General features: G+C 42.2%; 5 protein-coding genes and 1 long non-coding RNA gene across 11 annotated transcripts in view; 4 read left to right on the top strand and 2 right to left on the bottom strand.

The window, feature by feature from the left end:
• Nucleotides 1-34,237: 34,237 nt before the first annotated feature.
• Nucleotides 34,238-44,164, top strand: SGO1 (shugoshin 1). Of its 3 annotated transcripts, none has more exons than XM_079947303.1 (9): nucleotides 34,238-34,373; nucleotides 36,758-36,906; nucleotides 36,986-37,182; nucleotides 37,946-38,050; nucleotides 38,315-38,382; nucleotides 39,581-39,744; nucleotides 40,833-41,681; nucleotides 43,390-43,570; nucleotides 43,789-44,164. In XM_079947303.1, exons 2-9 carry the CDS (start codon nucleotides 36,765-36,767, stop codon nucleotides 43,928-43,930), a joined length of 1,848 nt encoding a protein of 615 aa, XP_079803429.1. In that variant the 5' UTR covers nucleotides 34,238-34,373; nucleotides 36,758-36,764; the 3' UTR covers nucleotides 43,931-44,164. The 3 variants fall into 3 exon arrangements, with proteins under 3 accessions (XP_079803429.1, XP_079803427.1, XP_079803428.1); XM_079947301.1 differs by having other exon boundaries at nucleotides 34,239-34,373; nucleotides 43,387-43,570; XM_079947302.1 differs by lacking the exon at nucleotides 34,238-34,373 and adding an exon at nucleotides 34,376-34,408 and having other exon boundaries at nucleotides 43,387-43,570.
• Nucleotides 44,165-44,859: 695 nt separating this feature from the next.
• On the bottom strand, nucleotides 44,860-88,092 carry KAT2B (lysine acetyltransferase 2B). Of its 3 annotated transcripts, none has more exons than XM_079947222.1 (18): nucleotides 87,706-88,092; nucleotides 76,137-76,263; nucleotides 71,859-72,004; nucleotides 70,385-70,474; nucleotides 68,966-69,147; nucleotides 67,156-67,347; nucleotides 62,468-62,574; nucleotides 62,053-62,178; nucleotides 59,099-59,235; nucleotides 57,915-58,126; nucleotides 56,417-56,543; nucleotides 54,319-54,429; nucleotides 52,433-52,576; nucleotides 50,688-50,802; nucleotides 49,071-49,107; nucleotides 48,808-48,871; nucleotides 48,637-48,721; nucleotides 44,860-47,094 (listed from the first exon to the last, which is right to left on the bottom strand). In XM_079947222.1, the coding sequence occupies exons 1-18, from the start codon at nucleotides 88,075-88,077 to the stop codon at nucleotides 46,901-46,903; spliced, it is 2,568 nt and encodes an 855-aa protein (XP_079803348.1). In that variant the 5' UTR covers nucleotides 88,078-88,092; the 3' UTR covers nucleotides 44,860-46,900. The 3 variants fall into 3 exon arrangements, with proteins under 3 accessions (XP_079803348.1, XP_079803349.1, XP_079803350.1); XM_079947223.1 differs by having other exon boundaries at nucleotides 57,915-58,123; XM_079947224.1 differs by having other exon boundaries at nucleotides 46,901-47,094; nucleotides 48,808-48,866.
• Nucleotides 88,093-92,136: 4,044 nt separating this feature from the next.
• Nucleotides 92,137-108,403, top strand: PP2D1 (protein phosphatase 2C like domain containing 1). Its single transcript, XM_079947192.1, has 4 exons — nucleotides 92,137-92,665; nucleotides 95,313-95,363; nucleotides 99,245-101,124; nucleotides 107,244-108,403. The coding sequence occupies exons 3-4, from the start codon at nucleotides 99,246-99,248 to the stop codon at nucleotides 108,278-108,280; spliced, it is 2,916 nt and encodes a 971-aa protein (XP_079803318.1). The 5' UTR covers nucleotides 92,137-92,665; nucleotides 95,313-95,363; nucleotide 99,245; the 3' UTR covers nucleotides 108,281-108,403.
• A 12-nt stretch (nucleotides 108,404-108,415) lies between these two features.
• RAB5A (RAB5A, member RAS oncogene family) lies at nucleotides 108,416-126,768 on the bottom strand. 2 transcript variants are annotated; one of them, XM_079947450.1, is made up of 6 exons: nucleotides 126,512-126,768; nucleotides 116,881-117,131; nucleotides 114,621-114,772; nucleotides 113,891-114,013; nucleotides 111,790-111,883; nucleotides 108,416-109,875 (listed from the first exon to the last, which is right to left on the bottom strand). In XM_079947450.1, exons 2-6 carry the CDS (start codon nucleotides 117,041-117,043, stop codon nucleotides 109,760-109,762), a joined length of 648 nt encoding a protein of 215 aa, XP_079803576.1. In that variant the 5' UTR covers nucleotides 117,044-117,131; nucleotides 126,512-126,768; the 3' UTR covers nucleotides 108,416-109,759. The 2 variants fall into 2 exon arrangements, with proteins under 2 accessions (XP_079803576.1, XP_079803577.1); XM_079947451.1 differs by lacking the exon at nucleotides 126,512-126,768 and adding an exon at nucleotides 125,872-125,893.
• LOC307199582 lies at nucleotides 126,028-129,472 on the top strand. Its single transcript, XR_013832081.1, has 3 exons — nucleotides 126,028-126,393; nucleotides 127,986-128,063; nucleotides 128,202-129,472. It is a non-coding gene; the product is annotated as an uncharacterized lncRNA (long non-coding RNA).
• An 8,640-nt stretch (nucleotides 129,473-138,112) lies between these two features.
• Nucleotides 138,113-144,179, top strand: part of EFHB (EF-hand domain family member B) — a 15,819-nt gene continuing 9,752 nt past the window's right edge. The window contains exons 1-5 of the mRNA XM_079947312.1: nucleotides 138,113-138,272; nucleotides 139,308-139,364; nucleotides 140,952-141,095; nucleotides 142,376-142,556; nucleotides 143,529-143,639. Coding sequence (XP_079803438.1) covers nucleotides 138,189-138,272; nucleotides 139,308-139,364; nucleotides 140,952-141,095; nucleotides 142,376-142,556; nucleotides 143,529-143,639 — 577 coding nt within the window. The 5' untranslated portion in view covers nucleotides 138,113-138,188. The remainder of the gene's footprint in view (nucleotides 138,273-139,307; nucleotides 139,365-140,951; nucleotides 141,096-142,375; nucleotides 142,557-143,528; nucleotides 143,640-144,179) is intronic.

The following is a 144,179-nucleotide window of genomic DNA, read 5'->3' as shown; positions in this document are numbered from 1 at the left end:
GATGCATTTCCGCTTCAATACCAGGCAAACTTTTATCAGACAATCCATTTAAATCTATTTTCCATGCAGCAGAGCTGAATGTGGCACATCTCTCCTTATATTCATCCTTGCTTGGGACCACTGGCACTGATCAAACGTCTGAAATATATGTAAGGTTTTTATTTGTTCCACCACTTCATGACTGCTCCATTTCAGTGCTTTATCTGTTGTCCCTTGTCCTAGATGCAACCACTTTGTCTTTTTGGCATTTACTGATACCACGGCGAAATTAAAGGCAGGGTGTAAGAAATCAATTCATTACTAAGCCAGGGAGCATCTCAGGGGGGAAAGAAAGAATTTACTTCCCTAGTTCCCGTCCCCACTGCCACTGCAGCCATGCTCTTAACAGTGTGTGTAGACTTAAAAGTACAGAAACAGCAATCAGACCTCTTTGAGAAATCTTTAAGTTTTAAAGTAGAAGATGCACCTCAAGAAATTCAGCTTGAGCTGATAGCAGTGGCATAGCGTGGGTTGTCAGCACCCGGGGCAAGGCAAGTAATTTGCGCCCCCTAACCCGTGAATTTGCGCCCCCTAACCCGTGGATTTGCGCCCCCTAACCCTACTCTTAACCCTAACCCCCAGATGTTGCGCCCGGTGCGGCCGGCCCCCCCTGAACCCCCCACGCTACGCCACTGGCTGATAGAACTACAAGGAAACAATGAGCAGGCAGGGGTGGAGAGCAGGAAACACAAGTTACACTCACACAATATGATGCCACTTTAAACAGTCATGGCTTTCCCCCAAAGAATTCTGGGGTTTGTAGTTTTTTCAGGGCACTGAGAGTCATTAGAAGGCCTCTGTTCACCTCACAGAGCTACAGCTCTAAGAGTGGTTTTAACAATCAGATCCTCTTCTATAGCAACTCTGGGAACTGTAGTTCTGTGAAGTGTACTAAGGACTTCGTCACAACTTTCAGCACCCTTAACAAACTATATGGCTCCCAGAATTCTTTGGGGGAAACCATGACTGTTGAATATGATCACATGGCACTTTAAATGTTTAAACATGAAAAATGTGGCCACAATAATATGGTTACAAACTGCCTCCAATCTCCACAGCAGCGCGAGATTACGGGGAGTTCCAAGCATTTCCCCAGGGCCTGTCTTTCCTTTTGGGGGGAAAGGAGCCACAAGAGATTGGTATCTTTGTGAAATATGGTTTATTTATGCAAACATACAACCTGAGCCTACGATGGAGGAGTGCACAGCATGCATACTCCAAGAGGCTCTGACTTCTCGCAGCAACACCATTGCTCTCTGACTCTCTCTCTCTCTCTCTCTCCAGCCTGCTGCTTCCTAACTCTGTGTCAGGCTCCAGGGAATTGGCTTCCTCCCCCGTGGCAGCAGATAAGCAGAACAAAGGGAAAGGAGTCTTATTACCAGTTAGAAACTTTAATAATCACAGCAGGAAAACAAAGAAGAGAAGAAACTAAAAATGTTAAAATTTTAAGTTTCTTCTCCTGTTGGATTCACAAAATGTTTAGGGGTATGTGTACCCCTGCGTACCCCCCGGAAAAAAGTACTGGCTAGATGATGATAGATAGATGATAGATGATAGATAGATAGATAGATAGATAGATAGATAGATAGATAGATAGATATAAAGGTAAAGGGACCCCTGACCATCAGGTCCAGTCGTGACCGACTCTGTGGTTGTGGTGCTCATCTCTCTTTATTGGCCGAGGGAGCCGGTGTACAGCTTCCGGGTCATGTGGCCAGCATGACTAAGCCGCTTCTGGCGAACCAGAGCAGCACACAGAAACGCTGTTTACCTTCCCACCGGGGTGGTACCTATTTATCTACTTGCACTGGTGTGCTTTCGAACTGCTAGGTTGGCAGGAGCAGGGACTGAGCAACGGGAGCTCACCCCTTCACGGGGATTCGAACCACTGACCTTCTGATCGGCAAGTCCTAGGCTCTGCGGTTTAACCCACAGTGCCACCCGCGTATAGATAGATAAGATAGATAGATGATAGATAGATGGTTTGCAGCATTCATCCACCCAGTTATCGTAGAACTACCCCTGGCTGAATGTTTGAACTCAGTAATGTCCCAGATCAATGACAGATCTGCCACATTCCAATCTCTAAGTGGTACAGCATTTGCTTTGCATGTAGAAAGAGCCTGGGTTCAATCTCCAGCATCACTAGGTAGGACAGAAAAAGAAAGCCCAAAGTGTTGCTGCCAGTCAGCTAGATGTGTGGATGATCTGGCTAATAATAATAATAATAATAATAATAATAATAATAATAAATTTATTATTTATATCTCGCCCATTTGGCTGGGTTTCCCCAGCCACTCTGGGTGGCTTTCAACAGAATATTAAAATACAATAGTCTATTAAACATTAAAAGCTTCCCCAAACAGGGCTGCCTTCAGATGTCTTCTAAAAGTCTGGTAGTTGTTTTTCTCTTTGACATCTAGTGGGAGGGTGTTCCATAGGGCAGGTGCCACTACCGAGAAGGCCCTCTGCCTGGTTCCCTGTAACTTGGCTTCTTGCAGTGAGGGAACCGCCAGAAGGCCCTTGCCACTGGACCTCAGTGTCCGGGCAGAACAATCGTGGTGGAGACGCTCCTTCAGGTATTGCTATAAGGCAGTTTCCTCTATTGCTTTGGGTGGATGCTACAGCCCTGTGGATGCTAATCACCTTTCATGAGATAATTGCACATGCAGCAAAGAAGAGCTTGCCATGAATCAAAACTACTTAATATAGTGGACACAATCATCCTCATGCCTGTTCGCCTCTGGGATTATAGAATGGCATTGACTGTGACATTATTATTTCCGGCTTCAAATATCCAAGTCATAGACTAGTGACAAATATCGTCATGAATTTCTTTTCCTATTTCACTCTAATAACTCAGAAGGAACGGACTGTGCCTCAGGCAAAATGGGGTGGGCAGGAAAGTAAATAGATGGCACACGCACACACACCCCTACACAAACACACAAAAGCACACTTCCCGGAAATCACTCCGTTTTAGGTAAGTATCCATAATTCCGTCATATCTTTTGGAATGGGAGAGCGCCAGCTCCTCGGTCTCGCTCTGTTTTCTTTTGTGCTATTCCGGCTGTCATTATTTCCACTGCGCCTTTTCATTCTCCTTCCCCTGCTAGCAGAAGCAAGGTTTTAAAAGCAAATATGGCATCGTGTGCTCCAGTACTTTGCCAACGCCGGCTGAGCCAGCAAGTGTAACAACCTAAATAAAATATGTAAGGCGAGCGTTCGGGTCACGCAACTGAAAATCTGCAATCAATCTTCCCAGAGTTGGAATGTGTCATTCATATACTGCTTTATATCCTGATGGCTGCAGCCATCATGTTACAGCTAGGATTACATTTAGGAAATAATAAAAAAGGGAGAAATATGTATGATATTTTCATACTTCTTGTCAGCAATGTATAAATCCTGTATGAACAGCAGGCTAGGATCTACAAATCCTGACCTGCAGAAAGGCTTATAAAGTGGGATATTATTGGAGTAGGAAAAGAAGCTATTTTCATCTTTACTAGCAGTGCCCAGGAACAAATAAATCTTCTACTACAGGGGAAGGAATCCTTTTTTTTTATTTTACTGTTGTTATGATGAATAATCTGCACCATAATGTCCATAGTACCTTTCCTTACACCACAGCTCAAAAACACATACCCACCAACCTTCCTCCGATGACAATTGGGGTGTCGTCTTCCATAATAATAATGATAATAATTTTATTATTTATATCCCGCTCATCTGACCGGGTTGCCCCAGCCACTCTGGGCAGCTTCCAACATATATAAAAAGCTTAATGAAGCATTAAACATTTTAAAACTTCCCTGTACAGGGCTGCCTTCAGATGTCTCCTAAAGGTTGTATAGTTACTTTTCTCCTTGGCTTGGGGACCACATAACACCATATCCTCTGGTGAAAATAAGGACATCCTACCATACCCTCCAACATAGCTCCCAATGGAAATAGGGACGTCCTAAGGAAAAGCGGGACATTCTGGGATCAAACCAAGATGACTACTGTACATCCAAGACTGTCCCTGGAAAATAAGGAAACTTGGAGGGTCTGTAATGGTCTATGAGGTCACAGAAGACCTGGCTTCAGACTGTATTCAACCAATAAAAGTAAGGCGAAAGCAATGGTGCCTTGTCCCCAAGGTATTGGTAGTTAATAGGAAACAGGGCAAGGAGAGGAGACTGGACTGCATCCATTTTGAATTGATCTATAAACATTTATAACTTCTTTCATACATAGGTATTTTAATGCTGTATTGGACTTGAATTGTAGTCCAAGGTCATCTTGAAGGCCAAAGGTCCCCCATCTATGACTAAACATGACAACATTATTCAGAAGAGGTTATGACCCAACATCTGGGGACAGGTAGAAGGGCACCACACTCAGCATCTTCAGTTGAGCATCACAGGGACAGGTGTAGGAAAGAGAGAGAGATGCTTGTGGTGAATAACTCAGACAAGCCATGGACCACAAATATTTTACAATCTGGGCTGGAAAAAGGTGCCCAACAGCAAGGTGGACAGCTATATATGTACATATGTATATAAATGTATATGATCATTGGAGTTCAGTTGTTCCAGACCTTGCCACAGCAATTCTTTGGGATCACAGAACACAACTTCAGACTTACACTCAATGTTATAGTAAATACAGTGGTACCTCAGTTTTTGAATGTCTCAGAAGTTGAACGTTTCAGCTTTCAATTGGCGAAAACCCAGAAGTAACTGCTTCGGTTTTCAAACGTTTTCCGGAAGCCGAACATGCCATGTGGCTTCCGTATTGAGTTTTCCGGACATAAATGCTTCCGGCAATGCATGGTTCGGTTTTGGAATATTTCGGAAGTCGAACGGTCTTCCGGAACAGATTACGTTCAAAAACCAAGGTACCACTGTACTGCTAATGCTTCTTAAAGCAAGAACTTTGAAACCATTATACTAATGACTGCACTAAGACTTGCTTTAGAAACAAGAAAGTGTGTGCATTAATTACATGTTCATTATAGGCTCAGGAAATGCCAAACTAAACAAAATGTTCCACACTTCACCAGTGTTCACATACTCTGTAATTAGTAGCTGTGTGGACAAACCATAAGATTCGGTTTGGACCCAGATTCAGTGCTTTGCAAAACAACCCAATTTGGCTCGAACCAATCTGACGGCAACCTAATTAAAACCTGGGGTCTGAACCCATTTTATTCCCCCCCACTTCTATTTACATTGTTAGGGACACCCCTAAATACACACTCATTTCAGCTTATAGACCTTTATAACAAAATCCTGGTTGGTGGTGAATATATTTAATCCCACTTGTTTTATGGGATCAAAAAACCCTGAGCAAATTACCAGCTCCTATGTAATCTATGATAAAATTCTCGCTAACTAACTACTGAGAAAGAAATCTTTCCTGGTCACCTTGAGAAAAATCCTGTATGTTGTCCTTAAACTGCAGCTTCTGTATGTAACTGAATTTCAACAGAAAATGTTACATTCCATCAAGTATTTTGTTTGACATTTTATATCACTCACGTCTGTCGCCCAAGTTGCCTAATATGAATTGACGTGAGTGGCAGGAGGCCAAAGTCACTTGTCACACTTGTGATGTGCTAGCAGGAAGATCTGTCTAACAACTGGAGTTCTCTTAAATAGAGGTTAAAGCAATGGTGCCTTTATGGAAAGTTTATGGGGATGTCTCTTATATCCCTAAAAATCAGGCATTGTGCCTGTATCAAGCTTTTGCAGAGTATAAATAATAAACTTCTGAGGAGACTACTGACAGCTAAATTGAAATAATGCTTCTCCACACAACATTCCATCACTGTAATTATCTACACACAACAATCTTATTAATATTGATTCCTCACATGACACTCTCTCTGTATTCTACAGCAAGTATACTCCCTGATATGCCCAAATCTTCTGCAACCCTAAGGTTAAGGAAAATATTTCTCTTTTATTGCATCTCTGTTTATATGTACAGTCGTGCTGAAAAAGGCTTCTGTCAATACATTTTGTGCATCAATACATCTGCTATAGCTGCTAAAATTCAGGTATTGAATTCTCATATACATGTATATGAAACTTGCACACACAGATGTTCCAGTGCAAACCAAAATGACTCCCGCATCTGGGTTGCCTCATTGCATCATAGCCATTCATTGAGTACAGTGCATTCCTCAATCCAGGAGCAGACAACATAAGGCCAAACCATTCTAGTTTGGAAGTCTACTCTCTGCCAGAAGACAGCAAGAACATGTTTCTGGCACCAAGGAATCCTGTTGCATCTTCTGGGCCAGCAAATCACAGCGGGACATTGCCTTGCTGCAGAGCCACCGAGTTGCGCCCAACATTGAAGGTGTGTGTGTCACGTGTGTATGGTATCACAAGTGTGATGTGCACACGTGACGTCACATGCATCGCAAGGTCACGTGACTGCCGCAGATCTCCCAAATGTCTGTGAGGCGTCTCCCAACACTGCGCAGTCCAGGTCGACCTCCTGCCAGGCTGTGCCAGGATGTGCCAGGCTGCATGGCATCTCACAAGGACTGCAGACAAAGGTGGGAGGGAAGGGGCAGGCGGGTGAGGAAGGGCTCAACAACCTCCACCCCCTCAATATTGAGGAGTGGACTCAGCCACATCCCAACAGACATGGGGAGGTGGGCTGAAAACACCTCAGCCCTATAGAGTTGGCGCCTATGCTTTGCTCTCTATGATTTGTTCTCTGGCTTCCTTCCTCTTTATTCTCCCAAGAGAAAGTGCAGCTATCATAATACTGCTGTGTTTCCGCAGTTGGGTGGCCTAGAAGCAATCTCTACTTGCCATAGGTGACTCCTCAGTTTACAAGGATTTGATAGGGTGAGGCAGCCACCACAGGCAATTGATCTGTGCTGTCATAGAAGAGCAGCAAACTATTAGTTATTTGATTTATTATTTGTTGAACGGTTACTGCAGGTTACAGGTGAATGGTTGAATGGTTACAGGTAGTCGTGGGGTATTCTGTACTAGGTGCCAAAATAACTTGAGTGACCTTGATTACTGTGCACCTTGGTTTGGGGACAGGACGGGTAGACATTTGATTCTCCCACCCCACCCCCATCGTTCAGCCCAGACACTGAGGTCCAGCTCTGAGGGCCTTCTGGCGGTTCCCTCCCTGTAAGAAGCGAGGTTACAGGGAACCAGGCAGAGGGCCTTCTCGGTGGTGGCACCCACCCTGTGGAACACCCTCCCCTCAGATGCCAAGGAAATAAACAACTATCTGACTTTAAGAAGACATCTGAAGGCAGCCCTGTTTAGGGAAGTTTTTAATGTTTGATGTTTTGTTGTTTTATTATTATTAATAATAATATTCTGTTGGGAGCCGCCCAGAGTAGCTGGGATAACCCACTCAGATGGGTGGGGTATAAATAATATGTTGTTGTTGTCAACCTCAGGCAGTGCTGAATTAAACCATGTGGAGGCTCCTAGGCAGTCAAAATCTCTGGGTTGCCCTCACAAATTATCTCCTAAAACTAAGAAAACTTGATTGTACTTTTTTTTCTAGATCAAATCAATATTATTTCAATCCGTTGTCACGGAGCCCTTGAAAAGCATGGGTCCCATAGGTCGGTGGCTACTCTGCTAATTTGGTAATCAAGCACTGACCTCAAGTAACAAAACCCCTGGTTCTGCAAAGATGTGCACAATTCATTTCAACAGAACATACTTCTACATAATTTGCTTAGAGAATCACAGTGCTGTTTTTGTTTTGCAAGAAACCCACATGGAATAGAAAGCAAGAATAGATTGTGGTTAATTACTACAGCATGTGATTTGTTCAGTGAGATTTGGCCATCAGCAGTAATATCTTATGCATGATCTGAGCAAACCAAGATTACCTTCCAAATACCCAATCAACCTTCAGATTTATTTTTTTAAAGAAATAAAAAGTATTTTATTTAAAAAATCCAGGCATTACCTCACTTCTCTCTCAGAAGCCTCATTGACTTCCAAAAGAGCTGGCAAAAGCAGAACACCCTGAAGATAAGGCTGCCTAACTTTATTTTAGATTACAGATTTAGGAAAGCTTTGAATTTCCTACGAAGACAGTTCTATAATGGAATAGGAATAATCTAATAACGACGCTGTCAGCAATGCAAAATCCTGTGACATTCCTTGATAGTTCTGCGCCACGGACATGCACGCGATAAAAGAGGCAGGCGGAATAGCACACAGAAATTGAACATAAGGCTGTTTTACCTCCGGCTGAAATTCTATCCGTGTTAAAACTGAAGCACAATTATTAGGCTGCAGTGGATTTAGTTCCATCGAGCTCCTAGTAAACCGGCCTCCACATTACGACGGTTCTAATGAGAGCTAGCGTTCAGCAGCCCCCTTCGTCCCAATAAAAGAAAGAAAGACAATATTAAAAACAACAACTGTGGGGAATGACCATTAACGAGTTTATCACACACAGCCCATGACTGTAAAATCTACCATGGCCGGATCCAAAATAAAACAGAACCTGTGCTTTTCATTTCTGTCTTGATTATTTCATATACAGTGGTACCTTGGGTTACATACACTTCAGGTTACAGACTCCACTAACCCAGAAATAGTACCTCGGGTTAAGAACTTTGCTTCAGGATGAGAACAGAAATCGTGCTCCGGTGGCAGCGGGAGGCCCCATTAACTAAAGTGGTACCTCAGGTTAAGAAGAGTTTCAGGTTAAGAACAGACCTCCAGAACGAATTAAGTTCTTAACCCGAGGTACCACTGTACATGATTTGTTTCTGATTTCCAAAGTATGAGAAATCACTGTGGAGAAGCAACTACTTTTGATAGTCCGATTGCATCGCAAGACAAGTATGCAGCATGTAAGCATACTCACATGTCTTGGATATCTGAACTAGATCCAATTTCTTTCTGCTAATCTATTAATAGTGAGGCTCCCCAATTCATTTCATCACACAATACTGTAGCTCTTTTGTGTTTCGTTGTGGCAGTTGTTTTCTGAGGCCACAATTCACCAGGCAATTTCCCTTTGCTGCCTCCATTCATTTAACAGAGACTAGAATAGTTGTACAGTTTAGTGGATTGCACTCTAACTCTGTTGGGACATTCTTTAAATTTATCTGCTAATAGTCTGCTTAATTTTATTTTTGTATCCCATGGTCCTTGATAACAGCAAACTAATTCCAGTAGCCCTCTTTAATGAAAATGTGCTGATGGAACTCATATTTCACTTCATTGACCATAATGAGCTATTTCATCAAACTGTCCATATGACACCATTAGAGGGAAAATGATAAATTTACTAATTTATTCACTTGAAATTCAGCTCAGAATTAGAAAAGGGAAAAACCAAAGAGCTCTATAGAGAGGGACGTTTACACTTCAACCAAGTGATATGTCAGGGTCACCATGAAACAAAAGCACTACACTTTTGCTACACTTAATGGAGTGTAAACATTAAGTATGTGTTGATTAATTATTTGCATTGTAACAGCTCAGCAGAACAAATATATGCTTCATAAGTACAGGTTTCCTCTTGTACATATCTTAACGGATTAGGCGCTCATAACCGGCTGAATTACGATCATTCTTAATCTTTGTTCTATTAATCCATCCTTTGCTTGGCTCACTGATTTGAATAAAAGATGGTAGTGGTTGTCATTTAACTCTGCCTTACAAATCATATTTTACTGTGCAGCTGACAGCAAATTAAATCCTTCTTAATATTTGTTTTAGTCCAAGATAGATGGGCTGTTCTGTGCCCCAACCATAGGAACGAACTCCTAGGGGCCAAGGTCCCTTCAGCCCCCACAATAAAATATTTGAGGGGGGCACCCCCCAAAAGTTAATAGACATTGCATGCTCTTGTGATCAGTTATGCAGGACAGGGCTTACCTGGGGGCCCACAATATTTTATTCAAGTTGGCACCCCTGGCCCCAACATCACAAAACCCTTCAATGATTTAGAATATGGCATCAGACCATATCACCAGATGGCAAAGAAAATGAGATTGTGGTACCAGACACTGAATTGGAGTCAGACTTAGTCATGTTCAGAACAGACTCGCTGAATTCAATGAGATCAGCCAATATGTGTCCCATTGATTTCAATGGGTGTTCTCCCCACTTCATCCTCCCCTAGGTTCCCAGCTATTGGCTCACACTTGATAACTGTCTTGCCTCTATCCTGACAGCGACTTTGTTTGGTCTTTATATATATATATATATAAAGATATATTATATGCATGGCCACCAGTATAAGGTGTGATGATGACTCAGGTAAGTTTGTGCCCTGCATGAAGAAATATCATTTTTACCCCTGACCTGCATGTACACCTCATCAATTTTGCTCAAGCTCCAGGTTCCTGTCTATCCGAAAATCTTACCTTTGGTTGCTTCTGTCTTGAAGCACACCAGGAGATTCTTTATAAATAGCTTCCTAATAGATGATACATCGTATCCCCTTTCCTTTTTTAAAAATGCATTAACATTCAGATGCAACACATTGAATTCAGTGGGACTTGCTTCTTAGTTTACATATACAGGATTGCACTGTTGGATTATTTTGATCAAGGCTAGAAGGTCCACCCCTTCTTTCTTATCATTCGTTCAAGTCCAAATACAGTACCTCGGAAGTCAAACGGAATCCGTTCGGGAAGTCCGTTCGCCTTCTCAAAACATTTGGGAACCAAGGCACGGCTTCTGATTGGCTGCAGGAAGCTCCTGCAGCCAATCAGAAGCCACATAAGCCATGTCAGATATTCGGGTTCCAAAGATCGTTCGCAAACCAAAACACTGAGTTGCTGCACTCGGGAGCCAAAATGTTCAACTCGGAAGGCGTCTGGGATGCAAGGTACGACTGTATATAAAAATGTGAAACAATCTCCTTTGCCTAACTGGGAGTCTGGTTCACACTTCAGTTCCTTTCCTGGATAGTAAAAGGAGAGGAAAAATGAAGACAGATTTGTGTGTTTGCTTCAGTAAGTACCTCACATAATCATCTACATGCAGCCGCATCAATAATTGCTATGCTGAATGTGTATGTGTGTGTGTTTGCAGTTTCTCTCACTCAGGCTGGTAGGAGAAATCTGATTAGGCTTCTCAAACCCACTGTGAAGTTTTAACCTTATTCCCACATTGCCTTTCAGTTCAGCAGCTATTCCTTCACATTTCCTCTGTAGACCAGTCAAGAATGCCTGCCGGTTCATCGGTGCTCTTATCTACAAAAGCTGTCTCTCGCAGCAGCTTGATCCAGAACAGCCAGCTTCTATCAAAGAGGAAACTACTGAAGAAGAAGTTAGGCAAAGAAGCAGCTGCTCATTTTGCCCCCAGAACTGCTTCTATACAAACCCCCCCCCCCATACTCTACATGTAAAGATCCCAAGCTTTCAACTGCAAGCAGCATAGCATAGCAGCTAAGACCAATGGAACACAATGCTCATTTTGCACATGTAAGGAAGCAGACTAAAACACAGAGGCTCCTATACTGGAACTTGCTGCCCATTGACATTAGGTAGGTGGCTTCCCCTGTATCTGGAAACCAAGCCTTATGAAGAATGGTTGAGGGAATTGGGTATGTTTAGCCTAGAAAAGAGGAGACTGGAAGGAGGTATGATAGCCATCTTCAAATATCTTAACCGCTGTCACATGGAAGATGGAGCAAGCTTCTTTTCTCCTGCTCTGGAGGGTAGGACTCGAACCAATGGCTTCAAGTTACAAGGAAGGAGATTCCGACTAAACATCAGGAAGAACTTCCTGACAGTAAGAGCTTTTTGGCCGTGGGGCAGTCTCCCTCAGGAGGTGGTGGACTCTCCTTCCCTGGAAGTTTTTAAGCAGAGGTTGGTTGGCCATCTGCCATGGATGCTTTAGCTGAGATTCCTGCCTTGCAGGGGGTTGGGCTAGATGACCCTTAGGTCCCTTCCAACTCTATGATTCTATGGTTATTTTTGTCACATGCTAAAAAAATTCATTTAGGCAAGTCTACCAAAACATGTAAAGTTGATGTGTATTTTAAAAGGTAAAGGTAAAGGTAAAGGTACCCCTGCCCGTACGGGCCAGTCTTGACAGACTCTGGGGTTGTGCGCCCATCTCACTTAAGAGGCCAGGGGCCAGCGCTGTCCGGAGACACTTCCGGGTCACGTGGCCAGCGTGACATCGCTGCTCTGGCGAGCCAGAGCCGCACACGGAAACGCCGTTTACCTTCCCGCTGGTAAGCGGTCCCTATTTATCTACTTGCACCCGGAGGTGCTTTCGAACTGCTAGGTTGGCAGGCGCTGAGACCGAGCAGCGGGAGCGCACCCCGCCGCAGGGATTCGAACCGCCGACCTTTCGATCGGCAAGTCCTAGGCGCTGAGGCTTTAACCCACAGCGCCACCTGCCTCCCCTGATGTGTATTTTAACCTGCAATTAATCTGCACACTTTCAAAACTGTCGGTTTTAGCTGTCTTGTTCTTTTTCATAAACTTGTCTGAACCCTGATTTTTATTGACAAGTTCAATATGTGTTGTGTATTCTCTGCCAGCTGCTGAGAGGTTTATTTAGAGTAAAGTGGTATATAGGTTTTGTTAAACAAATAAAACAAACCCCAGTCCAATACTTGCTCCTACTGCTGGTGTTGCTGCAATTGGGAGTGGGGACACACACACGCAAATACAATTTGAAATAGGAATAAGAATAAGTGAATCTGACAATTTCAGTTTCTCCCAGTCTCATTTTTTTCCATCATAGATTCAGTTCCCCATGTTTCCACATCATGTTTTTTTAAAAAATTAAAATTAAAACATAATGAAAACTTCACCAGCATTTTAGCGTGAATTTCTCAGAGTTAGGGACTCCCCCTGCATGTGAAGACAGGCTCCAGCAGATTAAGTGGGCAAGACCAATAATGGGTCCAACCAGTGCTTTTTTTTTTTCTTAAAAAAATGTTTAGGAGTACAGTGGTACTTCAGGTTAAGTGAAGTGAAGGCACAAGACAGGTGTTGATCATCATGTGAGCTGCGCACAGGTGGGCTGAAGCAAGCTGCTGACCAGTCCTGTGGAGCCTCCTTTTATTGAGACAAATATGCAAGCCAGGCAAATACATTTTGGGATGTGACCTTTACACATCTTCCGTCCCGAGATCGTGGGGTGGTACAAAGTTATTTTGGCACCTGTTCCACAGCGCCATTTCCCCCTTGCACAGTGTATGACGAAGGAGACAACAGGTCTCAGGGACAAAGGTTACAGACAGGACACCGCAGACTGCTGAGACCGCAAAAGGTTAGACAGAGGGTACGATGTTCCAAACAGCAGTGGCTTGTCTGGGGGGGGGGGTTGTGCCCTGTACCCCAGGGTCACGCGTGCAGGCAGATTGTGGCTGCCTGCTTGTGGGGAGTGTGCTCCCTCCGGACCTCACTGCCCACTCCGCGATATCCCTACAGTTAAGTACTTAATTCGTTTCGGAGGTCTGTACTTAACCTGAAACTGTTCTTAACCTGAAGCACCACTTTAGCTAATGGGGACTCCTGCTGCTGCTGCTGTGCCGCCGCTGCACAATTTCTGTTCTCATCCTGAAGCAAAGTTCTTAACCTGAGGTAATATTTCTGGGTTAGCAGAGTCTGTAACCTGAAGCGTATGTAACCTGAAACGTATGTAACCCGAGGTACCACTGTACTCTTATTCCGTCTGAGACTCAGGAAATGACAGGAAATGAGGCTGCCATAGGGATAGCAATGGAACCGATGATTCACCATGCTAGAGAAGAAACTAAAAAAAATTAGTTTCTTCTCCCATTAGATTCACAAAATGTTTAGGGGTATGTGTACCCCTGCGTCGTCGGCGTTGTCCCCCCAGAAAAAAGCACTGGGTCCAACAGACAAGACAGAGGTTTCTACACTTGCTATAGAGGCAAGTGTGGGGCAGATAGGACTTATCAGCCTGAGAAGGTAGCCCATCTAGAAGGAAAACTTTGATCCTAAACTTCTGCTGCCTTGCTGGGTATCTTTGGGAGAAGGCAACGCTCAGGAGGTGGAGCCCCTGAAATGGTTGGATGGCGCCTTGTACACCTCCTTCCGGCAACTCCTGCAGCCCAGCTGGTGCCAAATGTATTGCTCTGCTTTTGTTTGAACCACATAAGGGAGGCCGAGAGATGGTGTCGTCTGGGCAGCTCAGGACCCTCATACACATTCCCCAGGCCTGCCCCCAGGACAGTATTTGGGGCTTACACCCAGGTGTGTACAGTGGTACCTTGGTTGTTGAACCTAAGCTGTTCCGGGAGTCCACTCAACTCCCGGAATTGTTCAAAAACCAAGGCGTGGCTTCCGATTGGCTGCAGGAGCTTCCTGCACTCAAGCGGAAGCCGCGTGGGACGTTTGGCTTCTGAAAAACGTTCACAAACCGGAACACTCACTTCCGGGTTTGTGGCGTTCGGGAGCCAAAACATCCGAGTACCAAGGCGTTCGACAACCAAGGTACGACTGTATAGGATTTCAGCCCGAATATCTTTAACTTTGGTATGAATCATTTTATTCACATGTCTAGCAACTGTCAACATGTGAATAAACAGATAACTGCAAAGACACATTACAGCCCTGTGCAGTCCCCCCCACCAAGTAGCCTTGGGCTGTAAAAGAATAATAATCATAACGTTCTGAAACAAAATAATAATTTCCATCAGTGGATCTGCAGTGAATTTATTAGATGGAAACATGACTAACATTTTATAAATAGAGATGCATTACATTATACCCACAAAACATTAGAAGGGCATTTTGACATTTTAACTTGAAAAAGCTATTAATTACAATGCTTTGTTTTTGTTTTTTAGAACAAACAACAACAACAACTTGCAATTTGGGGTGCCAGGGGAAAAAAATACTTACATAGTTTCCATAGTCATAACACCACAAACGTGGTTTATAATCATAATGGAGAATACAGAAATACAATGGAATAAATTTAGAGGGATATGAGCAGGAAAAAGATTTGGTGCTCATCAATAAATCATTCAGACTCCACTCCTATAAATCAACTCTACTTTAGAATTACCCGGTTTCAGACGTAGTAAAATATTATTTCCACCAAACAAACTTTTAACAGCTATGAGATGTCATATAATGTTGCTTCCTGGCCGTAGTTTCTTCAAAGCAATTAACTACCGTATATGTACCTAGGTATTTGCATATTTTTAAAAAGTCTACACATGCTCACAATGTTGTGAGGCAGGCTTTTGGGGGTCCTACAGCTGTTGGGGGGCTGACAAATGTCGTTCCAGTCTTCAGGGAGGGAAGTGTTTGTGTGTATGAGGTGGACGGTTGGAGAAGAAGATCCAGGAAATGTCAAAACAATCCATCTGAGTTCAATACCAGGGAAGATACGAGAATAGATTATAACACAGCCACTTTGTAAGCATATTGATAACTATACAGTGATTAGTAGAAGCCAGAGCATGGATAAAACTAACCTTTCTTTCTTTCTTTCTTGGTTACTAGTTCATGGATTGCAGGAATGCCCTGGGTGCAAATTACCTCGATTTCAGCAAACTATTTCACATTTATTTTTGGTTAACTGGTTGAATTCAGGTTAGGTGATAATATTAGCAAAGAGGGGAAACTCTAAGCAAACTAGGTAGGAAACTGTCAGTAGAAGGAAAGTGGAAACAGTAGTTCTGTATTTAAAACTTCCTGATGCAGGACCTAAGAAGCTGGAAATGTGTTGGACAATCTAACAGCTGTCTAACAACCAGTGCATTTAATGCTACGTTGCAGCTCTTTTGGGGAACTGGATCTTGTATAAAGTTAAGACAAACAAGATGATCCATTCATTGACATTAGCAAAGGGTTAGCTAAACAGCTGAAAGTATCAAAGGAACACTCAGATGACGATGACTAATGAATAAAAATAATATTGCAAACTAGTACTGGTTTATTCAACATGTAAGGAGCAGAGAACATAAATCGAATTCTCCACAGACATCTCTGGAGGGACCTTTTTGGTTAAACAAGAAAAAAAGGTGATGATTATTGACCCTTTGGGAACATGGGTTTGCTGAACATTTGTGATAGTAGAGATCTGAGTTGCCTTACTCACCTGGGTCCCCCCTCCCTTCTATGCTTATATCTTGTTTTCTATGGAGCTGTGGTATGGCTTGTGCTATCTATTTTTCATTCAGTAAATTTATTATTATTTTTTAAAAGAAACCTAAGCAAATGATTATATTGGTTGGACAATCATTTTCAAAAATGCTTGAGCTCTGTAATATGTTCACCAGATTGTGGAAGACATCGGCAAGTTACCAACAGCAGCAAGTTACCAACTTTATAGTCCTTGTCTAATTCCAGAGGCGTTAAATGCCATTGCATTGACATTTCCAAACAGTTCTCTTTCAACAATGAGCTCACAGTAAGTTGACTTCCAGGTCCAAAAAGAAATGACTTCTAGAAGCATTTCCCTTTGTAAATTCTTGGAACCAAAAATTGTTTTAAAGTGAGCAATGACGCAAATCACTAAAAATCAGCAATTCAATCCAGCACTCATTTTGACTACAGTGGTACCTCGGAAGTCGAACGGAATCTGTTCCAGAAGTCCGTTCAACTTCCAAAACATTCAGAAACCAAGGCACGGCTTCTGATTGGCTGCAGGAAGCTCCTACAGCCAATCGGAAGCCGCAGAAGCCACGTTGGACGTCCAGGTTCCACAGAACGTTTGCAAACCAGAACACTCACTTCTGGGTTTGCGGCTTTCGGGAGCCAAAACGTCCGACTCACAAGGTGTTTGGGATCCAAGGTATGACTGTATTTGTTATGTTACTCATGTATTTTATAATGAGAATTTGATAAGGTATTTTGCTATTCCCTAAACATCCCTGCATTTTTTTAAAAAAAATTCCATCAAGCTGAAGGGTTTGTTAAATCAGACTTGGGAACCTGAAGTTCTCAAGCGTACAAAAATGGGGTAGGATGCACATGGATTTTCCTGGCTGCTCTTCCCATTGCATCTCCCTGAAAATCACTCCTGCAGCATCTGATGTAGTCTAAAGACCTATAATCAGAAGGCAAGCTCAACAAAGCAGCCTGCCTGCCTGCCCATGGAAGCTTCTTAACTTTACACGTAGGGCTCTTTGTATAGAGTTCTTTGCTCTAGTTAGGCATTATCTTTCCTCCTCTAAATTTGTCATGTCAGCTCGAATTATACTATCAGTATAATGGAAATGAAGCAAGTTATTATGCATATACTTTGTTTTGCATAAGGAATTTTTACTTTTGCGAGGAACAAAGCAACAAGAAGAGAATGACAAGAAAAAGAGCAGGGGAAAATGAGAGTCAAATGGGCAATGTGACAGATTGTGAGGCAGGGAACATTAATGGTAGAAGGGAGGGAGAGAGGGAGATGCTCAGACTACTAATATATCACCTACTTTATGCTATTTTGAAACAGAATAAAGCTTTAGTCACTTTTCAAGTTCAGTTCTACAGCCATGAGGTCTAGGAACTTGAAAGTTCTTGGAGGGTTTTTAATGAAAACTTTGGAGATATTACAAAGCCCTGAACAAGTTAGATCCAGGGTGTGTTAGGGACCACCTGAACCTTTACATCACAAGCTTGATCAATGAAATAATCAGCAGGAGCATCATTGGTCATCTCCCTGAGTTGGTAAGGCTCATCTGACAGTGACATGAAACCTTTAGTGTCATTGGTCCAGTGCTCTCCCAACAGAGATTCAGTGGGAACCTTCAGCTTTAACCTTTAAATATTCGCTGCAAATTTTTCTGTGCTGCCAAGCAATTAAGAAAATACCATGATTGGTGGTGTCTAGGGCTGGGTGATATATTGATATACCGGCCAAAATCAGTTTGAAGTCCATATCACGATATTGGTTTCGCCATTTCTGACCTGGTGAAATACTGCAAATCATGATGTGTGTTAAGGATGGGCAATATATTGTATAAAACTGGTTTGAAGTCCATATTGTGATATCGGTTTCATAACTTTTGACCTGGCAATATATTGTGAATCATGATTTGGTGTATGTATGTGCTATGCAAAAATCACAATGCCTCTACATAGCTCCATCCTTATTTCAGACATCAGTACATCACAATCTTTAGCTGGTGATATATCACAATGTTGAAAACCGGATATCACTCAGCCCTTCTGTTTGCCTCTACATAGTTCCATCCTTATTTCAGGCATCGTGATATATTGCTATATCATGATGTTTAGCTGGGGATATATCACAATGTTGAAAACCAGTTATCGCCCAGCCCTAGTGGTCTCTGATTTCAAAATTTTATGTTGTCTTTATGCTATATATGTATGCATATTGCAAATTACTCTGTCATTTTTATGAACGGTGGTATATAATTTTTTTTATCTTCGGTAGAGGATTGTACACTTGAAGGATGTCTGAGAGCATCGATTTAGTCCTGCGCCATTGTCATGTAGAGCCACATGGCTGAATTCTGTTGAAAAAAGCATGCCTTCTTAAGTTTCACTTGCCTTGTTCAAATGTAATATACCTGCCATTTTCAGTTTGCTAGAATTGTGGTGAGTTTAGTGGCGTTGCCTTACTGAACACATTTTCACCTCGGCTTCTTCAGCTTCTGAGAAGACAGCTGAATAACCAACTAAATAACAACGGTATAAATCTTCTTCTTAGGGTACATTTTTTTCTGTTAGCGTTGGGCCTTCCCTTGCAATTACAGTTCATCATGCATAAAAAGTACTTGACAGTCTATTAATTTTCAACTAGAATCCTCTATTACTGTTCATTTGAGTATGCCGTTCAAGCTGCATTAGAATCCAAACACTACTGGCCATCATCATGAGAGAGAAATTCTTATTCCATTCAACCTGTTCCATTTTAGCGACAGAGAACTTTCTTTGGAAAATGCTGTTGGGCTGAACATTTCTGCTTTTGCCCGAGGCCTATGCTCAGTAACCATAAAGCCATGAATAAAAGTCACTTCTGTAAGCTTGTAAACCGAAAACCATGCATTCATTATGTTCCAAGTGGCTTTCTTATACACACAATTCCCTCCTGCTAAATGGCCAGTTGTTTGAAAGAGAGATACTTTCAATTAAGGTTGGTCAGCCATTATCATTAGTAGTAGTACTAGTAGTAGTAGTAGTAGTAGTACCGACACAATTATATACCACTTAATACCAAGATGAGCTTCTAAGCGGTTTACAAAGTATAACCACCAACTGCACAATATTAAAATGGAAGCATTCATAATTAAACTACACAGCCAAACATTAAAATATGTACATCAAGAATTTAAAATTCAATAAAGCAAGCCTTTGTGTCAGGGACTGTGCTAAGGAAGTCTGCACTGAGGAGAATGGTGGGAGCCCCCCTCCCCCTCCCCCTGCTCCTGATCAGGATCCTGAATCTTCCCAGGAGCAGGAGAACAGTGTAGATTTGGAACAGTGGTCTGCAGAAGGACATAGTTCAGAAGACAGAAGCTGGGAAATACTGGATGGGGAACAGCTAGGAGGAGAAGAACTGGGAGAGAGATAGTTAACAGATTCACTGTTTGGAAAACATTCATCCGCTCAGCCCAAGGTCAAAAAGAACTGATAAGGTGGCAGCACAGACAGCACAATGGTTACGAGCTCAGGGTACAAGATGTGGTGGTGACGGGGTGACTAGGGAGGAAGTGGGTGGAACCCTTAATTGGGAGCATTAAAGGTAAAGGTAAAGGTACCCCTGCCCATACGGGCCAGTCTTGCCAGACTCTAGGGTTGTGCGCTCATCTCACTCTATGGCTTGACAACCATATGTCAGGAGTGCTCTGATGGTGTTTCCTGCTTGGCAGGGGGTTGGACTCGATGGCCCTTGTGGTCTCTTCCAACTCTATGATTCTATGATTCTATGATTCTATAGGCCGGGAGCCAGCGCTGTCCGCAGACACTTCCGGGTCACGTGGCCAGCGTGAAGAAGCTGCATCTGGCGAGCCAGCGCAGCACACGGAACGCCGTTTACCTTCCCGCTGGTAAGCGGTCCCTATTTATCTACTTGCCCCCGGGGGTGCTTTCGAACTGCTAGGTTGGCAGGCGCTGGGACCGAACGACGGGAGCGCACCCCGCCGCAGGGATTCAAACCACCGACCATGTGATCGGCAAGTCCTAGGCGCTGAGGTTTAACCCACAGCGCCACCCGCGTCCCTAATTGGGAGCATTAGTTGGTAGTAACTAAGGACATTTAGCTAGCATTAATGGCATGTTAGATGCTAAGCATGGAGACCCTCCGTGTTTGGGAGCACCAGAGAATTCAAAAACACGCTTTCTGTTTGTCCTTCTACCTCCACCTGCATGCATCTGCTTGCCCTAACTTAATATGTCCCTTTAGGTCTTGTCCCTGTTAAGATTACGGTCAACCACTACCAGTACGTCGAGTTACAAGGAAGAAGATTCCAACTAAATATCAGGGGAAACTTTCTGATGGTAAGAGCTGTTCAACAGTGGAACGGACTCCCTCAAGAATGACCGCTCCCCACTTAAAACGGGGGGCGCCCTTTGCGGGGACGCGTGCAGCCCTGGATCTGGAGTGGCCCCATCAGCATAGGCTTTGCCTTCCCTCAGGTGGGATACCTGGAGGTCCCCGCCTACCCCAGTGAGTTGTCCAATCCCACCTGGGGGAAGCGTTGCCAGGGAAACCAGGCCAGGTAGGGGGAGGGATTACCTGCCCACACAATAGAGGGTGGGTGGTGGTCTCTCCTTCCTTGGAGGTTTTTAAGCAGAGGTTGGATGGTCATCTGTCATGAATGCTTTAGCTAAGATTTCTGCATTGCAGGGAGTTGGACTAGATGACCCTTGGGGTACTTTCCAACTCTACAGTTCTGTGATTCTGTGAACTAGCTCTTCAGCTGTAGAATATTTCATATCTATCATGGCTGGGTCCAAGAGCCAGGACCATGCAGAGATATAGCAACAGTTCATTCCACTGAGAAGTCACGTTTCACCATCTTTTGCTCACTGAAAGCTGAGACCTGTGGCTATAGGGCAGTGTACAATTTTTTAACAAAAAATCTATTTGAGTCTGGTTAGGAATAGGGGAGACAGCATCAGACCCCATCCGAAAATGAAAGTTGCAGTCTTAATTGCCTATCAGGCTGAGCTAACTGACCTCGACTGGAACAATTTCAAACCGCTTGGATTAAAGCATTAGACGCGAAGCTCATTCACCGACTGATGGTACAATTCTAGTGCAGGCTTTGATTCTGAGGTCTCCAAGCAAGTCAAGTATGGGTTGTTAGGACTGACCTCTTGCATTATCTGCCCTATTTTCAATATCTTTGCAAGCAAAGGATTGTTGCAAAATCAAAGCCTTAACGTATTCCTCGGTGTGTTGGCAGTCAATAATGTTCTCATTAAGACTAACTAATGTTCTTACGGTTGCTTGAAACACTTTATTGGCCTTTGGAGCTAGCTTACAGATTTGCAGGAGTAAATTAATTGTAGCAGTGTTTGAGTTGAAAGTACTCTCATCTACTCATGACCTCCTGAGACTTGATGGTCAATGCCTCTAAATCTAATCTGGAAAGCAACGATATGAAAGCTAATGATCTTGGCAGTTAAATCTCCATCTTCAGGCTTTTATAGATAAGCAGTTATTTGACTGGTAGAATCTCAAGAACTATTAACTACAGGGTAATTGTTAAAAAGTGCTATAGGAGAAAAGGACATCCATTGCTGCCATGTCTGCTGCTCTCGTTTTCATTTCACATTTTCTTTGTTCATCACAGATACGTACTTTCATCTTTACCATCCTTTGTCTGATGCAGTTAAAGCTCCATCCATGTAACAACTTCCAAGTACTTTTGTAATAGGTCAATACCGTGATTGGACTTAAGTCTGCGTGCAACGTGGATAATTCTGCAAATGATCACCGTCACTTTTCCCTTGCAGAAAACACCTGTTGCCATACCGGTCAAAAAGCACAGGATCCTCATAGCCACATTAGGTCTGTATGCCTATTTGCTAAGGAAGAAGCGATTTTGCACCTCTGCCATTCCTATTCAAATGTATTAGCTAGAGTTTGTGTACAGCAACCCTGCAAAGTGGTTGCACTTTTCAGATGACAATCACACATACATAGAACATGCATGGAAAGAGGCAGGATTATGGGGGCAAGCCCCATGACTTAGGCTTTGTACACATTACCAGCACAGTGATCCAGTTGCAGCAACAGGGAACTACTCTCCCTCCACCAGTTTATGTACCTTCCCCTGACAGGCTGTGCGCATGCAGCTGGAAGCTGAGCCTGCATGAAAACTTCCTCTGCTCATCCCTTTTCAGTTCGCTCCTGGTTCTGGGAGGCAGTGTTGCAGGAGAGGGTGGGGAAGCACCTGGCCCTTCACTTGCCTAACCTGCCTCTTCCTCCTCTTCTTCCAACACATCCTGTGCTCCACCCTCCAGCTCTGAAGCTTTCCCCTGCCTCCTGGGTGGTGCTGTGGTCTAAACCACTGAGCCTCTTGGGCTTGCTGATTAGAAGGTAGGTGGATTGAAACCCCGTGATGGGCTGAGCTCCCGTTGCTCTGTCCCAGCTCCTGCCAACCTAGCAGTTCAAAAGCACGCCAGTGCAAGTAGATAAATAGGTACTGCTGTGGCGGGAAGGTAAGCGGCATTTCCATGCGCTCTGGCACTCATCACAGTGTTCTGTTGTGCCAGAAGCGGTTTAGTCATGCTGGCCACATGACCCGGAGAGCTGTCTGTGGACAAACGCTGGCTCCCTCGCCCTGAAAGCAAGACGAACGACGCAACTCCATAGTTGCCTTTGACTGGACTTAACCGTCCAGGGGTCCTTTACCTTTTACAGATCCCCACAAACCAATGCCCCCCTCTCCCAAGTCAGACTCCAGCCCAGCTTCCCCTGGTGCACACCCATCAGCATTCTGCCAGCCCCCGACACTTCCCATAAGCAGCTGCTTGGCCATTGGGACAACAAAATGCTGTGCTAGATGGATCACTGGCCTGATCCAGCAAGCTCGTCTTATGTTCTTGAGGAATTCTGGCAGTGTATGCATGACCACAGTTGAAAGTGCACAAGAAATTTTTCATTACGTGATTTTACTTTTTGCTGGCATTGCTTCTGTCTTCCTGGTTATGTGCTAAAACACAGATTTGGTCTGTATTTTTTTTTTTTTAAGGAACTGATAAATTTGTGAAACCATAAGCATGCTTAGTTCAGTTAAGATGCCCAAATCTGCACTTACACCGCCCCACCCTTCCGAACAAAATTTTCAGAAGTCATCCACTAGCTTCTGTTTGACGGCCAAATCTGAACATATGTACCCAAATTCATGCTTCTTCTTTCCATCTAATTACAAACCCAACTGGTGAGCGCTGACAGGTTTGTAGCCAGAACAGAACCCCTCAAAGAGATCTCAGCATCAAGGGAGCCCTGAGGAAAAAACAGAGGAGGACTGAATATGCTCAGTGGTCATAAAATGTTGATAGTATGTTGGAAGAAAAAACAGAAAATGGGAAACATATATGGCCGACTGGCACAAAGAGCAGCACTTCATACGGCAGCATTTTGTTGCAGTCACGCATAATCATTATTACGCAAAGCTCACATGCTCCTATCAAAAACTGCAAGATACCTAAAGTGTTAATTTTTGATGATACACTTTTTAAAAACAGTACAAACCTATGTATGTTTACTCAAAAGTAAGATCAAGTGTGTTCAAAGTATATATAGGATTGCAGCCTGAAACTCTTCCAAATAGGTTTGTTTTTTATTAATTAGTGCGTGCATGGATGTTGTCTTGTGAACCACTCGGGTGCCAAATTTAATTGAGCTACATCTGGAGCTGACCGAATATACATAGGCTAGGGATTTTCTGACTGATTAACTGTCTCTGCCTTTTAACCTGGACAAAGAGGCAACCACAAACAGATGACATCTGTATATGAGAAAAACTTGTGGAGGGCAGCAGAAAAGGGAAGAGGAAGAGCAAAAACTCGATGTCTGGTGCTCAGACATCAATTAAAATGTCACATAAAATAAGGACCTGCAAATACTCCTCTTCGAGTACTATTATCAAACCTAAGTGCTGTTGTTGTTGTTGCTTTTAAAAAAAGATTCAATTTGTGCCAAATAAAAGAGATAGAACAAACACGTATTAATATTCCAGTAGCCGTGCAACATTTCGCTGTAGAAGTAGAATAAATGAAACCCAATTTTAAAGCCTTCCAGCCGACAAGAATCAAATCTTACTGTCACCCAGGTGGTCAGAACTGTTCAGCTGGCACAAAGCAGGGAGGGAAAAGATATAGCAAAAATGCTAAAACAAAATCTAAAGAATATGAATGGCAAAAACATGCAAAAGAACCGTAGGAGCTGAGTTGGTGTATTTTAAATGTGAAAAACTAGATTGTGGGTGGTCCTGTTAGCAAAAGGGCTTCCACCTTCACAATGGGACTACCTCTGTTTCTCCTCACATGTCCCGTCCCCCCGATCTGTTTTTGAGGTTGCTTGCCCCAAATCTCCCAAGCAGATTTTTTTTGGGGGGGGGGGCGGGCACAGGAGAAGTCTTGTTGTGCAGGTGAAAGTTTGTGGGCTGTGATGGATACAACCAGAGCTTTTTTTTCTTTTCCAGCTGAAACTCACCGGACCCCCATTCCAGCACCTTTCAGGTGGGGGCCATTGCCACTGTAAGAGAACAAGGGAACAAGTTCACAGTGACTTCCAGCACACCTCTTTTTCTAGAAAAATAACACTGGATACAACCCTTAGTTTTTGTACAGAAATGTTATCACTTGAAGAGTTTAAAATTGAGAAATAAAAAGGAAAAACAAGGATTTAAAGGGGTCTTCACCCTGCCATAACATCCGAACCACTCCATATCATGTCCAGATGGTCCTCCCCATTAAGCCCTATATGCTGATGCCTGCTCTGAAACAACCTTATTAATTAAGTTCCCCTCGTATGGTAGATCTGGTTCCTAATGAAAGAAAAGCTGCAAAAAAAAAAAAAGTTTTTTATTTACACCCTTGCTTTCTTCCGTGGTTTCTCAAGTGTACGCCATCCAGACCCAGACCTGCTGAGCTGCTGTATCCTACACCTTCAGACCACGGACCTCAAAATTGGGTGTTAGGTAGGGTAATTGTTATTGCTTAAGATAATTATGCTTGGCATTAGGGTTACGCAGGTGTCATAGAGTGGCTAAGGGCATGTATAGATGATGAGCAGCAATCTCAGATCCCTGCTGCAAACTACATGAGACTATAGCAAAGCAGGTGATAATGTGCCAGATAGGAGGTCGAGGCAAAAAGAGCTCACCATCCATCATACTGACACAGAAGCACTCTCTGTAGCCTTCCTACCAGTGGACTGAAGAAGGAGTTCTGCCTAGCCAGTGGTGGGAAGTGAAGAAAGGCAATTAGAAATGCTTTATTTTTTTATACATTTTTATTGGTTTTTTTTTTAATATTTCAGTTCCAACAGTCATACAACATATCTTCTCATCTTATACAATATTTTAGACTTCCGTCAACACCTCTGATGGTTTTTCATTCTTTATCACTTATTCTGCATTTCTTAATTTTTATATTGTATTTAATTATCCTTAACTAATAACTCTTTTCATAGTCTTTCTTGTAATATTTCGAATGCTCCACCTCACAAAACCTCTTGCAGTCCTACTAGCGTAATCTGTTCATCACAATTGCTTTTCAAATAGTTCGTATATTTACTCCAGTCATCTAAAAATCTCTGATCCTGCAGGTTTCAAATCCTTCCTATTAGTTTATCTAATTCTGCATAGTCCATCAACTGCATCCTCCATTCTCCTTTCGTCGGTAATTCTTCTTGCTTCCATTTTTGTGCCAATAATATTCTTGCTGCTGTCATTGCATACAAAAACAACTTACAGTCCTGTCTGTTAATATCATCTCCTACAATGCCAAGTAAGAATGCTCTGGTTTCTTAGTAAATGTATATTTCAACATCTTTTTATCTCATTATATATCAGGCGATTAGAAATGCTTTAAACTCCCATTTTTCTAAAACATCTATTTAAATTCTCCTTTCTAAGTATTTTTTTTTTGGTACATTATTTATTTTATTTATACACAGCTTTTCCATGAAAATATCCTCAAAATGACTTAAGGCACACTGCAAATGCATAAAAACAAAATGCGCACAACTCCAAATGCAACACACAAACCCCAGCAGCTCATGGATGCGATCAGAGTGTGATCGCAGTATTGGCCACTAGAAGAGTGCACCTTGCCTCTCAGGAAGAACATCACGCGGCAAGGGAAAGAACAGCCTAGCACTCCTGCCATCGGTTTACTTCTGAACAGTGCCTTTGAGATCTTCTATGAAAGTCTTTAGAACAAGTCTGTCGGTTTTGCCATTGATCTCTTAAGCGGTCTGCTGTGAAAATACACTCAGTTTGGAAAACAATCTAGCTCCACCAAGTGACCCTTTTTGTAACTGCTGTTCTGAAACGGAGATCAAACTAATGTAAATTTTGACATTTTAAAACCTGTCAAACAAAACATTATCTCCCTCATAGAACTTATCAAGAAAAGGACCTGACTTCATGCGGAAGAAGTTCATCTTCCTTAATTTATTGTAAAACACACACACACACACACGCCTCCTCAGATGATCATGGAGCAAGGTAATAAAATAAGACAAAATATAGTCAAACAAACACAATAAACATAGCAGAGAAAACATTGCACCATTCCGTTCTATGTTTGTATTTTATAATGCAAACCACAGCTTATGTGGAAAACCTTCAGAGGTGCAAGTGACATTGCTAAGAAAACGAAGTGCAAACCGATTACACTTAGAAATGAATATAAAAGAATTGCCAGAGCTTTATAAGACTTGCAGCACAATCCTATGCATGTTCACTCAGAAGTAAATGTAACGGAATTCTATGGGCTTATTCCCAAATACATGTGCATAGTCCTACGTAAAGTTGGCCCAGTGAAGATAGTAGAACTAACTCCAGAGTAAACATTAATTGAGATGTGCTGTAAGGGAATACAAAAAAAAACTGAGAAAGAAAATACAGAGGGGGGAATCTGCCCGTGTTCAGCTTTTCTGTCACTCAAAAATCTTGTCATAAGGGAACTTGGCATCAATCAGAGTCCAGTTATTGCTTTTAATATCTCTTTGCCAGCTTCCAACCTTCCTAGCACTTATAACTACACACATTTTTTTTCTTCAAACATTCTAAAAAATGAAGAGAAATACAGGCAGCAGGGTTCACTTAAAAAAACATTTACAGTAAGTCATGATGGTATTGAATTTTAAGCCTCTTACCTCCTTATGAAGGACTGTTCTCAGTACTATGTCAACACAAATACTAATTTTAATTTCAGCTGAGGTGAGTTGGTAGCTAAGGTAGAAAAATCAGAAATAACCTGCCCCGTAAAGTATACAGCACATGACTATCCTATATAAATACTATGCAAGTATTCTTTTAAGTACATCGTGTAAAGCACAAGGTCTGAGGCAGCCTTTTTAAAATGTTTTAAAGAGGTTCCCTCTTATACATTCTACCTTCACAGATGCAGGATCATAGGAAGGGACCCACAGTGGTGGGAATGTAGAGAAATGAAAAAAAAATTGGGAAATGATATACAATGAACTGGAAAAAAATGTTTAAAACGACATTTGTAGAAAACAACAACCCAGAAGCATTTCTGTTAGGGATTCTAGGACAAGACCTGCCAAGAAAAATAAAGAACTTATTTATGTATGCTACAACAGCGGCAAGAGTCTTGATAGCACAAGGATGGAAGAATGAGGAAATCCCAATGAAAGAACAGTGGCAAGAAAAATTGATGATTTATGCAGAACTGGCTAAATTGACATACAAACTGTGGGACAAGGACAACTGTGACTTTAAGGAAGAATGGGAGCTTTTTACAAATTATCTAAAAGGACAACAAAATGAACTGGATTCCTTGGCAGGGTTTGAATAAACATACACAAATTTATTGGTTGATAACATGATAGATAACCTAAGGATATGTATAATTTTATAACATGCAGAGAATAATATGTGCTGAGAAATCAGAGAGGGGAGCTGAGGGAAGTCTCTGTGGGGAGGAGGGAGGGTTAGAAGGGGGGTGGGGAAAAGGGGGGAATAATAATGAATATGATATGTTTTGACGGTTTGTATGTTGAAGTTGTTAATAATTTTTTATTTTATTTTTTAAAGGAAGGGACCCACACGCAGGGCTTTTTTCCCCAGGTGGGCGCCTCTCAGGTGGGCGCCATTGCCATTCTTAAGAGAACAAGGGAGAAGTTTGTGGTGAGCCCTGGCACCTCTTTTTCTAGAAAAATAGCACTGCCCACAGGTTATCATCCAAGACTCCCTCCCCTCATCCTATAACAATATGAAGATGCTTTGGGGTACAGATTTCAGATGAGGCACCATTTTCCTGCCTCCAGTCTTCATCTTGGCGTATCATGAAAAGGGGTAACTAATAAGACAGCAGGAGGGACCATTTTGAATTTTTGGGTTCTGATTCAAAGACCAGTACTGTGCCCTTTTTTTCTATCAGAGGGGGGAATAGGGGTGACCGCTCCGGAACCTGAACTTTGGCAGCCCTACACCTGGTGCCCACAGCTGGCAACCGTGCTGCCTGGCCCCTGCTGCCCACACAGCAGGGCTCAGTGGAGGAGCAACTGCATGACACACAGGAGGTTTTGGGTTCAATCCTGAGCATCTGCTGTTTGAAATGCTGGACCAGCATGGCCGATACAGAGCTAGCTGGACCAATGGTCCTGCTCAGTATAAGGCAACTTCCTACGACCCCCTTCCAAGGCAGAGGCGGAGGGCTTCAAGGTCATTGCCCCTGCTAAAACAACAGCAAAAGAAGAGGCAACAACAACAGAAAGCCATGGCTGGGGGGGCTCAGAGGAAAGGGCCATTGCCACAATTATGTAGAGAAGGGTCGAGAGCCAGGTGGATGTGATTTAACCCAGGCCCTGCACCTTGCCTAGGGATAGCCCTGCTTTCAGTTTTTAATTTTGTAATTGCCCTTTCTTTCACCTTGCTGTTCATCTTGCAATGGCTGTAGTTCCTGGTGTAACTATGCCACTCCATGTAACACAAATTTGCAGTACAATCAGGTTGTGCATCGGCGGGGACGTGGCTGGCGCACATCCCGGGGGCATGGTGCTAGGCATGGTGGGGGGGTGCGCGGCATGTGTCCTGGGGGCGGCCGCGATGGTACCCCTCCCCCCTGATGGTGCTGGGGGCAGTGTGTTCCCCCGCCCCCCTTTCCTCCGCCAGTGTATCTGCCCCACCTGCAATAAAACATGTCTCTCTTACCCGTCTCCGCAGCCACAGCAGGTGCTGTAACTCTCCAACCATTTGACTTTCCCCCCTGATGGCTCACTCTTCCATTGTCTCCCAAGACAGACGGAAGCCAGCATCTTTGGGCAGGAAGATAAGACAGAGACCTCCAGGCACATCACATTGGTCTACTGAGCTGGATTAGTCAGGCTTCAAAGTTTTCCTTTTGCCCCTTTCCCCCCCCCCCCACACACACAAAACCTCATACCTTCCAGCTACAATTTTTATCTTGTGAAACCCAAGTTATTAAAAAAGTACTTGAGCCGAACGCCTGCAGAGAATGGCAAAGCGACTGTCTCTTGCCAATTCTGGTCTGACTTCGTACCATGCTTACTGAGAGCAAACTTTTCAAAAGCAGTCGGCTGTGACCCAGACATTTTGATGCTAACTGCAGCAATGGAACTTCAGCATGGCTGTTACCCTTTCTGTCTCAACCAAGGCTGCGGATTTGAATAGACCAGACTTTCCTTCATTCATTGCCTTTGTCGGCAGCTTATTGTGTGCTGGTGCTTTTTTCCTTTTCATCTCTCAGCCTCAAAGATTGATGCTTTTGTCCTTGAGCTGATCATTTTTTATATAAACTTCAACCATGGGTTTTTGGGCAAAAAGACAGTAGGCAGCAATTTCAGTATATGCTGCTCTTTAGGCTCAGGGTGGCACAGAACAGTTTAAGAATAATTGCTTTCATTGTATTATTACATTTCATAATTCCCAATGCACTTCTTCACTGCTTTACCATAGTTATTGTGTTCACATGTGCACTAAGGAAAAACATCACTATTATTATTATTTTTTATGCTGAGGGGAATCAAAGGTGGAGAAATTCTGACAAAGACCAAGACCCATGCCTTCAGTCCATGAAAGAGATGGACTTCGAACCAGACTGCTACTTCAAAGTCCATGCCTCTATTCAGTGCACTAACGTAAGGGCTACTTAAAATTCATATTGACATTCACTCAGTATTTATTTCAGGCCATGCCTATCCTATTGGCATTCTCAGGAACACATAAAACTATTTCCAGATGTCCTTGGGTAGGGTTTCTTTCCCAAACATTTCTTACTGAGACACAATTATTTCTGAATTAAAAGTGTACACTTAAACATGCTTGCTCCTTAAGTTTCTAAAATAATGAGCATGCATTCCTCATAAAGTTGTGGAAAACCTGATATCGCGCCCTCTCCTTTCAGAGAAGGAACTATGCTTCTGGAGCAGTTTTAATGCTTCATATTTAAATTCTCATACTTTCAGAATGAATCTTAACTCTCAGAACCTGTGCATTAAACATTAAGTGCAGGATAAATCTTCTCTGCCTCCCTAATAATTTATCATTTGCGCATCCTTGCATTTGCAGAATGGGGAACAGAGGTATTATGGTAGGAAATTCAGAGCTGACATGATAAAACAATACCAGTATTTCATATTCAAGGATGGTGCTCAGCATTAGTCATAGAATCTTAAGAGTTGGAAGGAACCCAAGGGTCATCTAGTCCAACCCCCTGCAATTGCAATAGTCATATATACACTCAGTGAAATCAATGGACTTAAAGCTTCGTTTCGATATGAAAATATGTATTGCATATGTATTTCAATTTCCCCTAAAATTAGCATTTCTTATCTTCTTCTTTTTTTAAGAAAAGGTAGAACAGCCCATGTCTTCAAAGTTACTGGGAATTTGACATCTCATCCAGAACAGTCTGCTGACTTACCATAGCCAAAAAAAAGCTATTGGAAGCTTGGGAGTTATACCAAGGCCTCTCCCAGCTATGCCCGCTCTCCTCCATGCCTTTGCCATGTTACAGCTTTGCTTGCCACAAAAGTGGAAAACAGTGATTTGCCGCAGCAATTGCAGTAAACTTTGTTACCTCATATTACTGGAACAACAGTATTTTATGCTCCTTTGGTATGCATTTGCTTGTCTAAAGGCTCCTGGAACTGGGCTGCTTGGAAACTGTGTGATGTTACTTTGGTACACCTTCCTGGAACACGTTTTTTCATCTCTTCTAATCCCTTAAAGGTAAAGGAACCCCTGACCATTAGGTCCAGTCGCAGACGACTCTGGGGTTGCGGTGCTCATCTCGCTTTATTGGCCGCCAGCGTACAGCTTCCGAGTCATGTGGCCAGCATGACTAAGCCGCTTCTGGCGAACCAGAGCAGCGCACAGAAATGCTGTTTACCTTCCCGCCAGAGCGGTACCTATTTATCTACTTGCACTTTGACGTGCTTTCGAACTGCTAGGTTGGCAGGAGCAGGGACCGAGCAATGGGAGCTCACCCCATTGCGGGGATTCAAACTGCCGACCTTCTGATCAGCAAGTCCTAGGCTCTGTGGTTTAACCCACAGCACCACCCGCGTCCCATACTTTAAAGGAATTTGTCGTTCATGTGACAGTTTAGCTTCTGTCTGCAAACCTTTTGCTGCTGCATAATGGAGTTGTTCTGAAGTCTTGTTGTTTGACAGATGCATGGCTGTAAACCTTACCTTTTTTTGCAGGAAATTCCCTTATTCCAGCGCTGTTTCCCGCTGCTTCCCGCTGCTATCCCGGATTGTTAAATATCCCATAGATTGTCCCTGGGACAGGTGAGGCTGCTGATCCCTTATTTTCAAATCTGAAAGTTGACAGCTATGGACAGATGAGAGTTAAAATGAAATTTAAGAAATATATTCAGAGGTGCTATGCTATTAGCAAAACTGAAGTGAAATGTACAAATTTCACTGATTTCCAGTGCAATCCTACACATCTACGAAAGTCCCACTGAGCTCCATAGGGCTCATTCTCAGGTAAGTGTGTATGGGACTGCAGTCATAAAGACCCACTTACTCCTTAGTTTCACAATATCTGAACTATGAACTAACGTTTTTGTTATTTTAATTGCACCAAGGGATAAATAAAATCTTTACATCTTATTTTCCACATTTTTATTGGGTTTGTTTTTTTAATTGTACAGTGGTACCTTAGGTTACAGACTCTGCTAACCCAGAAATAGTACCTCAGGTTAAGAACTTTGCTTCAGGATAAGAACAGTAATTGCACAGCGGTGGCGTGGCAGGCCCCATTAGCTAAAGTGATATTTCAGATTAAGAACAGTTTCAGGTTAAGAACGGACCTCCAGAACGAATTAAGTTCTCAACCCTAGGTACCACTGTATTGTTGTAGATAAGACAACAAAGTGGACCAAGTGGTATTTAGCTGCTCAACCCCACTCCCTTGTCCCAAAGAAGATCAGCAGGAGCTGTTGCCTGGCATGTTCTGCTAAAAGGTAAAGGGACCCCTGACCATTAGGTCCAGTCGTGACCGACTCTGGGGTTGCAGCACTCATCTTGCTTTATTGGCCGAGGGAGCCGGCGTACAGCTTCCGGGTCATGTGGCCAGCATGACTAAGCCGCTTTTAGCGAACCAGAGCAGTGCACGGAAACGCCGTTTACCTTCCCGCTGGAGCGGTTCCTATTTATCTACTTGCACTTTTGACGTGCTTTCGAACTGCTAGGTTGGCAGGAGCAGGGACCGAGCAACGGAAGCTCACCCCGTTGTGGGGATTCAAACCTGCACCACCCACGTCCCTCTGGCATGTTCTACTAGTGAGAGCAAATTTACCTCCAGTATAAGTTGAGTAACCTCCAGTTGCTCAGTCTCACGCCCTTGCGTCGGAGGACATCAGTGGGAACCACTGCTTGCCAACTGTCACTTCTAGGCTGTCGCTATTTTCGGGGGAAGGAATTCCATCACATTCCAACAAACTTAGGCTGTGCAAATTAGGGTTGAGCAACTAACTCACTTCCCCAAAAGATCAGATTTTTTGCAGCAAAGAGGAAGCAGTTGCATTGGAAAGTGTGGGCCAACACTTGCTTTGATGCAATGTTATCTGTCCTCATCCTGCAAACAAATCAGAACGAATGCTTATTAAGCAGCCAATGTTGTCTAATCAAAACAGGATAAATACTCAATAAACAGGCCTTCTGGAAGCACCCAAAATCAAACCTTCAACTAGTTAGCAGTAGTACTGTACTGTACTGTAATTCCTTAAGTACAATTAGAGTTGGACAAGGACCAGGATCTCACATGCACACAAGGTGAGAAAACTATATACAGTATTACCCTTGCACCAGTTTTCATATGTTGCAATAGCCTCGACCTCTTGCTAAATAACAGGAAAAAGAAGAATGAAATAAGTTTTATCTCACACGTAGAATAGCGACCAGCAGCCTCAGAAAGGCAACATTTTGTTGTTGTTGTTGTTTAGTCGTTTAGTCGTGTCCGACTCTTCGTGACCCCATGGACCAGAGAACGCCAGGCCCTCCTGTCTTCCACTGCCTCCCGCAGTGGAAGGCAACATACATTTTTTAAAAATCTGACTCGAAAATACTTCGAGCTAGTTCTGGAGTTTGCTTTTATCTGTTGAAATCTTTAAAAGCAAATGTTATAAATGAGAGGGAGAGAATCTTGTTAAAGAATATTTTTAAAAAACACCTCCTGAAAAATATATACATATATTTAAATATAAATTACATATAAATTATATTTCCCAGGGCAGAGCTGGGGTCCTTTTCTAATTTGCACTCAATCACTCATTCTAGACCCAGCAACACAAGACTTTCGCAGAAGCAGAAAAATAGCTCGCAACTGCAGTCCGCAACCTTCACCAGCCTACGCGTTTCTACTGGCGCAGCCGCGCGTCAATCAGAGCGCCGTGCCCGCCCCACTTTGCGGCGTTGAGGACGGAGCGAAGGATGAAAACAAGGCTAGAGCTCCACCCACAGGTCCGTAGAAAGAAGGCGGAAACAAAAGAGGGGGAGGAGGAAATGCGCGATGACGAAACGACGACGCCGCTCAGCTGGGAGCAAGCCGGCCAATCGGGAAGCGCCGCGGAGAATTTTGAACGAAGTCGTCGCCTGAAAGACACAGACACAGACACACAAAAAAAACCACCACTACCAACGGCTTTTTGGGTCGTCGCGCGCGCACTCGGTCGCGCAGTTGAAGGCAGTTGAGGGAAAAAGAACGAGGGACGAGCGCGCGCCCCTCAGACGCAGGTTCGGCGGTACTTCTCTGTCCGTAATGGCGGCGGGTGGGTGCGAGGGAGCCCGGCTGAAGGGTTCCGTTTGCGGGAAGAGAGCGATAAAGGATGGAAGCAGGGGGGAAATGGAGGCTCCCGCCATATAGCTTACAAAGCGGAGGCCGAAACCGGAGAGGCCGCTTCTGCCGAGGGCGGCTGGCCTCTCGGGTTCTGACTAAAGGGGTCGGATCCGCGCTTATTTGAAAGGAGCGGCCGCTTAAAAGTGGCCCGAGTTGGGTGCGACCCAGACGGCCCAGCACTCGTCAGATAGGAAAATTGTGAAGTCGGAAGGGACCCTGAGGATCATCTAGTCCAACCCGCCCCCTGCAACGCAGGAATAGGAAGCAGGACCGTTACGTGCCAGGCCTAATAATAATAATAATAATAATAATAATAATAATAGTACTGTAGTAATAAAATATTAGTTATATGTCACCAATCTAGCTGGGTTTCCCCTGCCACTCGGGAGAACATTACATGTAAAGGAACCCTTGACTATTAGGTCCAGTCGTGACCGACTCGGGTTGCGGCGCTCATCTTGCTTTATTGGCCGAGGGAGCCGGCGTACAGCTTCCAGGTCATGTGGCCAGCATGACTAAGCTGCTTCTGGCGAACCAGAGCAGCACAAGGAAACGCCGTTTATCATCCTGCCGGAGCGGTACCTATTTATCTACTTGCACTTTGACGTGCTTTCAAACTCCTAGGTTGGCAGGAGCAGGGACCGAGCAACGGGAGCTCACCCCGTCGCGGGGATTCGAACCGCTGACCTTCTGATCGGCAAGTCCTAGGCTCTGTGGTTTAACCCACAGCGCCACCCACGTCCCTCTGAGGAACATTAAAAAGTGATAAAACATAAAGCATTAAAAACTTCTCTAAACAGGGTTGTCTGCAGATGTCTTCTAAAAGTCAGATAGTTGTTTATTTCCTTGACATCTGATGGGAGGGCGAGAGCAACTACTGAGAAGGCCCTCTGCCTGTTTCCCTGTAACCTCACTTTTCGCAGTGACGGAACCGCCAGAAGGCCCTCAGTGCTGGACCTCAGTGTCCGGGCTGAATGATGGGGGTGGGGATGCTCCTTCAGGTATACTGGACCGAGGCTGTTTAGGGTTTTAAAGATCAGCACCAACACTTTGAATTGTGCTCTGAAACGTACTGGGAGCCAATGTAGGTCTTTCAGGACTGGTGTTATGTGGTCTCAGCGGTCACTCCCAGTCACCAGTCTAGCTGCCGCATTCTGGATTAGTTGTAGTTTCCGCGTCACCTTCAAAGGTAGCCCCACATAGAGCGCATTGCAGTAGTTCAAGCGGGAGATAACCAGAGCATGCACCACTCTGGCGAGTCAGTCTGCAGGCAGATAGGGTCTCAGCCTGTGTACCAAATGGAGTTGGTAGACAGCTGCCCTGGACACAAAATTGACCTGCGCCTCCGTGGACAGCTGTGAGTCCAAAACGACTCCCAGGCTGCGGCCCAGGGCGTCCCCCACACAAAGGTTCCAGGTTCAATCCATGGAATTGGATTTGATATGTGGGGGTGGTTTTTTTGGAGGAAGGGTATCGGAAGACAGAAGTTTGGAAAGAGTCTGCAGTGAATATAGACTGCAGAAGCTCAATTCAGGGATGGACGATAATAATAATAATAATATAACAATAATTTATTATTTATACTTCACCCATGTGGCTGGGTTTCCCCAGCCACTCTGGGAGGCTCCCAACAGAATATTAAAAACAATAAAACATCAAACATAAAAACTTCCCTAAACAGGGCTGCCTACAGATGTCTTCTAAAAGTCAGATAGTTGTTTAGTTTAATAATAACAAGAGCAGCAATTGTGCTCTGTAAGTTTTTCTTTATACACCGCTTGTTTGTAAAAGCAAAAACAAGTGGTTAGGGTCTGATATCTCTTTTTCTTTGCTTTTTTTTTTAAAGCAGTGTCTATATATGGGAACACTGTTGCCCTACAGTATACTGAAGGGAACGAGGGTGGGGGGTGGTTAATAAAAAATCTTATTAAGAAATATATTTTAAAATGGGTATTATTCCTAGGTGTTTTTGACCTTCTTTGACAAGCTGTAGTTCACAGTCTTTAAGACTACTGGTTCAAATTAAATAAGTATATTCTTTCAAATTTATGATTTAAAATAATAGGTTTGCTCCAGTAAATCTGTATGTACTGTTGAAGAATAGGCCAAACATTACCTTTTCAGTACCATTTTATGATAATAACAGATAGCTGATAGATTTTTTGGGGTGGGGGTTGTTAATATAAGATGAGACAAAGAGTTCATTTTTCTATATTGGTAAGAAAGCCTTTTAAATAAATATTTGTTAAACTGTAATCAGTTGTTTTTGTATTTTTTTAAGGTGTAAAATGACTAGAGAAAGGTGCTTGAAAAAGTCATTTAAGGACAGCCTGGAAGATATAAAAGAACGAATGAAAGAAAGGCGAAATAAAAAATGGGCACAGTTGGGCAAAACCAAACAAGTCTTATCTGTCAACAGTAAAATTGCAAGTAAGTATTTTTTAATACTGTATTTTATTCAAATTTTCCCAGAAATAGAAATTTTAGGAATTATTTCCATTTTTTCCAGACAACTCATCTACACTGATGAAAAGCTTTCAAACAAACAATCGAGCATTAGCTCTGGCTTTGGAAGAGGAGAAGAGCAAAATGAGGGAAGCACAAGATACAATCCTGTATTTAAAGAGAGAATATCAGAGTCTGAAATTTCAGGTGTTTGCCTTGCATAGAAAGCTGGCATTACAACAAGGAAAAGAGCATTCTGAGGTATTTTATCTTAATACATGCTGTACATATATAATGTCCAATTAAAATACAGGCAGCAATTGTTTTAGGAGCATACAGTTGACATATGATTGCCGATGCATGAGTCCTTTTGGACCCAAAAGAGAGTGGGACTGGGTGCGCTTATATGTGCTCCACCAACGCATGCGGGGCCCAGGAACAGAACATTTATTTATCACATCAGACCAGAACCAGAAGGAGTTTTGAAATAATTTGCAAGAAGAATAAAACACAATCTGTAAATAAATCCCTTAAAACGTTACAAATAATACTAAAAGTGTTTATCCAAAGAATTACCTTAAAACACAAAATATCCACTTCAGCTAAAAACACAAATGACTACAAAAAGAAAACACATAAATCCAGATCATTAGTTCCAATGCCAAGGAAAAGAAAAGGTATTTATTTTTCTGTTGCCAAAAAGATGACAAATGTTAATGGCAGACAAGCTTGGAGGCGTAGAGCTTTTCATAATTGGGGACTATCACAGAAAAGGCTTGTTCTCTTGTTGTCATCCTGCTGACATACCTTGCGTGGGGCACACAGATGAGGACCTCAAATGTCTTATTTCATGGTTTGGGTTGGTTCATATGGGGAAGGGTGGTCCTTGAGAATGTACCTGTGGTAGCAGATAACTTGTATAATAAACAAGAAATAGAAACCACTATTTCCTGTTCATTTTATTTCCAAACAAGCTCACTGTTGTATTGTAACTACAACAGTTAACTCTTTTTGTTTCTGTTAGACTAGATTAATGGCTCTGAAGGAGATTATTTCTAAAGTTGTTCAAGACCTACTCAATGCAACAAGTCTTCTTGGTTCAGCAAAAGATCAATATAACACAGCTCTTGTAAGTCTTTTTCCCATCCTTGTATTTGTATGTTACTTTCTGACTTTAGACTGTTATCAGTTCTGCACCCATTAAGATAATTGCTTAAATATTTTGCTGTTACTGTCCAATGGTAACACTAATCTTTTCTGTTACTGTCCAATAGTCTGCCTCATAAGCTGTAGTTGGGAGCCACATTTTCAGACATCTCATTTTTATTATGTGCTTCATGTATGGTCCATTACAGCATAATGGTTTTCGGCATAATATCTTGAATTTTTACAGAACCAGACTCTCAGTGCCTCCAGTGCTGAAGAGTGTGATTCTAGCAATGTAAGAAGCCAAGATTCCTTGTAAGTATACTTAATATATTTCATTTTTTCTGCCTGTTTTTTCCCTTCAAAACAAAATCAAGAAACTTGCATCAATAAAATATATTTTAGATTGTGTTTTATACACGCAGGTGCACACATACACACACTATGATAATTGAAAATGGTTTCTGTTAATTTATCACTTCCCCCTCGCCCCCCCCCCAAAATGTTGCTGTGGAATAGAAAAAATGGTTTTCTCGTGTTGACTGGCGGTTCTTGAATTTCAAGAGCTCTTCTCTAAAAAGCCTATATATTTGATTATGAAAACTGTTCCATGAATATATGTACTAAAGATTATAGTCCATGTTATTAAAGCATTGAGTCAAAAGTATGTGATGAGGACAATCCAAAAGTGGAAAATGCAGGGTGTGAGAGAAGAGCTTAGATGCCTTTTGTCTCTCAATTATGAAATAAAATGATTAGAATTGAGAAAATTGCCAAATGACCAGTTAACAATGCCAAGCTCAAAAATGTTTGCATAGATCTGAAATTATGATTCAGCATATTCTGCAACCATATTTTCTCCATAAGTACCAGTAATCATCAGGGTTGGCCTGTGGGCTGGAGTTTGACTGAGTGTGGGCCAATGAGTCAGGACCAAAGAGCAATCTGGCAAACCAGGAAGCAAAACCCAAGAGGCAAGATCAAAGAGCAGGACCAGAAACACAAGGCTCACTTAACGAAGCACCACTGAGACAGGAAGCCCTCATACATCCCTTCCTGTCTAGGAGAAAGCAATGGTTAGCCTGCATGAGTGAAGTGAAATCTTGTTCCATATTTCCCCAGAGAGGGTGGAGTTATGAAGATCACAACAGGAGGCATATTTTAGCAGTTTCTGACAGTGTTATTTCTTTAGAACAACTGTACTTTACCACCAAGCACAGCACTTTTGAACAGGAATGTTTCTTAGAAAGCGTGTTTTAATGCAGTTTTTAATCAAAACATTTTCCCCTGTCCAAAGCCAATTTGAAGTTGAGAAAACTAACTGCCAAGTAGCTTTGTATTTCATTCTCAAGCGCATATTCCTGGAATATACCTTTGTTTACAAGAGTGAAGGTTCTCATTCAGTTTTAATTTAGGAAACCCTTAATTTTTCTTGCAGGGTGTGTACCAAAACTGCTGTATGAGAATCTGCTCTTAAAATAATTCATTGAATTTCACCTCCCCCCCCCCTTAGGGCACATCTAAGGCATATCCTTTCTGTAGATGCAAGCAAGCAAGATAAAACATCTGGAACAGAATTAAAAGATAATACAGATACAAATTATTCAGATGTTGCAGCTGATTCTCAGCGAGATGTTATGACTGAAGATGTTTTTTCAACATCAAAGAAGGATACAGGTAGGTAATCCCGCATTTAAGATTCTAAACATGGGTCAGAGGCTTTACTATTAAAGAGCATTGGCTGGGTTCTAAAGAACCGCTGCTAATTCTGCATACCTTATATTCTGTTTCTTAAATCACGTGCTTCTTTGAAGCTGAGTGGATTTTAAAAGCAGATTACAGTATTACTTGAAGGTTTGCTTATTGCAGTGGGAGCGAGGAGTATACCTTTCCTGTCTTAGGAGCATCTAAAGTAGCTGTTTGGATTCTGGTCACAGGTAGCAGCATAACATCAAAGAAGTTTCATAATCTTGTGCAAAGCTATTTCCTTGCTATGTGCCATAACCACTTTTTATGAAAGGTGTCCCTCTGCTGACAGAAGGCTCTTAATTTAGCAAAGCCTCCTGTCAGTGGAACAGGGATTGAGGCAATCTTTAGTGAGGCAGCCCCTCAGCCCAAGCTCTGAAGAGTCCCCCTGCCTCCAGAGCAGGTAGCAGTGGAATTGGGGATGCTGGGGAAGATTCATTTACAATTGCCTTAATCTCTGTTCTGCTGACAGAAGGCTCTATTGGATCAAAGATTTGACGGAGGGATATCAACTGGTTTGCAACCATAATACATTTTTAATTAAACATTTTAAGTCAAATTTGCTGCCTTTAATACTCAGGCATGAGATAGTGGGACATAAATGTACATATAGATTTGGCATAATCATTTGGCATAATCAACCAATCCTCACAGGACTCAGTTCTGCAGTTCTCTTTCCCACTCTGCACAGCTTTGGCAAAGTACTTGTACTGAGGTGAAAATGACCTGATACAATTACCTTTGCTTGTGGAAACAGAGCAGGTTCACAGATTTCTGTTGTAATTCTCTATGCACAGGCATTATTGGTAAACGATGTCTACTTCTGCTGTATCAGTATTATAATTAATAATATGATTTTATTATTATAACTGTTCAATCTGATGGACCAATCTGCCAAACCTTACTAACCATATTTAGCATCTAATTTTTTTCTGTGCTATTCTAGTAACTACGTAAAGCTTTAATGTATGTATTTTTAAGCTTCCCTGCAGAATTGACACATTATTTTAAATTACCAGGTTGGCAAAGTAGTTCCCACTGTCATATGGAGTATGAGAACAGAAATGAAGAGAAGATGCAATTTGAAAGTAGCTTACTAAAAAATGTATCTATCCGTCGTCACTACTCCAGGATCAAAACTCAGTATCCATTTGATGTATCTGATGGTAGCAGTCCAGAAGTACTTGAGCAGATAACAGAATGTTGCCAACAAGATGAACCTGGCCCTGAGTCAGGCTTGGTGAAAAATAATGAACAATATGAAGAAACTTCCGTTTCTCAAGAGAAACATAAGATAAACACAGACAAAACTTTGGAACAGCCTAATATGTTACCTGAATCAAATACCCCAACAGCAGCCCCTAAACAAACTGATTTTAAAATTGTTGGAGGTTCTCAAACACACAAAGAGAGAGACCAGAAAAGAAAATTGGAAACAAAAACTAGATCCAGGACAAGGTCCAGAAAAGAGAGAAGCCATAATAGGAAGTGCTGTTCCAAAGAAAAAACAGATAGATCAACTGGTTCCAATGATGCTTATGATTTTGTTTTTGAGGAGTGTGTCCATATCACACCTTTCCGACAAAACAAAGTTGAAGAAAATAACATCCAAGAAAAAAATAATGGAGAAGAAACAGAAACTTCTTGTAACGAATCATTTGCTTCAGAAGAGGACTCTGATGATAGTCAGTATGTGCCTTGCATGAAAAAATCCAGGAAAAGCTTAGAATGCACAACTGATGGCAGCCCAAGACACACAAGGCAACAATCAAAGAACGCTGTGAATGAACAGCATGGCAGTAGTCCTGAGGGGGAAAACAGGAATACTAAAAAATCTGATAATTCTGCAGATAAGGAAAATGTTGAAAGTAAGTTATAATTTTGTTTTGAAAAAATCTGTATATGAATAAGCATAGAGATACCGACAGCTAACTCTGAAAAGTTTGGAAATCTAAATTTGATCAAACACAATAGGATTTCTCTTTCTTTGGCTGCAAAAAGGATAAATCTAATTTGCTCAAGTGGAATTCCTTTGCAGAAATGGAATGCCACAACCGGATATTTCCTGTAGTTTTTTCTCCACTTTAGAATTGCCAGGAAGAGGGCTAACTAGACCAGCGGTTTTCAACCTTCTTGAGTCCACAGCTCCCTTCACCAACCACATTCTTTCTGTGGCTCCGCTGTGGAAGCCACTTACACTGGGATTGTTACAGGATGCACATAAGTGGGCATTTTCTCATTCTGCCCCCAGCCCTGTTTGGCACAATTTTTGGTGCGCATGTAAGTGGGAGCGCATGTGCCGACTGGAACCCAAGCAATGCCACTGCTTTGCAGGGCTGAGCTGACGTACCCCACCTGGCAACCCGTGTCTGCCTTCCCTGAAATTAGCATGCACATAATGGGGGGTGGGACAGAGAGGGCAATACCAGATTAAGATCAGAAGCAGAAATATCTTGTCATCATGGGGAAGGAAACCAAGAAACACAGCACAGGACACACATTCAGACATGCTCCTTTCGTGCAACATTCTCCCTGTCCCCATAAAGCTGGGTGACGGTTAAGGGGGGGAGTTGCCTGGGGGGGGGGGGAGAGAGGTAGAGAAGAAGAGAGGGGAGGGATGTTGGAGGTAGAAGGAGTGAGAAACAAAAGACACTCCTCATTTTTAGGGTTATTTTTAAATCCTCATAGAACACACATCCAGGCACACACATCATCAAGCTACTTTGCTATTTTCTTGCATTTCTCATGCCCTCTGCGTAAAACTATGGAACTGTTAGTTACTGAAGCTGGGGAGGATTTTTGTTGGGGGAGATTCTAAGAAGATAAGCAGTCATGCAAAAGTGTCTTCACTTTATTTGCCACTTTTATTTCAGGAAGATAATGAGCTGCAAGTTAAATCTCGGCCGGCTCCCCTAAACATTCCCCAGAAAGAAAGACATAATGCAGGAAGATACAGGCTGCAAGTTAATGAAAGAATGGCCCCCAGGGCTCCCCTAAATGTTCCTCAAGTCCATGATTTCATAGCACACTGGTGGAAAACCAATGAACTGGACACAAACATGCTCATGTTCTTACATTTTGTCTCCCAGTGAAGAGCACTCACCCTCTGGAGTTTCCCAGAGGGAGAAAGAATAGCCATATTCCTTTTCCTGATTGATTTGCACATCATAAGCTATGAAAAAATGACTAAAAGAAAACACATAAATTGCACACATTTTAGTCTTATAACCTGTAAAAGGTGGGAAAGCAGCATGTGGGCCAGATCCTCAATTCCCCCACCTCCCACAGGCAAACTTTGGAAGTTCAAAGGATTTCCTGGTAACCACCAATCCCCCTTTGAACTCCCATTTGCAGGCATGGTTTGAAATCAATTGTTGTTTTCCAACAAGAGCCAAGTCTGGTTTTATCATGAATATTGGTTGTTGTCATCTTAAAAATCGAATAAACTTAACATTCTGCAGAATTCATATACAGAGCTTTACCAATATTAAGGTGTCGTTTGGAGCCACTGGAAGAGAGTTTGTTTAAAGCTTATTCATTGCTGACGTTACCATTTAAACATTTTTCTCCCAGCAGATAAACCATCTAGGGCTCTTGAAAAATGTCATCCCTGTTTCAGTGATATTACCAATTTCGAATCAACTTCTATCCAAACTAGAGTTTCTCACCCACCGATGAGTACTGGAATAAAAGGTACTCCTCGAAAGAAACGTAGATGTACTGATCGCGTGAGCTATAAGGAACCAAGTCTCAGCAGGTCAGTATATTTGTTTCTAAATGGATATGCACCAGTTTCTTTCAAAAATTTATTGTATAATTTAGTTTTTAGAAATTTGTTGTATTAGTTTAGAATTAAATTTTGAATATAAAATCCAACCTTGCTTATGAATCTGACTTGCTTATGAATTTAGTTATGAGGCAAAGTAAGAATTACATGAATGCTTTCAAAACTAATGTACTATTTTGCTTTGATAGGAAGCTCAGAAGAGGAGACCCTTTTACAGATAACATCTTTCTGGATTCTCCAATTTTTAAGCAGAAAAAGAGCCGCATGTGTAATTCTCTTAAAAAGAAATCACTGCCCAGATCTAATGAGGTATTTGAATGCGTTGGTTGATTTTAATAACATTTTTAGGGAACAAACCCTTTAACTTGACAATTTAAGTAGTTGTATTGATATAAAGGTAAAGTGTATTTGCTGGAATATCATTACTGGAAAATCTTAACTATGTTTGTACATAAAACAGCTTTTAGATTTTAACACACCCTGGCCCAACACAACGCATATACAGTTGAAATTTATGTAATATATGAACTACTAGATTTTATATTAAAACTTGTAAACATCAAATTTGTTGATGTATTTAGTGTTTTTTCTAGTTTCTTGTTACACAGGAAATGGGAATTTATTTTTGCTTGAAATGTAGATTAATGTAATTCTACTTTTATAGCAAATCTTCAGATTACAGATTTAACTGTTGAAAGTCTTTGTAGAGTTTTCTAAATGATCATATTGAAATAAAATGTGTCAATGTTTTTGAAAAAGATAGCTATTTTAGTTTGCTATCTCAGTAGTGCTATTGTTCCAGCATCCATTCCGTTGTGTTTGTTCCGATGTTTCACTTTAACTGCATAAGGATAGTAGCACAGCTATCTTAAAAAGATTCCAAGGTGCATTCTTACGCAGTTACTTGGAAGTAAACCCTACTGAACACAATGATTCTGAGTAAACATGAATAAGCTTACCCTCTGGCTGTCCTCAATCTACGAGTAGGTTCCAAGGGGTGAATTGGAATGCTCAATTTATAAGCCAACTTTTTTTGTGAAATTCATGTGTGTCTACACACATGAAGTACTGAACTTGTAATGAAGATAGTTTCTTTTGGTAATAGTTGCACTCTTTTCAATTCAGATCTATTCTTGGGGGTGGGGGGGGACCCTCAATGGGTCCACAGGAAAACAGATTAACTACATGGAATAGCATAGTGTTTGGTTCTTACCATCTGAAAGTGATGGCACAATTGTCAGAAAGTCTATTCACACAAGTTAAATATTTCAGGGGTTTTTTATATGCAAAGTACGAAATAGCACACAAGATTAATTTTATACATATAATTTAAAACCATTTTATACCAGAACAATAAATAATTTTACAAATGTAGAATTTCACTTAAAGCATTTTTAAAACACATCGTACTATATAGCTTTATTGCACAATATCTATGAAAATAATCTTTAAATTAGAAACCAAATGTTCTCAATATAGAAGAGACTCTAATTTCAAGACAATAAGAATCTTTGAAAATAACACTTTCACAGGATATCAAGCTTAAGAGGTGATTTTGTTGGCCCAGTTTACAAAATAATTGAAAATTACTACTTAAATACTCTAACACACAGCTGCATCATTGTACCTTAAATACAAAGCCAAATAAATTGATTTTTATATAAAGCACTAAGGCATTTATATGTTACCATTTTGACTTAATTTTGTACCATTACCTAGCAAGGGTAATCTAATCTTAGAATAAACACTACCATAGCCATTTTGAAAATAAATTTCTCTTGTAATTCTGTTTGGCAATTTTTTTACATCAGTTTTGCTAGTGAAATATTTCAGCGCATATAAAAACAATGAAACTAGTTCTTGAATGCCTTTGTATAAATTAGGAGAAAGAAATAAAATGAATACATTTACTTTCTTGGGTGTTGCAGAATTGCTGCCTGCTCACATTCAAACAACTGAATGGCAAGTAAATATTTCCTTCCCTCACCTACATGAATGAAGGTGTAACGCCAATATTTAATGTAACAAGTAGGTAAAATACAGAAGTAATGAACAATAATGTTCTAGTAGTACTTCGGTTGAAAATCAGTTTAATGTAACCAAAATAATCCCTATAAAAACTGGGAGAGGTGGATGTGCTCAAAACTACTTTTATGGGGAAGTTCATGAAACCTTTTGACAGTATCAACAGTACTGATCTAGAAAGTGTTGAACACAAGAATTAAATAATTTGTGGTAGCAGCTAGAGAGCAGGCATTCCCATTGGGTAAGGATAGTAAAGGAATATCATATGGGCTAGTCAAATGCACATGTAAATCTGCATGTGCTTTGGTTTCATATGTATGTCAGTCACATCTGGTCAGTGGCGGAGCTTCATGCTCTGGCACCGGGGGGCGGGGGCAGGGTGTGCTGTGGGCAGGGCGCAGGCGGTGGGAGGAAGCCACGATGGCACCCCACTGGGATTGCACCGCCGGGGGCAGTGCGCTTCCTCCGCCAGTGCATCTGGTGACTGGTGACATCTAGTGTTAGCCTATGTGTGTGAAAATCAAGACTATCTCTTTTCACCCAAGTACTGCAGGACCAAGTGTGACTTTAAGGGAAGAATGGCTTTTCAGGGATAAAGGTATGTAAAAACTTATGCAGACAAAGCATTTGCTGGATTAGGGCATAAAGGTAGAAATGGTTATCGTTTATCTGAATTAAGCTTTTGCTGGCACTACAAAAGTTTTAAAAAGTGGTTTGTGACTACCACAGCTTTTTTTGGAAATGTGACCTAACACAGTCAAAGTCAGATTATGCTACATATTTAGATTTTCTTTGCAAACTCTAATATTAAAGAATCAAATTCACAGAGGAAGTTTGAACCTACTGGGTTTTTTGTATCTTAGAGGATTTCTCTTTCTTTCATAGCACCTTCTTAGTTGAGTGTTTCATTAAAATATATATAAAACTCATTTCTCCCTTCATTAGCATCTTTTGTAAAAAATAAAAAGCTATTTTACAATTTGATACTGCATTACATTAAGCTTAAACATTCACTGCTTGGAAAAATTTCCCTTTTCAAATCCCCAAACAGTTTGTGCAATACTTCTAATAAAAATGTATTATTGAATACACTGCAAAAGGGCATGCAAGTGTACATTTAAAAACTTTAATAAAATAAACTCTTCTATATTACATGTTTTAAAAGTGCTAGTAAATAAAATGTTTTTTTAAAACACAAATTTCAATTCTATTCAAAGATCAACTGCATATTCTGCTCTTAAATTAGGCATCTTGATTGCATGAGAGAAGGACTGATTACTTGTCAATCAACCCAGCTTCTTTAATTTTTGTGTAGAAGAATTTCTCCAATATATTGGCACACTTGTAGTATTCACTTTCAGGAGGGTTGTACTCTCTGCAGTTGGTAAAGACTCGCTGCAGATCTGCCATGAATAACTTCTTAGACACGTAGTACCTGTTCTTCAGTCGCTCACTCATCGTTTTCAGATCTGTATAAAAACAGAAAAATCAAGTCTTGTTCCTACAATATTTGTATATCCGAGGCTTGATTTTTTTTACTATTGTCATCCTCCCCACCCTCTGCTTCTTTAGTGAAAAGGTCCTGTTTCAAAAGTGCCCTTACAGACCTTTTAATTTCTATTTTAAAATGTACATGCTGAAAATAGCTGGTGGTGAGAGCTCTTTCCCCCATTTTTATTTTATTTAAACCTTGGCCGATGGTGATAACCAGACTACAGTTGGAATCATTCCAGCAAATATGAATTATGGGAACTGTGTTCCCCACACAGTGGCCAGAGTTGTGATATGACTGCCGCTAGGGGCTACAGTTTGAAAAGTATATTTAAAAAAACCACCATCATGGTAAGTGTCCCTCACCAGCCAGACCCGTGGCTCCCATCCCCTGAAATTAAATCATTTGGGTTGATGAAAATCTCAGTAGTGAAAACTTGTAATTATTTGGAGGGTAGGGCAAAGGAGTTACTGTAAGCTATACATAAAACTGTGATGGCCTGGGAATCTGATTCAGATGCTGAACCGGAGGAATCCCAGCCTGCACAGGAGTCCCCGCCTCCAGGGCCGGCTGAGCCAGGGCAGGGCCTTGAACCTGAATGGCCCTCACCTGTGCCGGATCCTCAGGAGCAGACACCAGACGAATCCACTCTGGCTCCGGGGGTGATTGAGGACCCATTGCCTGCAGGTGCTCCTCTCCCAGCCCGGTCAGGGGAAGGTGAGGCTGCCTCTGGGTCCAGTAACCTTCCAGGCTCTCCTGAGCCGCAGAGGCTCAGGGCAGAGAGGCGGAGGGAACTAAGTTCTATCAGGAGGAGTGCTCGCCTCCAGGCAAGGAGTGGCGAGTCACCTGTGGGCCGGGACTGCCCTAGGCCCCAGAGGAAATAAAGGCCAGTCAGCCCAGTCCCAGGTTGCGGGAGCAACATCGCTGGAAACCTGTTCCTGCCAGCACCCTTACCCGCTCTTCTGGAGTTCCTGACCACGCCCGGCTCCTTGCCTTGGACCCCGCTTCGCCCTTGACAGACAGCCTCCAGACCCTCGACCCAGGACCGGACTCAGACCACACCGCACGGTAAGCCCCCGGGACCAGCACAAAAACACTTTTCTACTATCCAAAGTTCTGTTACTACACGGAATTTCCACTTACACAGAAGGACTAGGGTAGTCTTTATCTTAAGGGAAAGGTTTGATTCCTGGTATCTCCAGGTAGGGGTGGGAATATCCCTCTCTAAAATCCTGGAGAGCCATTGCCAGTCAGTTAAGATAATAACTAGAGGTACAAATGTCCTGACTCAATATATGGCAGCTTCCTTTTCCTGTTTCCTTTTGTACTATAAATGCAAGAACTGCTGCACTGTTGCAGTGCACTGCAGGAAACTACAGGCGTTTGTGCAAGATTTCATGGAGCAGTATAAATAAGTTTTCCCCCTCTTTTACTCTTGGTTTCTGGGAGCAAAGCCTATATACTCAATTTGCTTCTGGTTCATTGGATGCTCTACTTTTTAAAAAGTTGATGGCCTTACCCATAGGGAACCTTATAACTTCATAATAACCAGGAGCTTCTGTTCTCTTCACTGGTTCCATGAATGGCCAAGCGCTTTGATGGCTCTGGTAGAGGGGAGAAAATACACTCATGAAACAACGCACCATAGCGGAAAAAGGTTTCAAAATATTTAAAGAAAATGAATGCTCACCTTGACCTGCTGTAGAATGTTTTTTAGTGTGCTGTAAAGCTGATCTGGATCTTTGGGTTCTTTACTTAAAAAAAAAGAAAAGTAGACAAGATTAAAATGTATGATTTGTTCAGTTTCATAATGCTCTTTAATTAATAAAAAGCAATCACCCACAAATTAAAAATGTATGTTAGTTACTTAGCAATTGTGCAGCACGTATCAATGCTTCAGAGGTACAGTACAGGTAAACTCTAAAAGGCTTTATTGTTGAAAACAACGCTTACCCTTTTTCTTTACTGCTTGGTTTCCAGCCAGTATCTCCTATATAGCAAACAAAAGTGAAGCGTTTAAGAATAAATTACATTAGATTACAAAGTAACTGAGTTGGTGTGGACCTATCATAGAATTATATTGCATCCTTACTGAAATACCAATCAAAAGTAACAGCTATAGTAATTCCAAGTCCACCTAGTTTGCTTTAGTCAACACTCCCAACATTCAATTATATGTTCAAGTATGTCTCAGTAGGATAAACCACAAAATCCTGTGGACCGCCCTGAGATCTTTTGATGAAGAGCAGTATACAAATCTGATGAGGAAATAATTTTTTAAAAAATTTACTAATTGATCCATTCATCCAATAATCTAATCCTAATAATCTAATCCTACATGTCCAATGCTGCCCCCTCCCCAGGCTATGTGGCAAACCGCTTTTGAAACTGAGAGGACTTTCAAACACAGTTTGGAGTATGGCATGGGGTTCTGCTATTCAAAGTTGGAGAGAATAACAACTGCAATTCTATTCAGTTATTTAGGAGTATGTCCCATTGCACTAATTTATTCAGATGCAAATCCCAAAGGACAGCATCCATTGCTGCTTTTCTGCAAGCTGTAGCCCTTGTCTATTTAGAGGCCTTTCGTTAATTCTTCCCAACCTCCTGGAAAAGGTTGGGGGGGGCATATGGGGACTGCAGCGTAGAGGAAGGGGCAGGAGCTGCTTGCTCTGTTGCAGAAGCAGGCTTCTTGTGTAACTGGATGCTTGCTAACAATCCCATGTGAATTTTCTTTACAGAATTGAGCCGCGCTCTGTGGGAACTACTTCTGAGTAGGTTTAGGACTGCATTGAAAATTGTGTAGAGGCAATGATCCTGACCCCTGTGCGTGTCGGTGGAACACACATAAGCCTACCCCCTTTTCTGGCCACTTCTGCGTTGCAAGAATGTGCAGTTGTGCATATACTGGACAAGCGTAAAAAGTCATTGCCTGTACTAGATAAAGGTAAAGGTACCCCTGCCCGTACGGGCCAGTCTTGACAGACTCTGGGGTTGTGCGCCCATCTCACTTAAGAGGCCAGGGGCCAGCGCTGTCCGGAGACACTTCCGGGTCACGTGGCCAGCGTGACGAAGCTGCTCTGGCCAGAGCCAGAGCCGCACACGGAAACACCGTTTACCTTCCCGCTGGTAAGCGGTCCCTATTTATCTACTTGCACCCGGAGGTGCTTTCGAACTGCTAGGTTGGCAGGCGCTGGGACCGAGCAGCGGGAGCGCACCCCGCCGCAGGGATTCGAACCGCCAACCTTTCGATCGGCAAGCCCTAGGCGCTGAGGCTTTAACCCACAGTGCCACCTGTACTAGATAGCAGAACACAAAAAATCTAATGGAGTAAGCACTGGCTGTACAGTACAGCATAAAAGCCTGTGGCTACAAAAATAAACCAACGTGTGCATAAAACACCACAGAGCCTCAGATTCAAATATAATCAACTACTTTTAATGCATTATTTCAAAAGTGGTATAGAATTGTTATGAATAACTAGAAGCAAGTCACTTCAGCAAAAGAAATTCTCAAGTTTAAACTGAAAAAGAATGAACCCAATGATAACTGATGTATGATGGTACATACTAATTCCGGGAATGCTTTCTATGGGAATCTGCCGTACACCATCTTTGAAACAAGAAAGGCCGGGATAAACTTTCCGAATCTGAGCTTGCTTCCTTTCGATCAACTTTTTAATAATCTGCAACGAAAGTAACACGGAAATTATACTTTTGGGGTGAAGGAAGTAGGTGCTGCACCAACAGGCATAGATGAGTAAAGGGGCATTAGAGGTGCTTACGATTTCTATGGATCTAGGTGGCCTTCTCACACATTAGGAGCAGGCTTGAGTCACATCACTGTCTGCAGTGTGATGCTTATCCATGCTCTACTGAAAGCATGGCTGCTGCACAAAACCAGTCGCCTCCAGCTAAAGATGAACCACAACTAGGGACTTCACTTAGGTGTGTTTATACATCTCAACTTTCTTCCATCAAGGGTGGCAAGCATGTGGTTCCCAGGTAGTCTCCCCATCACTCTGACCATGCTACAGGACAATGGCATTAGAGGACTTTTGTACACCAAATTAAAAACAGGTTACACTGTCGGATTAAAAATTAAGAATGTTCCGCTTTTCATTTTAAAAGCTGCTCTTTTATTGCTGCGAGGCAGCCTTTGGTGGTAGGGCTACCTGGTCCATGGAACAACTATGCTAGGCGTGGTTAACCTCTGCCCCTGACCCAAAGACCCCTGAGAATTTGGTGGCTGCAGGGGCACACAAAAAACCCCTTCACCCTCCCTCACCAACAGCACGGGGGCTCTGTCGTTGAAAGATGGAGCACTTGGCATAGGCTTCTGTTGCTGGGATGGGTGGAGAGTAATGTGGGGAATACATGGAAAGTTGTCCTGAGCTTGCCAATTGGGGGTCATGGGTTCAAATCCCACTCCTGCCATTGTTTGTGTATATGTGCTAAAGTAGAGTGGACGTTTTTTCATCACACAAACTTTTTTGGCCGCTGCTATGTGGCTCTCACGAGAGGTCCCCAGAAGGCAACGCTGTCCTCTGGTTGAAAAAAGGTTAGCCACTCCTGTTCTACATTATATGCTGTGAACAGGCAGGGTAATCCTATGCATGCTTACTCAGAAGGAAATCCCACTGTGCTCAACCGAGCTTACTCCCAGGAAAGTGTGCATAGGATTGCAGCCTTAAATAGAAAACTATTTATAAACGGGGGGCGGGGGGGCGGTTGGTGTCAAAAATTCTAGTAAAACCTTTTTATTTGTCCAGGCTTTTTGAATTACTGTTATTTTTTTTACCTGGCTAAATTATTTTATTCTTCTCAAATTTCATCAGTCTCATTCTGAGAGCACTGCAGGGGCTGAGAGCACTGGGGCCAATTCAGGGTGGAATATAATTCAACAAATAAATAAATGTTGCTGTATTTTTGTATAGTTGAGCTGTGTTTTAATGTTGTATAGCAGATGAAAAAAATCTCTTTTGAACGAAGGTGCAATTTATATATTCTTCTGATAAAGTAAGGCTGGTTTGTAACACAACGAGAAGAAAAGCCACATTTGTGTACCAAACTGCCAAATTAACACTTCACTACTTTCCATTTCTAACAAATATCGTTCCATACATCAATATTTTTTGCCTGTAAGAAAAGGAAAGGAATGCTTTCCCATTTCCAAAGCTATTCAGAACAAGCCCCTCTGTCAAAGTTGTGCAATAAACCTTATCTCTAAGAAATACTTGCGGGGCAGGTACTAGTAATTTGTGTTTTAAAAAATAATAAAAGAAAATAAACATTTGGTTTCCTTTTTATTTTTACCTCTTTCTGCTTCTTAATGATGACTGAGAATTCAGTGTAAGGGATTCTTGGGTTTAGTTCACATCCCATTAAAGTTGCTCCTTCATAATCCTTGATATAGCCAACGTATTTTGCTTTTGGTACTTTTATTTCTTTTGAAAACCCCTAAGGGAAAGAAGAGTCATTGTCAATGCACTTTGTTCACCTGCTTTCCAGCAGCCTTCTAGGACCACTGTGAGGTTCATCCATCGTCGTCCCCACCCCCGTGGAAGCACAGAGTGACCTTTTGCCTCGTGGGCTTTCAAACCACAACTCTGCAGCCCAGATGAATACACAGTTCACCAACTTACACACTACTGAAATACACATATGCCTGCAGTCACACTATATACCACAGGGCCCCTTTTAGATTTTTGTTCACTATTTACGTCTGATTTCCAAAGTCGCCCTGCGAGCTACATAGGGCCTCAGGAAGACCTCAAAAAGGAAACAATGAAAGAAACCCAAATTGCATACAGATATTCCAAAAACCTGTGCAATAAAATTAAAGGGGAAAGATCCCTGGTGGAACTTCAATAGATGTGGATATGGTGCCTACGACTGACAGCAGTTCTACAAGGAAGGAGAGGTGAGTTAAGTTGAGTGCCCAAAGGCAGAGACAAAAATCCCGCACTGGTTCAGCTGCCCTCTCTCCTCCTTGATCTTTTGAAATGGAATGCATTAACTGCTACTCTCGTGCATATTCTTGAAATATGCTTTGAAGAATTAGAGTATATATCCAGTCCCTGTTTGGAGGAAGGAGAGCGGTCACTCAACACATTTTTTTTCAATGTAATAGCAGAGCACGATTTCAACAGGGAAGTTTGGCATTAGGTCATCATTCTATTGCATAAGAGCAAGCATGATACCCATTTAAAAATGTAAATGCCCCGCAAATTGTGGATGGGATGGGGTGTTGCTTGTTAACAACTTTGGCCTAAAGCTGTAACCCTATACATTAATTATCTGAGATTGAATTCAGTGGAATATACTTCTAGGGAGATATACTGTACACAGGATTGTGCAATAAATTAAAAGTGTGGGAAATTCATTCAAAATACAGAATGCTCCGTTAATAATGTTCTCTGCCATTCCTTGGAAAACCTACTTATTAACAATATTTCTAATCAGACCTAACAAAAATGTTTGCAGGACACTTTACAAAATATTAGGAACATGAATAAAATAATTCTGTGGAACAGGAAAAAATGCAAAATGTGAAACTATGTGAAAGCACCAGTACAATCTCCAGTTAATTCTGGAGCTAATTCCTGTTAATTCTGCAGTTAATAGCTGGTGGGACACAAATTTCTTCCTCCCAGTTGTCTTTTGAGAAGCAGGTGAAAACATACAGATCTTTGAGTGAAGTGTATCCCATAATTCTGGGGCCACCACAAAAAAACAAACCAAGAAACTGGCAGATTACAACCTTACCTCCTTAGAGAATGAAAACCAATTTATGGCTCTGGCTATAGGAGGAGAACTTAAAAGCCACTTCACCTGCATAATAGTGGCTTCTTTAGGATGATTTCCCACCACCACCCAGTGATGTCTAGTACTGGTTACTAAGTGACTGTTCCCTACCAGCCCCCGATACACTGTTGGGTGTATGGGACTGGTGCTAAAACTTTATCCAATGCAGAAGAGTCACATGATAGCTGCACTAGACAATAAAGCTCATCAATGACTTTAGGAAGCAGGCAAAGCATGGGTTTACATGCACCGCTCTTCAGATTCAAGGAATAACACCGTTTTCCGCTCAGACATTTGGTCACCGTCCACCTGAAAGACTTCTCCATCTTTGCAAACCGTTCTTAAAATTTCAGTCCCTCGCACAAGATTAAAAGCACTGTCTCAGGGCTACTCACTTGCTTCTTGAAGTAGCCAATTGCATATTCATCTGCGTATGTGAGGAAGTTGAGAATATTGTGCTTAATGTGGTACTCCTTCAGGTGATTCATTAGGTGAGTTCCATATCCCTGCACAGAAATTAGGAGGACAATTTATTTTCTGCGAAATGCAACAAGCCAAAAACCTTGAAGCTCATATCTAAGAATCTGAGGACAAAATAACTTTAATCAAAGAAACCTATTGGGACAGCAGGAATGCTGTGTGGGTGCCAAATAACATGCTTCTGACTTCCAGGGTGAAGGGCTGCTGATTTTCCCTTTTCAACTTCACATGCACACTGAATTTTGCTTCAGAGCCCAGCCTCTCGAGAAGCTTTAGGGTAGAAGCTCTCAGGCCCTGCAACGGGAAGGGAAGTTTAAATGTTCTGCTGTGTGTGCCAAGTCTGCACAAAGGCCTTTGGGCCCCAGACTGAATATTTAGACCTGGAATCAACTACCCTCTTCTGCTGGCAGAAGCCAGTGGAAGGACTCCCGCTAGTTCAAAAGGGCTTTCCCTGCTCTCAGAACTGACGGAAGGATCTCTTCAGCACTACACTGAAATCCACCCTAAAAGTTTTTCCTGGGTATTCAAAGTGCATCACATATATTATTTCAGTAATCATTTCAAAAGAAGCTATCCCCATATTTCTGGTGGAGACTGAGACTGACAGAATAGCGATTTCATGGCTAAAGTCGAGACTTCAACCAGGGATTTTCCAGTTTTGCGGTCTATTACTATCATGAAGTCTCTCTCTGCTATGAATACACTTTTCTGCAAAATATGTCCTACTTAAAGGGTTTTTTTATTTTGGGTATGTATCAGCTAAAATGAACAACAACATTCTAATGGTGCGTATTATTTTCCTGCCTAATGCTCCCACCCGCCACGTAAGTAATCTGCAGTGACTGAGGAGGAAACAGAATAATTTCTGTGGGTTAAGAAAGGGTTAACTGGGTTGGGTAATGATCACGGGCTATGACGAAGGCAGGAGAGCAGAATCGTGGAACGATGTATTTAACCAGTGACTGACATAGAAACTTAACTTACCGTATTTTTTGCTCTATAAGACTCACTTTTTCCCTCCTAAAAAGTAAGGGGAAATGTGTGTGCGTCTTATGGAGCGACTGCAGGCTGCGCAGCTATCCCAGAAGCCAGAACAGCAAGAGGGATTGCTGCTTTCGCTGCGCAGCGATCCCTCTTGCTGTTCTGGTGTCTGAGATTCAGTATATTTTTTTTCTTGTTTTCCTACTCCAAAAACTAGATGTGTCTTGTGATCTGATGCATCTTATAGAGCGAAAAATACGGTGCTTACTTACCACCACCCATGTACATTAGTTGTGGCGAGCTCCACATGTTGCTGAAGTAAAATTCCCATCATCCCTGGCCATTGGCCATGCTTGCTGGGGATGATGGAAGCTGAAGTCCAGCAACATCTGGAGGGCCAAAGGTTCCCCACATCTGGTGGGTAAGGACAAAGAACAGATGTCGGCGGTTCCTGCCCTAAAAGGCTCACAATCTAAGATATATGCAAGCAAGCATCAGAGGAAGGTGGGGAACAAAGGCGAGGGCAGAATAATATGCGACTAGTTCAGTTACACTGATATTGACTTCGTTACATGACTGAAAGGCATTCCAGAAAAGGTGAATTCTGAGTTCCTCCTATGTGGTTCATTTCATGTGATAAGAGGCACAGCTGAATGCCTCTTAGAGATGCATGGATTCATGGTTCTGGCTCTCTGCTGATAGCCAGATTACACTTAGGAGAATAGCGTAACGGCTGAGACAAAAACGCAACACATTTTCTTCTTTTTACAAGCTGAATTTCTGGGTGTTTTTTAATTTGGCCACCTTTCTACAGCTGGCATTTATTTCTGCATCCAGGCACTTTTTAGCATGAGCCTGCTGTGGGAGCGCCCTCGCCGCATATGGGGCAGATGTGCAGTTGTTTCTGTTGGCTCAAAGTCAGGGGAAAGGCTGTGTGCTAATCAAATGGGATGTGCCCCTACACAATGCAATTATGCCTGCATATTGTACAGTGAATTTTGTGCCTTTCCCTGCCACTGACTTTGTCCTTACCTTGACTTGTTCGTTAGATGTCACAGCGCAGAAAACTATTTCTGTAAATCCTTGAGACGGGAACATTCGGAAGCAGATGCCGCCAATCACACGGCCATCTTTGATCAATGCAAGGGTCTTGTGTTTCCTGGAGTTATATACATTTTATGTCAGGCTTGTTTCACAGCCAGTGATGTATAAGCATTAGCATATCTCACATCCACAGCTAGAGCAGCAATAAATAATAAAAGCATTTGATGCAAAGACCTGACGCCAACTTCATGCTCTGCACAGTCAGTAAATACAAGATCTTAGCAATATATTAAAGAGAAACAAAGCTGCTGATTCACTTTATTTAAAAAGTAAAGATGCCCAGGAAATTGGGCCATTTCTTAAACTGAAGTGGTTATTACCGCGTTTTCCAACCCCTTTCTAAACGAATATCTGAACGCCCTATCATACAGATCGGTATATGTGTTCTACATTATACTGAATAATTACTTGTTTCTTCAAACTGAGGAACAGTTTTGAATTCCCAACACAAAATTATCATCTTAACAACCACAGGTGCACATACAAATAACAATATATTAACAGTGGGGCAGGTTTTTGAAACCCAAGTTTGGTGAAGATATTAGACTCCAAAAATAATAAAGAAATACAGATGCCGTTAAGCAGGTGGAAAGAGGCTTTCAAAGAACAGCTAAGGAGACATTTTTATTGGCTGATATTAGAGAACCATAATCTACAATGGAGTAATATCTAAACTAGACAAATATTAATTTATATGAATCAATGGCCTGGTTCTTACATAATGCTAGCCATGGTTTGTCTAGCTCAGGTGTGATATCTTTGAATGCCTGAATCCAGTCCAAAATGGATTCTTTATCTTGCAACAAACCATAAGGTGAAGTCAAGGTTTGCTATTTGCTTAAGAACCATGGATTATTTGGGCTATAGTTTGGCATTGTGCCTGAATCTAACAACCTTGTTTAACCAGAGTTTGTTTGGCCACACACAAACAGTCACTAGGCTACAGAGTGCACAATGCAGGAACAGCTAGAAAATAAACCATCTGTGGGACTACGAATGGGTTCATTGAGCAAACCATGGTTTAGTGTTACACAGCCAGTAAGTGTAAATACTGGTGCTTAAGCCTTACTTTTCAGTCTAGCCAAGCTTTGTGGGATTGGTCTATTTTATTACTGACTTTTCCCATTTTTTTTATGTTGGCAGAAGCCACCTGATATATCGAGCTTTCTTTGCTCATTTCCTACAAATTTCATTATATCATAAATAAAAATGGAGACCTGTATTTTTTCATGATGTGAACTGCCTTTCATATCTGGCAGACCTGCTTTTATTGTTCATCTTTACCTTTCTTTTTCTGCTCTGAAGATTGCATCCACGCACCACATAAAATCTGAAAGCATGCTTTTTCTAGAAGCCAAATTTATCCAATATAAAGTATTGCCTTTCTCAATCTACCTTTCCCATGGAGAGGGGAGGAAAAACTTACGGATCAAAGACTAGACGAGTAATATACTCTTTCGGCATTCTGGGTAGCTGATGTGAGAATACATTCTGTAAGCCAACCAGCCACATCATGATTTTCTTATTTGGCTTTTGATTTAGGGAATTTCCAACTACGTGAAATTCAATCACTCCCCTGCGCTCTTCCATCCTCGCTGCTTCATCCCGGGCTGAGTGTGCAGATAGAAAATTAGTCTGCTTTATGAAAGGAAGAAGGAAAAAGAAAAAGGTTCAGTATACATTTAAGAATTTTGGCTACTTTGTTTTCACAGTCGGGAACACAGCACACCTGGAAATGTGTTCCATCTGTTTTGACAGAACACATTTCTCAGTGTGTTAGAAAATCCACTGAAAAACAACAGAATTTGATTACAATGGGACTAATTTCACTGGATCTTTCTCCATCTGACTAGAGACATGGTGTGATCCCGTGACTTATCTTGATAAGGTGAACTAATCAGCTCCCTTTCTACGTACAGTGGTACCTTGGTTCTCAAACTTAATCTGGGAGTCTGTTTGACTCCCGAAACCATTCAAAAACCAAGGCGTGGCTTCTGATTGGCTGCAGGAGCTTCCTGCACTCAATCGGAAGCCACGGAAACCGCGTCGGACATTCGGCTTCTGAAAATGTCCGCAAACCAGAACACTTACTTCCGGGTTTGTGGCGTTTGGGAGTCGATTTGTTCGACAACTAAGCTGTTTGGGAACCAAGGTACCACTGTATTAGCAATGTTGTTGTTTCGTTTTAAATGAGCTCTGATGAAATTTGGAATTCACACTTAAAGATTTTACCGTTCCATGCCACCTATTCTATAAGAGAAGCCTTTTTTACTTAAAGCATTTCTTAGTTGCTATTTGCAGGAAAGGTATCAGTTTGTGATAACAGGAAGAACATTATGACAGGGAGGGAGCTACTGTTAATCCATGTGAAAAACACTCAGCTGTATGGATCAATGGTTTATTTCGGTTTAAGGCAGCTTCCTATTCTGTAGGCAGTATTAAGTGTCACACTGAATTATGATATTCTGTTGGGAAAGGGAACAAATGCATTGCTTGAAATAAAAGGAAGCTAGGCGTGATGAAACCTACAGACAACTTCTAGTTCAGAGGTTGCCAACCTCACGGGGCTGATGGGCACATTTGCAAACTGGAGAAAACTACATGTCTCACCTCTGGACCGAGCATTGCAGCTGGATCTGTAATGGTTGACATCACTTCGTTGATGAGTTCAATAGGAATGTCTCCTACAACTCTTGGCTTCTTAGCATCCTCCACAGAATAAGGCTCACTGCTTTTTCTCTTCTCCCCTGGATAATATAGCAACAGCAATTGAAATAATAATCTAAACTACTAAAGAAGCTATAACTCTGTCAAAAGGCAGACATTCAAAGAATGGGGAAATGCCAAATTATGTTACTCCTAAGAAATGCAATAAATCAATATTTTAGTGTAGCAGCATCCACACTTTGGAACTCCCTGCCTAGTGACATCAATCAGGTGCCTTCGCTGGACCCTTCTGGGTTCTGCCTTCTCCATGGAAATAAAAAGCCTCTGAGCAGGTATCGGTTTATGATACCAGGATGAACACCCCAGCAGATTAGAGGGCCAGCCTAGCCCAGTCCAAAGGAGAAAGTTTGCTTCTCCAACCCAAAAAGAACATTCAGCTCTAACGGCCAGTTTCCCTGGCCCCATCTGACACCAGGGGAACTCACAGCTTCTGGATTACAGATAGGTAGCCGTGTTGGTCTGCCATAGTCAAAACAAAAAAAAATTCCTTCCAGTAGCACCTTAAAGACCAACTAAGTTAGTTCTTGGTATGAGCTTTCGTGTGCATGCACACTTCTTCAGATACACAGATTGTATCTGGATTGTGTGGGTTTGATTATATCCATGTGCACTATTGAAATCTATTCTAAGGTGCCTTAAGTAGAAGATGAGTCACACTTCTTATAAATAAATATGGACAAATGATAGTTTTGGGTTGTTGTTTTTTAAAGTGTATATAAACACCTACATGTTTTGCAACACAAATTTAAAAATAAAAATTATCACTACTTTGCACAAAACGGGGTGTTATAGCCAATGCCAGTCCTGCTCTGCATAGGCCCACTGAAAGTAACAAACACCACAAACTCATATCCATTAATTTCAATGGATCTACTCTAAGTAGGACTAGCCCTGGATAAAACCCCAAGTTCTTGTCCCGTGGAGTATACAGGCATTTCCTATTTGTGTCAATGTGACAAAAGTTGCTTGTCTCCAAGCCTGCCTTTTCCCTCTGTGATGTAAGAGAAATTGCACACAGAACTATGTGTAGTTATTTGATTCTTTTCTCATTGTCCCAACGCCCAATACAGGGGAGCTGCTGAGATGGAAGATGAGGATGGATGAACAGCTCCTGAACCCTATTCTCCCTGTACTTCTTTCCCATTGAAAATGCTTCTTCCTGCCTCCCTCCGTCTCTGCAGCTGCATTTATCCCTGCTGAAGGAGAAGACACAGATATATGGCTGCATTAGGAGTAGATGTCTCTTCTGATTCATGAATCAACAAAAATGGCAGTTAAGACTGTCCACGGGACAAGAACTTGGGGTTTTATCCAGGGCTAGTCCTACTTAGAGTAGATCCATTGAAATTAATGGATATGAGTTTGTGGTGTTTGTTACTTCCAGTGGGCTTCCATTGTATAACGTTTTGCACATATGGCATTAAAAGCTGCAAGGAGACAGATTGGCACTTTAGGGCCAGGATCAGCTAAAAATAGCTGCATTTTGACTTGCTTCATTAACTGCTGGGCAGGGGGGCGTGTTGCAGAATCAAATAACTTGGAAGGGGAGAAACGCTTTGTCAATTCAGAATGAAAGTTTTTAGATGAGCTTTGATTTTCCAAATTGCTCCTGAACAAAACATGGGCTTCAGAAGGTGCTCACTGGAGGCACACGAAACATGTATGTGCTTGAAGTCAGGTCACTTGAAGAAGCAACAAGCATCCACCAAACCTCTCTGGACAATTTCAGTTGAATTCTTGCAGCCCAGTCCTTGTTTCAAGACATTCAACAGGCCATACCTCACAGCAAGCCTTCTTAGAGATTGTGGAGTTCAGATTTGCCTGGGCTGCGAAGGGCATCCTTTGTCTCTTATCTCCACCAGGTATTTCAAATGTACGGGGGCTAATATCTGCTGAGGGAAAGTCACTCTGCACGTACTCAGGGCTTATCTACCTTTACCTTTCACCCTGCAATTTCCAGGCAGAGATCTGTGTCTGAGCATCCTCTCCCCTGAGCTTTCCCCACTAAAACCGTCTCTTTAAAACTGAATCAGAGCAAATGTCAATTTGAGTTTTCTGCGGATTGGTGTCTACACTGGTTGGACACACACAGACCTGGAAAGCCCAGACCACAGCTGGAAAGAGCGGAAGAAAGATAAGTGTGGATAAGCCCTCATTTAGTTGCTTCCAGGTCTGAGGGTTGAGCCCTGCCAAAGAGTAAAGAGTAAAGGTAAAGGACCCCTGGACAGTTCAGTCCAGTCAAAGGCGACTATGGGGTTGCAGCACTCATCTCGCTTTCAGGCCGAGGGAGCCAGCATTTGTCCACAGACAGCTTTTCAGGTCATGTGGCCAGCATGACTAAACCGCTTCTGGCGCAACGGAACACCGTGACAGAAACCAGAGCGCACGGAAACACCATTTACCTTCCTGCCATAGTGGTACCTATTTATCTTACTTGCACTGGCATGCTTTTGAACTGCTAAGTTGGCAGCAGCTGGGATAGATCAACAGGAGCTCACCCAGTCGCACAGATTAGAACTGCAGACCTTCTGATCAGCAAGCCCAAGAGGCTCAGTGGTTTGGACCACAGTGCCACCCGCGTCCCCTACCTGCCAAAGAGACTGTTTCAGAGTTGGGTCCTGGTCAACCCGAGTGATAGTTAAGCCTTCTAAACAGCATGAAGCAAAACTAACAGCAGAATCTTTTTTGTTGCATAACCTATCAACGTGGGGCATCACCGACAGCTTTATCTTGCTCAACGCCCATTCTATTCAATGGGGCTTGCTCAGCAGAAATTCCATGCAGATTCCCTAGCTTAAGCACAAAAAAAGCTAGAATCCCACTGCTCTTCACGTTACCTAGATTCGGGTCCAGACTAGAAGCAGCCTTGCAAGCAGGACTCATACTTCCACCACTGGGTTGCTCTAGAGAGGAGGGGCTTGCACTGTAAGGAACAGACCTTACCACAGGGGGGCGGCTGATAACTGCAAGGAGACAGAAAGAAAACAACACTGAATGTAGGAATGATCAGCACTAAGTAGAGCCCCCCTGAAGCTATTTACATGTTCAGGGAATCCTCCAGTTTGTGTTAATGAGAGCTTTCCTTGAAATGCAAATAGCAGCTTCAGAGAGGGGATTGTAGTCAGGAAGAGAAAGGGTGAATTTTCCCATTCCCCACCCCACAGGCAGCTCAGGCTGTCCCAACAGCTGCTGTTTGCATAGCACCCATGCCTAATTTGACTTTCATTCTGTCCTGCACCACATTACATTTACCTGTCTGGATGCCTAGTTGGGCACTTCGAGAAGATGATGCTATGAAATCTGGATCCCAGATAGGAGAACTTTGACTGTACACCTCTTCCTCCAGCATGGACAGGAACCTTAACACAGGAATTTAGGCAGCATTAATAGATGGGAGTTTTATCTACCAAGAAAAACATACCTTGCTTTATGATAATAATAATTTCAGAAAGCTATCAAAACAGGAACAAGCTGAACAAGCAAAAAACACTTTTGGAAAAATGGTCCATTGCAAATTTCTGATGAAATCTAATAACAGTTGAGAGAAAAAGCACAGTACTGATGTGAAATCATTTGCTTATATATCTAATGCATTTGTTAGATGCTTATAAAAATTCTTGAGCTACTCTAGCTGGCGTTACTACTCACCACAACTGCCAACAATTGTTGTCACCACCGTGTTTTTTTATAAAATTCCCCCCTTCTCTACATTCTATAAAGTCATTTACAGTATGATCCTATCCTTGTCTACTCAGGAGTAAGTACATTTCAGTTCAATAGGGCTGACTTCCTAGTAAGTGGGTACAGGGCTGCAGCCTTAGAAGCTCACAAGTTTGTTTTGGAGTATATTCTATACCAGGGATGAGGAACCTGAAGCCCTCTAGATGTCATTGGGCTCTAACTGCCATCAACTTCAGCCAGCAGTTCTCAAGCATGAGGTGGGGGACTTGGGTTTCTCATTCCTGCTTCAGAACCATTAGAAGTGAGCTTTTACTTCTGTCCTGTCCCATCCCATTGCCTGGGGCTCGTTCATGGAGGTACTGCCTTCAAGGTCACAACAGAAAATCTAGGAACATTTATGCTAGAAGATACTGGAAAGCCTTCACTATTTAGGCCTGTAAATAGCTAAAAAAATTTTTAAAAGAAGTTTATGCTGCCATTATTCAGATCCTGCTAGGCAACAGATCACATTTCATGAATAATACTAGAGAGCTTCCTTTGAAACATCGAAATATCTGACCGGGCTATGCATTAAGATGATAATCATGCAATATTAGAAAACCCTCATTCTATTAAGGATATGCCTGCTTAATCCTTTCCTTGAGGTCTGTTGAGAATTCTGCTTTGAAAAATAAGAACTCGCTCAGAATTCTAAACCGAAGTTTGACCACTTGAGTCACTCGTTTTGTGTGGAAAAGTTGCTCACAGCAAGAATGATTATTTTAAAAAATGGTTTAACATTCATGTGAGGCTGCAAGCCCCAGCAAACTCAGTGGGGCTTCTTTTTAAATAGATATTGCATGGGATTGCACTAAACCATGGTTTATGACAGCAGGAGAATGTTATTTACCTCATGTCCTACCTGTGGCCTTCCAAATGGCTTCTCTTTGGCCACTGGCGATGCTGGACTAGAGAGGTCTTTGATATGATCCAGCACAGCTCTTCTTATTACATCTGGACTACAGACCTCTGATTTAAAGTCGGTTAAAACACACCAGGGCAATAAATCCGGGTCGCATGGTTCAGATGTAAGACTGAACTCTGGATTAATATAAACCAAGCTCTCCACACCAAACTCAGCACTTGAAAGCAGAGCAAAATGTGCTCATTTACAGCTTCATGGTTTTACGAAATCCTCAATGATTGTCTGAACTGGGCCAATCTGCCTCTGGCGCAAAGCCAACAAAATCACATTACTAACACAACATCATGACAGTCTCATTCAGGTTGATTTGCAGCATAATTCCAAGAATCATTAGTCAACTATAATTGCCTTCAGTGTGGTGGAAATATGGCATTTGTTGTGATTATGTCACTGCGACCAGACTCAGGTACACCCTAACTAATTCCCAGTCCAGTCTTTCCCCAACCTGGTGCCTTCCAGATGTTCTGGGCTCCAACCCCCATCAGCCTCAGCCATCAAGATCAATGGTCAGGGATGGCTGGAGTTGTAGTCCAAAACATCTGGAGGGCACCAGGTTGGGGAAGGCTGCTCTAGACTCTCAAAAAACAAGTGGATATAAACAAATTCTGAAAGAGAAAGAAACTGTTCCATGAGATGGCGCGAAAACAGCCAGCTCATCAAAAATGACACAGGGCTGGTTATTTTAAAAAGAAAAACCCTTAATAATTCTCATAGAACAGTTTCTTTCACTTTCACAATTTTTGTTCCCACACCCTTAGTTCTAAGAGAAGCAAGCCTAGATAGACAGACATAAAGATCTATCTTTATCTTTATCCTTATCCTATTTGTTCTCTGAAAGATCTGAGTGTGTGGAGGCTTTGCAACATTAGATATTTAACTCATCTTATCAGAGACACTACTTTGCCAATGTTTCTTCATGATGAAGCAGTCACTATTAAAGAGCTGCATGTTACTGCTGAGCAATTTGTTCTTTGCTAAACCGGCAGCTTAAAAAAAAAAAAAAAGGTAATTACATGGTACCTTTTGCTATTGTCCCACTAATGTGTTTGAAATGCAAGCAGTCATGAATAAATTATTCCTGTTACAGTACAATTATTATGTAAGCTGACATCTTCATGGCTTTCCCCACCAAGCTGCACGGCAAGACACACTACTTATAAAGTCACAAGCTATGTAATGCACTGCACTGTGTTGATAAGTCTAAAAATGCAAGCAAGTAGCTTCTGCTAAATTATTGAAAACGAAATCAAGGGAAACAATAGATACTTGAACTCATTAGGGTACAAAAGACCACTTTCAAATCCTACCACACAGACACATAAACTAATACAGCATAAAATATTTATATTAAATGATAAGTCTTTTGAATAACTCTCTCTCCCTCTCTCTCTATATATATATTATACAATGAAATGCAGCCTGTTAAAGGCTAAAGCGAATTATCCTCACATACATTAAACCACAACTATGGTTTAAGATGGTGTGGCGAAGCTGGCAAATTGCTGTCCAGCCATGAAGTTTTGGACCTTTGGAGCTCATTTTGAGTCCTAAACAGAAACAATTTCAATCCAATCCTTGTGGAGTTAAATCTTGGGTTATGAATTTCATCAACTTTAACAGCAGGTCAACTCCAGAAATGCCTGGCTTGGCGTATACATTTTTGCTTGGTGAACAGAAGGAGCTTCCGTTCACTGCAGGACTGCTTTCCAATGAGCGGAAGCTCTCTCCAGCCACACAGTGAAAACTCAGGTTCTGAGCCAATGTTTATCACATAAAACATCCATTATACATATCTTAAGAAATTCATTAAGATCACTTAATTAAAAGCTAGACCAAATTTCACTGAGATTTTTTAAAATATTTGTTTCACTGCATTCTTATCCTGCTTTTTTGCCTATGCCCAAACAGAACCGCATACAAAGGCCCACTTCACACATAACGCTAAGCCAAACATGTCTTAGTGTAAATGGGGGGAAAGTGGGATTCCCAGAGCTAAGATAGCAGCCGCAGCCTGCTTTCCCCAGGGCCTGGCACTACTCAAAGCTAAGCTATGGTTTGATGTAGCACTACTTCCAAATCCAGGCTCATGGATTGTCTCCTGCAAACCACAAAAGGCAACATGTACATTTCTACTGCATGACTACTGCCATGTGTTGTGCATAGGGCTGCCTCTGAAGATGGTACAGAAACTTGAGCTCGTGCAGAATTCAATGGCCAGCTTCCTCAACGGAACAATAATAATATAATGATAATGATAATTTATTATTTGTATCCCGCCCATCTGGCTGGGTTTCCCCAGCCACTCTGGGTGGCTTCCACAGAGACCAAAAATACACTAAAACAAGACGGTTTGAGCATATTGCACCAATGCTGGCTGGACTGCACTGGCTGCCAATTAGTTCCCAGGTGCAATTCAAAGAGCTGGTTTTGACCTATAAAGCCTTAAACGACTCAGGACTGCAATACTTCAAGGACCGCCTCTCTCCATGTGAACCAACCTGGACCCTGAGATCATCATCTGAGGACTTCTTTCGTTCTGCCAGTGTTTGAAAAGGAAAAGGTTTTGACCTCCTTTGCCTGGTCCTCAGACCCTAGTCGGCACAAAGAGTCCTTGAGAAAGAGTACTTTGCATGATGCTGATTTTATTCTAAAAAAAAGTCTTCTCCAACTATGACCCACATATCATACATAACTATGAACTACATATCAAACGCAGCCAACTTCCTACCATCCAACCAACCCACAACACACACAATCAATGACCACTCTATATATTTATAGACATAGATAGGTAAAGGTTTGCATGAGTCATGTCGGTTTTGCCGATTCATTGTAGGCCGCTGACTCATGCTGACTCAGTTCTTCTGTATTAAAGAAGGGGCGGCTAATTTTAAGCCGTGACATGTTCCTCCTCCTCAAGAGGTCCGGAGGGTGTCAACACAAGGAAGGGCCTTTTCTGTTGTGGCTCTACATTTGTGGAATGCTTTCCCCAGAGACGTTTGGCCTTCAGGACATACCTTTAAGTGCCAGGCAAAAACGTTCCTCTTCAACCAGGCTTTTGGCTGATTAACATCCGATACCCTTTTAAATGTTTTGTGGGAGGTGGAGTTTATCAGTTTGTTTTTGTTTTTACTATGTATTTTGCGCTTTTATATTATATTTTTATGTTGTGAACCGCCCTGAGATCTGCGGATGAAGGGCAGTATACAAATTTAAATAATAATAATAATAGTAATAATAATAATAAAAATACATTTTAAGTTCATCAGAAAGTTCACAACAAAAGCAAAATTACTTAGGGAAATGTGTGAGTATTAGCGTTCGTTTCTCAGGTGGAAGCTTGTCCTTTTCCTGTCTTGCGTGTTCTAGGAGTTGCCTTCTCATGACGGTAAAGACGGAGCGCAGAAGTGTTCTCCCAAAAACTTGTGTTGTTTCGTATCGAGGTAGACTGTCACAAAACTGGGGGACGTTGCAGTAACACAACCACCTGCAAAGGGGGAAATATTAAGATGGAATAAACCCAGGCAACGGATCCAAACTAATATGAAAAATTATCTCCTTTCAAAACCTAACTACGCTATTCACATCAATTCACCTTAGAGAAAGAATTTACTGCATCCTCTTAACAAAAGTATATTTAATTAATATCCAGAATCACGACATTTGCCGCAAAGAATCCGGTTAGAAAACACGTTAAAATTCCGTAGCTACATGCACACTAGAAAACTTCTAGCAGGTCCAAATTGTAGAATAAGAATTGCAAAACTGAGTCAAAAGCAAGTCACCAGCTCTTCCAGCTCAGGCATCTACTGACATCTAAACAAATGTAGACTGACAAATCATAGACTTGTAGTCCTGTAAACGTCCAAAATGTATTTTGTATGGTTAAGTTTTTACCTCTATCTTCAGTACATTTTATTTTATTGCTATGGCATCTTCTGTTGATGATGATGGTCACCTAATCCAATCCCCAGCAATGCAGGAACCTCAGTGAACGTGATATTCTCTAGATGCAAGATGTTTGCACCCTTCCCTGGAGAAATTTCAGGGAACAGAACAGGCCCTGAGGCATGCAAAGCCTTCCTTGCCCCTACTAAGCCAGGTTTGATACTGAAGCGGAACAGGACCTTTGCATGAGGCACTGAAATGTGTCGGGAGGTGGATCGTTTTAGGAAGATTGTGCAGAAATTTCCCTTTCCCTGGCAGCTGACTCTAAGCATTGTAGCAATCATGTTGCTTGCCAAATCCTGCCCAAAATGCTGGGAATATGCACACAGTAAGCAGGTTACTCACACAGAACTTGCACCTGATTACCTGCAAAACAATTTCATTAGCACTCTCCTAAAGGCTTGGTCAGGGATGCAGGTAGTGCTGTGGGTTAAACCACAAAGCCTAGAACTTGCTGATCAGAAGGTCGGCGGTTCGAATCTCCGTGACGTGGTGAGCTCCCGTTGCTCAGTCCCTGCTCCTGCCAACTTAGCAGTTCGAAAGCACGTCAAAGTGCAAGTAGATAAATAGGTACCATTCCGGCGGGAAGGTAAACAGCGTTTCCGTGCGCTGCTCTGGTTCGCCAGAAGCAGCTTAGTCATTCTGGCCACATGACCCGGAAGCTATACGCCGGCTCCCTCGGCTAATAAAGCGAGATGAGCACCGCAACCCCAGAGTCGGTCACGACTGCACCTAATGGTCAGGGGTACCTTTACCTTTACCTTTAAAGGCTTGGCCACAAAACCATAGACATCTGCAACAGGAACATTGTTAGGCAGCACCAAAAGACAGGGCAAAATAAGGACAGCCTCAACAGGAGCAAGAAAGTATTTTATCTAGGAATGGTGGCAATATCCTAGCCCTGCTGCCCGCTCCCTAGCTTCTGGTCATCACAGGTATATTGCATTGGAACTCGTAGGCTGTGCTTTTTGTCTACAGCTTGACCCTACAAACAGACTTTCCCTGCATGTATTTATCTGATCCAGTCTAAATCAAGTCAATAAATATGATGTCAAGAATATTGGTCCCAACACTGTACGTAATAGGGAAAGGGCAAATGCCAACCACTACCTACCGGAACTGATCCTACAGGTACAAATGAATACCTGAACTGTTACCTTGTGTAGTTCACTTTGTAGCTGGCAATGTCGTCATTAGGTGACCTCTGTCTTCGCTGGGAAGGTGTCTCCAGGTGCCAGTAGTTGATGCGATTCAGGAACATTTTAGCCAGCTCTACTATCGTTTGCCTCTCTTTCGATGGTAAGTGACTAAATTTGTATTGCACAAAATTATTAACTCCCTTCAAAAGAGAGGATAAATAAATAAGACCGTTTGTAAATCAAAAGGAAGACGAGGCTCTAAATACATATTTAGGGTTTTATTTATTTTAAGCGATGAATTAATATGTTTAATTCCATAAGGTGAAGATTTAAGGATGTTAATGTCTAAGTTAAATTTTATAAGAATTGGGATTTGGAAAACCATTAAAAGGACATGCAGTGAAATTCAACCAAGGGGAAGCGAGGAAGTCACTTAACAAAGTTAATAAGTGTAATTTTCAATAAGGCTATGATTTATGTTTGTTTATGTGTTTGTTTGTTTGTTTGTTTATAATACTGTGAAAACTAATAAAAAATATTTTGGGGGGGACGACGACTAAATGCATATTTCCTGGTTAATGACTGCATTCTCTCTAGTGGCTAGTTGAGATCCACTTCACATTTTATCTTTTTCAAAATCCAAACAGCACAGGTGACACGTGTAAGTAAATCTCTGGAAGAGAAACCGAAACAACCTCTTAAATAAAAGCAAGGACTTTCTCCCACAGATGTAGCTTGTCGAATGACCATGCCACTGGCTGTCACGGATTATCTTAACAGTCAAATGAATTTGGAACCAACTTTCACCCAGACTCTACCGAAAAGCAAAGTACATGTTTGTGTCTATCTGTCAGCTGTGACCTAGAGAATAGACGCAACAAGACAGGGCAGCAAAGACTCTCTGTCAAAATTCCAAATGTGCCCAAAACGGTTTGCACTCTGATTTAGTACAACTGAGGGCCGTAAATTGGGTTTTAAGCTCTCCCCATCAAACAGCAGACTATCCTCCACCGCTGGCAACTCACAAAAAGTCTCTTAGCAAAGCCAGGGAAACCATCTAGAGCAGTAGCTTTAAAGATAGGATGGGCAACTGTCCGAATGAAATTGCAAAAGTGTGAAAGGGGGCAGGGGGTCTTTCCTAACTGCGGTCCAGAGGTGCATATGTGCTCCCATTGGTAAGCATGGAAACCACAGCTGAGTGAGTGTTCCCAATAACAGGGAAGCCCCACTTTTGCACATAAATCGAATCTGCACCAGCCAAGCTAACTTCAGTCAACTAGCATGGCATAGCTAGTCTGCAGACCTTGTTTCTCACTGGGTACTTGATCTATAACACCAGCTAATTTCCCTAAAAGTCTTCAGTCATCATTCTTAGCCCCAAGTCAGCAAGACACTTCATATACTGATAGGAGATGCCTCTGTATAGATGTACTTTACCTGTTCAATACTAGGTTTCTCAAATGGGGGGCTCTCCAAAGATCCTTCTACAACAGGTTTTCCCATCTGTAATATACACTTCCTCAAAAGCTGTTGAAAAGAGATTTAAAAAAAAAAATAATTAATTAAAAAGCTTACTAACTAGGGCTGGATGATAACTGGTTTTCAATATTGCGATATATCACCAGGTAAACATCGCAATGTATCAATATATCACGATATCTGAAATAAGGAAGGAACTACGGAGGGGCGAACAGGACAATGTCCTGGCAACTGACTGCTGCTACTTAAGGGACTAAAAGTGATAAATGTTTAAATTATCAATCACCTCATGGTCACTTTCAGCAGCAGGCAAGCCAAAATGCATCCAAATGAGACTTTTGGTTTTGGGCCTGGCTAATCTGACAGTCCCAGATTATTTGTATTCACTATAACTCAGCACCATACTTTGGATTGTCCTGAGTATCACCATTTGGTACTCCAAGACCAAAGTATCCAATGAAGCCATCCTGTTTGTGCAAGAACTTCTGCTTCTGCAATGGAACTTTCCCTTCCCCTTCCTCCCCACATGCCCCAAATCTGTTCTGCAGGTTCCCTGAGGCCTCTGAAGGAAATCTGCAGGGGGCATGTGGCAAGAGGAAAGGGAGGGGAAGAGATCCGTGCACCAAAGGAATGTCTTCACTGGATAGAACCTATGGTTTGCAACTATAACAATTATACAATAATATAATAATAATTTTTCATTTATACCCCACCCTCCCTGGCCAAGGCCGGGCTCAGGGCGGCTAGCACCAATTATGAATTACAACAAAACGTAATAGAAAAACAACAACAGCAACAACAATAACAACAACAAACAAACAGTTAATTAAAATACAGCTTAAAATGCAGCCTCATTTTAGCAGTAGCCCATAAATCAAGACCATAAAGGGAGGAAACATCAGATCTTCACCCGAGTCAGCTATCCATGCTGGTCCTACATGGGCCAGCAAAAAAGCCAAGAGAAAATTTATATACCAAATCCCATATAAGGGGTCAGAGTGAGTCTAAGCCGAAGGCCAGGCGGAACAGCTCCGTCTTGTAGGCCCTGCAGAAAGATGTCAAATCCCACAGGGCCCTAGTCTCTTGTGACAGAGCATTCCACCACATCGGGGCCAGTGCTGAAAAGGCCCTGGCCCGACTTGAAACCAATCTAACCTCCTTGAGGCTTGGGACCTCCAAAGTGTTGTTATTTATGGACCTTAAGGTCCTCTTTGGGGCATTACCTACAGACTCTATCATATATAGAGGAAAGGCACTACATCTTATATGAGTCAAGCCCAGAATTACTGTCATACTGGATCCAAGCCAAATACAGTGCACTAATTGATGGTAACATTGCTCAGTTTTTGCATCAATCTCTACGGATGTTTTACGCAAGATAACAGCAGCACTGAATGTATTCCGGGAAACAAAACAAAAACCGGCAACTTGCCTTGAACAAGTAAAAGTAGACTTGCTTGGTATCTGCATCTTCTTCCTTGTGAACACAGGCAAAGAGATACTCGACATCCAGCACAATCCCCAAGAGCCTGTTCATTTCGTCTTCAGATACATTCTCCAAATGGGAAACGTGAGCAGCTAAACAAAGAAGTAAATCCAAAGCTTAAAGGGAAAGGCCTGAGCAAATGGAAGCATTTATCTGTTCTTTGTTAAATTGGCCTGTCTCAGGAATGGGCAACAGACACACATAAGCCAAAGGGAGCTCATGGAGAATCTTTTTTTCAACCTGCTAGAGATGCTATCACAGACACTAATACATCAAGTATTTTCCACATCCAAACAGTTACTGTCAGATTTGCACCCTGCTGTGTTAACCTAAAATCAGTAGATGCGGCAAAAGCTGCACTATTATTTTCTATTTATTATTGAAACAAAATTTCAAATATAAAAAACCACACAATTAATATTGACTCCCCCCCCCACTTCCATGGTGCATTTTATTACATTCTTTTCCACCACATATTCTAATTTCTCCCCATTTTATATCTCGGTATTTTTAACTGCTGAATTTATTCTATTACTGTTAACTTTTTTAAAGTGCTTGCAATATTTCTCCAAATAATCTATAAAACATTTCCAATCTTCCTTGAATGGTTTTTTTATCCTCATCTCTTACTCTTATCTGTCCATCTTGCCCTTTCTATATCTTCTATTAGCTTCATCTACAATTCTTCCTGGGGACACGGGTGGCGCTGTGGGTTAAACCACAGAGCCTAGGACTTGCTGATCAGAAGGTTGGCGGTTCGAATCCCCGTGACAGGGTGAGCTCCCGTTGCTCAGTGACTGCTCCTGCCAACCTAGCAGTTCAAAAGCACATCAAAGTGCAAGTAGATGAATAGGTACCACTCCGGTGGGAAGGTAAACGGCGTTTCCGTGCACTGCTCTGGTTCGCCAGAAGTGGCTTAGTCATGCTGGCCACATGACCCGGAAGCTGTACGCCAGCTCCCTTGGCCAATAAAGCAAGATGAGTGCTGCAACCCCAGAGTCAGTCACGACTGGACCTAATGGTCAGGGGTCCCTTTACCTTTTACCATTCTTCCTTCGCTGGTATTGTATCTTCTCTCCAATTCTGAGCACACACCATTCGTGCTGCTGCAAAAACTGTATTAGCAGTGGCTGATGACATGTTGAGGTTGCTGTGTCTTACCGAGAAAGAAGGGTGCAAGATAGCAGTGAGGCCAGTGCAGAGCGAACACAGCGGTAAAGCCCATTTGTGGCTCCTGTAGGGCGTTTGCACTGTGCTGACCTCCCTGCCACCCTCCTGCTCTACCTCCCAGTAAGTCACAGCAACATGACCAACCACAGGGCAGGTGAGCACTACCATGCCACCACACTGTCCACTGCTGATTATTAACCATTATGTGTAGTAAACTATAGGGCATGAATCAGTCCTGTTTCTTCTGTTTCAGAAAATGTTATCTCTCCTGTCCGTTACAGTGTGCCATTTAGATTCTCCATAGCTGAGAACACATTGATTATCTACTGTGTTGATAGGGCTGGGCGATATAGTGATATATCATCCAAAACCAGTTTGAAGTTTGAAGTCCATGTTGTGATATTGGTTTCATAATTTTTGACGCGGCAATATATCACAAACCATGATGTGTGTGTGTATGCTACACAAAAATCACAATGTGGGGGAAACTGTGAAGCAAGCCAAAGCTTCTGTTGATTCCTGCAGCCCCTGTTAACTCTGCTGGCTCAGCTCTCCCCTTCCTCTTGCAAGGAGGCAGAGAATCACAATGCAGGAAAAACTGTGAAGCCAGCCAATGCCTCTACAGAGCTCCATCCTTATTTCAGACATTGTGATATATTGCACTATTTAGCTGGTGATATATCACAATGCTGAAAACCAGATATTGCCGAGCCCTATTGTATGACATATCTTTGCAATGAGAATGTTCCTAACAAATTCACATGTGAGAGATTTCTGTATGTCTGCTAGTAGGAAAGCGATACGGTTACAGTTTAGATATGTGAGGAGTCCCCAAACCTCTCCGGAATAATATTGTCAACCTGAGATTTCTCACTTATTTCATTCTATGGTGCATTTGGGTCTCAGAGATTTGCAAAAGATTATTTGCAAGATCTCTGGTGTAACTTTGTTGGAACAAATTAGTTCTCCTAAATGTCATCAGGCTACCCTAAGAACGCACAGGTGCTATAGCATAAAAACTTGGAGCAAAATTCTTTCCTAGGCTACCAGAAGCATATCCCTGAGAACCGAAGAAAAGCAAATGCTTCAATGTCTTAGAAGCTTAATAAATGGCAGTTGTAACCATCTAACAGCAGGAGGCTAATTGGGAAATTAGTTACACTGTCATTTTAATGACAGCAGGGTCTGAACTGTGAAGACATTTCTGTTATCAGCTCCTATTCTCAATAGATTATCTATTCTCTCCAAAGGAGAGAGAAAGGAGTCCACATTTCTGAGCCTGTTCAGACTTAAGGTCTTATTGTCCCTGCAGATCTAACCAAATGTATTCAGTGGCTCTATGTTGTTATAAGAAAGCCATTTTGTTTTCCATTCTATGGTATTTAAACTTACCTCCAATCCTCACAAATAAAGGGAATATTAGAGAATACCTTACTACATAGATATTTAGCAATCATTAGCATACTAGTCATAGAAAGCTGTTTTAAATTTTAATATATTTATGTTTGAGGTACGGCAATATTGAATTTTAGCAAACTTGTACATTTTGCAGCTTTCTTGTGGAGCTGTGGCTATCAGTTTTTGGTACAAAATTGCCTCCCTAGATCTGCTGAAGAAACTGCTAACAAACAACAGCAGAATGACATGACATATCTTTTAATCATGCTTCTTTGTTACTTCTTGTTTTCCATACTTAGTTGAGCCGCATAGGTATATGCATAATCTTCAGATTTATTTTGTTTTTGCAGCTGAACACATCTTGAGTCATTTAAATGTATTTTGTTCACATTTCTGTGATGTGATAGGAAAACACTGTTCCAAGAGTCTGATCTGGGAAAGCTATTTCATGCACTGAAATCCTGAATCCCAAATCCAGGTTGATAGATATAGCAAAACAAGCAGCCATGGAGGGCGTTACATTTGAAGAATAAGAAGAAAAACCCTATATATGTAATTTGACTTCTTGGATCAGCTATTTTTGCTTTAAGGTTTCAAACTGCAGCCGTGAAAATAACTTTGGAAACTGACCCATACCGTAAAGTTATTTATGGAGCTTTCCCCCCCCCCCTTTGGTTATTACAAAGAATTTTGAGGTGCTACATGAATCAAGTATTTCATCTTCCTAAAAAAAAAAAGTGTGCAGGTGAGTTATGTCCATGTGCTGCACAACTGCACATAAACGCATATATGTAACAACAAAAATAGGATTTTTGCCCCTCACAGTACATTATCATAATAATTATGAATCTAGAACAATAATAATAATAATGTGTTTTCCAGGTAAGGAATTCTGAGTGCAGAACTCGAGAGCCACAATACATTAGAGGCTTTTGTTGTTGTTTTTAAAAAATAATTTTACTACTATCCAGAGTAGTAGCAATAGATAACCATAAATTGGGAAATTCTACTTGAAAATGTTTGCATTACATTCTCTTTATATAATGATTTTACTTTAAAATTGTTTCATTGTAAGAATATCAACAAATATTAATAGAAAAAAGGAGAAGAATGATAACTAAAAAGAGAACAAAAATTTATGCATTGTCTCTGCAGAACTACTGAATATCTGGTCTTGGTTCTACCCTTGTGCTCAGCTTTAGCATATTTTCAAATACACAGTATATTTAGGTCCATTTGTTTTTTTCTTAATTTACTCAATTTACTGTTACCTTCCCCGAACCTTTGGAACTGGGTAGGCTATGAACTTCAATTAAGTGCACCTTGGGAGTGCAGAGTGGTACCAGTACCCGAAACTTTACTGTCGGTCAACTTTCGTATTTGGTTTGTATTTATGTGATTAAGCCAAAATTGTTGTTTTGTTTTGTTTTATTGCAATAACTGAATTTATCCTGTATTTGCTTAATATCTGGATTTTGTTATTTTGAATAATAACAATTCTGAATAACATTTGTGGGTTTTTTATGTTTCTCCATTTTAATGTTGCAAATGGGTTTGCTGTGAGCCACTTTTGGGCACAGCTTACTGTGGGGAAAGCGGCGTATAAGTAATAAATAAATAAAGAGAAATTCCAGAAGAAAATGCTACAAAACCTACCTAGTGCATGATTACAGCTACGACATGGTTCGTTAAGACTCACAACCGCCTGCTGTAGTTCTGCTCTGGGTGGAGTTGGAGGTGGGTTAGGGTTTTTCCAGCCATTACATTTACAAGATTCCTCAGCCTGTAATTTTAAGAAAGTGGGGTGGGGAGATAGGGAGACAGAGAGAGAGAGAGAGATCGTACGAGTTTAAAGAATGTATAAACATTCCCCATATTACCAGTAATGCTAGGAAAGGAGAGCTTTTACATTGCCACAACACAGCTATTTTCTTGACTTCTGTAAGATGCGCTTGTGTTTATACACAAATACAGAAGAACAACATAAGGAAAATCCTTCTGGATCAAACCAGAAATGAAATCCAGTATCCCTGTTCTCAGTGGCCAACCACATTCATATGGGAAGCCTGAAAAGCAAGACCTGAGCCCAAGGGTCAGCAATCTTTTTCAGCCGTGGGCCGGTCCACCGTCCCTCAGACCTTGTGGTGGGCTGGACTATATTGGGGGAGGGGGGAATGAACGAATTCCTATGCCCCACAAACAACCCAGAGATGCATTTTAAATAAAAGCATACATTCTACTCATGTAAAAACAGGCTGATTCCCGGACCGTCCGCAGGCTGGATTGAGAAGGAGATTGGGCCGCATCCGGGCTCCGGACCTTTAGCTTGCCTACCCCTGCCTGAGCCCAACAGCTCTCAACCCACTTGTGATTCCAAGCAACTGGAATTCATTGCCTCTGACAATGGAGATAAAAGCATAGCCGTCATTGGTAGTAGCCATCTTCTATGGCTATAAAGACAGAATATTACTCTATGGTCCTGCTCACATAAGGGGGAAGAAGGTGATATTCACCACCATTCCACAAACATCTGCTACGAAGGGCTGGAGGAGCCTGACGGAAAATAAGTAAAACTCACTTCCCTGCTATCTATCGTGAATGGAAGCCTCTGCTGGATCGTAGCCCCTTTACAAAAGAGTAACTCTGGATCTAAGCCATTCTATAAAGATTACATACAGTATATTCTATATGCAAATTATACATTAGATGTGGAAGAAGTACTGGCTGAAAAAAAGTAGACAACATCGTCAAAGGATCATTCTCCTAGCCATTAATGAACCAAAAGCTACAATGCAGTTCTGAGCAGGCATTACATCTAATCATGATGTTATAGGTCAATGTTTTCTCACCCTTAAATGATTACACGTGCCAGAAATACTGTGGATTTCTACTGGGAAATTCCCATACATTTTTAATGAAAACTTCCACAAAGGTTAACATTAAACCTTTCATTTGTTTTTGTTTTTCCTGGAGGCCACCATCATTCTCGCTATCCCAAACGTAACATGCAGACAAAGCCTGGCATTGCTACGGAAGTAATTCAGTATTTTTTAAATTAATAAAACACATCATAACACGCAACACCATAGTTTTAGAGATATACATTACTGCAAAATTTCCTATTAATATTTTAGTAGCTTGGACTATGCTATTTATGCTAGTAATGTGCTTTCGAACATACTACATATATTACAGGAATCTGCAAATGCCACACACAAAAACGACTATCTTGCAGTCTTTCATGTCTCAATAAGATCGGGCTTTCCCTCTGATCCACGTTTGGATTTTGTTACTTCCCAGTTTAGGAGTTCTAACAGAAAGATCACTGGAATCTTTAAATTTTCATGTTTCAGAACAGAACATATCCGAAAGTTGTGCCAAAGCAACTTCTTTCCAATAGCCATTTGTTTTATTTCACTTGCATGACAAATCTGTTGAACATCACAATGTGTTCATTTATTTATCTGCCCTTGGTATGAACTCTGTGTATGTGTATGATTGTTTTTGTGTGTGTGGAGGGGATTTGTTTGTTTGTTTTACTAAGTATGCCTGTTTCTCAGAAAAACATTGGAAGAGTTGCTGCCCAGGTTTGTAAAGGGTAAGCTTGCTGCTGTGGATCTGTAAATCATTGCTGTAAGAAAAATAAATTTAAAAGCCTCTGTATGGAGTGCGAGCGCAACCACACACACAGTTTCTCCCAAATATGAATAAGCACTTGATTTTAGAACACTGTGCCATAATTATCCCAGAGCCCCAAACCCATAAAGACTGAGTACCTACACAAAAATGTAACACTGCACACTAATTAGCATCAGAGATGCAAACAGATGTATCAATATTGTAGTCGGAAGAGCTAAACTGCCAGGAATGAATACCAACCCTCCTACAGGAACGGAGAAAAAAGTGTTTTGTTTTGCTGGCAGGCATTCGTTGCAGCTCTCAGTTTTATTTCTAGCAAGCTAATTCTTGTTAAACAACTAATCTCGGGTTCCGAAAAGGAAGGGATTCGGAGCAGAGATGCTCGTATGCTTCCGAAGGCATCCTGTATCAGGGCCACTAAGATGAAAAGGAGCACTTTGAATGGTGCTAGGAAACAAACTGGAAGCCAGGAAGGTTCTTTCAGCACAGGTGCTTCCACCAGCTAAGAAAAAAAGCCGCTGTGTTTTGTTTCTGAGTGGTTTTCAAAGGCAGCAAATGGCATTCAGATCCAGCATTCTTGCGGAGGCCATATGCCTTCTGTTCTTGACCCCAGCAGTGAAAATATTTTGCCCTCAATAGTGAGTGCAGCATTCCTAAGGAGTTCAAATTACACCCCGCTGAGTGGCTTTTGAGTCTTTTGCAATGTTTCCTCTCTCGTGCAACTCAATAAAATGTCACTCCTCTGCTTTTCATTAGGAAAGAATGTATGAAATTACCTCTTTTGAGAACTTGAGAGCGCTGGGAAGGCGCTGGGGAGAGTAGTTAAAAAAAATTTAGTGCCAACGTTATGAAACATTGTGCAAGTTGTACAGTATGTATATGAGGTTAAGAAATGAAGGCTGTGGGTGCTTAATAGCAGGGGTAGACAACGTGGTGCCCTCCAGATTTTTGGACTCCAATTCAAGAGAGCCAGCCTGTCTCCTCAGGTTGCACAAGCTAGAAGCAAGAGGTGCAGATAACTTTGCTGTTGATTCAGCTCATGCAGGAGATAGCTCAGTTGGTCAGAGTGCAGTGCTGATAACGTCAAGGTTGCAGGTTCGATCTCTGTATGGGACAGCTGCATATTCCTGCACTGTAGGGGGTTGGACTAGAAAATGATTCTCAGGGTCCCTTCCAACGTTCTATGATTATTCTATGTACATTCCACTGGTAAGTACGGCATAAAAATAAGATGCAACAAACTCTGTAGGGCACTGAATTGACTATGTGCGCTTTAGAGTGTTCCACAGAGTTCACTCCACTTGGACAATGTTCACCCGCCCTGTGGAACGCCCTCCCATCAGATGTCAAAGAGATAAACAATTACCTGACATTCAGAAGACATCTTAAGGCAGCCCTGTTCAGAGAAGTTTTTAATATGTAACGCTGTACTGTTTTTAACACTTGATTGGGAGCCACCCAGAGTGGCTGGGGAAACTCAGCCAGATGGGCGGGGTATAAATAAATTATTATTATTATTATTATTATTATTATTATTATTATTATTACTACTACTACTACTACTACTCTCTTAAACAAAGGAAGATTTGTCATGCTAAGGGATGATCACACAGACAAGGAACCATTGCTGAAAATGGCTCCCCTGTGTTGAGCTCCCCTCCACTCCCTCAGAATACGCCAGGTGATTCATGCTTCGAGGTCACCACATTGTGAATTTCTGACCCATGTTGGTAGGAAAATGTAGGACATAATTATGACAGCAGGATAAGAGCAAGCGATCCTACACGTTTGGGGAAAACTCAAAAGGATAATGTCATTTCGGAAGTGGAGTGTAATGTGTTGTTCAGCCCTCAGCATTCAGCCCACGAACTCAGTCAAGCCAAAGTACTTAGCTGAGCACATCTTTGTTTTCTATAATTTACCAATTAACTGGATCATTGTGTAACTTTGCATTACTACCTTCCCTAAACTGAAACTCTAATCAATGAGGAGTCTTAGCTCTCATGAGTCGCCCACATTGGAAAATAAATTACTGTATGGATTTGGTTTATGATGAACATTTTTCTAATGATATGTGCTAGCACAATATATGGATTGCAGATTATATACACCACTCTCAAAGACCACTGTGATTAATCTATATATCCGCCACATGTCTAATTATATCTACTGCCCTTTCTTCTAATAAATAGTAAACAGTGAAGTGCTAATAATTAGGAAGATTAATGTAATAATGTTTTGGCTGTGATCCAGAAAGCTGTGAATCTACTTCTGTAAGCACAGAAGGACTGTATTTATTGCCTGACAAGCTGCTCTTGAAAACCAGAGAGTTTCAGAATGAGTAGGTGCTGCTGCTGCTGCACCAAAGAGAGATTTAAGTGGTGAATTCAGGCTTGCCCAAAGAAACTCTCAATATCACAGTCTCCGAAGGTGTTTACGACAACAGGGATCTTCAGTTTCCATTGAGATAGACACACAAATAATGAGACAGGGAGCACAAGTATTCAATTACTATCTTTCACATCTGAGACCTCCTGTACCAAAGTGCATAAGCTCCGTGCACAGAGTCCTCAGTCCAACTCCAAAGGTCAAACTACAAGTGCACTGTTGGAAATCACGTCAAGAGTTTTACAATTCAGAATCACAGGCTTGGGTGGGCATTATTTAACATGCGGATGAGGGACCTTTTATCATGCCATGGGCTTTATTCCCATCTCAGTCACATGCCAGTGGTGTTGAGGGCCAAACGCAAATGTGGTTAAAGCAACAAATGTGATTTTTTTTAACCTTTGGACAGTAGGCTCGTTTCTATATACAGCTCTCTCTATCCTCCATCCAGGCAAGAAAAAACAATGGATTTTTGTTGTTTTAAGAAACACTTCCAATAATGAACATCCCCAGTATCTTCAGGACTGTTCGAGCATCACCAAATGGGCCTGATTCCTTATCTGCACCCATCCAACCATTTGCCATCTGCCCCAGTTTTTCCTGTAATTTTCCGATCCCTTCAGCCCTAACTGATGCTTCCAATTTGTTAAAAGTAAGCAAGTTATGCAGTTGCAAAGATTAATTCTTCATATTAATTACTGCTGTTAAACAAACGGCATAAAGAGGGATGAGATGTGGATATGCATGGACGAGAGAGAAGCAGACTCATGTTAAACTGTGCAACATGACAAATAGAGACACTTGGAAATCAGATGCAAAGTATAAGATTAGACAGATAGATGATTAGATAGATAGATTAGATGCTAGATAGATAGAATAGATAGATTCCCCTTTCTGCCATTACATTTATGGCTACGTGAATGCTTGGGAGGGTAGCAGAGATTAGTCTGGGACACAGGTGGCACTGTGGGTTAAACCACAGAGCCTAGGGCTTGCCGATCAGAAGGTCGGCGGTTCGAATCCCTGCGACGGGGTGAACTCCCATTGCTCAGTCCCTGCTCCTGCCAACCTAGCAGTTCGAAAGCACGTCAAAGTACAAGTAGATAAATAGGTACCGCTCCGGTGGGAAGGTAAACGGCGTTTCCGTGCGCTGCTCTGGTTCGCCAGAAGCGGCTTGGTCATGCTGGCCGCATGACCTGGAAGCTGTACCCCAGCTCCGTTGGCCAGTAAAGCGAGATGAGCGCCGCAACCCCAGAGTCGGTCACGACTGGACCTAATGGTCAGGGGTCCCTTTACCTTTATTTAAATGCTTGGGAGGGTAGCAGAGATTAGTTTGGTAGGTCTGCCCCCATTGATGTTCTGGTCGCGCTCTAATTTGGGGAAGATTATCTTCTAGAGTGTGAAGCCTTCTATATTCAAAGAAGCTCTCCAAACACATTTTAGAACCCTAGAAACTCAGGGTTCTAAAATGTGTTGGGAGCCTCCATAAGGATTGGAGGCCCCCCACTTCAGGGCCGGCCCCCAAAGTTGGAGGGCAATGGAAACAGTGGCAGGGTGGAGCTCTTGTTTTTATCCCTGCTGGTCCCCCTCAAGTGTTTACCTAACTACAAAGCTAACCCCCTAAAGAGGGCTAAAAGACAAACTGCATTCATTTACATCATAGTTTAATGCTTAATGCTTGAACAAAAATAAACTCTCGGATCTGAGAACTTTTGAAATGAGTCTACAAAGGAGCCAGTGGGCTATACTCTCAAGAGTAGACCCCCCCATCAAATTAAGTTACTCCACTGATTCCAATGGATCTACTCTTGAGTATGACTTACAACCTGCTGGTTATTTTTATTTCTAATCCTCTTAAAATATTATGCAGAAACCTCCAAATGCATGCCAGTTATTTTAAAAAAAACAAACAGAAACAGTGGCATTTACTTTCAGGCTTGCCTACAAAGGGGCAGTTTAAAAGGATTTTCTGATTTGAAATTTACCCTTTGACACTGAAGAGCATTTGGAGACATTGTACACTTAACCACTCTAATCTAAAAGGAGTGAACTCCATTATGTAAAGTTCACAGGAAATATTAGTTCCCAAACACAGGAACATATCAGTACCCCAACTCTACAGCACTTTTAAGGCTTATGTTCAGAGGAAGCCAACACAGTGCTGTCCAGATGTTGTAGACTACAACTTCCATCATCCCTGACCATTGGCCGTGCTGGCTGAGGCTAATGTGATTTGTAGTCCATCAACATCTAAAGGGAACCAGAGTGCGCGGGTGACTAGAGTGAAATTCCCAGCCAATTCAATACAAATTACTTTTAATCAAACTTGTTCAGAGCTGAGTTGCAAGCGTACAAATGTTTTAACAAACAGTTTCCTCTATTCAACCTCACAACATAGGGTTGTTTCATGGACTAATTTATCAACGGAAAACTTTTGTCCCTGTTCTAGCAGCATGATTATTATTACTCCTATTACCCATAGACTATTACTGCATGACTCAGGGTATTGGAATGACAGGAGGCAGAGAGAGTTCCAGCAGGAACTAGCATCTTTTGAAGTATTATTTCCACTATTGGAATGTAGGGGATCAAAGCCGAATTATTTAAATTCTCATCCCCTATTGTAACTAAGCTTGTATAATCTAAGTCTAAATCTAACCAAAACAGTTCCCTATTTACACCCCCCATCTGTTGTTTCCTCTACATTTTAGGTTGTACGCTACTTGGAACAGAGAGCAGTATATCATGTAAGCAATGTGCAAAATGATGACATATATGTATATGCATGATTTAAAGGCATTATTCTGCCAGTTTTACTAGCTCCTAATGCCTCATTGCCCTTATCGCCACTCTAAATATTACTGGTTAGAAGGACATGACGAGGTTAACTCTTCATTTTCTTACTTTTGTGTGCAGAGCACAGGGATTAGGCAGCAACTTCTAATGAAGTGCCTAATCTTATGATGATTTGGCCATTTTTAACAAGCAGGTCATGCTGTACACATTATCAGTGTTAAAAACAATTCCAATCAAAGAACGACTTTTTATTTTTAGAAACTTCAGAGTACTAAAATGTTTCATAGCAAATTCTGAGGGTCAAACACACAGTGTACAGCTAGTATTTAAATTAATAGTAGGTGTATGTGGAGGGACGTTGTAACCCAGAATTCATGACACAGGGAGGGGGGATTACACCCTTCCTCACATCCTGACAGAATGCATCCCTCCCTCATGGGTGACGCTGTGGTCTAAACCACTGGACCTCTTGGGCTTGCTGATCAGAAGGTTGGCGGTTCGAATCCCGTTGCGCTGTCCCAGCTCCTGCCAACCTAGCAGTTCAGAAGCACACCGGTGCAAGTATATAAAAAGGTACCGCTGTGGTGTAAATGGCGTTTCCGTGCACTCTGGTTTCCACCATGCTGTTTCATTGCACCAGAAGTGGTTTAGTCATGCTGGCTACATGACCCAGAAAGCTGTCTGTGGACAAACACCAGCTCCCTTGGCCTGAAAGCGAGATGAGCGCCACAACTCCATAATCGGCTTTGACTGGACTTGACTGTCCAGAGGTCCTTTACCTTTTATACCTTTTTTTTTTTTTAGCTTGGCAGGGGGAGGGGAGCTGTCAGTGGGAACTGGGCAGTGGCAAGGACTTTTATTGGGAATGCTGGGAAAAGGTCTTTATTATCTTATCTTCAGATTGCAGAGGGGATGAAGGCCACACCCAAGCACAAAGAAGATGCTGTCAATCTTATCTCGCTAGAGAATATACAGTGGTACCTCAGGTTAAGTACTTACCGTAATTCATTCCGGAGGTCCGTTCTTAACCTGAAACTGTTCTTAACCTGAAGCACCACTTTAGCTAATGCGGCCTCCTGCCGCTGCCGCACCGCCAGAGCCCGATTTCTGTTCTTATCCTGAAGCAAAGTTCTTAACCTGAAGCACTATTTCTGGATTAGCGGAGTGTGTAACCTGAAGCGTATGTAACCCGAGGTACCACTGTACTGTGTATTCCAAATATGCTTGTTTCATTCACACATTGCAATATGAGGTATACAAACCTAGCCTTGGATGTAGCCTTGAGTGTTTGCAAACCAGCGTGATAAAGTGGGTTCGAATACAGGACTAAGACGACTTTGGAGAAATTGAACCCCACCCCCCTCACAGAGTGCAACTGGGCCAGACACCTACTTTAGTTAGGCTGTTCTAAGGATAAAATGGGCAAGGAGGAAGATGCACCACAATGAGTTTCCTGGAGAGAGAAAATGGTAAAAATGAAATAAATAATTTCCAAATTATTCATGGTTCAAGCTTGTTTTTACTGTAGCAAAGGAGAAGAGCTGGGGAAGACCCTTCACCTGTGCTCTCCTGAGGCTGAGCTTCGAGCTTCTCATACTATTGGTAATCTGGGTTTCCCGTCAGCTACAGGCTGCAAAAAAGGAACAAGCCACAGTCTCCACCTCCTTCAGCTGTCATCCTGTCAAAACAAAGGCTCTGTTGCCAAGACCAGGCAGAGGGAAGGGGGGGGGGGGAGCTTGGGAGGAGTTACAGCTCAAAGCGCCCAATCCAAGCTTGTCCTTCTCTACTCTCCCCCCCAAGTACACTGGCACTGCACACAACTGGATACAGAGTGCTGGAATGGCTTTCTTGTGCAAACAAAAAAAGAAAGAAAGGGGGGGATTGTTTATCTCTTCAAACAGACACACACAGCAGGCACTTAAAGGAGTTTGTCTCTGTGCTCAATCCTGTGTTTACATGACAAGCAGCTGGGGCACCATTTTACCAAGCAAATAATAGAGTAAAAACAACGGCTGGCATAACCTGCTGGGCCTAAGTATTCTTTTCTTCTGAAAACACAATGTTCTCCCTGCTCCCCCCCCCTCCATATCACTTTCTCCAAAAAGATGCACTGACATCTTGCCTTTTTGACATGCATTCTCAATCCTGTGTTGCCTTACAGCTGCCTGCAAATTGGTTCTTTTTCCTCCCTGTGCAGAGAACTGTGGAACATCTCCACTTAAACACTGTACACACATTACAACCTTCAGTCTTGCCATGGTGCTTCCTTAAAAACAGAGCAGGGCAAGTAAGGGGCTTTTTTGGAAAGACCTTCCATTGGGCTGTCAAGTAGAAATGAGTCATACAGAAACTGAAGGCAGACAAAGTACAGGGAAGGCTGAATTTCACCCAGTTCTACAAGATGTCTCTCTTGCCAAGCCTGGGACATATGGTGCAAAAGCAAAGAACTGAGCAGCTCTAGCCATGCACAAAGTGCAAAGTACTCCCCTTCCCTTAAGTAATCACAACCTGTCCCACAATATGGATTGGGGAAAGGGTTTGGTTTGGATTATACCTTCGGGCGCCCTCCAAGTCTGTGGTTTTATATCTGTACAATGGGAGCCTGGTCAAGTATAAATGTATTGCCATAGAAACAATTTGTTAGTGATGACTCCAGCCCCTAGAGAACGATAGGCCTGGGGTGGATAGCTCAGTTGGTTAGAGCACGGTGCTGATAATGCCAAGGTTGCAGGTTCGACCCCAGTAGGGGACAGCTGCATATTCCTGCATTGCAGGGGTTTGGACTAGATGATCCCCAGGGTCACTTCCAGCTCTACAATTCTACTCTGGGATAGACTTGTATGGAGCTGGGAAAATACAGAGGCTTGACTTGCTCTCTGTGCTGTAACCAAAGCTAGGAGGGAAGGGTCCCTGGAGACCTAATGGGGTATTAAGATCTGCTGGAATGTTAAAGCTGTGAGTCCTTCTATCTTATGCTCAGGTTGTGTAAATGTGGAGGGAAAGCTATATTTCAAAAAGACACCACAGTGATCTTCATACCAAAGAAACCGAACCCAAGATAAGCTCTGGCACTCTAGTATCCCACTGCTCAGAGACTGGTTGTGTGTATGTTATTATAATTACAATTAATGAATTATTTGCATTCAAAACCAACATTTCAAGACAATTTACACTTATGATAATTGATAACAGTTAAAACATACACACACACACATATATATATATATATATATGACTAAAATACTAACAAGAGGGCACTCGTCGTAAAGAACCCTTCACCCAGCTGGGAAAGGCTGTTAGAACAAAAATGTGTCCAACTCTTTCCAGAAACTGCTGATAATACGCACCTGTCATATCCACAGGACAGGGCAACCACACAAAACACCCTGTTCCAAGTTACTGGGGAGTGCGCTTCTGAGAGCTTTGGAACTTGCAGGAGAAACTGTCCCACAGACTGCAGCAATAAGTATAAGAAATAAGGCAGTCTCTCAAGGAACCTGGTACTGAGCTGTACAGGGACTTATGTGCATATCAACACCTTGAACTTGGCCCAGTAGCAGATTGGCAGCTGGTGCAAATCCCTCACGCAAGGTGTCACATGTTGGCAGTAGTTTGTCTCCGACCTTGGCAACCACATTCTGCACCAGCTGCAGCCTCCAGGCCAACCCAGAGGAAAGCCCCACACAGAGCGCATTGCAGTAATCCAACCGCATGACAACATAATACTGTGTGCATCACTGCACCCTGAGCCAGTTAACCCACAATAATTACCAACGCCAACCACAGTTAACAATGGAGCTTGCAGGAGCTAATGGGAAATTGTCTTTCTTTTTTCTTTTCAGCTACGCTGGCATGCATGCACGCATGCATGAACTAATCCGAATCAGGCGATCGCGCAACGAAACATAGCTACAGGTCAGGAAGAAGAAAATTAAGCAAATCGCTGCTTCCCCAGCGAGCAACCTGTTGCCAGGCTGCCTTAAGTGGGAGAGACAGGAATGAAAACACCCGTTTGCGCGTGCGTGCACATAAACACACACACACCCCTCCCCGCACACGCACTCACCGGTGCAACCCTTCCCTTTTTGAAGGGCCTCCTATTCGCTCCGCTTTCCAAACGGGCTGAAAGAGTAGCCCGGCCGGCAGCTCCGGAGCCTCCCCTTCTGACGGCAACTAGCAAACGGCAACAGCGGCAACGCTGGACGCCCCCTGGGGGCGGCAAGGGAACAGGGCGACGTCTACGGATGGATGCAGCTGCCGAGTCCATTATTATTATTATTATTATTATTATTATTATTATTATTATTATTATTATTATTATTATTAATACAACTATTACTGTGTTTAATTTTTCGTTTCCGCAGCCCCCCCCCCAAAAAAAACCCCGTGCCAAGCGGCTTACCTTGCAGGCGGAGTAGACGCCCAGCTTCTCCAGCTTCTTGGCGCGCGGCGCGGCGCGGAGCTGCGCCTTCTTCCCTACGACGCGAGCCGAGCCAGGGCCGCCGCTGCCCGGGCCGCCGCCGCCTCCCGCTGCTGCAGCAGCAGCTGCCGCCGCGGGGCTCTCGGCTGTCGCGGCAGCGGCGGCGGCGACCACAGCCCGGACGGGTCCGCAAGCGGCCAGCCCTCCGGCGGCCGGGGAGCCCTGCTGCAGCGCTCCGTTGCCGCCGCCGCCGCCGTTTCCCCCGCCGCCGCCGCCGACCGCGGCTGCTGTGGTGGCGGAGGACGCGGCGGCGGCGGCGGCGGCTCCCGCCCCGGCCGCGCCAGCCTCAGCCATGCCGCAGCCCGGCCGGCACGACGAGGCTCGCCGCCAGGCTCCTCGCCCAGTGCCCGGCTCGGTGCGCCCGTCGAGCGAGCGCGCTGGATGGAGCCTCCCCTTTTCCCCGCTGCTGCCGCCGCCGCCGCCGGCTGCTCCCTCCGGAGGGAGGGAAGGAGGGGACAGGGCCGCACCGCGGGCGGGTCCTGCTGGGCGGAGAGGAGGAGGCGGAGGCGCCGCTAAGAAGAAGCCAGCGGGGAGGAGGGGAAGGCGACGGACATGTTGTTGCCGCCAGCGAGCCTGGCTTCGGCTGTCACCGCCCGGCAGCCCAGGAGGAGGAGGAGGAGGAGGGAAGCCGGGCGGCCGCGCGGCCTGCCTGGCCCTTCCTTCCCTCCTCGCCTGAGAAGCGGCGCAGTGGCGTCTCCGCCGGTCCTGGCCATAAAGCGCGCCAAGTGCCTCAGCAGCTCAGATTTGCCCGTCCGGGTCGCGCCTCTTCGGGGCCCCGCGGAAGAATTTAGCAACAGTTCCAGAGGGCATCTCTCTCTGAGGAGAACTGGCGGCGTGTGTCTGTGTGCGCCACTGCGGCGGCGTCCCCTCAGGGCAAGGCATAAAGAGGAAGCAGAAGAGTCCTCCTCCGGCACTTAAAAAATAATAAAATAAAGCAACATATAAGTCTGTCTCCGTCAGGCTTTCAAGCGCCACAGAGCTCTGGAGCGGCGGGCGGGCGGGTCTCCTCTTTTGCCGAGCGGCTTCTCCCGCTTCCGTCGGAGCGCGCTTGCAGATGCGATTCATGGGGGAAGGAGGACGGCGACTCCGGGAAGCCGCCAATCCTGCAAGGCAAAGCCGCCCCTCAACGTGATTCTAGGGTGAGGCGAGCGCGAGTGGCGTCGAAGCGCGCCCGCTTTCCTTTTCCTTTCCCTCGAGGGCATTGCAGTTTTTAGGACCGGGGAAGGAAGAAGGAGCCTTTTTATTTTATTTTTTTTAAGAGCACTCCGCTCGTTGTTATTTGTTATTTTATCTTCAACCAAGTAGTTTTAATGCTGGGCTCTTCGCAAACTTGCAGGGAAGGAAATGGGCTCTTTAGACGGGTCGCAGCAGCGGATTGGGGAGAGAGGGCTCCACGTGCCCTTTACTGTAGAGTTCAAAGTGAACTCTGTTGAGAGTTCATTGCCTCTAAAGGTAGACTTCCAAAAATAATAATTATAATTATAAATAATCATAATCATGCCAATGGCCCACCTCCTACAGCATCCTATTCTCACAGTAGCTGACCAGATGCCTGTGGGAATCCTGGAAGCAGGATTCTAGCACAAGAGACTCTCCCTGTGTCTACCAGTGACTAGTATTCAGAATCATTGCTGCCTCCAGTTGTGGAGAAAAAGTATAGCCATCAGCTAGTAACCATCCACATGATCACTGCAGATGGTGACAGCAGCCACGAAATTAAAAGACGCCTGCTTCTTGGGAGAAGGGCAATGACAGGCCTAGACAGCATCTTGAGAAGTAGAGACATCACCTTGCCAACAAAGGTCCGTATAGTTAAAGCTATGGTTTTCCCAGTAGTGATGTATGGAAGTGAGAGCTGGACCATAAAGAAGGCTGATCGCCGAAGAATTGATGCTTTTGAATTATGGTGCTGGAGGAGACTCTTGAGAGTCTCATGGACTGCAAGAAGATAAACCTCTCCATTCTGAAGGAAATCAGCCCTGAGTGCTCACTGGAAGGACAGATTGTGAAGCTGAGGCTCCAGTACTTTGGCCACCTCATGAGAAGAGAAGACTCCCTGGAGAAGACCCTGATGTTGGGAAAGATGGAGGGCACAAGGAGAAGGGGGCGACAGAGGACGAGATGGTTGGATAGTGTTTTCGAGGTTACCAGCATGAGTCTGACCAAGCTGCGGGGGGCAGTGGAGGACAGGAGTGCCTGGCGTTCTCTGGTCCATGGGGTCACGAAGAGTCGGACACGACTAAACGACTAAACAACAAGTAACCATCCATAAGCCTCTCCACCAAGAATTTGTCTAATCCCCCTTTAAAGCCATCCAAGATGGTAGCAATCACTGCCTCCTGATGGAGCGAGTTCCATAGCTCAGCTATGTGCTGTGTGAATAAAATAAAGTACAGTACAGTACTTCCTTTTATCTGTCCGAAGTCTTCCAACATTCAGCGTCATTGGACGCCCCCAATTTCTGGTGTTCTGACAAAGGGTTTAGCTGAGATTTCTGTGTTGCAGGGGGTTGGACTAGATGACCCATGGGGCCCCTTCCAACCATAGCTGTCAACTTTCAGATTTGAAAATAAGAGATCAGCAGCCTTCGAAAATAAGGGATCAGCAACCTCACCTGTCCTGGGGACAGTCTATGGGATATCTAACAATCCGGGATAGCAGCAGGAAGCAGCGGGAAACGACGCTGGAATAAGGGAATTTCCCGCAAAAAAAAAGGGGGAAGGTTGACAGCTATGCTTCCAACTCTACTATTCAATGATAACTTCTCTATCCACTTTTGTCATGCCATGCATCCTTTTAAAAACCTACTGCCCAGTACCTGCTGTTCATCTTCTCATGGTGTTAGTTGTATCTGGAAATGGCTGTTTCACACAAGCACAACACGGTATGTGCAGTTATCTATGGAGAAATGCTGCAGTTTAAATAAATCAAAAAGAGGTACACTCTTTGCTCTGAGTAAATTGGCATGAAATAGAGAACAAAACAAACTGGCTGTAATGTGATATAGTGAAGTGAAACCGATCCTGTGCATTTATTTAAAAGATGTATATGCCTCCCACCAGCAAAGGTTCGTGGTGAAATTTACAGAAACATGGTAAAATACAAAAGTCAAAAGAGAATACAGTGGAATAAATCACAATGTTTTAACAATATGTTAAAACTGCAATCATGGTGTTAGAAGATGGGGTTGGGTGGATTATATCTTTGGGAACCTTAGTCCTGTGGTTTTGTATCTATTAAGCAGGAGTCTGTAACTGAAGGAAGTGTTGAAGTGGTCAAACCAGTCTTGGTTAAGCTAGCGCTGATATGAGTCCATTTTACATATCTAAACAACTAGCTAGTGATATTTGCAGAAAAAGGAGGTAAGACAGAAGTTAGTCTCTTTTGGACTTGGGAAGACCAGACTTGGCTTGCTGAAACCCAAGCTATGACTTGGGGGGGGGACTCCCTAGAAACCATGGGTGTAGCCAGGGTTTATTTTAGGGGGGCAGGCTTTATGTTGGGGGGCAGAACTGAGTTATCCATGATGCAATTGGTCAGTTAAGTATTTTTATTTATTTACTTGATGGGGGGGCAGCTACAGCCCCTGGCTACGTCCATGATGGAAACCTAATGGGGGAGCAACTTCTATTAGAGTATTAATGCTGTGAGTCCTTTCATCTCATTCTTAGGTTGTATACATGTGTAAATAGAGCAATATGACAAAAAACAAACAAACCACCACAGTCTCCAGGGACCATTACAAGGAAATTTAAACCTAAGTAGGTGCCAGCACCCCTGAAATCTCTCACAATTTGCAGTGTGTGCTTGTGTTTGTGTAACAATATGCACACTTAGGTGTAAGGTCCATTGAATTTAAGAGACTTTTTAGGATTGCATTGTAATCTTAGGATGCCACAGACTTTATCTCATATGAGGATGATGGAACAGAGCTTTGATACAATGGCAGGTTAATAACGCACAGGTTAATGCAGAAGCAAACATTCCTTCAGCTACCTGCATAGGGTTTTCAAGGTAAACACCAACTCTTGAATTGGACCCTTACATGGACCGGAAGCCACTGGAGTTCTCAAAGTGCTTGTACAATATATTTGTACAATTGCAGTTTCATTGTCACTGAATTGAATTAATCCACATGAATTGGTTTGATCAGTATGAAACAGAAGGAGAAAACATAGAGTGGTACCTCGGTTTAAGAACAGCCTGGTTTAAGAACGATTTGGTTTACAAACTCCACAAAACAGGAAATATTGTCCTGGTTTGAGAACTTTGCCTCAGTCTAAGAATGGAATCCGAACGGTGGAAGGGCACCTATGGCGGGAGGCCTCCTTAGGGAAAGCACACCTCGGTTTAAGAACGGTTTTGGTTTAAGAATGGACTTCCGGAACGGATTCAGTTCGTAAACCGAGGTACTTGGTTTTATAATGATTTGTAACTGGTTTTGCAGCTAACAGTGTAAAAGAGGAAATGTAGGTTCCATTACATTCTGACAAAAAGTACAATATAGCAGAGCGATACTGAATTGACATCGCTCCCTCATTTTGAGGTGGTGATGATTGTAACCAACATGTGCTGAGGATTATGACACGGTATGCCTCAAGACCTGTTCACAAGACAACTGCAACAGGGCTGTTGTTTTTGCCGGGGGGGGGGGGTGTTTCTTGATCGCATTCCTTGGAAAACACAGAGGCTCTGTAGCACCTCCCACACCTTTTAATCTTGATTCTTAGACAAACCAGAACAGCATCTTAGTGGCTAAGGATATGGTTACTATAGTAATAACTGTAAACACTGGAAAGGCACCGCCAATCCTGTCCCAGTGTTCCAATAGCAACAGAGGGAAATGGCTTCCAAAGAATCCACAACTTCCTAGGAGTCAAAGGTATATATTTTTACATAATTTCATTGAGTAAAACTTTATTATTTATTATACTTTTCAGATGTATACATTTCACTGATTTTACAATCGTTTTGACATTTTAAATCTTAACTTCCTCCCCCCTCTTTCTGCAGCTCCTTAAATTTATTTTTAATATCTTCTGTATATCCAAATTAACTTGACTTATGTATCTTCTTTAAGAATATACTGTAAAGGTAAAGGTAAAGGTACCCCTGCCTGTACGGGCCAGTCTTGACAGACTCTGGGGTTGTGCGCCCATCTCACTTAAGAGGCCAGGGGCCAGCGCTGTCCGGAGACACTTCTGGGTCACGTGGCCAGCGTGACATCGCTGCTCTGGCCAGAGCCAGAGCCAGAGCCGCACACGGAAACGCCGTTTACCTTCCCGCTGGTAAGCGGTCCCTATTTATCTACTTGCACCCGGAGGTGCTTTCGAACTGCTAGGTTGGCAGGCGCTGGGACCGAGCAGCGGGAGCGCACCCCGCCGCAGGGATTCGAACCACCGACCTTTCGATTGGCAAGCCCTAGGTGCTGAGGCTTTAACCCACAGCGCCACCTGCGTCCCTTAAGAATATACTGTACTTTTATGTAACTGCAGGTTAGTACAATAATCCTGCCAGTGTTTTTAATCTGTTTACAATTTATCTGCAATAGTCCATAAACCATTTCCATTCTTTTATAAAAAGTTTGTTATCTTGATTTCTTATTATCCTGGTAAGTTTCACCATTTCTGCATATTCCATAAGTTTTGTATCCATTCTTCCTTTGCTGGGACTTCTGCTTCTTTCCATTTTGGGGCAAGTAGCATTCTTGCCGCTGTAGTTGCATATATGAATAAGTTTCTATACAATTTAAATAGTTCTATCCCTATTATTCCTAAGAGAAAGGATTCTGGGGTGTTTTTTTACAAATGTTATTTTAAATATCCTTTTCATTTCTTTGTATATCTCTTCCCTTTGAGTTAAACTTTAAACAAAAAAAATGAATGTAAGCAAAATTCTGATTTAGCACATGCTGAGCAAACAATATCAACTGAGGTCTGAAGACACCTTAACACAAAGGCATAAATGAGGATCAGAAAAATTATTGTACGTGGAACAGGAAGACTGAAGAGATATCGTTTAAAATCTTTTTAGGAGCACCTTTCTAACTAAGCTAAAAAGTGCCTCATCCCAAAGGCAACGACCAATACAAACCATAAGAAAATAGGTTTGTTTGTTTGTTTTCAAAAACATTTTTATTAGTTTTCCAAATTTAAAACAGACATATCAACAAACAAAAAGAAAACATCAAAAAACAAGCAAGCAAACAAACAAACATATATCCTAACTGTAGAAAATCCAGTTTTGTTAACATTGTTAAGTGACTTCCTCAAATCCCCCTAGCTGAGTTTCCATATAAATCATTGTAGCAGTTTTCCAAAACTAATTTCATATATAATTTACATAGTCCTATTAACATCTTTCTTTCTTTTCATTTTAACTTTTATCTATAATATTCTACAACATCACATATTTAAATCCTAGGCAAATTTGGTACTCGCAAGTAATTCTATTTAAGTTATCTTAACATATTTAACTAAATAATCTTTAAATTTCTTCCATTCCTCTTGATACTCCTCCTCCTTCTGGTTGCAGACTCTTCCGGACAGGTCTGCTAGCTCTGAAAAATCCATCATCTTCATCTGCCATTCCTCCACTGTTGGTACTTCTTGTGATTTCCAATTTTTGGCCAGAAAAAATAGGTTTTTCTAAAGTAACTGTTTCCAGATGTTCAAGCTCCCTGGACTTGCTTGCAGTTCAGGAGGTGGGCTCATGAAGAAGGGTGGTCCCTGGGGATTGCCTTGCCCAAGGTTCCCCCAAAATCTGGAAATGACGCTAACTTTTGGACTTGTATGGGGATACCTGGCTTTGAAGCCCCACTTCTCATGAAGGTAATTTTGAATCAGTCAATGCAGACTCAGCTTAAATCATCCTTTCACTGCTTATTCAGTTCCCCATAGTTTGCTCTTGATTTCTTCTAGTTAGAGCATCACTATTTAATCAATTAGGTTATTAATTTTTATTTTAAAGAACCCTTTCATAAAATTAGAAGGGGTCCCCAGGGTCACTTTTTCAAACGCCCTGCAATGCAGGAATCGCAGATAAAGAATCCCTGACCGATGGCCATCCAACCTCTGTTTAAAAGCCTCCAAGGAAGGAGACTCACCGCCTTTCAAGGCAATCCATTCCACCATCGAGCAGAAAGCTTTTCCTAAAGTTTAGTCAGAATCTCTTTTCTTGTCATTTGGCTCCATCGGTCGAGTCCTACCTTCTGAAGCAGCAGGAAACAAACTTTCTCTATCTTCCAGCCCTTCATGCAAAAATTGCCACAGTTAAAAAGACAGTACATTAAAAAAATATATTAAGATGACTTTAAAAATTAAGCACTACTTTAAAAAGGTCAATTTGTCTTTCACATACAGGAGAATTATCTTCCAAGATGAAGGCTGCTACAATATACAGGCAGATGATCTAAGAACAAGAAATGTATGGTTCCCTCCCCCCACCTGCAGTATGATATTCCCACCCCCTTATATGTTTATTTGTGCAAATTCAATTGATACAGTAATATTTCTTTCATTTGGTTACAGCCCTAGTTTCTACGCTTCCTGAGGTGAACTATTTCCCAATTCATCAGACAAGTAAGTACATATTCCATGTTCTGTTCTCAGTTGCCGACCAAGTGGCCATCAAGGAAATTATCCAAATGTGGAGTCCATAGACCATGAAGCAGCCGATTGTGGAGATCAGTTACTAATGTGAAGGAGCGTTTAAGCAGCCTCTGCCTGGCATTTTTATTCTGTGTGAGGTTTGTTATGTACTGAAGTTCTCACCCTGGGCCAGCAGGGGGATACTGTAGATAGTTTTCACTCAGGTCCACATATGCAAATAAGGGATTGAAAGTGACGTTCAGTGATTGGATAGTTACAGAAAATTGTTACAGTTGCGTTGTAGTGGAGCTCTATATAAGCAGGCTGGCTGAACCCTTCAGTTCAGTTCAGTTCTGGCCTGTAAATAAACAAGAGCTGTTTGAAGAATTGCTGTGTCGTTTGATATGTTCACCGACAACTTAACAGGGTTCCTTCTCCTGCTGGAGGAAAGGCCCTGAGATTGCATCAAATATTATCGTATTTGGAGTTACCAAAATCTTTCTATATCTGAAACAAAAATAATTCAAACACTTATTATGGTTGTACAGTACCTTAAGCTTGAAAGGATAGGGCAACTTTATAATTGTTGTTGCTCTGCTCTTCTTGCAAATCTTTACAAAGGAGCTCTGCTCAGCTCAATTACGGAAAAGCTAGCTCCCCCCTCCATTGCCAGTCACTTTGTTGGGGCGGGGGAGAGATTCTAATTTATTCTGGGGAAATAGCCCTGTTGACACACCATGTAAATATGCCCTGTTACACTGTAAAGACAGCAATGCCCCACAACTTTACAGATATTTTTCATTTGAAATTGTGCACCCCCACTGAGCATATCTCGCCCCATCGTTTATTTTTTCTAAAATGTGAACAGTAAATACATAGGGTTGCCATATGTCAAAAAGTGAAAATCCAGACACAAAAGTTGTTTACCTTTTGGGGGGGGCGGGATTGCCAAAAAATCAACACTATGTCTGGGAAATTACGAATGTATGGCAGCCACATACATACATACATACATACATACATACATAATTTTATTTGTATGTCACCTTTCCACAGTTCAAATCATGCTCCAGGCGGCTTACTACAGGGGAAAAATAATACAGTGGTACCTCGGGTTAAATACTTAATTCATTCCAGAGATCCGTTCTTAACCTGAAACTGTTTTTAACCTGAAGCACCACTTTAGCTAATGGGGCCTCCTGCTGCTGCCGTGCTGCCAGAGCACAATTTCTGTTCTCATCCTGAAGCAAAGTTCTTAACCTGAAGCACTATTTCTGGGTTAGCGGAGTCTGTAACATGAAGCGTATGTAACCTGAAGCGTATGTAACCTGAGGTACCACTGTACCTAGGTAAAGGTAAAGGTAAATGTACCCCTGCCCGTACAGGCCAGTCGTGTCCGACTCTAGGGTTGCGTGCTCATCTCGCTCTAGAGGCCGTGAGCCGGCGCCGTCTGAAGACACTTCCGGGTCACGTGGCCAGCGTGACGAAGCTGCAGCTGGCGAGCCAGCACCAGCCCAGCACACGGAAACGCTGTTTACCTTCCCGCTATAAAGCGGTACCTATTTATCTACTTGCACTTAAGAGTGCTTTCGAACTGCTAGGTGGGCAGGAGCTGGGACCGAACGACGGGAGCTCACCCTGCTGTGGGGATTCGAACCGCCGACCATACGATCGGCAAGTCCTAGGCACTGAGGTTTTACCCACAGTGCCACCCGCGTCCCTTACCACTGTAACTACAATATAACAAAAGAAGCCATAAACAATAAATAAAATGTTAAAAATATACAACCAGACCGAATGATTTTCACATGAATCACAACAAGATCTTTAATAACGATACAAAAAAAACCCCCAACAACAACCAAAAAACCCCAAACAATACCCCAGCTCAAGAGTGTTCAGCAGCCTCAGTTTTTGTAGCTGGAGTCAGTCAGGGTCCCTCTCTCCCAGGCCAGGTAGAAAAAGGCCTGCAAGGCAGACATCAGGTCTTACAGGACTCACAGCCAATATGGTATCTGGCCTCTTCAGCAGCCTCAGGGTTGTCGCATGGAAAAGTTATCAAACTACACTTGCCATATCTACATTACTGTATGGTGATGACAGTATGGTGTGTGGGTGTGTTGTAGTTCGGGGTGAGAAAGATAACCTGGAAAGGGCTAGTCTGGAACGTTGAGCTGAGATTCCCCTTACCAGGGCGTAATGCAATTACAGTGGAACCTCGGTTTCCGAGCGTCTCGGAAGCCAAACGTTTCAGTTTTCGAGTGCTGCGTGTCTTTCAATTTTTCCAATTGAACTTGCAGCCAGCCCTTTGTGCCTCGGTTTTTGAACATTTCGGAAGTCAAATGGCCTTCCAGAACGGATTACATTTGAGTACTGAGGGGGCACTCTACTGTGTGGCCCGGGCATATGGCAACCCATGTTGGAAAATTTCGTTTTTTCCAGAGATTTTGCAAAAAAAAAAAAAAACAAGAGGAAAAAAACCTCAACAACTTTGCCCAAAAAAGTGTCCTGCAATAAAACAACTAACTTCCTCTCTTGTCTTCATCTCTACAGATGAAGGGCGTTTTAATTTCTGTCCAAACAGGTATTGGCTAACTCTCACCATGATTGGGCAGCTATTTTAAGGTTAAACAGGCCCTGACAAAACTAGTATGGGTCTGCTCTTGATCATCTATACACACTGAAAACCCTTTCTTGTTTCCAGTTTTGTTGACAGTAGAATTGCATGCAGCCTACTTTGTTCAGAGTTAGGTTCTTGTCATGTACTAAGCTGAATCCTAGAACACTAGGATCCAGAATGCAGCATTCTGATTGGTCCGCAGGAGCCACCCAATCCAGCTCCAGATGGAAGTGAATCAGCAACCTGATTGGCCTGCAGGAGCAGCCCGGAATTAGCCAATCACACGGGGCCCATTGTGTAAATAATGTATATATAGCTAGACGTTTTGGGAAAAGTTTCATTCATTGCTACTATGAGCTGAATAATGAGCATGAAATTCACACTCGACTCTTAGTATATTTCAGTTCTCTTTGGTAATACTGATCATATTTCCTAATTTTCCTAACATGGAAACTATGCATTGTAGAAATAGCTATTCAGTATATACTGTATAGTGTAGGTAGCAAGCATATGATTAATCTCTCATTTGCTCATAAAGGGGTATGAATTAAAAATTAAAATTGATATCTATTCTGAAAAAAGTCCCAACTGTTCATGAAATTGTATTCCTATATATGTGTGCATAGGCTGCAATGTCCCATTGAACTCAACAGGGCTTACTTCTAAGTAAGCCACATATATACAGTATGGCATGATTTTATTTCTTACACAAATATCGAGTCACATGATTACTCAGTGCTGCCACTATAAGCAAATGTCTGGATCATTTAAGTCTATATAGAACCTTTATTCTCAATATTGATGGAACTCCCAGCTGGAGAATACTTTTTTTTTTTTTTTTTTAATAAATCTTTATTGTTTGTAAAGGAAATCTTTATAGGAGTTAATATTTTATTATCCCTTTGGAGCTGTCTTTCCAGGCTGTGACACTTTATGGTTTATGATTTGATTTTTAAAAGTTTTTTTTAAAAATATTTTTCTTTTTGTTATGTTTGCACCTGTTTTTTTGGTAAACAAAGCAATAGAATTAAAAAAGGGAAAAAATATTTCCTCTCTACCCGCATTCCATATCAGACGGCTTTAAAACTCTTTGAGAAGCAGTTGATCATACTGTATGCAGGCTATCAGAAAAACGCAATCCTAAAGCCCCATTTGGCATGTAGAACAAATTGCAAGGTTCTTTTATGAGTATTTCTTGCTTTTGTTTGAGAAGGATAGTTGAAGCACATTTTACTTTTCTTTGTTCTTATAGAATGTCGTGGGAAAAAGGACCTCAGCAATGTAAATCTGACAAATCTGAAGAAGATCCCACAAAGGTAGCTAAGATTGACTTCAAGAAAGTTGACAAACTCGATATTACAGTATTTTGCTCCATATGCCAACAAACGGTACACATTAGCGAAATTATTTTCCATAAAAAAGTCCACCAGGCTCTGGCAGTACTGGATTATCGCCGGCCATGGGTGGAATCAATAGATGTAAATAAAATAGTTCTTCAGAGAAAACGTCTGCTTTTAAAAATGAAAAAATATAAGACTCCTAAGTACATTGAACGAAAGACGGAGAAGATTGGCTGCTCATTTGATCTCCTTAAAGAAAGCATGAAGCCTACTCCATATTTTTGCATTGATAGTGTTGCTCAAAGTTCTGTGCACGTTGAAGAAGTTACCAATCCGCTGATAAAAGCCATCGCAATATGTCAAGACAAAAATGCTCGTTGGCATGAAAACTTGGAAGACGTATTTGTCGTATTAGACAATTATGGAAACAGGGCAGGTACGTCCTTTCTTGGGGTTTTTGATGGAAGCAATGGAATCTCTGCTGCAGAGACGACGTCCGTGGAACTTCCCCTTTTACTCCTTGACCAGCTTTCTCACGAAGATCCCTCTTACCAAGTGAGTGAAGCTGGGAAAGAATTCATAGATTCATTCTGCACCGTCTTCAGGGCAGATTACAAAGTGAGGGAGAGGCTTTTCACTCAGAAGGGTGCCAGAGGGAAGAAATCTTGGCCAGGTAATTATGAATGGATTCACAGAGCATATGCTAAATCTTTCTGGCGTATGGACAGGCTTTTACGGCTCGGGAGAAATGAAGTTTCCAGAGTCTGCTGGAGCAGTTGTACAGCTGCCACCTGTATAATAGAAAATATAAGCAACGAAAAGGAAAGCCAGCAAGAAGAAGAGGAGGAGAAAACGCTTGAAAAGGTGACTGATGAAGAGGAACAGAACGTCGGACAACAGAACGAGGAGGAGATGCCTAAAAGGATATTCATAGCAAAGAAAAAAGTTGACGCAGATCAGGGAGTGGCTCTGCTTATAACTAAGAAAGAGAGGGGCAGTGTCACAGAACAGCAGCCAGAGGAGCCACTTGGAGGAACCAAAGACAAAAAGGAAAGCAGCACGGTAGAGTCAGAAAACAATGAGCAGGTTGCCAATAATAAGGATGTGATTCAGGAAGAGAATCTGCTTGAAAGCAAGGAACAGCAGCAAGAAGAATCACTTGAAAGAACCGATGATCATGCCAGAGAGCCAGGAGACAATGTTCAGATTGCTGATCATATAGATGGGGGCCAGGAAGAGGGTCTCCTTGAAAACATGGGACAGCAGCAAGGAGAGTCACCTGAAAGAACAAATGATCACATTGGAGAACCGGGAGACACTGTGCATGTTGCTGATCATATAGATGGGGGCCAGGAAGAGGGTCTCCTTGAAAACATAGGACAGCAGCAAGGAGAGCCGTCTGAAAGAACAAATGATCATGCCAGAGAGGCAGGAGACAATTTGCATGTTGTTGATCATATAGATGAGAGCCAGGAAGAGGTTTTGCTTGAAAACATGAGACAGCAACAAGGTGAGTCATCTGAAAGAACAGATGATCACACCAGAGAGCCAGGAGACAATGTGCATGTTGCTGATCATATAGATGGGGGCCAGGAAGAGGGTCTCCTTGAGAACATGGAACAGCAGCAAGGAGAGTCGTCTGAAAGAACAAATGATCTCACCACAGAGCCAGGAGACAATGAGCACGTGCCAGATAGCATAGATGGGAGTCAGGAAGAGGAAGAGCTTGAAGGCGACAATAGTTCTGCACCGACAGAAGAAAAATTTGGACTCGTGCATATTGCTAATATTGGTATGTATGGAATACCGTTACCATTTCCCACTACCCTACCCCATTTTAAAATTTTGGCCTGTCAGTTTTGAATGATACAGCAGGTGCCTGCAATTTAATTCAATACTGCATAGCCTTGGGTCCTAACTCACTCTCTCTGGAGCGTCTCCACCTCTGTCGTTCTGCCTGGACACTGAGGTCCAGCACCGAGGGCCTTCTGGCGGTTCCCTCGCTGCGAGTTACAGGGAACCAGGCAGAGAGCCTTCTCAGTAGTGCCGCCCTCCCTGTGGAACGCCCTCCCACCAGGTGTCAAAGAGAAAAATAACTACCAAACTTTTAGAAGACATCTAAAGGCAGCCCTGTTTAGGGAAGCTTTTAATGTTTAATAGATTATTGTATTTTAGTGTTTTGTTGGAAGCCACCCAGAGAGGCTGGGGAAACCCAGCCAGATGGGTGGGGTATAAATAATATATTATTATTATTATTATTATTATTATTATTATTAAACAGAAGGGCTCTTTCCACTGACAGAGGAAATCAGGCTCCAGCATAGGTTTTTGCCTGAGTACAGGGTGGCGTTTTGATTTTGTTTGTTTTTTGTCTCTCACCCCACTCTCTAGAGCAGATTTCCCCCCCCCCTTTTAAGCAAAGGGGCTTATGAACAAAGGGGAAAGGGAATATGAACAAAGAATGTCACACAGACCTTCCACACTGTGGGAGTATCTTGTTAGCAGAATTCCATTCACAGAATATTCTCGCCAGCAGAACCTTAGGATCTAAGTCAACGTTTGCAAGATGAAGCACTTTTCAACTATCTCAGCACCAAAAAAATAAAGAGTGGGAAAAAGGCAAGTCAATATGACATGCAATAATTTTGAATAACAGATATCTTCTTTGATGGGATTGTTCTCACCTAAACTTTGAACTGAAATAGGAACAATAAGTCTGTATTCCTAAACTGTAACAAGCTTCCCTCCCCAAATATTTTTTTGTCATTGATCTGTTTCTTTGTTATGTTCAACAAACACAATCTCTCAGCAAACCATAGTTTAGCCAGTTCCTGATTCAGATGCAACAAACTATTGTTATGGACAGAGTATGTGCAAAATCGATCATCATGTGAAAAACAGATACCATCTATCTGTCTTAGCTATATTTACAAATGCCTTGGAGAAGTAAGATGGCTGATGGCCCTTCAGTCAATTTATCTCTTTTTTAAGGTTTTCCTTTTCCCCATATGAGAAAACCAGCCTCAGTCAAAGAAACATCAGCTTATTTAGGAACCAGAAGGTTGATCACTCATCTGTGGATATGGGGAGTAGAAATAGCTGTGATATTATGTGTGAACTGGGTTGTTGACTTGTTGAAAGAGGGGGAAAATACTATTGGTAAAATCCTATCAAATGCATTTCATGAAAAACTGCTTAGCTGAAATCCTCAGTAATTTAAGCAGAAATACTGACGCAAGCTTATGGTAGGAAGATTACCCTTCCTGCCAACCCTTGTATTTTAATTTGTATCTCTCATAAACCTTTTCTGTCAGATGTCACAAGGAACATGCCCACTTTACTTACATAATTGCTTCATTCTTTTATCCATAATTGTATTCATCATTTGCAGATGTAGAAATGGTGAAATTCCATGATAGGGATAATTAGGAAAGGGGTTGAAAATAAAACTGCCAATATATTAAAGCTGTTTATACAAATCTGTGTGACTGTACTTGGAATACTATATACAATTCTGGTCACCACACATAAAAAGGATATGGTAGAGCTGTAAAAGTTTCAGAAAAGGACAACGATGACGGGGATGAATCAACTGCCTTATGAGGAAAGATGATGATGATGATATTTATATGCCACCCATCTGACTGGGTTGTCCCAGCCACTCTGGGCGGCTTCCAACAAAATATTAAAATACCGTAATACGTCAAACATTAAAAGCTTCCCTAAACAGGGCTGCCTTCAGATGTCTTCTAAAAGTCTGGTAGTTGTCGTTCTCTTTGACATCTGGTGGGAGGGCGTTCCACAGAGCGGGCGCCACTACTGAGAAGGCCCTCTGCCTGCTTCCCTGTAACCTGGCTTCTCGCAGTGAGGGAACCGCCAGAAGGCCCTTGGCACTGGACCTTAGTGTCCAGGTAGAACGATGGGGGTGGAGACGCTCCTTCAGATATACTGGACTGAGGCCGTTTAGGGCTTTAAAGGTCAGCACCAACACTTTGAATTGTGCTCAGAAACGTAAGGGAAGTCCCCCCCCCCCCGCACTCCAATCATACTACAGTGGTGCCTTGGTTTACAACCATAATCCATTCCGGAGGTCCGGTTGTAAACCAAAACAGGTTGTAACCCAAGGCGTGCTTTCGCCAATGGGACCTCCAAAAAAAAATGGGTTGCAATCCCCCCCCCAAAAAAGGGGGGCCATGCACTTCCAGGTTTGATGTGTTTGTAATCCAAAATGGTTGTAATCCAAAACGGTTGCAAACCACGGTACCACTGTACAACCCAGGGTTATCTATTGGAGGAAGATTCAGGACTGACAAAAGGAGGTACTTCTTTACACAGTACTAGGGCTGCCATATGTCTGGAATTTCCCAGACGTACCTGGAGTACTGAAGCCAGAAGCAGTGTCTGGGCAGAAATCAGCTAAGTGTCCAGGAAAATCCGGATGTATGGCAACCCATATCAGCAGTGTCGTTTTTGCCAATTTTCTTTAAAAATAGCTCAAAAGCTTCCTTTTATTTATTTTTTATTTCTTTGAGCTTTTGCCCAAAAGCTCAGCAACTGTCTGGATTTCCACTTCTTGAAATATGGCAACCCTGTACACAGTACATAACTGCAATATGTAGTACAGGTCACCAACTTGGATGGCTTTAAAATGAGTTTAAACCAATTTGTGGAGGTTAAAGCTATCGGTGGCTACTAGCTATTATGTCTCTCTACTACCTCCAATTCCAGAGGCATTGTTGGGGAGCGCAAGTGGAGAGAGTTGCTTTTACACTCATGCTGTTCTTTCGGGTGGCCACCATGAGAATGGGATGCTGAACTGAATATCAAAGCCTCTGGCTCTTCTTAGATGACTGCTGCCGCGTCTTATGGACATAACCTTGGCTCCAAAGAGATAAATATTTGCGCTTGACTCAAAATGATCCAGATTCTTTTACTACCTCCGTTCTAAATCCAGTCTGTTGAAAAGTTGCCGTCTAAGATCCAACATGTTTTACTTGCATACTTTCATTTGGAACCAGATATTATTATTTTTGAACAAATCTGATCTTTTTTTGGCAGTGACTGGCATCTGGGAGGTATCCAGCTATAGATGTGACAGAAGCTACATAGCAGATACGGAAAACAGCAGTCCTAGTGATCTGATAATTTTCAGGGAAGATAAGTCTGTCAGTAGCTACTAGGCGTGATGCCTTTGCTCTGCCTCCATAGATGAAGTAATGCTTCTGAATACCAGTTGCTGGAAGCACAGAAGAGGGGAGCGCTATTGTGCTTGAGTCCTGTTTGCCCATTTCCCACAGCCATATACCTGAAGGAGCATCTCCACCCCCACTGAGGGCCTTCTGGTGGTTTCCCCCCTGTGAGAAGTGAGGCCTTCTCAGTAGTGGCACCTGCCCTGTGGAACGCCTTCCCATCAGATGTCAAGGAAATAAACAACTATTTAGGGAAGTTTTTAATGTTTGATATTTTGTCGTGTTTTTAATATTCTGTTGGGAGCCGCCTAGAGTGGCTGGGGAGGCCTGGCCAAATGTGTGGTGTATAAGTAAATCATCACCATCGTCGTCGTCATCATCATCATCATCTAGGTGTCCACTGAGAACAGATTGGCTTGATCCAGCAATCCTTATATCTAATTGTACAAAGCCTATTGCCATGTCACTGTACTGCACATTTGTCTCCCCTCATTGGACACTGAGAATCTCCATGCAATTGTGATCTGACAGAGGTGTATGGGGTGTTAGGGGAGGAGTAGTACCTCTGGTGAGGGACACATCATGCTCCTTCTAGGGTAGTTTGTCCACCTTTGGTCCCTACCCTCCACTCAGCTCTCACCTGTGGCTCCTAGAAGCTGTCAGCATGTGGCAGTGGCAAATCCTGGGAATGACTTCGATTGGATGTAGCCAAGGGCTCTGAAACCCTCAGCAAGTTAGGGACTTCCCTTGCATGCGAAGACAGGCTCCAGCAGATTGAGCAGAGACCAATGGTCAAGAAGGTGGTTTCTGCACGGGCCGTAGAGGGACATGAGGGGCAGATGGGGCTCATCAAGATGGGAAGGCAGCCCATCTAGGAAAAGAAAAACTGATCCTAAACTTCCACTGCCTTGCGGGGTATTTTTGGGAGAAGAAAAGGTTAAGGAGTAAACACAAATCCGGTGTGCAGTCCCCAGTATGGTTGGATAGTGCCTTGTACGCCTCCTTCTGACAACTCCTGCACATAGCTGTCAACTGTCCCTTATTTGGCGGGAAAGTCCCTTATCCCAGCGCTGTGTCCCACTGCTGTCCCTTAAATTTCCCGGGTTTCAAAGGAAGCAGCTCCTCTCCCTCCCTCCCTGCTGGCAGGGAGGAGGGAGGCTCCAACAGTGTTGCTTGGCTGCGTTGCTCACCCAATAAGGAGTCTAAGAACGACTGGGGGGTGGAGCTTGCATGCCTTGTGCCGATCAAATCGGCCGTGTTGCCTGGGGACTCACCTTTGCTCAGCACTTCCCAGCGGAGAGGTGATGGTGGTTTTTCTTGCTGCATCCCCTTTGCCGGGTTGCTGCGCTGTGGGAACCACCACTTGAGGCTTTGTTTGGCTGCTGGCTGGGCTTTCTGCCTTTGGCTCGGAGGGGCTCAGAAGTTGAACATACCTGTGCCCAAAAAATCCCTTATTTTGGCTGCTGGTCCCTTATTTTCAAATCTGTAAGTTGACAGCTATGCTCCTGCAGCCAGGTTGGTGCCAAATGTATAGTTGTGATTTCCTTTGGACTACATTAGCAAGGGCGAGAAGGGGGTCTTGTTGTCTGGGCAGTCCAGGACAACCTCCACACACACTGCTCCTGGGCTTGTGCCCCGGAAAGGTCACTTTGGTGCTGCTAACACAGTGGTTTTGACTTCACCCCTGGACGTGCGCTCCACTGTCTCCTGAGACAGATGGATGAGAACTATTTTGCACAACTAAAACAGCCTTCCCCAAATGCGTTCCCTCCGGATGCCTTACGCTACACAACTCCCATCATCCCTAAGCATTGGGACCATGCTGTCTTGAACCAGTGGGGTGTTTCAGCTTAATGCATCTGGAGAATACCAGGATGGAGAGGGCCTTACTAGATATTGCCAGTGTAACCTGCTATAGCCATGTTTGCATCTAGGGTACTGCAAGATGTACAAATGATCTGATCAGGAAAACCCACACCACTCTTCCCATTTTTCTTCTCCAACTTCACACTTTCTGTGGTTCTCACAGGCCAATAAGCACACCCAGTCCTCATTGGGCTGCTTGAGCTTTTTGCTATTTTGGTTTTGTAAACGAATGTGACATTTCTACATACGTCAAGGCTCTCTTCTAATATGCCAGTACATCTTCATTTCTTAGTGGCCCTGTTTTGTATCCAAACCTATCGGCATTGAAGCACCCGAGTTTGCTATTCGTCAAAATGATAAGATGGATCAAATTTGCCATTTGCGCCCCCCTGGCTCACATTGTCTAGTTTCAGCCTGTGGATGTAGTAATTTAGGTATGTAGAAAGTGGCACTTGACTTGGAATTGTGGGAGAAGGGTAGGTAAGATAAACTGAGCACTTGGGACTCAGCTAGCCAGTCTAGCCAGTCAGTAAAGAAAAAGTGATTTATATGCATGCTATGTGTGATATAACATTGTGCCACCAGATGGTGACATAGAGTCCCGTTTTTCTCTACCTGCTTTCCGTGTTTAAATTTACAACACTTTGAACTGAAATGCTTCTTTGATGTGCCTAGAATCCAGCTTTAGACTGGTTATCTTCACGAATGATGAAAGATGGCAGGACATGAATTGTGTATAGAATCTGCACAGCATAATGTGTAGAGGAAAAGCAACAGCTGAAGTTTAAGTGCTTTCAAAGATCAATTCAGTTAAGTTATACAGTGATAAGTTGTGTGTTGTTGTTTTTTATTGTAGGCAACGTTCATGCTGTTTTATGCAAAAATGGGAAAAGCTATTGGGTTACTAAAGAACACAGCACTTATTCTAGAGAAGAAAGAATCCGTGTTCTTAAGAATGGTGGCTGTATCAGCAGCAATGAACCCAAAGGACTGATAGAAGGACTTATCAAAAGCACTCGGGGCCTTGGCCACCACGGCAATCCAAAGCTGAAAAATACTGTTATTCCTGTACCACATACAATCTCCTTTCCTGTTGACGATTCATGCCAATTTCTTATTTTAGCTTCTAATGGACTCTGGGAAGTTCTGGATAAAAGTGAAGCAGTACTATTGACATTAACAATGTTTTCTGCTTATCTGGAAAAGTATCAGCGCTCCCAACTGAAGAAAGCCCGCATGCCCAAAGGCTCCGAGTTACCTTCGAATGATTTGGAAACTGAATTCTATTCATGGTATTTAAATAAAGATTTTTTGGCAGATATTGACTTACAAAATTTAAGGTCCTCAAGTAGCGTTGTGCAAGAAGAAGAGATGGTTCAGTCAGGTTCCTCAGCAGAGCAAGAATCAGAAGCAGAGGAAGAATCAGAAGAAGAAGCAGAAGAATCAGAAGCAGAGGAAAAATCAGAAGAAGAAGCAGAAGAATCAGAAGCAGAGGAAAAATCAGAAGCAGATGTGGAAGAAGCAGAAGCAGCAGCGGAAGAATCAGAAGCAGCAGCAGAGGAAGAAGAAGAGGAGGAGGAGGAGGAAGAATCAGAAACCACTTTAGAAGTTTCTGGATCATGGGACTTAAGTGATGATACAACCCATGAAAGCACAGAACAAACTCTAACCCCAGAGTTTGCGATAAATGTAGAAGAACCTGAACCTGAAAGTTCTGAATCTTCACAAATATCAGAAGATTCAGAAATCAATTCTAGGACATTTTATGCCCTTGCAGCTAAGTATATTAGTAAGCACCTTGTAGAAGCTGCACTAAAAGCAGGTTCCAGAGATAATATTACTGTTTTGATAGCACTCTTAAATGGATGTGATAAAATACCCACTTATATTTAGCATGTATACTGTGCTTAGGAGGATAGTTCAAGTGAAGGAAAGCTATAGTACAGTTCATCCATTTTATGATAAAAGAAACTGCCACAATAAATTCACAAAGTGAGTTATTTTGTATAAAAAAAAGACTGATTACAATTATTTCCTTTTTTATACCACTTTATTCAAACCTGAGCACCTCAATATAAAACTAAACACTGGTGAACTGTCATTTTCCTTGCTAAGCCCAATTACTGCAAATTTACAATCTGCACATGTAAGTTTCTGCTAGCAGTTCAACATTTAAATAGATTAAATCATCTTTTCTGACACTTGGTAGATTTCATATAATGAAAATAACTAAAGAATTAGTGCAATATACTGGACAGATCAAAATAAAATGGACTTTGGAAAACAAAGTTGCAGATTTCATTACAGACAGACAGTAGTACTTATGTTACATGTACAGGAGCATCATTTATTACTGTTCTAGCCATTAAGGAAGAACTTAATCCCCTTGAGATGTGGGGAAAAGAAATGTTAGCTCTTGAAAGTAACTGTACATATTGTATACTTTTAAGCAACTCTTAAATAGTACAGAGTATTAAACAGATGTAGACTACAATGCAGTACCCTATTTACAGTACATTAATATCCCAATTTAAAATCAAGTTGAATGTACATAATTGTTAGTGCACTGACTGATTTTATTCTTAGGGGAAAGATAATTGTGTTATGGTCAACAGTGATTAAAACCAAAATCACGATATCTAGTTTTTGTTGGACATGTCTCAATAGTTTATGATGAGGGAAATTTTGCATTAGATGTTGAATTCATTAGCTGTGCCATTTTATAAACAGGGAAAAAATTGAATTAAACTTGATTTTTACTTTAAACTGGGTTGACACATTTACATATAGTGGAACAACTAAAAACCAATTGTTCTGCAAGCACAGGATCCATAAAATTGTTAATGCTGCACATATTTTGCAGTTACATTATGGAAATGTGGAATGTATATTTAAATGGTAGATACCCACATAAACAACATTTTGCATAAATACTGTGAATAAGCTTATAGGATCTTTAGAAGGTGTGTTATAGTTAGGGTTTTTCCCCCATACCACAAAGGGAGAATCCCAATTCTATTTCACTAACAGTAACCAATATCCAAAGCTTGAGGAACTAACCAGTTAGCTGCAGACCCATGGAGTAGTTCAGTCTCTATCCCTAATGACATGTGATACAGTTTATAAACCTTTCAACTGAAGCAAGTCTATCCAGCTTCCATTTCCCCCCTCTTTTGCTGAAACGTAACAGCCAGTGATACATGCATGTTATTAAAAATTAGGACAAAGTCGTTTCTAATACAGAATGATTATTTTGTAAGTCTCTTCGATTTTGGAAGCTGTATTGGGCCAGGTTAAACACTCCAAATTCCTTCGTTATTAACAAGTTAGGAAGCAGAAGAATATTCAAGACAGTTTAAAGCAGCTGAAGGTTTAGTTACTACAGCATTGACTCTTAGTTGGTTGTGTTGGTTCAGTAAGATCTACTCCTCTTCCTCGGACAGAGTTGGCCCCTGCATTCTGTTGTTCATTCTTCGGCAACTTTTTAGCTGCAAGGAAAGGTAATTTTTAAAAACAAGCATTAAAACTTTTTTTGTAAGCGTTTCCTAAACATGTTCGCATCTAATAAATGACAATTCTATACAAGCACATAAGGGTATGCACGGGATCCTAAGTAAAATCAGGCCAATTTGGAGAGATATGTGACTCACTGCGCCAAAGTGAGACCGCTCTGAATCACCCCCAAACCAAATCAGGGACCTCCAAAGTCATTTGGACGTTAAAAAACTGCAGTGTGTCTGCAAAAACCATAGGGTGGTATACAAACCTGCTGTTCTACTTGTACAATGCAACTTTCCCCCTTCATTTCCCCTTCAGCCTCAAAATACTGGGGAGATTTGGGGGCATAAGGGTGAAGGAGAAAACCTACTGAACACAATCCACTTCTCCCAAACCCAAAGCCATGTAAGGAAAACATCAGGGCTGGGAGAGACAGGGGAGCTTCTTCCCCTTGTGGCTGACAGGGGAGCTTCTAATCAGAGGGAATAAATTTACCAGGCCTTTGAGGAAGAGATGATGAAGCGATGTACAATATTGTTCCTGTCTGTTCTGTACTCTTTTGCTAGTTCTGCAATGGTGCTTGCTTAGAAAATTCTAGATATTCAAGTCCTTCTGCCTCTGCGCCACATGCCCATAGTCATGTCAAATCAGCTTTGCACTTAATAGTTTCTGTGAATTTTGGTACCAACTGACCAGAACAGAAGCTTAAAGTCTCTCTCTTTTCCCCACCCCCCATCCAATCTATCCTAACTATAGTTCCTGCATCTATCTTGCTGGTTACTCTCCAAGGGGCACCACTGATATACCATTTTTCATACTAAAATGAATTGCTGCCCACAAAAACTACGGAGTGGGGAAGCCTGCTTTCATCCCACCCACCCCAAATCAACTTTTCAGATACCTAGTATAAAAACTACTCCGCTCTTCTGAAATGTGGCGGGGGTGGGTTTTTAACCTATGGGCACTTCTCTAATGCTTGCTATTTTCCTACAAATTGCTCAAAGAATAGGGGAAATTAAGGAAATGCTTTTTTAACCACTGCCTGCTTGGAGGAATCAAATATAATGAGGGCAGAATAAAATGGAAAACATATATGTGACTCTCTATTTCACTAGCTCCAATTAGCATAGGAAAAACACTGTACTCTTGGGTTATCACACCAGTATGGAGACGTTATCCTGCAACGTGGACAATGTGAGTTTTGGTTCTGTTTAAATCAAACGTGAGTAAACACAGTGTCTCAAGAAGTTCAGAGTTTACCTGGATTTAATGAAAAATGTGTAGTGGTCCCCACAGGCAACAGGCTTTCCCACCCTACTAATGAGGGTTCAGAAAACCCACAAAATGTGCATACAGTGTAGCCTGCAACCATATAAGGGCAAATCAGCAAGCTTCCACCTCAAATGCAAAAGCAGAAATGCCTTCCACATTCAAGGGACATTTGGGATTTAAGCCACGGTTTAGTAAAATACAAGCTGACAACATATACTTCATTCTGCAGATAATACAAAATGTACTGTTTTCTGGTAGACTCAAAAGAATTGGGGACTGGAAACCAGTCGTGTCATAACTCTGAGGTCCTTAAATCTACATTTCTTTTCAATATTCTGCATTCCCCTGATATTACGAAATAAAGCTTTTTAGATTTGTACATTCCTTCACAATATTCTAATTTTGCTCAACACTGCCATTTATCGTGTTTGTTCGTTGTAAAAGGTCAAACAATGTATGATTTAGAATGGCAAAAGCTTACTGAGTAAACAAATCAGTGCTCAGAAACACTGGGTCCATTAAGCACTACAATCAGATAACTTGTTTGGTGAATGCTATTAAGTCCCACACTCTTCAATGAAGCACATACAAATATGTTTTTAAAATGTACCTTCCATTAAAGGTTTACTTACCAATTGCCATGAATATTTCATTTACATTCATTGATGTTTTAGCCGACGTCTCCATGAACAATAAACTGTTGTCATCCGCATAAGACTGTGCTTCCTGTAAATTAAGCATACCAGTTTATTATTTCTTCATATAGTTGTGGACTATACACAGCATTTTTTTACTGCCAGCTTAGAATCTACTGTTCCTTTTCAAAGGTTAAATGTCACCATGCCAAGTTTGATAAGCTCTTTTCCCTGCCCCCTAAAAAATAAATAAATCAGTCTTTAGGATTTGAAAAGGCTACTGCACAAATCTGTACCAAGACAAAAATACTGCAAATCACAAATCTAAACAATTCTGGTGTAATAAAAATGATAGGTGAGTATGAAAGTGTGCAGCAATTGTGGGAATGAAAAATAGAAGTAAAACTTTTAAAACACACACACCAAAAAAAACTACTGACAAGTAACCTTTCCAGAACTCAGAAAAGCTCATCATCTTAATGCTGGAATCTAGAGCTATAGGACTATGCAGTAAGATCAGCATCAGTTATTCAGAAATCTTAAAATTGTAGCAGAAAACAAGCTTTTTATGAATGCAAAGTCTCTCCACACTATTATTATGGAAAAGGCTTGCTATGATCACAGCAACTTTAGAAGACACAGACATCATTACAATGCTGCCTGTATCGGAAAACATCCAACTTGCACAACAGGACTTCAGGATCCTCTACTTCCTGCCTCCAATCCTCTACTTCCTGCTTCCAACCAAAGAAAGAAGTACCTTTACATAAATTAGTTATCTTTCTGGCTCAGAATGCATCTTAAAATACATTGAAAGAAAAACCAGCTTATGCTGAATAACACATCATCCATGAATATCTTCAGCCTGGAGCAGTGGCTACTTGTGTCTTAAAGTCATGTTTCTAAGATTTGTGACTACAAATACAGGTTTGGAAAGGAGACTGAAGGCTAGCAGTAACATTATCCAGAGAGGCAAGTATAAAGTCAAGCTAACTATTCTCAACATATAAATATTTGAGAAAACACTGAAGGTTCCTATGTTCATATTGCCCATTTTAGGAAAGAATATTGTAGAAGACACACAACTTGACCACTAGCAAATTTGTTATTTGCTAAATTCATGAATATATTTTGCATGTATTCAAATCAGCAGCGAACTTGTGTATCTCAATCTAATGTTGATGCTTCCCTCAGTAATAAATTGTCCACCCTTCCTTTAAAGCAGTTAATAGAAGGTGCCATATAAATGCTTACATAGGGAATGAAAGAAGGATGTGCCCCTCCCATAACCACTGTGTGTGCAGGGACATTTTCCAGGTTTCTACTGCTTGAAATTTTTCAGAATAAGGCGCAGTGGTAGAGAATCTGCTTTGCATGCCCAGGGTCCCAGATTCAATTCCTGGCATTCCAGTGTATGCACTGGGGTTGCAGGATCAGACCCAACCAACATTGTTTTCACTAAACATATTGCGTTTATATTCAAATTAAAAGTTAACACACAGGTATTTACCCCCTTTTTCATACATTCAATAACCTTGTTAGGCAGACTGTGATGTTTAAGCAGGCCCACTATCTGCTTCATGAATGAGTGGAGCCTTAACTCCAGATCCTCATACAAACATAATGTTCAACTTACCCCACTGCAAACTTATTTACTGCCATCCCTTCTAGTAGTTTCACAGAACACTATACTCTTCAGATCTGCCTACACCATTATATATTGATTTATGTGAGAAAGAAGGTTGTGCTGCCCCACTTCACCAAAAAGCTCATATTTTATTGAAGATGTTTGCAGGAAATAAGAATATGTTGGTCAAGGCAGTGGGTGACCTGCCCATTCTACTTGTAGCATACACATAAATTATCTGGTAGAATAAATCCTTAAAACAGCTTGCTTTCTAAACCACTTGCATTCCCAAGTTTGTGCGTGTGGTTTCCAAAGCAAGCGAAGTAGGAACAACACAAGTTAACAAAATAAAAGGTCAGTTCTGCCAAAGACCTGCAACAAAACAATAGCATGACTGAGGGGGCTTTAAAGTTCTGTATAATATTCCAGCAAAACCAGAACTTCTGATCAAATATAAGAGACATAACTTACCTGAAAATCTACAGCCCTTTTGTTAGCTAAATCAGCTTTATTTCCTGCTAAAGCTATTACAATGTTAGGACTTGCTTGCCTCTGGAGTTCTTTTACCCAATTTTTTGCTCTTGCAAAGGATTCCTGTCAATCATTTAAAGAAAGAAAAAAAAGCTCATTTATTCTTTTCCACCTTCATTGGTATATACCACAATCAGAATTTAGAAAAAGAGCAATGGTGGGCACTCATGACACAAAAGCACATTATAATATTATCCCTTCTCTCCATACCCCTTTTGTTACAACAATTTAAATGAGCAAACCCCTAAATTTTACTTATATTTACTTGGGGAGGAAATCCTCTTTGCATCAATTGAATTTTGAAGATGACTAAATATTAATATTTAGATAAGGCTTCATAATGCAGCCTTTAAATTATGATTATTTTACTTTATACAAAATCAAAACAGGATGCAACAAATTTAAAATAAAATACGAGTTTTAAAACAATCCATGAAACTCTGCTAAAGAATCAACCTACATTATGAAAGATATACCGAAAACATAGTTATTCCAAAACAAACAAACAAAAACAAATCAGTCAGCCAGAATCTGGCCATAAATTGAACTTAGAATATAAAAACAGAACTATTCAGAATTTTGCCTTTTTAAAAACAATTCACGAATACCTCAGTAACAAATGCAACACTAAAAAAGTGACCAGATTCATTCAGTTTAGTTCACACATTACCTCGTTGGTAATATCATATACAACTATAGCTGCTTGGGCTCCTCTGTAATACATTGGTGCCAAACTGTGATATCGTTCTTGACCAGCTGTGTCCCAGATCTCAAATTTTACTGTTGTGTCATCAAGACATACGGTCTGTGTTAGAAAAGCAGCTAAAGAGAAAAGAAAGCAATAGGGTTCGTGACTCTACGTATGCTCATTACATTTTATTTTATCTGGAAACCCCTTAATGTTAAAAAACATCTGAAGTGTACAACATACAATAAATCACAATCCCACATTACAGTAGAAAACAAAAGAAATGTTTTCATATGTAGAACATTCTTTTTTTCTTGCCAGGAGATGAATATAGTGTGTGGAATTCAGATGTTGATTCCCAACTCCCATCAACAGCAGCATATATGAGCAATGGTGAGGGAAAGAGGTAGCAAAATCACAAGAGCCACAGATTCCCACCCACAATATAGCCCCCAGTGCCACTCCAAATCAGCTCAGGATCTGCAGGAACAGATTTGATGAGGACACTGTGGGCTGCAGGGAGGAAGGAGCAGTAGGGGAAAACAGGTATGCAAAATTGTGGCTCTCCAGATGTTACTGGGGTCTAACAACACCTGGAGCAGTGTTAGAAACTGAGATATGAAAGCTAGGAGCTAAACAGCACCTAGATGGTTATGGATGCAACAACGGAATGTCTAGGTGTGCTTTTTATAATGAGAATACAAAGCTGGAAATGAATGAATGAACTGAACTAAAATATTATGTCCATTATGTTCATTTTTCACATGGTCTAGTCCAGTGTTTCCCAACCTTGGGCCTCCAGCTGTTTTTGAACTACAATTCCCATCATCCCTGACCACTGGTCTTGCTAGCTAGGGATGATGGAAGTTGTAGTCCAAAAACAGCTGGAGGCCCAAGGTTGGGAAACACTGGTCTAGTCATCTGAAGACTGCAAAGAACAAAGCCAAGAAAACACAATTAGGTAGGATACTACATTGCTCTAATCAGGAAAGCCTGGTCACATATACAACATACAAGCCCTAATTCTGAGAGGTATGATGGGTTCTTGAAACAGACAAACCCCTCTGGCATAGTTTATATATCTTGGGAAGTACGAGTTAGGCACAATGACCTCACAAATGCTGTTGTATATCGTAGAATCATAGAACTGTAGAGTTAGAAGGGACCCCAAGGATCACCTAGCGATGCAGGAATATGCAGCTGGTTCATATAGGGATTGAACCTGTGACCTTGGCGCTATATAGTGGTTGGCATCCAGAGGGCAGCACAACAGGACTTCAGACTTACAGCTGTTTTCAGGAACACAATGAACAGCATGTCAACAGGCATACCAACAGACAAATGCTGGCTCCCTCGACCTGAAGCAAGATGAATGCCACACCCCTTAGATGCCTTTGACTGGACTCAACCATCCAGGGGTCCTTTACCTTTTTTTTAACAGGTGTTAGGCAGCATCTTAGTTTTAAATAAGCTGAATATGAATTAAAGTAGCTATGAGCTCATACACCCATGCCACAACTAGCCCAGATCTTTATGCAGGAGCTGTAGTTCCTCAATGAAGGAGGCAACTCCTTTTAAAAGAAAGAACAATAATACATTTTGCACACAAAGCACCACCTCACACTTTACTAGGAAGTTTCCTATCTTACTATCTATGAGTGAGCTATTAAACCCATGTACCCCTGTCTTTCAAAAACTTTAATGCAAGTATCTGTTGTCAGCTGTAGATTGGCTTCACCAACCTGGTGCCCTCCATATGTCTTCAACCCCCCAGCCAGGACACACTAGGGGGCATCACAATGCGGAAAACGGCTGTATGTATACAACTTGATTTCTATACAACTCAAGCTTGCACAAACCTGTTACTGCAGAAGCGTAAATAAAATTCAAAGTTACCTTTTAATCAACAGAAAAAAATCAAGATAATGCAATATTCACAACATAACAAAAATATGGGACAAATAAAAATAATTAAAGCACTGGATAAAATACAACAGGTCCGCCTTGCCAGCAAAACAAGCAATCTTTGATGGAATGTCCCCCACCTTAAAATCTGCTTTGGATGGCCTTCTAGAGCAAATTTGGTGGGATGGGGAGGATTACAGCGAGGGAGGAGAGAGAAGGGGAAGTTTGCTTGTGCAATGTTTGCTATTGTCCAATGAAATTTGAATTTTGGATTGACAGCAGCAACAATTCCCAATAAATATACAGTAATATACATAGATACACAACATTTTCTCACCTCCAATCGTACTCTCTTGAAACTCATGAAACTGGCCTTTTACAAAACGAAGCACCAGACTTGATTTGCCAACTGCAGATTCTCCCAGAAGAACTAACTTGAATTGACATATTTTATTTCCAGCATTAGGCCCATTGGGTCTAGTTGCTCCTCGGTTGGCCATGTCCAAACTAGAAAGGAGTCCCTTGTTTCAGATTCTTAAAAAGACGATTCCAGGATGTGAACCTCGGTGTGCCTTCAACTCAATTAACCTGTTTCACAAAACAGTATTCAGAAATTAGTGACCACATTTTTGTTGTTGTTAGGCAATAAAATTGTTAGGCACATTTGTTAAGCAATAAAATATATCCATCCAAATTAGGTATGCATCTATTCCAGGGGTGCCCAAACTTTTTTCAAATAGGGCCAGATTTGATGAAGTGAACATGCATGAGAGCTGACAAGTAGTTGTTGAGCTTTTTTTAGGATTGAAGTTGTTGAGAAGGCGAAATACTACCGCAGGGGCTGGATTAAATCGACCGGCAGGCTGGATTAGGCCCCCGAAATGGACTTTGGACATGCCTGGTCTGCTCAACTCTGTTCATGTCCACAGCAATTCATAAATTGAAAGTTACATTTTAGCAGTCCTCAGAATAGAATGATCCCCCCCCCAGCATAGATAGATAAGCTCAATTATGCTAGACATTGTATACCTCATAGTAGATGGAATTAAAGTTCATCATATAACCATACTTAATGTGCCAACTAACAACCTCACAACTAAGGAAGCTCTTGTGACCCGTTAACTATTTTATTCACATTAAAAATAGCTTTAGGCACACTACTGCAGACCTTGACTGTCTCTGTGGATAGCAGTGGCGCCTATCTGGTGGACTCCACAGGCTGTATTGTCACTGGGAATGGAATATACAAAATAGCTAAGAAATCTTTCTCTAATGCACATGTTATAGCACTGACCATTTCAGCTTGCCCAACAACAGAGGCTGATGAGTATGTGCTAGGAACAGGGTAGAATAAGGAGATAAAGAGTTGGGTAGGTTGGTCTGGGAGTCTCTCATATTTTGACAGACTGAAGTCAACTGACCATGAACTTCAATAACTCAGCCCTCTACAAGTGGTATTCCAAGGCAATGTACTTGGTAGAGCACCAAGAATGTTTATGGGAGGACCAATAATGTTTAAGGGGGGTGGGGGTGGATAATCTGTTAGTTCCCCTCTCCTTTGGCCCAAATGTGGTTCAACCTGAATTGCTATGCCACACCATTTATCAGGTCTCTTTGCAAGTTGATCCAACAGAGCTGGTTTGCACAGGAACTTATCAGTTGCTGCAACAAGCCTGCTTTATCGCAGATTGCAGACACAGCAACTCCTGGGTTTTTGTGTACTAACCAAAAACCCTGTTAGAGACATTTGGCAAAAGACTTGAGTAAGCAGAGGGATAGCAAGTTTTTCACTGACCACATTCCCTCCACCCCCTGCATGTTAGTACAGGTTTCCAGTTTGTCTGCTACAATAACTCCAACTGAATTCTACCTGCTCTACATAGCAACTTCTACAGAAATACCCACTTTCTCCCCTAACTCATCTGTCATTGTCTACCCTCTGGTTACCAATTCTCACGCATGCCCCAACTTTAAAAAAGATAATTCACAAGAATAATAATTTGTTGATCTAAGAAACAGTATCAAATTCAAATCCTAATTGTTTTAATGCAGCCTGCAACTTTAAATACTGTGTGAACAAATATATAAATTGTTTCTGCAATATATTCACAGAACGACAACAGTTTCAACAAGTGTTTGTTCAAAATCCAGATGATCACATTCAAAGTGCTTCCACAAACATGCTAGGAGGGAGTAGAAATAGTTGCCCCTTGCCCATGAATATTAGGTGACATTTCCTAAAGTGTGGGGGGCTGCCACATTTGTGTGATGACAAGCATTCTATATGTCACACCAGCACAGTAACCCTGCATAAGTCACAACACAATCCAGATCAGGATTCTAACTTGTACAGCAAGTCTCCACACGTACGGCAGAATGCCTGCCGCAGACACTTGTCCTCCAACATGTGGAGGGCAGCAAGAACATGAAAAATGAGGTAGAGCCAGCTAGTCATTCTAATTATACCCCTACCTACATAAGGTTTCTTTATGATACTATGTCACTGCAAACAAGAAAATGCAAGGTCACATTTAACATGTCTGCCAAATTTGAAAACAGCAACCATGAGGATCAAGCCCACCCTCGCTGTTGTGTGGTGCCAACAAGGTTCTCGTCTTTGCCTAAACCCAGCAATATTCACTACCATTTTCATGTGGACTGTGGTATGCTCTGGATCCTGGATTGGTCATCATCAGCTACCTTTTAAAACACACACAGCTATTTGTGACTAAATATTCGTGAGGATGGAAGGCCCATTCATTGTACTTAAATCCTGCCTACTAACTGAACTTGCTGAAGTGGTTTACGGTATATTTAAAATACTTTAAAAAGGCGATAATATTTAGGGCAAGGCAAAGGTGTATATGGTTTTATCTCTAGTTCTTATATATTCCAATTTCACTCTGTAGCTGAATCTCCTAGAAATTACTGATTAAGAGTGGTTGGATATTAGGTCTCACATAGGCCAGGGCTTCCTCACAGGACTGCTGCTTTGGTCTCTCACAGCTTTTCTCTGTTGCTGGGTATACAAACTGCTGTCAAAAAGTGCTACAAGCATTCCCCTAGTTCTAAAATCTTTTAACTGCCACTCTGATGCTGAACCTCTGGACCACAGCAGGTCTCTTAGGAAATAATATTGGTATACAAGTGCCTAAGTAGCCTGATGTTAAGTCCTTTACAGCACAGAGTTTCCTCATGGGACTGCTTATGTCTCCCACAGCCTCTGGCGGTAAATGCTGGAAGGACACTTACCATTTAAACATTTAATGCAGTGGGACATATTCCAGAGTCAACATAAACACTGCATATAAATCCTGTCTGACTGCTTAAGAATTTCCTCAGAATTATTCCACTGGATCGTCAACTATTTCACATCCTGTTCTGCGTTAATCAGGCCTTACTCAGCTCAGTGGCACCTTTCTATATCCTGGACAAAATGAAACTGATACTATACTGAAAGGATGGGTGTAACAAGACTCTGGTTACTTCTCCACTTATCGTAATGGCTACTTGTAACTTTGAAAGAATGAAATGGTTTCCTCAACCTCAAACAACAACATTTCCCTTTATATAGCTTCATCCTTGTCAAGCAGGTTAGCAAAACCCAGCTCACCTGAGAAACATCTATTCAGCTCCAACATAGAAGTTTCCCACTAAAAACATGAATAGCTTAGCTGTTTTCTATCTGGATCTCTAGACTATACTACAAATTTCTATACTAATACAGATAATAATTTTAAGAGCTCAGAGTTTATTGTTTGACAAATGAGTACTGCAACATTGGAAATAGGGCTTTAAAAACCTATAGTATATGGCGGCATATAAATTCAATAAATAAATAAATAAATAAATAAATCTTGCTTGCGTGTATGGATTTCAATTAAGACTGCTATAAGTCTTACACCTAAAAGTTTGTGTTGCCTTATTCATTCCTACTTTCAAAATGCACAAAACAAGCTTACACTTGGAAGGAGCAATGATCAGCAAATACTGCAACTTGAGGGGTAAAAATAATAATAGATAGTATTCAATCCTCCTAGTTATATAGATTCTCAGATGTGGGTGCTCTTGGAGCCATCACTGAATCACAAAGTCCAGACTGCAGAAACATACTTTTACACAATGTGCCTGGTGAATGGTTGTGAACATCTCTAAGATATGGATTAGGTCAACAATCATCATTCATAGGTCACTAGTTTGGTGTAGTGGGTAGAGTGTTGGACCAGTACCAAGAAAACCCAGATTCAGCCTCCACTCAACCATAAACTTACACTGATCAAGTTTGAAGAAACAAGGGCTGAGAATGGCAACCCTGTATGCAGCCCAAAGTTCTGATAAGGTGAAATAAAAATGTAATAAGTGATGCCTTTATAACCATGAGAATTGACGACTGTAGCTTGTTTTATATGAAACTGCCCTTAAAAACCATTCCAGTCCAACCCTCTCGATGTGGACAAGTTGCTGAGAGTACATCACCCCATGGTTCATCATCTGTACACAGTCCAGTGCCAGAAGCCCAGATATATAAGCTAGGCACCAAATGGCTCCTTAAACAGGTTTACAGATGCCAAAATGGAATAACTATTTGCCAATCTGGAGCCAGACAGCTTGAAAATCGTATTTTTCAATACGACTTTTTGGTTCCTGAAATTCATTCTGATTGTGCAGATAAAATATAATGGATAGAATTCTACAGGATCTGTTGCTAGTGTGTGAAAACTGACAAGAGCCAAGGATCCCCAGGCATGCACCTCCAGATAGCGGAGTGTTCAGGCACCACCATCCTGTCATACGTTATTGACACAAATCAAGGTTCATATTTTGATTTCAAGTAATACCGTGGTGCCCCGCAAGGCGAACGCGTCGCAAGACGGAAAACCCGCTAGACGAAAGGGTTTTCCGTTTTGGAGGCGCTTCGCAAAACGAATTTCCCTATGGGCTTGCTTCGCAAGACGAAAATGTCTTGCGAGTTCCTGCGGGTTTTTCCCCCTTCCCCCCTTTTCCTAAGCAGCTAAGCCGCTTATCAGCTGATCCGCTAAAAGCCGCTAAACCGCTAAGCTGTCAATGGGCTTGCTTCGCAAGACGAAAAAAACCGCTATACGAAGAGCCTCACGGAACGGATTAATTTCGTCTTACGAGGCACCACTGTATAACAAGCTTGAATCCTATTACTACCTTCTGGCCTTCGCCTGATCACTGTCTTAGCTTACATACAACATACATCTAACAAGTCCGAATACCACATAAAAGTAGCATTCCCAGTGGGTGGAAAACTTTGTCCCAAGCTCCACCAATGTTCCAAGTGTGCATGTATTCTGGAGATATCATAAAACTTTCTACTTTGGCCAAACTGGTTATTCCTGCAGCATTTTAAAATGCTTACTAAATATTTTACAATTTCTTGCTAACTTCTGTTTCCATAAAATTGGTTGCTCCACCTTAAGCTTCTTTGAGAAGGACATAAACCATTATCAAGATACAAAGAATTATGCAGCTAGTGAGCTTAGTACAGCTTGCAACCAGACGCCACCCCAACTCAAATGTCATAAGGCAGATAAATAGCTTTTAAAACTGAGGGGAATTGCAAAGGAAGTTTGTTGTAAAGCATGAAGAGCAGCTTTTATTATCACAAGCTCCTTTCATGAGCCGAAGCAGCTATTTGAATACCAGACAATTTACTTTTATTTATTAAATTTTAAATGAAGTGTTCATTACTACATTTCAATCTTTTATAGGAAAAGTCCTTTAGACACTTTCTGCAAAAAAAGAATCAATATTCCTTGCATTTATAGAAGTCAAATGTAAGTCCTGATAAATTAAAAGAAATGTGCTGATTAAATGTTTTAATCTTTATAATGCTCTGACTTTAATAAGACTATATATGCTTACTTTTCTTTATATAGCTCCTCTAACAAAAATATGTAAGTCTTAAAGTGTACACAAGATAAATATTAAACAATGGGCAAACCTGTTGCTCTTCTTATTTTTCAACTCAATACCAAAATGTAAACAAGGAAAAAGAATGCACCAACTTCTCTTGTTTGTTACAACTACAGAGGCATTTCCAAACATTCCTGAAAAGATGGCCGTCTGCTCCTAACCTATCTTAAAATATTACACCATGTTATTAAATACTACAGTTTCACCAAATCACTGAATAACAACCACTCAAAATTATTCAAATTCAGTTACTAATTGCTTGCATATCCAACTTTCTCATTTGATGCTTCATTCCTGCTTTCCTCGGTGAAAATCTAAATTAAATACAGTGGACGCTCGGGTTGCAAACGTGTGATACATGCGGCAGCCACATTCGCAACCCGCAGTATTCGCAACCAGCAGTGCCGCGTCTGTGTGCGTGCGGGTTGCGATTTGGCGCTTCTGCGCATGTGCAAAGCGTGATTTAGCGCTTCTGCGCATACGCCAAAACCCGGAAGTAACCCATTCCAGTACTTCTGGATTCAGCGTGGTGCACAATACAAAAACGCGCAACCTGAAGCATCTGTAACCTGAGGTATGACTGTATTGATAATCTGAAGGCCAAAGAAAAATATTGTGCATATAGTCACCCCCCCCCCGCACAGTGGTGATTTACAACCAACTGCCCTATGAGCAGAAGAGGGAAAACTACCCAAGCAAACAATGCAATTATCACCAATGACTGCTAATACTTCAGCTTTTGTGTTCCTGGTTATACTTCTTTACAGAAAAAATAGGGATTAAAAGGGGTTATAGATTCCCCTGGCCTTCTTTAGGGCTGGGCACTATCAGTTTTTCAACACTGTGGTGTATCACCAGCCAAACATCGCAGTTTGGCGATATACCCCACCCCCAATCCGCCTCTGACTTGTGGGAGCCAGTGCTGGGCTGGGGGCTCCTTTAACTGCTCAACTGAGGCAAAGGCAGCTGCATACTCCTCAGTTGAGCAGTTTAAAGATGCAGAGGGAGGAACAAGCTGTATTGGTGCCTGCTCTGTATGAGGGCAGAGTGGGATGATGGTTTCATTCAGCGATATATTGCTGGTGAAACCACTGCCACTCCTGAGTCCCTCTGTCAGCAGCACCCACTGGAGGAAGGAATTCTTGATTATCTCTAGCAGACACTGCTAGCAGAGGGACTCAGGAGCAGTAGTGGTTTCACCAGTGATATACCACTGAATGAGGCCAACATCATGGTCTGATCCTCATAGCGGTCATGGGCAATATATCACTCATGCCTAGCTAGCCATCTTTATTTAGAAATGAATTGTAGGGTGCAAGAGGAAGAGAGAAAGAGAAGAAATTACTAGTGAGCCATCCATACCTAACTTAGGTCAGGGGTGCACAACCTGTGGCCCTTCATATGTTTTTGGACTACAACTCGCATCAGCCCCAGACAGTATAGCCAGTGACCAGGGCTGATGGGAGGTGTAGTCCAACAACATCTGGAGGGCCGCAGGTTGTGTACCCTTGACTTAGATGATGCCCTGCACCAACATAGAAAACACTGTAATTTTGTTCCATTCTAAACCAATGCTTCATAAAAAGAAACAAAACATATGGACTTACAGATGTACTAGTTCTAATTTCAGATATAGTCTGGCATTCATATGAATGCCAAACGTTCTCCATATATTGGGAAAATAAATATTTTTATAATTTTATCATGATTTAGGATTACAATACAACTGTCAGTTATTAGCATGCAAGATTTTACACTCATTTGCTTATTTATTCATGAGGCTGATGGATAGTGGAGAACTCAATCTCTCCTTTGCAAGCCCCTCTTAGAAGTAAAAAGCAGGTTATAGTAAAATCATTTGCACTTTAGAAATGCAATCACCTGGTTGGGGGGGCGGGGACATAATGTTACCTGCCTGGTCCACCAGCCCTCTTCATTTCTATGCTGGACATGTGATGACTGGGAAGGAAGAGGATTCATGGAAGCTAAACAAGCTGGTAAAGGAGGAACATGGTATTCTCTGTCCCTTCTCCACTTTCTTGCTCTTTCCTGCTGGCCAAGAAATAAGTGGCTTCGCTTCCTTTGTGGCCAGCATGGAGACCAAGCAAGTGGCAGATGAAGGACAGAAGAGGCCATTCTTCCTCCATCAACCCACAGCCTGACCTGCATGGAATATCTGGCAAGTAGTTAAGAGTTACAGCAGCTTTTCATTTTATCAAAATGTCCAGCTTTATTATTAGTTTACTTGTTAATACAGCACTGAATACTTCTTAACTCTTTTCAAGTTTAACTACATATATGAAAATAATAACCAAACTGTGATAAATCAATCAGTACTATATACTACATCATAAAATACCAGGAGGAGCCTCTGATAATACCATTTTATTGAGGGACAAAAAACAATGGGATTCCTGTGTGTAAGAAAATAGATATAAATAGGGGCCCAAGTTGGAGGGATACATGAAAAGAATTTTCATCCAAATTCACTAAAAAGTTGGTGCCTGCAACCTAATCTTATGCATTTTTATTCAGAAGTCAGTTTCAAGGAATTCAGTCTTTACTGTACCTGTGATTGCTACCTAAGTGTGTTTAGGAAAATATCATTTGTTGTTTGTTTAATATATGGAATTGTTCAGTGAGGTATGAAATTGTAACTTTGTAATTTCTGAGCTTTGTATATGTTCTAAATTATTTCTCAATATTTTAACTCTCAAAGAATTACTAGTTTATTAGAGTAGTGCTTCACATTGTTATTTGTGGTAAATTTTACTGCATACAAAATGAGTTTGTATGGGAAAACAAAGTGCGCGCCCAACAAGTTATCACACAATCAACTACTCAATACTTTTACACAGATATCTAATGCATTTGTCTGCTGACTATTCACATACACACTGCATTGTAGTTGCAGACTCCTTATTGCACAGAAACAAATCTTTACATAATTTAACAGATTCGAACAGCACAAAGTATCTGAAACAGTTTAAAACAAGGGGATTTCCACTTAAGCTGTTTTAAACATTACTGCACTTTACATGTACATCCCAGACATTGATCAACCAACCAAAGAAGTGGGCGACACATATTAATCCTGAAGTGCTCAAATTTAACGATTTGCTTCTAATTCAGTCAATAACTGATGGACAGCTACATAAATGACATAGTAAGGAACTGGAAGTGACGATATTGTAACTACTTGTGCTTCATTCAAATTGATCGAGCCTTAAATTTTCTTTAAAGCAGCTTTAAAAGATGAAGCCATCGTTAATAACTACTAGTCTCTATCTACACATGTTAAGATCTGTTCAGGAGATCGTGCCCCTGATACACCGGGAATTGCTTGGATTTAAAAAAAACACACACAAAAAAAACAAGTTTTTCTTACCCTGATCTCACATTGCCACCACAGGATAATCAAACCAGGGCTGCAAAGCGTCCACAGAGATAAAACAAACAAGCTACTTTCTTAATTCTATCTCCACCTAGACACCTTTTGCACATCAAAATTCGCCACAAGCGTGGGAAACCTGAAAGGAAGGAGTTGCCTTTCCCTCCCGGCCAGTCTGCAGAGCGAAACACGCCGCTTTTTCTTTTTAACTCTTTCCTGGAGAGGCCCCGTAAGCCAGCCTTCCCTCCCTCCCTCGCTTCGCTCTCTGCTAGCCGGGATGGCTGCGTCGCCCTCCCCGCACCCCGAAATCCAACCCTTCAGTCGCTCCCGGAGCGGGCGGCCCTCCCCATTCATTCCTCCAGCCGACTCTCCCACCGGGCCCGCCTCACTCGCTGGCCCGGGAATAAGAGGAAGTGGGAGAAACGGGGGCGCCATTTTGAGGGTGGAAAGGAGAATCCGGCCGACTTAAAAACGACGACACCGCCGGATTCGGGACGCCGCTGTCGGAAGGAAGGGGTGGTGAGGAGAAAATGAGGAAGGAGCCGGCCTGTTTCGTTCAGGCTTTTCCGTCTCTTCCCCCACGCCCCGCCATACCGCACCCCGGCCGGCCGGCTGGCCGGCCCCACCGAGTCGTTACCTGGCCCTGACGGGAAGCTGCGGCCTCCTCGCCACTTCCGCCCCCCAGCGAGTGTCTGACTGAAGAGCGCCTGGTCCTTGCGGGTGGGTAAGGTGAGGGGATATGAGGCCTTTAGGATGCTCCGGTACCTCACGGTGCGCTGAGGCTGCTGAGGGGGGGAAAGGAGGGGATGCGGCCTCCAACTTCCGTCTTTTCCTCCTCCTCCTGGACCAAAACACAAAAGCACGCAACTTCCTGCGCCTGCGCAGCCGCCGCCGCTTGCCACGTCACCGCGCCCGCCCCCGTATCACTTCCTGCTCTGCGCTGTCACGCGACCCCCGACAGGCCGTTGCTGCCGGAGGGAGGCGCTCCGGGAGGGCTCGCGCTAGGGATTGTGGGAGGAGGGGCGCCGAGAAACCGGCCTCTCTCGCTTCGGGTGACGTCACGACGCGGGGCCTGGCGCTTGTTCCCCCAATCTCGTTTCATCAGCTTCCCTGGAGGCCCAGCTCTGCCAGACACCGCCTTCCTTGCCCCTTGTCTCCTGGGAGTCGAAATAGGAACGGCTGTTTTAATTCGGTGTTTTGAGCTTTGATTTTGGTTTTCCTCATCCCTCCCCGTCTCTTTTCCCTTGTGTGCCTTTTAAAAAAATTGTTTGATAGGGGGACTTGCCTTACTTCCATTGTAAGCAGCTCTAGGGGCCTCTTTTTGGCTGAAGAGCGTGATACAGATGCGCCAAATAAATTGATAAATAAAATATCTCGCATCATGGGGGTAGGGTTGGTACAGTTTGGATAAGAAACTTCACATGTCAAGGTACGCCCCATGTTATTTTTTAATAGGTAAGATTTTGGAGCAGGAGGATTCTGGACCTAAATTTTAGGGGGATTCCAGAAAACAATGCGGGGTGTGTGTTAATGGATATATTATTTATTTACTTAGACTTTATTTCCACACGCACGCACACTTGTAGCAGAAGAGGACTGATCATCAGTACAAAATATAAAATAAAATGGTTACCTGTTGAATAAAACAACAATAATTTTAAAAGAAAAAATACAGAAAACTTGCAATATGTAATGCATAACAGTTGAGGTAATTTTTACTGTACAGATAAATGGTGAATTGCCTTTTTTTAAAAAAAAATCCCTTAATGTGAAATATGAAAGCTACAGCTTTACTAAGTTATACCATAAGGCTGCCACCTTTCCTGGCAGATGTGCTTCATTTAAAGGTAGAAACTATGTCGGTATAACTTCTTACCAGCAGTAAAAGGGAGAGCTGCACCAGCTGAATTTTGCTTCCCATGGAATTGGGAGAACTCCAATATAGTGTCAGGAAATGATGGTGTTCTTAAAGACTGCTAAAAGTGCAGTTAAAGAACGTGCTCTTACACATAACTTCCAGATCAGCTGAAAGATTATCTACCCTATGTACATGAGTAGAAAAGCTTTGCTTCACTGAGGCAGTAATGATACAGCTCCTTGTCATTATCCAGGTCATACAGAACACCTACTACATGTATTGCAAAACTCCAAGCAAAAGAAGATAGGCTTTGCAACATTCCTAACTGAATGTAAGATTGCATAAATTGGCAAACTACTTTTAGAAGTGTTGTGCAGCCCTAATTCCATGAGTAATGCTTTGTGTTTATAAATGAGGAATCTATAACTTGATTGATTGATTGTAGGTATTTTTATTTGTTGTTGTTTAGTCATGTCCGACTCTTCGTGATCCCATGGACCAGAGCACGCCAGGCATTCCTGTCTTCCACTGCATCCCGCAGTTTGGTCAAATTCATGTTGGTAGCTTTGAGAACACTGTCCAACCATCTCGTCCTCTGTTCTCCCCTTCTCCTTGTGCCCTCAACCTTTCCCAACATCAGGTTCTTTTCCAGGGAGTCTTCTCTTCTCATGATGTGGCCAAAGTATTGGAGCCTCAGCTTCAGGATCTGTCCTTCCAGTGAGCACTCAGGGCTGATTTCATTCAGAATAGATAGGCTAGATCCTCTTGCAGTCCATTGGACTCTCAAGAGTTTTCTCCAGCCCCCTTCAATCATATCCAGAGTGGTTTACAAGAAAAAAAGAATTAAAATGTAAATATCCCCTGAAACATAATAAACTAAATTAAAAACTACAGAAATCACAAAACAACAAAAACAGCAACATTAAAATTGTGCAAGTAATGTGTTGCTATATTGTATCTTCTTTCTACCATGGGTGCACAAAACTTATTTAGCACCCTCTTTCTGCACTATCAAGTCCCAGGAAAGGTCAGAGCATCTAGACAGACAACACCTTTCAGTGACGTTAATGCTGTATATACTGTACATGGAACTCAGTAATACATTTGTGAACACATGAAGAGGATTGCAGTGTACATTGTCAGGCTCAGCCCTGTGAAAAGTTCTAGACATCCCATATTTTAGAACAGAACGGATGCGAGCAGGGGTGGAATGATCAAGCACACACAGTAAACCTTTCACACAAGGAGAGAATTGATGGACGGGGCTAAAATATTGTGGCCACGATTTCAGTGGATTTGGTCTAACATGAAAAAGTTAGAAAGAAAACTGCTAGAAGGACTACTAAGCTGATATCACATAAATAAAATCATTATCTGAGTGGAAAAGGGCAAGAGAGATTACATGTTTCAGTAGAGTTTGAACAAGAGAACAGGTTTAAAATAAACAAGGAAAAGCACTTTCTTGACTAGTGGAAATCTCCAACACAATGTCATAACAGCCATATTGAGTTTAGAAAAAGATTAGATAAATCCATGGAAGATTTTAATATCAAGTTATATTGTATAGCACTCACACAAATTATATGCTTTCTGTATTCCCTAGCATTAAAGACAAAAAAATACAGTTAATAGAATATTGGTACCATGTGGTATCATTGCATACTGATTCTAGACGTTGTTGAGTCTGATTATGGAGAGCATGCCCTTTAATCTGACTTTTGTAAAGCTAACTGCTTTTGGAAAGTCCCATCATCTTTCCATACTTGGAAGCAAAACACATGTAAATAACTCTTGAAAGAAGATGGTTTTAGATTTCCAGGAAAAATAATCACAAAATATGCCTATAGTATCTCAGATAACAAATGAGTTATTGATTTTAAATGTTCAGCCAGCATGCTGGAGTTCGGTAATGTTTAGTTCAAGTCACGATAATGAACATACAAAACTGGCTTCAGAGGAGATAAAGAAATGAAACTAATGTAGTCAACAAGTTACACAATTAAATACTTCCTGTAAGCAGTTAATATTGCCACAGTGACAGCCTTTCTATAACTGAGGTGAATGCACATGCATTAATTCAGACACATCAAGAAGACAGATGGAAGGAAAAGTTAACAAGCACAAGAGATAATGGCTTGAACAATGGACCAGAAACCGGGAAAGGTTGTGGGAGTAGGACTTTTAAGGGAAACGGGAGCAACCAGCTTGACGTACAGTGACATTTTAAGCACTTTAATATGAATGGAAACAATACAGAGAAGAAACAAACAGGAAGAATCTTAGCACATAAAGAATGCTACGACCAAATTGGCACCACGGTTACTTGATGGGACAATGCTGTCCATAAACTTTGGTACTTCAGGATAATATATTATCATTCTTATTTAATATTTATTTGGTACCAATAGCACTTGCCTCCATCATGGGCTGAGCGAATTCCAACTGCTGGCATCAGAGAGTATTAGTAGGCAGGAACTGCTGATTACTGGGCAGAGGTGGAAGGACAACACCAGGGAAATTATAGGATGAGGGCAAGAAATGTCACCCGAATAATCTTGACATAATTAGAACATAAGAAGCGTCCTGTTGGATCAGACCAAGGGCCCATCTACAGCATCCTGTTCTCACATTGGCCAACGAGATACCTATGAGAAAGCTGATCAGGTCATGACAGGTCATGAGTGAAATATATGCAGATTTCCTCCCTTCCCCTCAGAGAACCCAGATGAAGATCCACAAAATATGGGGCCAATGTATCAATATACAGTGGTACCTCGGGTTACAGATGCTTCAGGTTACATACGCTTCAGGTTACAAACTCCGCTAACCCAGAAATAGTGCTTCAGGTTAAGAACTTTGCTTCAGGATGAGAACAGAAATCGTGCTCCGGCGGCACGGCAGCAGCAGGAGGCCCCATTAACTAAAGTGGTGCTTCAGGTTAAGAACAGTTTCAGGTTAAGAACGGGCCTCTGGAACGAATTAAGTACTTAACCCGAGGTACCACTGTGCTCTGATTATCCTAATAGCACAAATTCCATCATGACACCATTATAACCAGGTGGTGACGATCAGTTCCAGAATGACTGCAATTGTGTGGATCTCTTGTTCCTAGGATGTGGACCAAGCCACTTCCACTCCTGCACCCTAGTATTTCTCTTCCATCCTGGTCCATTGGGGCAAAATCGGAGATTCAAAATTACTCCTTGTGATTCCTAGCAACTGATAAGAATGTGTTGACACCATGTTATTTATTTTATCAGGATAATCTTTCGTAAACCATTTCGAGAGCCTCTCAGAGCTGTAAAATGGGATATTTACAATAAATATAATAAAATACACCAGACTTGTCCCCATGCCAAGGACAAGACATTGAGAGAGGTTTAGCACTGAGTGGTAAGTACTGGATGAATAAGAGAGTCAGCTGGCAAAGGGATGTGGATCAGATTTGAGAAGTATGGTTCTGCTAAACTTCCAGCTCAAGAGGGGAGAAGGAATCAGTTTGACAAATAGAGAAAGGATATTTTAGGCATAGAGACCACAGAAGGAACTGAGGTGAGAGAAAGTGCAAATAAGGATATTTGAAAGAGAGAAACAACAAAGGTGAGGACAGAGAGACAGGTAAGGAAAAAAGGAAGGCAGCTAACTTTAAAAGCAAAGACTAGAAGCTTGAGATCCAGGCAGAGCATGGGAGGGAATCCAGTGTAAAGACAACATGGGTGGAGACTGTTCCACCAACAGAGTATAATGAGTAGAGTTCATTTTTAATGTGCGGTTTTCTATTTTGTGGCTTCCACTATTCAAGGCAACTTGCAGCAGCAGCGTGAATTGGAAAACACAAGGCATTTTTAAATATAAACACTTTGCCTCTCCTCTCTGCAAAAAGCCAGAATAGTACTAGCACAAACTATAAAGCACTCGAAAATAATAAAGTTGGTGACCAATGGGTATTTCTGAGAAGGTGTGCCACAAACAAGGCATCACTACATAAAAGACCCCATCTCTTGGTCACGAACTTCGTTACTTCTGAAGGCAAAGCAGGAAACGGTTTGGGATGCTAAGGAAGGGAACATAGGGAGCTGCCTCACATGGAGTCAAACCATTGGCCTGCCTGGATCAGTACTGTCAAGACCGGCTGGCAGTGTCTCTCCAGGGTTTCAGATAGAAGAAGAAGAAGAAGAAGAAGAAGAAGAAGAAGAAGAAGAAGAAGAGTAGTAGTAGTAGTTTGGATTTGATATCCCGCCTTTCACTCCCCTTCAGGAGTCTCAAAGCGGCTAACATTCTCCTTTCCCTTCCTCCCCCACAACAAACACTCTGTGAGGTGAGTGGGGCTGAGAGACTTCAGAGAAGGGTGACTAGCCCAAGGTCACCCAGCAGCTGCATGTGGAGGAGCGGAGATGCGAACCCGGTTCCCCAGATTACGAGACTACCGTTCTTAACCACCACACCACACTGGCTCTCAGTACATAGTACATTCCCAACTTTACCTGGAGATGCTGAGAATTGAACCTCGTACCATCTGCATGCAAAGAGGATGCTCTGCCAATGAGCTGCAGCAGAGACAGATGTGGCAAGGACACGGACAGCTCTCTCTGATAAAAGCCTTTTTGGTCCCACATCAACTGAGTTGATTGATGGAAGGTGTTGCGTTGTACTATCCATCGATAGTACCTCCATATTCCCATATCTCCAGATTCCCTACTGAAAGAACTTTTTATGCTTTTAGGGCAATGTGTGGAAGATAGGCTGTTGCAGAGTAAGAGCCATGTGCAACTGAACAGTACATGTAATCACATTTTTTTGTGTTACTATGACATGCAAGTTGATGCCTTTTAAATTCCATTCTAAAAAGAAATAAATCAGAAGCACCTTCAAGCATAACTATCTTGTCCAGTTTCTTCTCCACAGCCCCAATCAGAACCTTACTTTCAACACTTTTGATTTATTTCTGTTTATTTCCAGTGTTTATTTTCGCCTGACAGGTCTGCAGAAAAGGAGGACATCTAGTGGGAAGAATAAGAGCTAAAATAGCAGGCCTGACCTAGAAATTCCAGACTTGGTTCCAGCCCTCTGAACGAGAGACTGCAGTCACAATTTAGACCAGGGATGGGGAAACTGTGGTCCACCAGGTGTAGTTGCTCCCCTCAGACTCAGCCAGCAAGTCCAGTGGTCAGAGTTTTAGTCCAACAACATCTGGAAGGCCACAGATTCCCCATCCTGCATTTAGATCTAATATGTTTAGTTACCTCAGCAGTGTTCCTGAGCATATTCCTTTTAAACAACTCTCATTATTTCCATGTTTATTTCTCATGTATCTGAAGAAGTGTGCATGTGCACGAAGGCTTATACCAGAACAAACTTAGCTGGTCTATAAGGTGCTACTGGACATTTTTTAATTATTATTATTTTTTTGACTGCGTCAGACAAACACGGCTACCTACCTGAATCTAATCTCATCTGTGTGTGAATGATAGATAGTTATACTCCTATGGCGAAAAGAAAGGAGTTTTGTATGGGCTGCCTAACCACTATACTTTCAAAGCCCTTTCAAAGCACATGCCTTCCCTCAAAGAATTCTGGGTACTGTAGTTTGTTAAGGGTTGCTGGGAACCGTAACTCTATGAGAGGTGAACTACAGGGCCCAGAATTCTTTGAGGAAAGAATGTGCCTTAAAGGTATAGTGTGTGCCCAGCCATGGATACACCACTGAATTGTGGAAAAACATGTCCCCCACCTCTGCTACTCTGTGCCCAAACAGAAAAGGATGCGTGGAAACACATTGTTCTGAATCTAGAGGGATTCTGTGCTACTCTGTGCTCAAACAGAAAAGGATGCGTGGAAACACATTGTTCTGAATCTAGAGGGATTTGTTGACATGTTAGCCCCATTATCAATGAGATGAGTCAGCTATTACTATCCTGAAGGCTTAAGACACAGCATTCAGGAAGCTTATATTGTCTCTCTCTTAGAAGAACAAGAACAACAGGAAATTCCTGACTCTGCCCCATACAACTAAATGACTAAAGATAGAATGATGCTATTCAAACAGTAACTAAGTTGGTTGCAAGGGCGTTAAAGCATGGGTGGGAAACATTTTTTCTACTGAGGGCCATTTTCCCTCAGGGGTATTCTGCCAAGGGCCACATGCCAATTGTGTGTCAGGACAACCAGAGGTGGGCAGGGCTAAAGTCAAAAGTGGGCAGAGTTATTTCCTTTTTCTGTCAATCTTGTTCTGCCCTCTTCTGCCTTTTTCTGCAACCTCCTCTCTCCTTTTTCTTCCCACTTCTCAGGGGAAGGACAGATCATTCTGGTCAGAGGTCTGAACTGATCACTTGCACGCAGTTTCTGAAATTAGGCTGATGCCCTTTTGGTGGAGCTCAAACTGGAGCCAGCTCCAATGACAGATCCTCTAAGTGTCCCTATTTTCTGGGATCAGTCCCAGATTTACAGAAGCCACCCCAGTTTCTGATTTGATCCCAGAATGTCCCACTTATTATTATGGAATAGGATGTCACTATTTTCATCAGAGAAATGTTGGAGGGTATGTACTCTTCTCCCTGGCCTTTGACTAAGTAAACAATCTATGGCCTTTTAAATATATTGGGGGTTATTGGTTTGTTTTTGTATTGTTATGATGTATTTTGTGCTCTCATTTTGTATTTTTTATGAACTGCCCTATGTTCTTCAAATGAAGGGTGGTAATAACAACAACAACAACAACAACAACAACAACAACAACAACAATTAATAATATCATAGAGTAAACTTCTTTACCAAACGTGTCATGGGCTTTGAAGACACTCGAACTCAGGACGAAAGGGAGAAATGTGCTAAGAGGAAGGAACACTTGGCAAACCCTCACCGTGATCAACTCCTGCCTGGAAACCAATGTCCCCGCTGTGGAAGGACATGCAGGTCCAGAATTGGCCTCCACAGTCACTTACAGACCCACTGTTAAAACTGTGTTTATGGAAGACAATCTTACTCGGCTACGAGTGATCGCCAAAGAAGAAGAAGAAGACACGACAGTGTGGGAAGCAAATTATGGGAAAATGTAGGAAGCTGCTTTAATTCCGAGTCTGACCATTGACCCGTCTTGCTCAGTATTTGGATCTGTTGACAATGGCTCTCCAGGGTTTCAGCCAGAACATTCCCATCCCTACCTAGGTATTCAAGGGATTGAACCTGAGGCTTTCAGCATGCAAAGCAGCTGTTCTACCACTGAGCTATTGTCCTTCCCAAAGGGGCTTCTTCATATAGGAGAAGGCAAGCCCAGCCCTAACTGGAGATTAAACTTGGAAGCATTTGAATGCAAAGCTTTTGCTTTACCATTGAACTCCAGCCCTTCTCCAAATGAAAGCCCCCCTTGTGACTTTAACACACAAGACAAGAGACTTTAAATGCTTCACAAAGCAGATGTTGCTTGGTTAAGTTCTCTTGAGATGAATTTCCTAAATGAAGATGGAAAGTCTTTGCATCTTTCTTTCTTCCCCATGTGATCAATCATGAGATTTTTGGCATGAGATCAAGAATGTTACAACATCCCCCCCCCCCAATATAAGCCATAACCTTTGCATGGTTTATTATATTGAACACTTCAGGTGTTCAATATATATAAATGAACATGAGCTGGAGAGATCATAGCAATGATGGAGTGTAAGTGTTTAGGATGAGGTCTGTAATAGATATCAACTATTCTCTGGGTGTGCATATAGGAAAAAAACATGCATATGGTCCAGATATCTCCTGCGATTCCTCTGTTCTGTATACCATCTTTCATATGTCACTTTGAATAGTGAAGGTGCAGAATTAAATTTCATTAATGTAGATCAGCTATCCCTGAACATACCTTACCTCCCCTTTAAAAAATGCAGTTAGGGTGATTAAACAGTGGAGACAAAGGTAAGACGATGCTTTTGGTGCATGTTTGTTTCTGCATTATTGAATAGAACCAGGATTGCTGCACAGAACAACATGATCAAAACAAATAAATTACCTTGAAGGACAACCTTTGCTATACTCGCCTTTCAGTGGGTGGTGCTGTGGTCTAAACCACTGAGCTTCTTGGGCAGTTCGAATTCCCACGACGGGATGAGTTCCCGTTGCTCTGTCCTAGCTCCTGCCAACCTAGCAGTTCAAAAGCATACCAGTGCAAGTAGATAAATAGGTACTGCTGTGGCAGGAAGGTAAACGGCGCTTCCGTGCGCTCTGGTTTCCGTCACGGTGTCCCCTTGAGTCAGAAGCAGTTTAGTCATGCTGGCCACATCACCCAGAAAGCTGTCTGTGGACAAACGCAGGCTCCTTCGGCCTGAAAAGTGAGCTGGACTTTGACAGGACTTAACTGTCCAAGGGTCCTTTACCTTGACCATTTTGCCTGCATGGCTGTTCCTGCTCTGCAGGGTACATACTGCAATGCTTCATACAGTCATGTTTATGGAAATGGGCAATTATTCAAAAAGTAGCTTCTTTCCTTTGACCAAGTTCTGTCTAGATTTTGTTAAATCTTATGCTCTGGCTTGTGAACCAGAGCAATGCATTTTTTAAAATTAGGAACTGTTAAATTTGCTACACCCGGTGTACAGACTTTGTCGTGGCTACTGTCTGACATGTATAAACTGCAACTGACTGCTAATGTATGCAGTGTAATTCTAACCAACACTGATGGTTAACTGGAACCAGGGAATGTAGTTTTTCTAAGGAATCCAGAACAAACAAACAAAAAATTGGTCCAGATCAGAGGAACAATCTGAAGGCTGCTGATCATGCCAGGTTTCAGAAAGGAAGTTGCATTCCCAAAATTACAGCACAGATTGAAAGGCGGGTGTGGGGGATTCCCTGGTCCTGAATGGGGTAATTGTGCCCCTGAAGGACCAGGTGTGCAGCCTGGGAGTCATTTTGGACTTACAGCTGTCCATGGAGGCGCAGGTTAATTCTGTGTCCAGGGCGGCTGTCTACCAGCTCCACCTGGTACGCAGGCTGAGACCCTACCTGCCCGCAGACTGTCTCGCCAGAGTGGTGCATGCTCTAGTTATCTTCTGCTTGGATTACTACAATGCACTCTACGTGGAGTTACCTTTGAAGGTGACCTGGAAACTGCAATTAATCCAGAATGCGGCAGCTAGACTGGTGACTGGGAGTGGCCACCGGGACCACATAACACTGGTCCTGAGAGATCTGCATTGGCTCCCAGTACGTTTTCGAGCACAATTCAAAGTGGTGTTGCTGACTTTTAATGCCCTAAACGGTCTCGGTCCTGTATACCTGAAGGAGCGTCTCCACCCCCATCCTTCTGCCCGGACACTGAGATCCAGCATCGAGGCCTTCTGGCAGTTCCCTCATTGTGAGAATAGTGTTTTACTGGTGATTTGTAATTGTTTTACTGATGTGCTTGTCAATTATTCTATGCAATTTATGTTGCATTTCTGATGTTCTACAATGCTACTGTTATTTATTGTTTGTAAGCTGCTTTGCAATCCATGCGATCAAAAAGCGGTGTAGTATTATTATAAATTGAATCCATCCAGTAGTTCTGCAACATTTGGAGAACCAAACATCTCCCCCCCCAACACACACATTTGTTGCAGCTCAGCAACATCTGGAGGGCCGCAGGTCCCCTGCCCCTGATTTAAAGTGTGCTTGATCATCAGCACATGCTGTTTGAAATCCTGAAAGGGAGTGAATTGACAAGCTGTAAGTCCTATCACCTCCTGGCAAATAGAAGGGAAAGAAATGGAGGAAGTGAAAGGTTTTACTTTCTTGGGTTCCATGATCACTGCAGAGAAAATCGATGACAAACCTAGACAGCATCTTAAAAGGCAGAGTCATCACCTTGCCGACAATGATCTGTATAGTTAAAGCCATGGTTTTCCCAGTAGTAATGTATGGAAGTGAGAGCTGGACCATAAAGAAGGCTGATCGCCGAAGAATTGATGCTTTTGAATTATGGTGCTGAAGGAGACTCTTGAGAGTCCCATGGACTGCAAGAAGATCAAACCGATCCATTCTTAAGGAAATCAGCCCTGAGTGCTCACTGAAAGGACAGATCCTGAAGCTGAGGCTCCAATGCTTTGGCCACCTCATGAGAAGAGAAGACTCCCTGGAAAAGACCCCGATGCTGGGAAAGATGGAGGGCACAAGGAGAAGGGGACGACAGAGGACGAGATGGTTGGACAGTGTTCTCGAAGCTACCAGCATGAGTTTGACCAAACTGTGGGAGGCAGTGGAAGACAGGGGTGCCTGGCGTGCTCTGGTCCAGGGGGTCACGAAGAGTCGGACACGACTAAACGACTAAACAAGAGCGAAGAAGAAGCTGCGTTTCCCAACTTTGGCCTGTAGGGGGCGGGAATCTAGAGTGGACCATTCCTTCCCCGTTGCTAGGATACTCGAGAAAACATCCCCTTTCCTGCAGCTCCTGAGCTCTCGGCTTTCTTCCTTCGCCAAGCGGATCCCTCCCGCCAGGATGGTGGGAGGGATCCCAGCCATGGGAGTCCCCAGGCCAGCGTATCCGGGGAGGTTTTTCGACCGCTTTCCCGAGCTCCCCACAGTGAGTTTTCTCTGCCCTTCGCCTCTGCCCTCCTCCTCCCCTCCCCCTTTCTCTCCCCCCCCCCCCGCATCTTTATAAAAATGTTTGACTGACGCTTGCTCATCCCTTCTGCTCCTGTTTAACGTCACGCCTCTCCTTAAAACAGCTCCAGAGAGCAGCATGGAGAAGGATGGCTCTTTCAAGGGGGTGGGATCTATAAGATGGCCATAATTTGCAGGTGGAAGGTGCATCCGCTGGCATCAAAAGACTAGTTGGAGAGCTGGATCCACTCTTAAAAGGCAGATCCACACCATGCATAAAAAGTACACCCAACACTGGTTTAGAGCACAGAGCTTCCGCCCAAAGCAGCCTTTCTCAACCTGTGGGTCCCCAGATGTTGTTGAACTACAACTCCCATCACCCCTAGCTAGCAAGGCCAGAGTTCAGGGATGATGGGAGCTGTAGTCCAACAACATCTGGGGACACACAGGTGAATCCTGGGAACTGTAGTTTTTCCCCTCGCACAGCGGCAGGTCCCAGCACCCTTAACAAACCAGCCCAAGTTACTAGCTTAAGTCCTGTTGATTTCAATGGCTCAAAGCATGGCTAACAGTGTGCTCCTAACATGTCTACTCAAAAGTAAGTCCAACTGAGTTCCATGGAGTTTACTGTGAGGGAAGTGGGGTTGGATTGCAGCCTAAGGCTGGATCCAGCCCAGACTTGATAATACCAGGCAAAATGAAAAAGCAGTCTGACCTGGTATATATAAGGCTGTGTACACACTATACTGTTAAAGCACATTCAAAGCACAATCTTTCCCTCAAAGAACTCTGGGCACTGTAGTTTGTTAAGAGATGCTGGGAATTGTATGTCCATAAACGATGAACCCATAGATCATGGAAATTATTTATTTTTTTGCTATAGAGCGAAAAGGTATGCACAAATGCGAAATGAATTTTATTCAGACATATACCTTTACAAACATCTCAGTGTTGTGAGCGTTTTTGTTATTATGATCTCTTGTCTATGTTGTTTGTCTTTGCTTGCTTTTTTCAGGCTGGAAAGCTGATGTCCATTGGAGAAACAGCTGGCCATTGTCTCACTGACGTCTTTGTAAGCACCCTATTTGACTATCGATTGTCCTATGTACAGACCACTGTGGGTTATTATTTTCTAACTATTCTCCCTCCAGACCATTATAGACTTACTATTTTACTTTAACAGCATATTACACATATTGTACAAGAGAAGCTCAAAGGGACTGTAGTGTTCTGTTTGGGGTCAGAACAAAACAAAACAAAACAACACCTGGTATTGACTGTAGTGGATCCTGAATGTCAGCAGTTTTCTCAGTATTCATTACTTGAACTTGCTTAGGGCTGCAATCCTAAACACATTTACTAGGGAATGAGCCCCACTGAACACGGGGCAACTTCCTTCCTTCCAAGCAAACATTCATAAGTTTCAAAAGCCTCAGTGTAGTAAATCACAAATGTACAAATAATTTTTCAGATTTATTTAGAAAACTCTTTGTATACCACTAAACATAAAAACATCAAAGCCATTTAGAACCAACATACACATATACACTGTACAATAAAAGCAATTTTGAAAAATTAAAATCAGATGAGTAACCCTACAAAACATTACAATTGAAAATACACAAAATGTGAAGCTTCCATTATTTGTCTTTTCTTTTCTGAGGTGGTCAAACACACTGCTGTGACTTTTAAAAAACAAAACACAACAACTTATTTCTGGAAGCTTGAGGGCTGACTATAAAAGGAAACCTGATATTCCCACCTAACTGTGCAGGTGTCTAAAATGGCTTACAAGTAATTGGATTGTGTTGACTACAAAGTAGTTTCTGTTGATTCTGTTTTTGCTCATATAAAGCCCACTATGCTTGTTGGTGTTTTTTGTTTTTTAGGAAGTTAAATCCATGTGTCCCAGTTAATACTAAAGACAGAACCAGGTCACTAGTAGATTTTGTATTTTCAGAAAATGGGAGGATATAAATTTTGTTTTCTTTTTCTTTTTGTCCCAGTAGCCTGGATGCCTTTTAAAATCTGTCTGGTGTCCTGTGAGGCTAACCTAATTATGTCTGCCTACATTTTCCTGCACAACGTCTTAAGACAGTTATGAATTGCAGACTTGGGAGAAACAACTGCTTTTCTTAGCTACCCTCTCAGTTTTCCTCAACACTCAGCCTGATGAAGAATTATGGAGAACCCAGACGCTTGTCCATTAGTTTGCGACATTCTGATTGATCCAAATGAAGGTGTTAATTTCTTTTTTGGGGGATTTCCTTGCCCTGCCCCGCCCAACGGGCCAACTCAACTACAGTGGTGCCCCGCAAGACGAATGCCTTGCAAGACGAAAAACCCGCTAGACGAAAGGGTTTTCCGTTTTTCGAGGCGCTTCGCAAGACGAATTTCTCTATGGGCTTGCTTTGCAAGACGAAAACGTCTTGCGAGTCTTGCAATTTTTTTCGCTTCCCCCCCTTTTTCTAAGCCACTAATAGCCGCTTAGCCGCTTTGCCGCTAATAGCCGCTAAGCCGCTAATAGGGTTGCTTCGCAAGACGAAAAAACCGCAAGACGAAGAGACTCGCGGAACGGATTCTTTTCGTCTTGCGAGGCACCACTGTATCTACAGTATTTGCAGGAATATTCTTAAACTCTTTTCTTCTTGTCTTATAGCCAATTACTCCACCTGTTGTAAAAAAGTTTCGAAACACCAGCAACCCTTCTCCTGGTGCAGAGAGAATATTTTATGGCCGAGCAAACGATCCTGATATTGCATCACATTTGACACATGGCATAAAGTCCGTCAAGTCAATCTCTGTAAGAATTTTAAAATAATATCCTTTTGACTCATGGTTGGGAAACACAATCCTAATTGGCCCTGTGCCAGGGGCATTTGATGGACATAAACTGGGATATGCTTGTCCCTTATAAGATTACCATTTCTAATATACAGTGGTACCTCGGGTTAAGTACTTAATTCGTTCCGGAGGTCCGTTCTTAACCTGAAACTGTTCTTAGCCTGAAGCACCACTTTAGCTAATGTGGCCTCCTGCTGCCGCCGCGCTGCCGGAGCATGATTTCTGTTCTCATCCTGAAGCAAAGTTCTTAACCTGAAGCACTATTTCTGGGTTAGTGGAGTCTGTAACCTGAAGCGTATGTAACCTGAGGTACCACTGTATCTCTGTTGACCTAAGTCTAAACATGGAACCTTGGGTGGCAGTGGGCACTTTGGGGTTTTTAAGAAAATGCTGTGGGCACCAGTCACAAAATGGCTGCTGTGAGGGTGTGGCATAACACAAAATGGCTGCCTGGTGGGCATACCATAATGGCATGAGTGTAGGAGAGACAGAGTCAGTGGGTCAGCTGGGCTGGGTCATCTCTTTCCTTCACAGCTACTCCCTTACTCATCACTCACCACTTGTTTCCACATGAATCCAGCTCAGCCTGTCCTCCATCAATGGACAGCATGAGTTTTTTATTCTTTTGCCCCCTGTAAGTAGAGCAATTCTGGAAACCAGATATAAATCCATTAGATTGTATCCTCTGCCTCTGGTAACATCCGTTTGGGCAGTTTGGGGACCTGTACTTTACCCATACCATTTTCTTAAAAGGATGGGATGTGGGGTGAAGTTGTAGTCACTCAACTGTGATCTGTTTTTTGTTTAAAGAATGGAAATGCTAGTATTATTGCTTTCACTAGAAGCATTGCAGCAATAGTATGCCAAAGACATTTTGATTAGTGACATCGCTCAGTGGTTGACTTATACATACTAATACATACAAACGTCTGCTGCTGTGCATTCTGAATGATGCCTTTTTAGAAATAACAATTAAGAATGTATATTTGCAATGCTACGTTACAGAAAGGTGCTAAATGAGCTTTAGCATTGTTTGTTTTTTACATGAAATTAGTAGGATTGTGGCATTTAATAGATTTAGAATGCACAGGAATGTAAGTTGTGTGTCCCTTGTATAGGAAACACATACTTTTTTTGTGCATTTTGCAGCGTGCACCAGAAAGCTAATAAACGAATGTAATATGAGATAGTTCAGAAGTGCAGAACTGATGTACTTGATGTGGTGTGAAATCTCTTTAGGTGGCATCACTGGCAAATCCACCTCCAAAAACATGCTTTGAGCAAAAACTTCAAGAGAAGAAAGAATCTGTTTATGCAAGCGTTCGTGAAGCACCTCTTGGGAGATCCCATGATCAGTCGTTACACTTACCCAAAGGCATGGATGTGACTAATACTCTGTTCGGAGGAAAAGTGATCAGAGGTAGAAAAATCAGTACTAAAACAAATCATTGATGAATAGCTGGCAATTCCATTGTAAGCTCATAGGGTCTTCTTTTATGGATCTCAAAAGCATACCCTGTTTCATATTTTTTTCAAATATTATGGGCAACATTCAGTGATGTCCACCCACTTGTGCAATAAGAACATACTTGGGCAATGGGACTTCTGCCACCTCTAGCACCGCCCCTTCCCACAAAAAAAATAAAACGAAAACCTGCCCTAGAAGGTCCTTCAACCCAATGAGGACACACAAGGGCCATAAGGTGGAGGAGAGGCCCCACTGTATGGCCAGAAGTCCATACATGCTGTGTTGGATCTCATTCTATGTTTGGAATAAGGCACATAGGAGATTGCCATTCAATCCTGCTACTATCTTTTAACAACATGCAGGTATAATGTATATTTGGAGACGCGGTGGCGCTGTGGTCTAAAACCACTGAGCCTCTTGGGCTTGCCGATCAGAAGGTCGGCGGTTTGAAGCCCCGCGACGGGGTGAGCTCCCATTGCTCGGTCCCTGCTCCTGCCAACCTAGCAGAAAGCACACCAGTGCAAGTAGATAAACAGGTACTGCTGTGGTGGGAAGGTAAACAGCATTTCCATGCTCTCTGGCACTCGTCATGGTCCTTCATGCATCAGTAGCGGTTTAGTCATGCTGGCCACATGACCCGGAAAGCTGTCTGTGGACAAACGCTGGCTCCCTCGGCCTGAAAACGAGATGAGTGCCACAACCCCATAGTTGCCTTTGATTGGACTTGACTGTCCATGGGTCCTTTACCTTGACCGTTTTACCTTGACTCTGATGTACCCTATGGTCTCTAAACCCTGCATTGCAACTGTTTCTAGAATAAAGTACGTGAATGATCCTTAAATACATGTAGTCTGTTATTTGTCAAGAGTTTTAAGATGTTGTTTAGATCAGGTTATTTCATTACATGTAACGGTTCACTTTCAGAGGGTCCTAGTGGAGACGTTATAAATCCACCAAAGACATTTGACGAAGTCCAGAGGGAAGCAGAAGAAGGACATGATTTGTATGTTGTAACACACAATGATTATTACGTTGGTGAGTAAGAAGGAAAAGGAGAAGTCATACATGGACATTTTTTTTAAATGACCATGGAATACAGTATTGTCATTTTGCATACATAAAAAAAAAAGAAACTTGACCCCAGTAAGAAATTCTTTCTAAAGAGTTGCTAAAAAATGCAGTAATCTCATGACACTTTTCATGTAAGCTCTGTACTGGAATGGCAATTGTATTATGTTACTAATATAGCATATTCAACAAATGTCATAGGTTGTATCCTGGCAACAAGTCACTCTCTTTCCACATCACTTTGTTATGATCCTAGGCATTTCTCATAATGTGCAGGGGCTTGTAGCCAAAATGCTGAGGTTTGTTTTTATTTTGTTATTTATTTATTTCATAAAACGGATACATTGCTTGATTGTTAAAAACAACAACCCAAAAACACCTCAAAGTGCTTTACAAAAAGATAAAACTGAGGGAAAAAATTCACAACCATATTTTAAAACATATAAAAGTTAAAATGCTAAGCAGATTAACACCACCTCAACTTCCTAAGCATCTGAGTTGGTTTTT

The sequence above is a fragment of the Podarcis cretensis genome, assembly GCF_951804945.1.
Source record: "Podarcis cretensis genome assembly, chromosome: 12".
Classification (NCBI taxonomy): Eukaryota; Metazoa; Chordata; class Lepidosauria; order Squamata; family Lacertidae; genus Podarcis; species Podarcis cretensis.
Note: the sequence above shows the minus strand (reverse complement) of the source record. Positions and strands in the feature narration are given on the sequence as shown.

Excerpts from the sequence above, each read along its gene's own strand:
- PP2D1 (XM_079947192.1), top strand. The coding sequence starts at position 99,246 with ATGTCGTGGGAAAAAGGACCTCAGCAATGTAAATCTGACAAATCTGAA. Across the intron at positions 101,125-107,243 it reads CGTGCATATTGCTAATATTG|GCAACGTTCATGCTGTTTTA; the intron begins GTATGTATGGAA and ends TTTTTATTGTAG.
- RAB5A (XM_079947450.1), bottom strand. The coding sequence starts at position 117,043 with ATGGCCAACCGAGGAGCAACTAGACCCAATGGGCCTAATGCTGGAAAT. Across the intron at positions 114,773-116,880 it reads TCAAGAGAGTACGATTGGAG|CTGCTTTTCTAACACAGACC; the intron begins GTGAGAAAATGT and ends TTTTCTCTTTAG. Across the intron at positions 111,884-113,890 it reads AAAGGGCTGTAGATTTTCAG|GAAGCACAGTCTTATGCGGA; the intron begins GTAAGTTATGTC and ends CTTAATTTACAG.
- SGO1 (XM_079947301.1), top strand. The coding sequence starts at position 36,765 with ATGACTAGAGAAAGGTGCTTGAAAAAGTCATTTAAGGACAGCCTGGAA. Across the intron at positions 38,051-38,314 it reads ATCAATATAACACAGCTCTT|AACCAGACTCTCAGTGCCTC; the intron begins GTAAGTCTTTTT and ends GAATTTTTACAG. Across the intron at positions 41,682-43,386 it reads AGATAAGGAAAATGTTGAAA|CAGATAAACCATCTAGGGCT; the intron begins GTAAGTTATAAT and ends TTTTTCTCCCAG.
- KAT2B (XM_079947222.1), bottom strand. The coding sequence starts at position 88,077 with ATGGCTGAGGCTGGCGCGGCCGGGGCGGGAGCCGCCGCCGCCGCCGCC. Across the intron at positions 70,475-71,858 it reads TCTACTTTTACTTGTTCAAG|CTTTTGAGGAAGTGTATATT; the intron begins GCAAGTTGCCGG and ends TCTTTTCAACAG. Across the intron at positions 50,803-52,432 it reads TCATTAAGAAGCAGAAAGAG|ATTATTAAAAAGTTGATCGA; the intron begins GTAAAAATAAAA and ends CTTTCGTTGCAG.